Source organism: Artemia franciscana, chromosome 2 (genome assembly GCF_032884065.1).
Source record: "Artemia franciscana chromosome 2, ASM3288406v1, whole genome shotgun sequence".
Lineage (NCBI taxonomy): Eukaryota > Metazoa > Arthropoda > Branchiopoda > Anostraca > Artemiidae > Artemia > Artemia franciscana.
The window spans coordinates 43038060-43182238 of NC_088864.1; the positions used below are offsets into that span (position 1 = coordinate 43038060).

General features: G+C 35.8%; 2 protein-coding genes across 4 annotated transcripts in view; both read right to left on the reverse strand.

Annotated features, from left to right (window-relative positions):
• Positions 1–12381: 12381 nt before the first annotated feature.
• On the reverse strand, positions 12382–74627 carry LOC136042116 (transient receptor potential cation channel protein painless-like). 3 transcript variants are annotated; one of them, XM_065727018.1, is made up of 8 exons: positions 74505–74627; positions 70998–71128; positions 58732–58938; positions 28213–28464; positions 23846–24564; positions 15787–16584; positions 14168–14348; positions 12382–13189 (listed from the first exon to the last, which is right to left on the reverse strand). In XM_065727018.1, the coding sequence occupies exons 2-8, from the start codon at positions 71079–71081 to the stop codon at positions 12764–12766; spliced, it is 2667 nt and encodes an 888-aa protein (XP_065583090.1). In that variant the 5' UTR covers positions 71082–71128; positions 74505–74627; the 3' UTR covers positions 12382–12763. The 3 variants fall into 3 exon arrangements, with proteins under 3 accessions (XP_065583090.1, XP_065583107.1, XP_065583099.1); XM_065727035.1 differs by lacking the exon at positions 74505–74627 and adding an exon at positions 71870–71963; XM_065727027.1 differs by lacking the exon at positions 74505–74627 and adding an exon at positions 71760–71897.
• Positions 74628–137381: 62754 nt separating this feature from the next.
• Positions 137382–144179, reverse strand: part of LOC136042131 (uncharacterized) — a 14554-nt gene continuing 7756 nt past the window's right edge. Inside the window, exon 3 of the mRNA XM_065727048.1 lies at positions 137382–137814. Within this exon, the coding sequence (XP_065583120.1) occupies positions 137524–137814 (291 nt within the window). The 3' untranslated portion in view covers positions 137382–137523. The remainder of the gene's footprint in view (positions 137815–144179) is intronic.

Genomic DNA, 144179 nt, shown 5'->3' on the forward strand with positions numbered 1-144179 from the left:
TCGTCCCAAGCGCCCGTGTTTGAGGACAATCCTTTTCTGCTATCATCAATTTAGCTTCCAGTATTCCAATCCTAGTTCGTAGAGTTATCTTCCTATTCTTTCAGACTTTTTTCAAATTAGAAAAAACAAAAACACCTGAACCTTGCCTATTCTACTTTTTACATATTCACTGATTTCAGAATACCTAATCATACCTGAATTTATGCTCTGAACCGCAAAAACTTTGAATATTTTATTCATTTTGCCAAGATTATTATCTAGGACACTCAAATAACCTATATAATCCCAGTCTAGGAGATATTTATTATGTCAATCATTCCATGCTCTCCCATAGTCTTTACCGTGATTCTTAGGACAAAGTCCATAAAAATACAGATAAATCTAGATATAACACAACTCTGCTTAAGTCTTGATTCAATACCAAACCACCTACATACCTCATTTCCTACCTTAACCGAAGCAAAACTGTTTTCGTATACAGCACTCATCACTTGAATATGTCTAGTAAGCCATACAAGGATAAGGCCTTTGCTGAAACACTAAAACACCTTTATCGGCTGAATCAAATGCCTATTCATAGTCTGTAAAACTGAGGACTGACAGGGTTGCTGATTCAGGGATTTCTCCATGATTAATCAAAGAGTAAAAATTTGGCTAGTGCTCCCTCTTCCCCTTCCTAAACCCAAACTGTGTTCATATTAAAACTTTATTTACAGCATGTATAGGTCTAAAAAGTATCATCATATTAAGTAATTTGATTCCTACCAAAACCAAATTAAAGACTTTACAGTTAAAACATTCACTCTTCCCCCTTTTTCAGAAATCTTGTTGATAATCTTCAGTAATTCATCTCTAACTTCACAACCACCATATTTTAAAAACTCATTCACCATACTCTCAGAAACTGATGCCTTATTATTTTTAATCCTTTTGGTACTTTTTCTAACAATTCTTTGCAAATTAATTCTTTTTTCACCACCGAATTTTTACTAACTTTTTTATTCTTTTCTAAATCATTTCCTGTTACTTTATCACGGTTCAGCATATTCTAACAATTTTCTGTACATCTCTATTTAACACTTTTCTTTTCACTGATTGAATGCCCATTTTTATCTTAGACTGGGGCAAGGCTAGACTGATCACTTCCTCTCAACTTCTTAACATGCTATTTTGCTATTATACCGGCTGCATCTTCCAGATCCTCTGTGATTTTATCCATGGCACCCAATTCGAACTCTCTTAATCTATACTTTTTTCTCCGCTTTCCTTTCTTTCCAGTTTAAGCTGTGCATTACTATGGTCAAATTTTCGAACATCTCATATGAAATATCACTCAAATACTTTGGGCACAAACCCGTCCTCTTTTTCGACACTTAAAGTGTTTTCACTAACATTCCTATCTACGTTTCTTACTTTCCTCCCAAAGACACCAGCTGCAGCTTATTAAATTGTTTTTCTAAAACTGTTCCATCTACCTTCTACATTTTCAAATTTTAGACTCTCCAATTCAACTGTTACTGCAAACTTCCTCTTAAAATCTCACTCTCAATCTATCGACGTCATAAATTCTTGGAAGGTACTTTCCCTTCCTAAATTTCAGCTTTAGAGTGATTTTAGACTCTACTAGGTGGTGAACTTCACTTTTAACATCAATAACAATGTTTTCATATACTCTGCTATCTTGTATCGATCCTACCATTCTTCTGTTTACAATAAATTAATCAATAAGATTGGCCGACTTACTATCATGAGAGCATCGTGTTAAATTATGAGCCATTTTGTGATCAAGTACTGTATTGGGTATAACTTGGCGAGACTGTTATACGTGCAAAATTGCAGCAGTCTATAACGGTTGCCGTTTTCCTTCCCTACACCAAATTTACCTATGCGTTGATACCATCTATCCTTATTTCTACCGACCTTGACACAAAAATCCCCAAATAAAAATAAAATTTTTCTACTTGAGATTCTGAATGTTTTTTCGTGTGTCTGTAAGTACAATTTATCTAAGTCACTCCTACTTCGTAAGTCAGCTCTACAAGTGTATATAATTGTATGACTGGTACCTTGCACTTTTTATTCGTAAGGACAAGAATTCTATTATTAAGACCCTACCAACCTAAGCAAGACTTAGAAAATTCCTTATTCATCATGAGACCTACTCCCTGGCTATGCACCCCATTCTTCCTGCCTCAGCATATAAATTGTTGTATTTTTCTAAAATCAGAACCTGACACACATTTTGGACTATACAGTGACAAGATCCTTTCTTAAGAATCCCCCCCCCCTTCACAATTACTGTACCCTTTTACCTTGAAAAATGGTTCAATGGTAATTAAGAAAACAATGTTAAAATGCCACTGTCCTACATCAAAACAAGGCAGAGACATATTTATCAGGGTATTTCATTTTAACTAAAAGTTGTATTTGACGATCATTGAAGTAACTGATTGGAACGGGTGCCGAAGCTCTCCCTCCCCTTATGCAGAAAATTCCTCCTGCAATAAATTATCTCCAACCCTCCAAGAAACCCCACCTTCTCGCGGTAAATTCCCCCACACTTAAATTTGAGCAGCCACGGAGAAAATACAAAATCGTTAACACAAAATGTCGATCAGACGTCCTAAGGGGTAATAAAATCATCAGACAAAAAAAAATATTTAAGGGCAGGGACCGGATCTAATTACTTTCGCTTTATAAAAGGGACCGGAACTCTAAATTTCCAATCGAATAAGCATCCTCCAAAGTTTCTATGGCCACGAGGAGGAGGTTGGGATGGAGAAGGGGCAGCCCCCTCCTATAGGGAAAAAATTCTGCTAATTATGGGGTTTAATGTTACCCTTTGCTTTCATAATAACAGCGTAGGACAAAAATATTCCCAGAAATCATGAGGGATTAAATATCAATTTCTAAAACCACTATACCCCCCTCTCTTTCTTAGAACCTATTCTATGCTTCCATAAGACCTCGATGAGAGTTAGGATGTTTTGGCTATAAAATGCACCTTTGGCGTATCTGCCCCTCTTCATGGTTGATACAACCACGCTTCCTGTAAAAATATTATATCTTAACAATGGGTAACTTGCATAGCTTAAACCCCTTGCCCTGGGGGCTGGAAGGGGGGTTGTCAAACCCAGAGGTATGGTTATTTTGTCTTTGGACTATTTTGAACAAAATGGTTATTTAAAAATTTTGATTGGGTGTGTTTGGGAAAACTTGGGGGGAGGGAATTATCCAGGGGTAATTTTTCAGGGGAAGGGAGGCCTAGACCCGATTCAAACATGGGGCTTAGATTCCAATATGTTTGTCACAAAACGAAACACAGTATCTAATATACATATTTGGCAAACAACCTAGAATTTTTTTTTTTTTAAATTTTGAAATATCTTTTTAAACATGAAAAAATAGCTTTACAAAGAAATTGAGACGTATGTTAGCTGGTTAATATTAAGCTATCTAAAACCTTAGGCATGCAAAGTAAAAAGTCTCTTCCGTTTTTGTTATGCAGGTAGAAAAAAGCTAAACAATTTTATAGATGGCGCAAGTCAAAAGGTTAGAACACATAGCAGTGTATTAGTTTATCATTTCAATAATAATGATAATATAATAATAATTTATTCCAGAAAAAGCCCACGGGCCATAGGAAATTTACATAACAAAAAACAAACAACAAATTAACTAAATTAAATTAATACTATTTAAGAAAACGCTCCCGATATGCCGCTGCAATCCTTACAAATCTTGCTATCCTTTTAATACTCAGGAAATTTGTCTCTTTCATTCTATTTACCATCCATATCTGATTCAATTTTTCTTTAACATACATCTCTCGCCTCCAATCATTCAATTCGACACATTCACACAACAAATGTATTAAACTTTCATCCTGAGATCCACACATAGGACAAGCAATAGATTCTACCTTCTCCCCTTTTCTCCCTTGATACTTTATTTTCTCCCCAATCAAAAATCCATTTCCCCTCCTATCCAAATAAGCCAATCCAAATATCGCAAGGTGTAAAACCCGAAAATATTTTCTCTAACCCTCTTTCTATTTACGGTGGAATTCCTCAAGGAACCTTATTGGGACCACTCTTATTTCTAGTTATGATTAGTGAAATTGGTATGGAATTCCCCCAAAGATGAAAATATATGGATGAAATGTTGATCTTTCAAGTATGTCATAGAAATATTAAAAGACCCCCACGAAATCCTAACTCACTTTTTGGATGTAGATAAATATAAAAGTAAATTCCACCAAATCAAATATAATGACGCTAAATTTCTTGAAATCCACTCTATTTTTCCTAGATCCGATCCCACCCGAAATGCCAGTGAAATAAGTTAAACCTCTTGGTGTCACAATTTCTAATAATTTTAACTGGGACATGCATCTTTCAAACATTGTTAAACAAGCAAACGTTTCATTATCCATGTTTAAACTGTTAAACAAATTTAATTGCCATAAGATGCATTCCCTTCGTGTTTACTTGTCCTTTGTCAGGCCGTTATTGGATTATGCATGTCTGATCTGGCATATGCAATTTTTAGGTGAAACTGGCGACAAAGTTGAGTCAGTCCAAAAGCGTTCGCTTAGGATCACCTACAAAGTAAGCAAAATCCTGTGCTCCTCCCTCCTTAAAGCCGCACGCATTACCACATTAAAAGAAAGGTAAAAAATTTGTTTGCGCCTTTCTAAATCCGCCATTTCTAATCCCCATACTGAAGACATTTTTTCCGATTTTCACAACCCCATTAGACCCAGACTCCCCTTAGCAATCCGAACTTATTCCCAATCCTTGCTCGTACAAAGACGTTCCAAAAAAGTTTTATCCCCTTTATTCTGAAGCACCTTAATAATTTCTGATATGGGTCCTGAACCAAAATTAACTCATCCGTCCTTATTATAGTTAAAGATGTATGGTTACAATAATTATGCCCACTTTGTTTTTATCTGTAGCCACTTTTATTTTGCCCATTTGGGATACTTATTTGAGCTCTATTTATTTTTGACCCAGTTATATGCACAATCCCTTCTTTAATTGTAATTATTTTCACATTTTATTAACATTTCGATTTCAGTTGTTTTTATTTTTACAGTATTTGACTTGGAATACGAATTCGGCATTTTTCTTCTTTTAGCCTGTGATAGTGGTTTGTAATAAAGTACTTTAATTTTATCCTCCCCCCACCTCTTTGTTTTGCCATTAATCCCATAAAATACATTTTAGTTCTTGGAGTGCGATAAATTTTTATTGACCATTTTCATGTTTTATCTATGTTTCTTTTACTTTTGTCTTGCTCTATTGTTTTTTTTTCTATAAATGATGAAGCAAATTCCACTCTATTAGAGCTTGCGATAGCCTTTTGAAAGTAAATATTATCTTATGATATCAAAATACCCTAAAATCCTGTATGAGAAAGGCCTTGACCATCTAGAATTATGGACAATGGGTAATAATATGGAATTTTTCCCCATTAAAATCTAGCCTAATACTTTTCAGCAGGGAGAAATATATCTCGACTCCCTAGGGTATCAATCTATTCAAAGATTATACCTCATGTTGAGTTTATTACCTTGGCTTTGTGCTGAAGAGGAAGTTATCTTGGAGCCATCACATAAATTACCTTATTGGCTCCTCCAAAGGCAGGGCAAACCTTCCAAATGCAATATGAATGAATAAAATGGGTTCGCCTTTTCAAATTGCTAGTAAAGTGGTGAAACAGTCATCATAAATAAACCGAGTTATGGTTGTTTATTTTATAGCGAGGCAAAAGGGCCCATGCTAGCAAAATTGGATTCAGCCCTGTACAATATACTAGGAAGATTCTTAGCTGTCTAAAGTCTACAGCTACCCCTGCAATATGCTTAAACTTGGATCAAGTTACTCAGAAACAAAATAAATAAAACTGGAAGCTAAATATTTTTTTGAAAAATTGATAAAACCAAATGATCCTGTTAAAGAAAAATTATTGATATCCATTATTTCTTCTACCAAATGGTAAGCAATGTAACCCTATGTGGCCTCCTATAACCACTGAAATAGTCAGTATGCTTCGTCAATAACCAGTACTATATGTAAACAATGGACAAAGCTCCTAACTTGCAACCCTTCCTCCGGGGAGTATGGGGATTAATTCGTCCTCGAAGGCATATTTATTAGATTTTTGACTATGCTGAACAAAATGATAATCTTACAATTTTTAATGTCGGTCCTTACTTTCAGTTAAAAAAACTTGTTTTTTTATTTAATTTTCAAACGTTTTTGAATTGATGCAGGTTTTGATTTTTGGCTCAGTTTAGGCTACATGAATAATTAAAATGAAATTTGCATATAGATTTTACTTTTTTAGCTAAATCGCTTTCTCAAAACTTCGATTGGACGATTTTTAGAAAAAGAGGCAGGGGAGGGGGCCTAGTTATCCTCCAATTTTGGTTGCTTGAAAGATCACTGGAACTTTTAATTTTATTTATGAACGTTTTTTGTTGGTAATAAATATGCGAAACTTACGAATTTACTTACGTAACGAATTTCTATATTCGTTTATTTTTATTACGTATATGAGAGGTTTCGCCCCCTCGTCAATACCTTGCTCTTTCGCTAAAGTTCGAATTTTGCTCCAATTCACTAAGAATGACCCCTGAATCACAAAGGCCGTTTAATTAGAATAAATAACTCTTTTGAAATTACTAAAAATACTTTAGCGTAAAGAGCGGGGTATTGAGGTGGGGAATAACCTCCTCATATACGTAATAATTTCTGTTCGTTTTAAGTTTTCATGTTGCTCCTTACTTTCAGTTGAAAAAAACTTGTCTTTTTTATTTAATTTCTCATTAGTTTTTTTGAATAATGCTGGAAAATCCAGCAACTCCTTCATGGAAATTCTCTTCCCCATGAAAGCTCCAATAAAAGATCTTCCCATGTAATCCCCGACACTCCTCCACCAGAACCCCCCCTGAAAATTTATGTGTGCTTCCCAATAACCAATGCTATATGTAAACAATGGGCGAAGTTCATAACTTGCCACCCTTCCCCCGGGGACTGTGAGGGTTTAAGTCTTCCTCAAAGACGTAGTTATTAGATTTTTCGACTGTGCTGAACAAAATGGCTGTCTAAAATTTTGTGCCGGTGACTTTGTGGAAAAATGAACGTGGTAGAAGGCCTAGTTGCCCTCAGGTTTTTTTGGTCACTGAAAAAGGGCGCTAGAACTTTTAATTTTCGTTCAAATGAGCCCTTTTACGACATTCTTGGACCGCTAGGTCTATACGATCATCCCTGGAAAAAACAAACAAACAAATGAACACGCATCTGTGATCTTACTTCTGGCAAAAAATAGAAAAACCAAGTTTTTGCAGATAGGAGCTCAAAACCTCTACAGTAGGGTTCTCTGATCCTCTGAATCTGATGGTGTGATTTTCATTAAGATTATATGGCTTTTAGGGGGTGTTCTCCCCTTTACGAAAATAAGGCAAATTTTCTCAGGGTCGTAACTTTTGTTGTGTAAGACTAAAATTGATGAAACTTATATATTTTAAATTAGCATAAGAATCCAATTCTTTTAATGTATCTATTGGTATCAAAATTCAGTTTTTTAGAGTTTGGGTGCTATTGAGCCGGATCGCTCCTTACTTACAGTTCGCTACCACGAACAGTTTGACCAAGGCTGAAGAGTGTTTGTAGTTTTAAAATAAGGGTAAAATTGTTTAATTTTTCAATTGAGTTGGTGGCAATAGTGAAGGCTCTTTATTATATTAAAAAAGGTTTACCTGTAGGTCCTTATTTAATTTATTCTGGTTCTCTCTCAGTGTTGAATTTTTTTGTAGTGGCAATTTCCCTCCCCATAAAAATGCTTTGCATGTTGAGACTGTTGCAGAGAAGCTTAAACTGTTAGGATATGCTATTGTGTTGACTTGGGTACCTTTGGGGATGCCCATTTTGGCATCCCCGAAAACGGACACGCAGATAGACTAGCTAAGACTGGTGCTATTTCTGGTTGTAAAATGCAGTGTTGCTATACTGGTGAGGAGTATCTAAATGTCTTCAAAAATTGTCTAGCTAAAAGGGGGTTTTAATAAATTTGATAGCCAGTCCCAAAAGCCCATTTTGGACTTATATGATTTTATACCTCCTCCAGTGGATTTGATACACCCAATACATAGTATTGCAGTTGCAATTTTCAAGCTGAGAATAGGTGAAGTCTGTTCTAAAACTGTATTTTTTTTTAGATTAGTTTGTGTCAATTCCTCACTTTGTGATGTTTGTGGCGTATATGATGATGTACTCCACAATTTAATGTATTGTAAAACATTTGACAGACAGTATGTATATATGAAGAATGCTTGTATTAAGTATTTTAAAACATTTTTTCTAAGGTGTATTTTAGGATCTGTTGATGCTCCTTATTGGGCCAGAAAATCGTCTGTCCAACTATTGAGCAATTTCATAAAGATGACCAATTTGAAAATTTTTGTTTGATCTTTATTATTCCGTAGCATTTTATTAAGAGATACTGACGTGCAATGTAGGAAACCAGCCTACGTTGGGACATGCCCACCGTGGGAAAGTTATAGTTTTGGATTATTAGTGAAGGTTAGGTTGGCAGTGGCAACACTGTCCAACTAGCAGTTCTATATCTTCTTTGCAGACACCATTGTTTCAGCTACTGTCGACTGCATGCTACTGACATACAAAAAGTTTGTTCCTTTAGCCTAAAAGTTTGGTTTTCCAGAAGTTTAATACATTTTCTGAGGTAATTAAGTATTCATTAAAGTTAAGATTCATAATCAATTTTTATTATCTATATACTGAACTAATATTTTTTAACATCCAACTTGTTTCTATTCCTTTGTTGACGCTGGTAATTTGTAAGAGATTAGAGGCTTCAATCATAGGCCAACGTTGGACAGCCCACCTTGGGACACTCCGTAATTTTGTCAGATTTTATATGTTAGTTTTGTCATTTCTTTCTGGTTCTACTTTACCTTAATTTTATTGAGAACTCTTATGATTTTACTATTATTTTACTTTCATTATTTTATGATTTTACTCTTCATAGAAAAAAGTGGCAGCACCCTAGATAATCCTTTCTTATTGCTATATGACAATCATGAGAGTCATCTGTACGCTGATGTTATTAATTTAGCAAAGGCTAATGGTGTCCAAATTGCCACCACACTCCACTAATAAACTTCAACCATTAGATGTGGCATTTTATAAACCTCTCAAGACATTCTAAGATGCCGAAGTGAATGTATGGATGAGTCTTAACCCTGTTAAAACTTCCAATATTTATAATATTGCTCCTTGCATTCCATCTGCATATGCTCCAGCCATGAATCCTACTAACAAATTAAATAAAAAAAAACAAGTTTTTTTAACTGAAAGTAAGGAGCAACATTAAAACTTAAAACGAACAGAAATTACTTCGTATATGAAAGGAGCTGCTTCCTCATCAACGCCCTACTCTTTACGCTCAAGTTTGACTCTTTCTCTCAACTCTCCTTTTTAAAACAGCAAAAAAGCAGCTCATTTCATATACGAAGCAATTTCTGTTCGTTTTAAGTTTTAATGTTGCTCCTTACTTTCAGTTAAAAAAACTTGTTTTTTTCTATTTAATTTCTGAACGTTTTTGAATCAATGCATGTTTTGATTTTGGCTCTCCGCAGAGGAATAATTAAAACGAAATTTGCATATATTTTTTTTTGGCTAAATGGCTTTCTCATAATTTTGATCGAATGATTTTGAGAAAAAAAGCGGGAGAGGAAGCCTAGTTGCCTTCCGATGTTCGGTTAATTAAAAAGGCAACTAGAACTTCTAATTTTTTACGAATCTTTTTATTAGTAAAAGATATACGTAACTTATAAATTAGCTTACGTAAAGAACTTTTGTGTTCTCATGTTTTTATTACATATATGAGGGGGTTCGCCCCCTCGTCAGTACCTCGCTCTTTACACTAAAGCTTAAGTTTTGTCCCAATTCATTAAGAATGACCCCTGAATCACAAAAGCCGTAGAATAAATAGTTGAATTTACTAAAAATACTTTAGCATAAAGAGGGAGGTATTAGGAGGAGGTGAGCCCCTTATATGGGTAATAATTTCTGTTCGTTTTAAGTTTTAATGCTGCTCCTTACTTCGAGTCGAAAAAAACTTTTTCATATATATTTTTACATTTTTTTTAAGTAATGCTAGTAAATCCTGCGCTCCCTTCATGGAAATTTTCTTCCCCCATGACAAATTCCTCGATGGAAAATTCCCCCAGCATATCTCCCTCTTCTCAACCCCTCCCCCCAACCAAAAAATCCTCCTGAAAACGCCTGTACACTTCCCAATAACCATTACTATATGTAAGCACTGGTCAAAGTTTGTAACTTGTAGCCCCTCCCACGGGGACTGTGGGGGAGTAAGTCGTCCCCAAAGACATAGTTATAAGGTTTTTCGACTACACTGAATAAAATGGCTATCTCAGAATTTTGATCCGTTGACTTTGGGAAAATAATTAGCTTGGGAGGGGGCCTAGGTGCCTTCCAATTTTTTTGGTCACTTAAGAAGGGCACTACAACTTTTCATTTCCGCTAGAATGAGCCCTCTCGCAACATTCTAGGTCCGAGTCGATACGATCACCCCTGGGAAAAAAAAACAAAAAAAAAAACAAACAAATAAACACGCATCCGTGATCTGCCGTCTGGCAAAAAATACAAAATTCCACATTTTTCTAGATATGAGCTTGAAACTTCTACAGTAGGGTTCTCTGATACGCTGAATCTGATGGTGTGATTTTCGTTAAGATTCTATGACTTTTAGGGGGTGTTTCCTCCTATTTTCTAAAATAACGCAAATTTTCTCAGGCTCGTAACTTTTGATGGGTAAGACTAAACTTGATGAAACTTATATATTTAAAATCAACATGAAAATCCGACTCTTTTGATATGTCTATTGCTATAAAAAATCCATTTTTTTAGAGTTTTGGTTACTATTGAGCCGGGTCGCTCCTTACTACAGTTCGATACCGCGCACTGTTTGATTATCAGCATTTTGATCAGCTGGAATATGTATTTTTGACCGGCACATTTTTACAGATGAAGACTTTGTGCCATCATATGTTACAGATTGTCTTGCAACTGATTGTTGATTCACAAAAAATGACACAACTTTGCTTTCAACTTCAGCACAATTTTCCTATCATGCTTCTACTGGACATGTCATTACTCCACCCCTAACATCTTGCAGCGATATGATCATTCCGGGAACTAACTCCATCACTTGAGTTACTTGATGTATATTTATATTGTACCTACAATGCTGGTTGAATTCTAGTTGCTCCGTTTATAAGAAGAAGACACTGACAGTTTTATTACAAATTTTAAGCTGAGAATCTGCCCTGCTCGTCTTTAAGAAAACCCTCTATTAGTCCAAGCTTTTGAAATTATTGCGAAAGTATTTAAGAGCGGAATGCTTGGATACAATGTTTATGTCACGTGTGCAATTGACAATAGCTCTGAAGCATTATCAACAACAGCAACAACATCAGTTAAATTAACTAAAAATCCGCAATATGATATTTCTGAAGAGAGCTGTTGAATTTTCCAAATCTCCATTTTGAGCTTCAAACATAATTTTCATGAATGTTTACTGACAAATGGTAAAGTATTTGTGTTTCTGCCTTTTATAATTATTCCTTATAATCCATATATTCTACACATTTTTTTTATTGTCTTAAAAAAATTTACTCGATATTAAAATACTTTGGTTTCAATTCTAAATTGAAATGCAGTGTGGTCTAAGAAATTATTTATAGAATTTACTAATCCACAAAATTAGCAATTTTCATCTTTGGTTTTAGATATATATATATATATATATATATATATATATATATATATATATATATATATATATATATATATATATATATATATATATATATATATATATATATATATATATATATATATATATCTTAGGTGTCAAATTAGTAAGCTTTTGTTTTGACTGTAGATCCCAAGAGGCTCGATCCTGGTACCAAAGGACTCACTTTAGTCTTTCTGCCTGGGGTGATGTTTCCTTAAAATTTAGGTATTCAATTTACTCCACTTTACAAAATATTTGATATTATACTATCAGATTTTTAACATGAATAGGATTTAGTCCTATGTCAAAATCAAGACCTAAGTATAATTTCTTCAATAATAAACGGTGGATTTTAACCCTTAGGGAGCCTACTTTGGTCAGCAGCTTGTAAAGTTTTTATAGTTCTGCTATATTTTCTTGTAACACAAGCTTTGTTGAACTTAGGTATACAAAAATTTGTTCCCTTAAATACTTAACTAAATGCATACTGTCCTAATATTGACTATTTGCTTCCTCCAGCAATATAAATACTTTTAGTTTTAAAACCCATAAAATATTTATTTAAATATAACTAAAGCTATTAAAAAGTATTAATGTGAGTATATAATCTTCCTTAAATGATTAAACAAAAACATGCTTTAAACAAGAATCGTCGTGCATGGGAATTTGTCTCTCCGGGGGGGGGGGTGTTTCAAAAACATAATAGGAAAAATAGCCCTTTAGTGGAAAATAAAAGAAGTCATTTGAAAAATTGTTAGAAGCTTGAGATTCCACAGGTGACACGGACCCTAAATCCTCCTCCTCCAGCCTCTACAAGTGCCTAGGATTAAATACGATCCATCAGTTTGTTTGATCTCAAGTTGATTGCGTAATCATTTCTCAGTTAATGCAACTGTAGGAAATTTGGTGTCAATTACATTTTCACTTTCATTTTAATTAAATCCTGAAGCATTAGTTCCAAATTCTGAAGCCTTTCCTCTACCTCAGTACGAGTTCTTTGTTCTGCCACAGAAGTATCCTTGAGTAAATCAAGTGACTCGTTTAATATCTCTGCATCAATTCTATAATCACTATGACAGTTGCAGTGAAGGACATCATCGGAGAGCTTGGATTTTGGATTACGATTTGGGTAGACAGTGTAACGTTGAAAGGGTAGGCATTTGCTAAAAACTGACACGCGACTAGGATTTAGTATCTGTTGAATTGGCTGGTAGAATCTGTTGAAACATTTAATAAAAGAAGGGTACCTCCTGCGTAGATTCTGGAATGGGCGACGAAGAAACATGGATTCGAAGTAACTGATCATTTCTATATGACTGGCATAAATGACAATTTCAGCCTGTAAATAGAAGAAATAAACTTAATCAGAATAAACTAAACTGTAACTGTTAATAAAACATTTAGTTTACAACCATACAAAAGCTATTCATAGAGGCAGCCTATGCTATAAGTTGCCCTACTATTGAACTACCAACCAAGCTCCAACTCACCGCCCTTGTAGTAATTCATTGCTACATTCGCGTGGCCTTATTGGAAAATTATTTTTGCTCTTAGTGAGATTCGAAAAGTCTTAAAATGTAATATGCACCCTTTTAATTGGCGCAAGGATAAAAGGGTTAAGCATAATTAAAAACAAAAAAGCTTAATAAACTGAAAAAAGGTAATATACTTTATTATGACCAATAATTGGTTTGTTGACTTACTTTACACGTGAATTCAATTTATTTTCATTTTAAATTGTAAACTTCCTGAATAACTACGTCAGCTCTATTCAAGAGCCAATTCAGTCTACTCCATTGTTTAGGTCTTCTTTTAAGTTTTTACGCCTAAGTAATTTATTACCTGTTTAAACCTACGATCCTAAGGAGTGAGGATATATCCCAAAACACAGGACATAGCCTATTGCAAAACTCAATTTATTGCAAAAATACTTTGGTTATTAGATACAATAATATTCTGGAAGGCAATTGAACAAAGTCCATACTGAAATGTATTTAGAGATAAGCTTAAACACATAACGTTTCTACAAACATCCCGTAACACTAAACCATATAAAGCATAGAAAAAGGCGAACACACCTTCCTCTTCCAATTTGTTCAATGCAACTATTTTGGTCGCTTTCCAAGGCATACCCAATCAAGCTAGCGAATACCTAAGACTCGAGAAACACGGAACAAGGAGCGATTCTCATATTAACGTACAAAAACATTTACATTTTTTTTTAATTTCCTGTTGTATATCTCATATTCCCATAAGTACAGAAATCAATTTTGCTTCTGAGTGGTTCAATTACCTCTATTATTATAGGTAGCCTTACCTTATTTTTAATCATCTGTGTGTCGCTGACAGCCAAAGCATTCAGCAAGTTGATCAATATTATTGTCACCAAAAAGATAAAAAATAGGAAGACTCCTTTTGTAACAATGGGCTTTTCGTCAAACTCGAGTCCCTGATAATCCAGTTCCCCAGTCATCATTACATAACAGCGCAATATAGACCTAAAATATAAAAGGGAGAACTATTGGCAAAGTTCTAATTGTAAAACGGTATCACTTTAAGCGGACATGAATAATTGAAATCACTTCAGTAAAAGGTAAGGCAGAAAAAAATTATTAGACTGTTTCTAGGTAGAGGGCTACTGGAAGCCTCGTATGAGTTAAGCCCTTGCGGCATCTCGACCCCTTCCTAACCAAAACATAAGGAACCTTCCCTCTTATCTTAAAGACCTTTTCATTTCCCGGTACATATTATTCGCGAAGTAGGCTACACGTTTCACAAAATGGAAAAAAGCTGTTGAATGTTCTTAAAGGCTCTATAAGGGACTGTCAGCAATATAAACTTGACACTATACAAGATTAATGCAAAATACGCCTCTCACTCACTCAAACTATCTGTCTTGGCTTTTTCTACAGTTAGCCATGGCTTGACGCCCGCAACTACTTGATTTTAATTCAAGTAGTTGTTTCAAAAAATAGGTGTTCTAAAAACTGTTTATTGAGTAAAAAAAGCTATAGATAAACAGACAATAAATTGACAACTGGTTGGGTTTAATCTAAACTACCAATCTGAGAGGTCCAGATGTATTCTTAAGAGTAAGTGGGTTTTTATTCAGGTGGCATAAAAAGGAGAAACAATTTTTCTACAACGTCTTATTATTACAGAACTAGGAATTACTAAGATTAAAATTATAAGACTAAACTAGTTTATGATCTTTAATTTAGTTAAGCAGTCAATGATGAGACAGTACAAAAAGTAGAAAAACAAAAATACATCTACATATTTTAATACCAGTCATCCAAAATATTTATCTTCGGTTTCTTTGATGAATTAAAAATACAAAATTCCCAAAGTTATTCAAAAACAAGATGGTCTGATTGGTGGCATCACTTTCGTATATTTTTCTCCCTAGATTTTTTGCTCTCCACCGCCGTGAATTTGAAAAATATCCTTTTTTCAAGATTCTTTCCTTTTGGTATTTTCATTGCAAAAACTTTAAAAAAACTTGCTAAATTACCCCCCCTAGATTTCGGAAAACATATTAAGCACCCCCCCCCCAAGTTTACATTTTCATGAATTGACAACACTGGGTCTCATCAGGCTGGATTAATACAAATGATTTTCTTTTATACTGTTTATTCTACGAATCAAAATAGTACTTCAGCTGAAATCACACGGTCTAAAGATATTTAATACTAAGATGGACTAAATAGATTTTAAACTAAAGGCACTAAAAGCAATGTAATATTACCCTCTCAGTAAATGAAGTAAGCATGGTCTCCTTTCTTTGAGACTGTGGGTCCGTGTCTCCACCCCTTGATCTAAACTTCATATTTATCCTCAACGAATAAATACGAGTTTTTAAGAGACGAGTGATTTTCCTTAAATGTGAGTATGTTCTTTCAAAAGTTTTCACTTGAAAAATAGGATCTAAGTTACCTGGATATCCCCTGGGCTGTGGAGACGTCACTTTCATCATCAAACGCTCCAAGTACAAAAAAGCTAAGAGCAAAGCCAATGATAAGAATAGAATATCCAATCAACATTATAGTAAACGTCTTTAGAACTGTCACAAATGCAGCCACATAGGTTGATAGCCGTGGATAGCGACCTACTAAGAGTAGCAGCTCAAACCATGCTAGAATTATAGCGATGGCAGCAAAGTTTATAGCAATTTTTGCATTACTTCCAGCTAGAAGCATTGCTGAAACAGAAAAAATGAGCAGTATCTCCACGTAGTTTTCAAAACTGTGTATGTAACGATCAAAGTCAATGCTCATTTGAAATAGCTCCCTTAAGAAAAGTCCAGCAGCAAAGACGGATAAAGCAACTCCTAACAGCACTCTTACAGCTCCGTCGTTCTCTATATCCTCATTTCTCTGAAAAGTGGCGCTAGTAAGATTTCCACCCATACCATGAGTTTCGTGTTTCAGAACCAAAACATAGCCTGTAAGCAGGGCTATCATAGCAAAGAAAAGGCTACAGTTGAGCCAGAAGGCCCAGCTAATTTTATGCCACTTGAATGCAACAAAACTACGGACCACAGGATGTCGCAGCAATGGCTGGAGGCGCGGAGTCACTGCTATTTCACGTAATATATCAATTTCTGAATTTTTAGAAGTCTTCCGGGATTCTGCAATGACGATCATGTCGGCACCTTCGGAGGGAGCTGGAGACGCTACGGCTGATGCAGCACTTGACGATAAGAAAGAATAGTTGTAAGTCAAAATGAAGTTGCTAGAAAGCAAAACAAAAGAGAATTAATTACTATACACAAGTACAAATTTGGTAATAACACGATAAATTAATAAGGATCATAAAAATTTAACTAAATGACAGCATCTTTGGATTTACACTATAAAAGAGTATATCAAGAAATAGATTCTCTTCTAAAAATTTCCCTTTCTACATTTCAGAAACGCATTTATATGATGGTGAAAGAGGCGATGTAACCCCTTTTCTGTATATACATTTTTGGAAAAATTAGTTGCAATCTAAACTTAAGTGAGTTAAATTGGAGTGGATATTGGTAGATAAAAGTGAGATGTCTTTTCTACGACTGTATTGATCATTTTCCCCCAGCCCTCGTAGGGTTTATAAAAGAGCATTGGAAGTCATCGTCATTGTAATATTCACTAGAGGACCCGTTCCCCTCCGAGGACATAATTATAGAGAAATTATTGGTGGCACAGGTCGTGGCACCTTAAGCCGAATATTGTGGCACTTACCCCCCCCCCATACACACGGGTGGTACACTTGTTGTAGCCGCACTGGTTATAATATCAGGTACTAGGTGATCGTACTGGTGTTGCTACACCAGAACGGTAGCAAAAAGAACAACACTATCTAAATGCTGGTAGTGAGTCGAATCAGCGTTTTCCGGAGATTTGGGCTAAATTTTTAGCCTATTGATATAGCATATAAAGATAACAGCAAATTTAAAACTAATTTTTTGTTTTGGAGTGTGGTTAACCCAAATACATTTAAATAATATTAGGAAAGTTTGCTGGGCTTTATCTAATATAAATTCTTAGGAATTAAATATGCGGCGACTACAGAGCTTGCGAAATAATGACAATTAATTGGAACGTTGAATTCGTTTCACAAGATTGGATAAAACTAAATACATTACCAGAAGTAAATTTGACCGTTTGAGGAATTGCTTTGATAGGAATTGAAATAGTGTTTATTCGCTGAATTTTGAATTTAAGTCTGACAGAACCAATAGAAAAACAAGGTCAATGTCTCTCAAACAAGAAGAAGACTTAATGAAGTTAGATATTAACTCGAGAAAAATTACCAAAGAAAAGTCTTTTCAGATTTGCATTTCCATGGAACTCTCGGCTGAAGTATCCAAGACAATTCGCCGCTAAGTGAAACCACTAAAATCACGATTTAATTAAAACCCAGTATAATTTTTTTTCCAAAAACGGGATTACCTAGAAAGGGGAGACAGAAATGGGTGTAGAAATAATACAGTCGGAAAGGAGTGCGCCCGGTAGTATGAGAGGGTATCAATTGGATACGGAAGCTGTAATCTACGAAGAAAAAGTGAAGAAAACTATTATCTGAAAATAAGCGGAAATCCAGACAAATTCACCCCTCAGATAAAAGGCAAAATGATGGGGAGTCGCCAATTAGAGATAAGACACATACTGGCCGAAGAAATATAGAACGAAGAGACTCACAAAATGAATTAAGAGAATTTGATGAAAGGAGAAATCGAACAGACAAAATGGCAGGAATAGTATGAGCTCAGTATCCAGTAGGGAGTCACAAAAAAGTAATAATTGATATATTACAAAACCGTTGAACTTCAAAAAGAGGAAGCAAGGAAACGAAGAGAGGAAGTAAATAGAAGGTTACTAATGGGAATAACTGCAGTGAGAAATTCCCAGACGCAGCAACAATTGTCAACAGTAGATCTAATGCAGGCCACAAACCTCTAGCCGATGAGAGAAAACGAAGATACATACTAGTATATCTCTAATTTAAAAAAAAATTCTGGAATTGAACGGGTATTTGGAGGAACAATATGTGAAAATGATATAGCCTGAGCTAAATCACGAGGCACAAATTGTCTATGCAAAAAGTAAAAGAAGCGATTTTTAGGCAATTTGAATTATCTCCAGAATAGTTCTGCCAAAAGTACAGAAATGAAACAAAAAGAAATTCAGAAGCCTTGAGCGAATTTGAATAAGGACTGACTGGTTTATAAGAGAAATGGCTAGAATTAGATGAATTTACCCTGAGAGATGATGCGAATGAATTACAAGAAAAGCTTAGAGAGGTAAATGAAAAGATAGTGAAGGAACAATTTCTAGAAAATATCCACACAGAATTGATAATATACTTCAAATAAAAGAACGCTAAAACAAGTGAAAAAATGGCAGTGAATTGGCGGATAGGAGGATCGAAATAAGAAATAAAGTTTCGGGCAAAGAAAAGTCTCAACATACACAGCACAATAGAAATAGGCACTATTTCAGAACATAAAAGAAAATTTCAGTACAAACAAAAAGAATTAGCTGTGATATTACAGGGTATTTTTCTAGGAATTACCCTAATAAAGATGAGCAGAAAACCCATAAGTCAACAAGCTGGGCCATAGCCCCTAATAATGGAAACAAGAGCTAAGAGCTCATATGGCACTTGCAACGAGGTCTGAAGAGCCAAGAGCTCATATGGTACGAGCTCTAGCAAAATTCAAAGAATCAATAGATTGCTTTAAAAGGAAAATCAGAGGCTTAATGCCGGTCAGGATTTAAAATAAGAGCTCTGAGTCACGAGGTCCTTCTAAGTATCAAAATTCATTAAGATCCGATCACCCACTCATAAGTTAAAAATACATCAATTTTTCTAATTTTTCCTCTCCCTTCAGCCCCCTAGATGGTTGAATCGGGGAAAACGACTTTATTAAGTCAATTTGTGCAGCTCGCCGACACGCCTACCAATTTTCATCGTCCTAGCACGTCCAGAAGCACCAAACTCGCCAAAGCACTGAACCCCACCACCTAACTCCCCCAAAGAGATCCAGTCTGGTTACGTCAATCACGTATCTACGACACTTATAAGCGTTTTACAATATTTCCAGTTTCCCCCTCCAACTCCCCTCAATGTCAACAGTGGTTGGGATTTGAAATAAGAGCTCTGAGACATGAGTTCCATCTAAACATCAAATGTCATTAAGATCCGGTCGCCCGTCCTTAAGTTAAAAATTCATCAATTTTTCTAATTTTTCCCAATTAACAACCCCCCGCTCCCCAAAAGAGAACGGATCCGTACCAATTATGTCAATCTCGTATATATAACTTGTGCTTATTCTTCCCATCAAGTTTCATCCCGATCTCTCCACTCTGAGCGTTTTCCAAGATTTCCGGTTTCCAAGATTTCTGTTTTCCCCCTCCAACCCTCAAATTGAAAATGGAGCATCTGAGACACAAGGTTCTTCTATATATCAAGTTTCATTAAGATCCGATCATCCATTCGTAAGATACCTCGATTTTCACGTTTTCCAATAATTCCAGTTTCCCCCTTCAACTCCCTTCTGTATCACGGGATCTGGTCGAGATTTAAAATAAGAGTTCTAAAGCACAAGATCCTTCTAGATATGAATTTTCATTAAGATCTGATCACCCGTTCGTAAGTTACAAATACCTCATTTTTTCTAATTCTTCCGAATTAATCCCTTCCCCAACTCCACAAAAGAGAGCGGATGCGGTCTGGCTATGTCAGTCACCTATCTTAGACTTCTGCTTATTCTTTCCACCAAGTTTCATCCTGATCTCTCCGCTTTAAGCGCTTTGCAGAATTTCCGGTCCCCCCCTAATGACACTGGATCCGGTCGGATTTAAAACAAGAGATCTTAGTTTCTAGGTCCTTCTAACTATGAACTTTCATTAAGATACGATCACTCTTTCGTAAGTCAAAAATACCTCATTTTTTCTCATTTTTTAGAATTAACCCTCCACTCAACTCCCCCAAAGAGAGCAGATCCTTTCCGGTTATGTCAATCCCGTATCTAGGACTAGTGCTGATTTTTCCCACCAAGTTTTCCCGATCCCTCCATTCTAAGCGTTTTTCAAGATTTTAGGTTCCGCCCCCCAACTTCCCCTTCACCAGATCCGGTTGGGATTTAAAATAAGAGCTCTGAGACATGATATCCTTCCAAACATCAAATTTCATTAAGATCCGATCACTCCTTCGTAAGTTAAAAATACCTCATTTTTTTATTTTTTTCAGAATTAACCCCCCTCCCCCCAACTCTCCCAAAGAGAACGGATCCATTTTGGTTATGTCAATCACATATCTATGACTTCTGCTTATTTTTCTCACCAATTTTCATCCTGATCCCTTCATTCTAAGCGTTTTCCAAGATTTTAGGTCCCCACCTCCAACTCCCCCAATGTCACCGGATTTGGTCGGGATTCAAAAAAGGCTCTGAGATATGATATCCTTCCAAAAATCAATTCTCATTAAGATCCCATCACCCGTTCGTAAGTTAAAAATACTTCATTTTTTCTTTTTTCCGAATTAACCGGCCCCCCACTCCCCCAGATGGTCAAATCGTGAAAAAGACTATTTATTATTTAATTTGGTCCGGCTCCTGATACGCCTGCCAAATTTCATCGTCTTAGCTTACTTGGAAGTGCCTAAAGTAGCAAAACCGGGACAGACCGACAGACAGACCGACAGAATTTGCGATCGCTATATGTCACTTGGTTAATACTACCAAGTGCCATAAAAATTATGCGTCTGCAAGGTTGCAGAAGATATACGGTAATTTAAATGGACAGTTTTTAGAAATGGCCGATTCTTTTAGCGGTCAAACTTACATACGAAGTAATGTAGTTAACAAAAAAGAAGTGGACTATTCAGATAAAGTCACGACACTATACTGTTATGGAGAGAAGCACCCATGCCCGCTAGCATGGTTTAGAATAGAAATCGGAAAGAAATCCGACACAGTCATGAGAAAAAAGTAAAGGTAGTCTTAGTACCAGCTCTTTTAGTAAATGTTCTCATGAGAGGGGACTTTGGACATATTGGGAATCTTCTATCCCTTGAAGCAACTTCTTTTAGGGTGAAGAATCGTGATTGTATTTATCGAACTAGTGGTCATAGAATATTAGGAGAAGTATGATTTGAAATGTAATTTAAATATTTAGTACTCTTTTAAGGTACCAAAAGAGATCCCACCCCAGCAAGGTGGCGTTTTCTGCCATTTTGTGCCACCAAACATCAATTTTCGCCCAAAGAGGGTCAAAATACCAGAGAATAAAAATTGTAAGATATATAATTGATTTTTTGTCGTCTAAGACCCTAAACACGGGTTCACGTCCATATGCTCACCGCTTTGGCGAAGAACGGTAGCATAACTCGTGTTGAGTTTACCATCGGCACACACATAACTCATTTTGGACCAAAATGGCATATGTTGGGCTTGTAATTATCACAACCAATAAGTAGGAGGAGTTTCAAAACCCGTGCCTATGCGTGTTCTGCTGCTGATTTGGATTTGGGATAAGACTGGTATTAAACCGCAAGTGAAAAAAATATATATATTTTATCATCTGTCAACACACGAAGCAAAAACGATAGAAAACAAAGAGAACGAAAAATAGGAAAAAAACACGGTACTTACGTAATATACCGAAGACATTCAAGAAGTGAAGTTAGGTTAATCATGATCAAATATACCAAAATATGATGAAAATATAAGACTTTAGTAACAAAATTATGAAAACTACAACAAAGAATTATGAAAAGCTGACCGCCCCAGAACGCATTATATTAGGTACCTAACCTAACTGTATATATCAAATATTTAATCAAAATATACCTGCATAGTAGTTTATCTCACTCAAGCTAAGCTGATTATCTCCCATTGCACACAACGAAACGGGTTTTAAACAGATCAAGAATAACGGTATGATCGGTAAAATATGTAAGCACAAAAATACTAACAAAAATACGTATAAAAAATTGTACAGGAAAATTGTTACAATTTTTACAAAAAATTGTAAAAAATACGTATAAAAAATATGTATAAAAAAATTGAAAATAGAATACCGATTTATGGGTGGTCCATCTCCTTACTTACGAAGTTAGGGACCAGGTCATTAACACTAAGACCAGGGTCAGGAATCAAATATTTTTTTTATAAGAAAATTATTTCGAGACCAACTGGGGAGCTGAAAAAGAAACTTAGCAAATTTGAAAAACAGTTTTTTAATCTATTTCTTATCCATGGCTGTCAGAAGATCTCAAAGTGGTGCTAAGGACAGTATGTAAGGAAAATCCCCGGCATTATACAACCTAATCAAAAGCACTTTTGCAATATTTGTGTCTGACCGAACAAGCTGCGCTTATTTCCCACGTAATAATTACACATGTCAATAAATTCAACTATATATTGAAAATTCTTTCGTTTTTTTTTAATATTATAAAATCTTGTATTTCATTTAGGACGTTACTTTATATATAACTTAATTTGTTTTCTGTAATTCCTCAAGGATACTAATGATAAAATGTCGATTGGAGTTTTATGTGACAAGATTGCATTTTTTGCGGGGAGGTTTAAGAGATTTGTGAAGCAAAACCTATATTTAATGCTCTATTTGAAAAAAAATCATGTTAACTTGTTTAGTTTCCACACTAAAGCTAGACAAACACCTTTTTGCTAGGTTTATTGCGTATATTTTCGAAACCAAAAACGAGTATAAACTATTTTAACAAAGAAGCTTTTCTGATTAAGTTAAAAAGCAATGTTTAAACTTAAAGGAACACAAATTATTGCTTCGAAGTTTACGCACCGTATACCTGCAAGACTAATGCAAATAAACTCTCGCCATCTATCCTTAGATTCGTAGAGATCTGAAAAATTAGTGCTTCGCTGGAAACTGAACTTGCTTGAGTTCCTTTTTTAGAGAGGATTAAAGATATATGCTAAAGATATTTTGATTCCAGGGGTAGTGAAAGGCTATTGAGAGTCATACAAAATTGTATTTTATCTCGTGCAAGCTTCTTGGAGACTTTTCTGCTTCAAAGTCGTTGTGTCGACTTTGTTGTGTCAGTTTTTTATTTTCAATAAAACGCTAGTTTTTAAAATTTAGACGAATACAGGAAAATATCCTGCGTCAGTTTATTTGATAGATTTCTGCCAACATATGTGGCATAAAATGCAAAGCAACAGTTTTTGCTCTTTTTAAGTTTCAAATTTGCTTTTTTCCAACAAAGAAACTTGTCTTTTTTATAAATAATAAGTGACAAAAAGGGAAGTTACAATAAGTTAAATGGTGACATTTTTTTTCATTTGCTCCTTGTCAGTTACTAGATCTAGAGAGAATTCATGTAGAAAACGTTTGAGGGGAAAAAGCAATAGTTCTAAATATAAGAAAGCTAGCACATTTTTTCACTAAGCAACCACTATACACGTTGTAAAAGCACATACGTAATATAGTTTAAATAATTTAAAGAAGGGAGAGATTAAACATACCTTGCCCCGGGGCTAGACTTGTTCCCTGGAGTAATGCACTCATCCAAAAATGCTTTAAGTATGTGAGGATGAATCCTTTGAAGAGGAGTGTTGCCACATACGTTTTTAATTGCTATATCCGCCCCATTTCTCAGTAACAATAGGACTGCCTCTTCACAACCATTGGCAACAGCGTAATGTAAAGGTGTATTTCCCGAGTTGTCCTGAGCATTTATTTGAAATTCTTCATTTCTATAGGCTAATAAAGTTCTCAGACATTGTAAATATTTTTTTGGATTTTTGGAAAGCTGTTGAGCTATTTCATGCAATAGCGTTTGTCGTGTATCAGGACAAATATGATTTACATTTGCACCATTGGATAGTAGGGTTTGGATAATTTTGTCACTTCCCGTGCCACAGGCAAGTATAATAGGCTTTTTATCTAATGCACTACTAGTAGTTTCTGTACTAGCACCAGTGCTTACCAGCAGGTCAACTATTTCCGGTAAGCCAATCTCACATGCAGTTTGAAGGAACGTAGCGCCATCTGAAACTCCTTTATTAAGATCTAAATTTATATTTGAATTTGCTGCCAACTCTATGATTTGACGGCATTGATCTGAATTGTTGTTTCGAATATTTTTCATAAGGTCAGCTGCTAGCTCTGTTTCACTCAACTGTGTGTTATTATTAAATTGTTCGAGTCCTAAGTCGCATCTTAGCAGATGAGGGTAAGTATTCTGAAAAATAAGCAAAAACAAATTCAGACAATTTAAACAGAGCCATACAATGAAATTCCCGATATAAAATGAATTTTATTCCTTAAAATCCTATATTTCACTGGTTGATAGCAAAAGGATTGTATCTGTACTTTTTCAAATTTCGAGAAAAACGCAAATGAACAAAATTGATTTTCGTGGAGCTGAAGATTTGGTAGATAAAAAAAAGGAAATTTAAAGCCGCTAGTCTGGGAGACCTGTTGATAGAACTTTGGATCTTTTTCCGCTGTGTTACGACGATTTATCACCAAGCTCTAATCGAGAATAGCTAAGGCTTAACTTATGACTGGAACCCAATATCAGATTTAGAGGAGTTATAAACCTGTAGACTGACTGCCAACCTTTGATGTTTTAGATTAAGAATAACAGGCTTAAGATCCAATGGCTGCACGACCACAAGAAATTTGATTACTTCTTTGAAACAAGCGTCATTCATAGCTTTAAGTTTAGCCACCACAGTTTAGCCATGAATTTGTATTACTGAGTTGTTCAGTTGAGAGACATCGTACGACAAACAAACTATACCCCTAAAATTAACAATTAAAACTAACTTAAGATAGCATTCGTATCTCAATTTTGACTGGGAGTGTCAATTACAACCTTTTGCTATCAACCAGCGATTTGATCTGAACTTAGAAAGCATCTACGCTGGAAAGAATGAAATTATGCTACAGACCATATTTGATATTTGTCGAGGAAAGATGAGACTCGACAAAATGACTGATGAAGACTTATGTAAAGCGCACCGACTTACTTTAAGCGTTCCTACTCAGCCTAATAAAGTTTTCCCTGTACTGGTTACATTTGGTGACGAAGTTATTGCAAAAACTGTTTACCCAGCTAAGCCTACTAACAGCTGGGTAATTTAAACACAGTTCGTAAAGAAATACGGAGGCAATTATGTTTGTACTCATCAAGGGCGTGTTTTTTTCACCATGCCAGTGAAGACACCACAAGTAGACTACGATCAATTGAAGAGATTTTTTAGTCTTTACTTATTTTTACGTATTTTCATTTATTTTTTCGTCTTCAGAAACTTGTCTGTAAACTTCAGGACCTTCAAATTTTTTCGGAATTTATGTATATTCTGAATTGATAGCCGTATTTTAATTATTGATTGCCTGTTTGAATAATGTCATTCAATGTCATCATGCTTCATAGCTTCAGCTGTTTGAAAAAAAATCCTTTTCAAGGTGATAAGTTTTTTATGTCAAGAATTGCAAATGATACTGCAGATACAAATGTAAAACTATTATTATATAGTAAATATGTGGACGTGGATGAACACAAAAATATTAAATTTCAGTTAATGGAAAAAAAGTGGATGAACTAAAGAATATTGTTAATGAGCTCGATAAATCTTTCTCAAATATTGGGAGATTTATTAGAAGGCATGTTGGTCAGTTTAGTGATGTGGATGTAAGTGAAGGACTTATTGATGGAAGAGGGTCTGGAAAAGCAATGGTTATTGAGCCTTACTCTGTGCTGGAACTTAAAAACATCATTAAGAGAAAAAAGTTGAACTCTGCTGGGATATATGGCTTAAGTTTTAAAGCGTAAAAAGCTGTAGGCTGCAATTTATTACCATGAGTTTTATTGTTGATTAATCCTTCAATAGAGAAGGATTGAATTCCAGATGCTTTGAAGCAGGCAAGTGTCATGCCACTGCACAAGTGTGGAAATAAGCAAGAAATGACTGATTGAAGATCATTATTAATTCAACCATTATTTTCAAAAAAAAATTATGAAGGTTATGCATAAGTGACTAAACAACCATAACTGTCTTCTAGTATGCTAAGTTGCATTGATAAAAGAGATAAATTTTATAACAAGTCTTTAAATAATGATAATTATAAATTATGTTCAAAACCATATAAAAATTATAGAAACGCCCTTAACAAATTAATAAGAAAAAGCAAAAAAAAATTTTGCATGTTGACCAATAGTTGGTCTTGAGTAGGTACAGATTTCCTTATTCATTGCCTTTGGTCGGGAGTGCGATGCGTGGTTAGGGACCACGCTAATTGGACAATTCCACTTTTTTCCCTCGGATTTCTTCAGGTACTCATTTAGAACTGGGCAAACCCTTGCCAAGCTCACAAAGTCACACCATTGAGCCCTGTTCCCAACCAAATAACCAGTGAGACCAGGACTCTAGCTCCTCTTCTTGGGACCAATGCGCTAACCACTCGGTTAGGAGGCAACAAAAACAAAATTAACTAAAAGTTGCGAAAAAGTATTTGATTAGTTAGAGCTGACTTTTTGTAGTAGCTGAAACAACTGAAAAGTAACTTTGAATTTAATTTTTTAGTAACTTTTACTAAAGATAGTTAACGAGCTTCTTTAGTGAAGTAACTGTGCATGATCGTCCTCATTGCTATTAATATCAGCTTGAAAAATTTTCAAAGTGTTATTAAAATAGATTATTTTGAAAGAGTAATGAACGCAACTGAAATTCATGACGATTATACCATTACAATGAGAGTTTATACCCGTAGCTACTTCACAATCGTTTCCGGTGGATGTCACTTCAAGTAACTTCTGCAGTTAAAGTAAAGTCACTACGCTTTGCAACCTAGAAAACAACTTTAGAGATCTGCAACTTTACTAGAATCTATCTGGCCTCCGCTCCATGTTATTTCCTGTCTGAGTCAGTCAGTATGAATAAATACATCCACAGAAGGTATTGATTTGACTTGGTGAGGTTTTGAATTTTGACTCAAAATTTTTCGCCGGCTAGCCTTATCTTATCTGGCTAGCCTTAATTAATATTACAAGAATTACGTGTCCTTTTATAGAATAATCTAAGAACTATGAGATTGGCAAGAGTGGATGGAGCTGCGATGACTAATTTGGGCCAGCAGAATAACAAAAACGAGAATAAAGATGATCCCCATGAACTGTTTTGATAAAAATTTTACTGGAAAAAAACAAAGAGATTCCTGATACCAATCTAGTGAGCAAATGGAGAAATTAGGGGATTGTAATTGTGAGATGGTGCTATGTTTTTTGAAGCGTAAATCATAACTATGAGTGAGGGAAAACTTCTAACTTCAGGTTTTAACCGATAGTCATTGCATCGTCCTGAAGTATTGGTCCGCCAAATCTTCCAAAAATCCGCTGTCATGCGTCCCAGTGTGGCTCAACATAACGATGAAGGGTTTTAATATCAGTGGATATGTAGTGCGAATGTCCCACAAAATTTAGTTTTCCCCAGGTCTTGTACCCCCTTAATAGTGGCCCTGCCATAGGTAATAAGCAAGAAAGAATTATTTTGATTTCTCCTGAAAATAAAAGAGGGAGTAATATATACTAATAAAAATTTTAATTGAATGTGTGTTTCTTTTTTCAAAATTCAAAATCGTGTTTCTTTAGTTCAAGGAGCACCCAAGATGCATAAGCTTGGCTTTAAAATACAAACGTATCATAAGACACGAAAGGCTCTTTTAACACTTTCAAGTAGAGGCCCATTTTGCTTAATTTGTGTATGTGTTGTACATAATGCTAAATGGTTAGTAAACTTTACTTTAAAATTAAAACAAACTCTTTCAAAATCTGCTAGCTTAGAACTTATTTAAGCGCATGAGCTATGAGAATAAAGGTACTTACGTTTATCAAAGCTCGTGCTGTATCTGTAACTGTAGCACCCAAGTTTAAAAGCTTTTTTGCGATATTTTCGAGGCCTCGTTCAACTGCAAGTTCAAGAGGGGTTGCTTCGTCATCATCTTCAATATTTATATCAATTTTTGGATGATTCACCAGTTCATTAAAACACCTTGAAAAAGACTTTTCTTCTTCTTTCCATTCAGTAATCAGCTCATGCAGTGGGGTTCGACCTGACATGCCACTTTTTGCATTGACCTAGTTGTAAAAGTATTTTGGATTTACTGTCGTTTTTTAATCTTTTTGGCTTGCATTATAAAAAAAAATATTGGGTAAGGGTGCCTATTGGGGTAGGGACTTGATGTTTTTGCCTCTCTAGATTTTGAAAAATAAAATTTTTTAGTATTATCATTGAAAATTCCCGGTTTGTCTTTTCTAAGCAAAAACTGAAAAAACAGCGAAATTGGCCCCCCTCCTTATATTTTGAAAAGTAATCTTAATACCTCTTGGTAGCTAAAAGCCAACTTTGAAGTGTATTCAAATGTTTTCAGATTTCAATGGTATTTCAGATAAATTTATGGAAAAAGAAAACAAGATATATATATAATGAAAAGAGAAATCACCAATGCTACAGCACAAACACACACACACAAAAAAAAAAAAAAAAAAAAAAAAAAAAAAAAAAAAAAAGAGACAGAAGGAGAAAAGGAAGACTGTTTTCCTAAATTAGTGATTAATATAGACCAGCACTTGAATGAGGCCTTAACCCTACTCATCCATACAATCACATAGGTCAAACAGCATAGCCACACACAATCAACCATAAAGAATAATCCATGGACAGGCAGTCATGTCGTCAATAAGTATAAGTCGTCATTTACCAAACAATAGAAAAAATAATATAGACAAATAATTCAGAGGCAACACCCAACATAAGGGCTCATCAGGAGAATACACTGGCCTATATAGGGTTTCGCCACTATAAATTCTCTACCCAGCACAGTGTTGTGGCTACCACAGAATATCCATGGCATCCCCGCGTCAGGTATCACCCCCAAAATACATGCCTATGAAAAAAAAGAGCAAACGTAAAACAACCAAGTAAAACCAAAAACAAGCTTATCCTGTTAATATATCCCTCCCTTTAGCAACAATAGGTAAACTAAATATTATAAATTTTACCAAATCACAAATATTGACACAATGCAAAAAACCTGAATGAACTAAACAATTATAGAATTCATCTTTACCATGTGGCTAATTTTTTAGAAAATCCGCTCAATTAGAAACACAATTCAAAATAAATGGCGCTGTGACAACATTTCTCGAACCTCCGAAATTAGTTAAAAATTTCTTTAAGTATTTCTAGATAATTCTTTTGATATTTATTTAAAAGTTCGTTATAATGAAAACTAATTTTTTTAAAATTGCCAAGTTAATTTATTTGCAGAAAAACCTCTTGATATCAATTTTTGGCTTAAGATTTTACATCTATTTTTAAAATCAATATAATTACTACAAATCCTTGCATAACGAAGTAACTCTGAGAAAAACGCTGAATATGTGATATTTGAGTGTATATTACTTTCAGGAAATGGGAAACTAATCACTTCAAAATCAAAATCATCCGTTTTATTATACATTTTAAAACTTAATTTATTATTATCACAAATATTAATATTTAAATCTAAGAAATGATCTTCATGACCAGTGCCATGACTAGGCTCAAGAATAAGCTCTGATGGATATATATTTTTAGAAATATCAATGAAATTCTTACAATTTAAGACCAAAATATCATCTAAATATCTTTTATTATTTGACAAAGCATGTTTTAAATTAATTGGATTATTCTTATCCATCATATATTTATATTCTAGTTGACTTAAAAACAAGTCAGCTATAAATGGGCTGGCATTCCCCCCATGGGAATTTCCATAATTTGCTTGTACAAATCACCCCCAAATCTTATATAAGTATTGTATATAACAAATTCAAATAACTCAAAAATCATATCCAAGCTGTAACATCTCAAGTTAACTGTAGTATTAAAGCAGTTTGTCCATATAGCTTTTTTATTATAAATGTCTATTTTTAAGAACCTTTTACTAGATAACAGGAATTATATATAGATAGAGAATATATATATATATATATATATATATATATATATATATATATATATATATATATATATATATATATATGCAAAAATAAATCACCAATGCAACAGCACAAACATATAAATAAACATTCACCATAAAAAAAGACAGAAGGACTTAAGGAAGACTGTTTTCCTACTTTAGTAATTAATATAGATCATTACTTGAATGAGGCCTTAACTCTACTCATTCATGCGATTACATAGGTCAAACAGCATAGCCATACACAATCAACCATAAAGAACAATCCATGGACAGGCAGTCGTGTGATAAGTCGTCATTTACCAAATATTAAAAACAGTAAAAAAGACAAATAATTCAGAAGCGACAACCCAACACAAGAGCTCATCAGGAGAATACGCACTTGCGTGTAAGGTTTCGGCACTTTAAATTCCCTACCCAGGCAAGTGGCGTGCCTACCATATATTCCCTACGGCATCCCCGTGCTAGATATCACCCCCAAAATATATGCCTATGAAAAAACAAATGTAAAACAACCAAGTAACACCAATATATATATATATATATATATATATATATATATATATATATATATATATATATATATATATATATATATATATATATATATATATATATATATATATATATATATATATATATATATATATATATATATATATATATTAACTAATTAAAGTTTGCATTGCAAAAAATTAAGTTTTCTATATAATAGCTTTTAGAGGGTTTATATATATATATATATATATATATATATATATATATATATATATATATATATATATATATATATATATATATATATATATATATATATCATGATTTCTGATGAGAAGTTTTGCGTAATATGCAAGTTTGTAGCACAGTATTTACAACAATAATAACAACAAGCATTATTTTATATTCTTCTTATAATACAAATACAATTTGTTTCAAGTCCATCAATATTCTGATAACTTACTAGAGTTTCACGAAAAACAGTTCTTAACAGACGTTTGGTATTTTATTAGATTGGGCTATTCCACCAGCTATTGGAAGAAATAACAAAGGTCTTACATCAAATTATGAATGACATTTTTATGGCCAGAAAAAAGAATATAAAAGAGGAAATATTTTTCCTTACCAAGAACAAAAGAGTTTTGAAAGTCCATGGCACAATATTACTATCTAAATCCACAGATTTTAGTGAAACCTAGTTGATAATCTGTGCTGAAACTATTAGGTTGCCTCTTTGCGGTAAAACATTTTGTGGCGAATTTCAAAACAGTCCCCCACTTTGTTGATCCCTCTCCCAATGTTTATGAAATTCCAGCTATTTCTCTGTTGTAGTGTTTATTTGAAGTTAGCACTACAAATCATCGTATTTGCCAAAATTTAATCCAAACTCCCCTTTTAGAAATCATGTATAGGGCACTCAGTTAAGTCATAAGACATACCTCTGAGACGGCACAGTAGCAAACCACTAGTTTATAGGGTTATTTTTGCAGAAAAATGGTTGAAGATACTTTAGGAATGATAGTTGGTGCCAAAGGGTGCCAGACGGCAGCCACAAAATGCCACGATGGCATGAACTTTCATAGTGTATCACAACCTAACAGTGAAATGGAAAGTCCCATATAAATAAAAGAATATAATAACCATTCTAGAATGCATGTAAAAAAGACCAAATTCAATAAAAAAAAAAAGAAAAAAAAGGACGACTGTGCATAAAATGCCCGTACAAACCACTTTGTTTTTCTAGCTGTTAAAACAATTGTATACGAATCAAAGAATGTATGAACCATTTTTGAATGCATGTAAGTAAAAGGCCGAGTCCTTAAAAAAACGGGGCGACTTTTCCCCTAGACTCTTTTTTTGCAGTTTGCATTTAACTAAAGCCTTCCATTAATATCATGAAAGCTTTTTGCATAGATTTTATCCCGATGGTAATGCAGAGAAGCAAAAGTGAGGTTATCGATTTAGGCAATTACATAACAATGATGTAACATCAGATGGCAAGCGCTCAAGAACATTAAACAGGAACCACGCGATTCAAAGTTTTATTGATCCTAGCAAAAATCCAGTGAATTCCCCGATTAGGAAACAGCCTATCAAATAGCATTTATTTCCTGGAATATGATATCAGCAATAATTTATGGGTTCAGGTGTCTAGGGCACCATTCCATTGGAGAAATCTTGGGTCTTACGTTCGATTCCTACAGCGGACAAAAACCTTTGATGACGGATTATAAAGGTTCCCCGAGGAAAAAATCTTGAAGAAAAAAGAAATCTCGAAGAATATGTCTTGAAAAATTACAATATCTTGAAGAAAAAACGTATTGAAGAAAAAAAATTGAAAAAAATAAACGCTGAAGGAAAATAGGCCTTGAAGAAGAAAAAACATCTCTTAAAGTATCACGTAACGTCCACGTGTGTCATTCCCAGTTACATCCCGGGCCTCCCCACTTGACTGGCACCTGAATAGATAATTATTAAAGAAATCTTGACGAGAACGTCTTGAAGAAAAATTTCTTAAAAAATATCTTGAAACGTCTTAAAGAAAAAAGACTTAAAAAAATGTCTGCCTTGAAACTTATTGAAAAAGCCTTGAAGAAAAAATTCTTGAAGAAAAATGTCTTTAAAAACATCTGGAAAAATGTTTTGAAGAATGTCATGAAGAAAAACGTCTTGATGCGAAAAAAGAGCGAGATTGTTAGCATTTGATTTCGAAAACAAAAATGTTTCGAAATCGAAAACAATCTTTTTCTTGTTGTATATTTTTCTAGGTTACCACTCTTCTCTCTAGGGGATTAATTTTTTACAACCGGCGGTTTCCCCACTTGACTGGCGAGCCCTACCCTTAGGTTCTTAAACATTTAATTTTTACATAACAACCAAAGAAATCTTGAAGAAAAAACATACCCAATAGTATTACGTAACACCCAGGTGTACATAATAAATACCAACGTCTTGAGAGATTTGCAATTTCAAGCATACCCCCTATATGTGTCATCCGAAGCAATATAGCGTCACTAATAAAAGAGGAGAACCTATTGATTTATTTTAGGGGCTTTGAATCCTAGGTTGACTAAATGACCGATTTCTAATTAATTTTACAAAAAATCTTGCCATTTCAGCAGGAGGTGCAGGGCCCACGTCACAGAAATTTTAATTAATCGTCAAAGACGTTATTTCGACGATGTTAAAATAGAATAGTAAGCCTTATGAGGTTTCTGAAATATGTTTATAAGGTTTAATGGGTTGCCGTATCGCAATCTAGTTGCAAAAAGCCGACCTAAACTGTTTACGGAACAACAATTTAATAATAAAAAAAGATGGCTTGTTCAACGAATACGGATGCACGTTGGAGTTGCGTATTATGTAATTTGTCCAGGAAAAATACTTTCTTTACGTATCTTAAAAATGCATTATTTTAATAAATAAATTTGTGCATTCTACGATTAATGCCATTCCGCAAGATCTAGCTTCAGCTAGGATCTCGCAAAATTATCAAGGCATTGAAAAAAACAAACTATTTGACTTCTGATACTTTGAAGAAGCTTCATAGTATAGGTTTTAAGAAAAAGAAATCAAAACAAACTTAAAACAGGGATACGAAAAGTGAGATACTAAAGAAAAAAAAACTTCTTGCACTTAACCTTTCTCACGATTTTGAATTTTCTTTAAGGACAAATTTTGGCTACATTTCTATATGGATTAAGTATCGTGAGAAAAGTCAAAGGTTAGCTTTGTTCTCAAAATCGGGCATGGGTAAAAACACTGTAGTTATGTTAGATTGAATAGAGACACATAAGTTAAATCTAAGAAGTGATTACAACCTATATCCCAGGATAATGCGTCGGGCCTTCCAGTTTCGGAGAATACATTTGGCGGCTGACATTATAATCAAAATTATTTCTTTTGCAATTGAGGGCGTTTGATGTGGTAACAATTAATGGCCGAATTTGTGCTGCTTTCTCCTTTTTATGTGCATCATACTCAAGGCTGTATCTAGGATTTTCCGTCGGAGGGGGGGTCAAACCTTGCAACCCCTCTTCAGGGCATGGCCTTAGTCACACTTTGTGGATAAGAAATTATCATCGCATTTATAACTACATTAATTATTCTAATTTTGCACAGAAGCTACAAGATTTCGTGCGTCTGCTAAAAAAAGACAATGCACTTATAAAGCAGTTAATCATAGAAACTAAATATTTGAGATGTGAATGAATTTCTATCGGTCAATAATGTATTGCATCATGGTTGGAAGTCTGAAAATGTAATAAAGAGGAAGACAATTTTTGTTATGGGCAAAAGAAGGCAAGCATACTTAGTTCTAAGACAGTCAAACCCCTCATCATGACCTAAGTTGGAAATTATCTTACGTGTTGACAAAAGCCATCCAAACAAGAGCTAAGAGCCCATATGGCACTTGTGACGAGGTCGGAAGAACCAAGAGCTCATATAGAATTAGCTCTAGCAAAATTCTAAGAATCAATAGATTGATCTGAAAGGAAAAATCAGAGGCTTAATACCGGTCGGAATTTAAAATAAGAGCTCTGAGATACGAGATTCTTCTAAATATCAAAATCCATTAAGATCCGATCACCCACTCACAAGTTAAAAATATCTCATTTTTTCTAATTTTTCCTCTCCCTATAGCCCCCCAGACGGTGGAATCGGGGAAAACGATTTTGTCAAGTCAATTTGTGCAGGTCCCTGACACGCCTACCAATTTTCATCGTCCTAGCATGTCCAGAAGCACCGAACTCGCCAAAGCACTTGTGTATTGTATGCCACTTGCTCAAGTTTGTGATGCGTAAACTTGAGAACCAACCAGTTTCTTCGTTACTTTAGAAACGAATTTGGGCTATATATTTGCATATTAGGGGGGGGGAGGGTAAAGTTTAGCGGGTCTGAATGCAAAATGTTTTAGGTACAATTATTCTGCATATTAGGAAGTAAGAATTATTTTTTGACTTTTAACTGCCCAAATACTTTACTGTGATAAAGTATTTGTTGCCCTCCGTTCACTTTTGAGTCTTAAAGTCACTAAAACTTCCAACTTTTAATCAAATAAGCCCCACCATTATATGCCCAGGGCACAATTTACAGCCCTTGCCCCTGGGCTCCAGGGAGTCGTGTCCATACTGAAGACATTGTTATATTTTCTTTGGACTATTGTGAACAAAATGGCTGTCTCACAATTTTGATTGTGAAAGTACTCCCCCAAAGAAAGCGGATCCAGTCCGGTTACGTCAATCACGTATCTACGACATTTTCTTAGTCTACCCACCAAGTTTCATCCCGATATCTCCACTCTAAACTTTTCCTAGATTTCCGGTTTCCCCCTCCAACTTCCCCCAATGTCACCAGATCTGGTAGGGTTTTAAAATTAAGGCTTTGAGACATGAATCCCTTCTAAATATCAAATTTCATTAAGATCTGCTCACCCGTTCTTAAGTTAAAAATACCTCAATTTTTCCGAATTAACGCCCCCCAGCTCCCCCAAAGAGAGCGGATCCGTTCCGGTTATATCAATCATGTATATAGGATGAATATTCCCACAAGTTTCATCCCGATCTCACCACTCTAAGCGTTTTCCAAGATTTCCCCCTTCAACTCCCCCAATATCACCAGATACGGTCGAGATTTTAAAAAAGAGCTCTGAGACACGAGGTCCTTCTAAATATCAAATTTCATTAAGGTTTGATCACCCATTCGTAAGTTAAAAATACCTCTTTTTTCAATTTTCCTCTCCCTCCAGCCCCCAAGATGGTCGAATCGGGGAAACGACTGTTATCAAATCAATTTGTGCAGGTCCATGACACGCCTACCAATTTTCATCGTCCTAGCACGTCCAGAAGCACCGAACTCGCCAAAGCACTGGAAATCCATCCAAGTCCCCCAAAGGTAACGGACCCGTTACAATTGTGTCAATCACGTATTTAGAGCTTGTGTTTATTCTTCCCATCAAGTTTCATCCCGATCTCTCCACTCTAAGTGTTTTCCAAGATTTCTGTTTCCCCGCTCCAACCCCCAATCTCCCCGGATCCAATTCAAATTGAAAATGGAGCATCTAAGAAATAAAATCTTTCTATATATCAAGTTTCATTAAGATCCGATCACCGATTTGTAAGATAAGGATGCCTCAATTTTCACGTTTTCCAAGATTTACGGTTTCCCCTTCCAACTCCTCCCAGTGTCACCGGATCTGGTCGGGGTTTAAAATAAGAGCTCTGAAGCACAAGATCCTTCTAATATCAAATTCCATTAAAATCTGATCACCCGTTCGTAAGTTACAAATACCTCATTTCTTCTATTTTTTCCGAATTCCCCCCTCCCCCAACTCCTCCAAAGAGAGCGGATCGTGTCAAGTTATGTCAGTCACGTATCTTGGACTTGTGCTTATTCTTCCCATGAAGTTTCATCCTGATCTCTCCACTCTAAGCGTTTTCCAAGATTTCCAGTCCCTCCAACCCCCCACCCAATGATGCTGCATCCTATCGGGATTAATAAGAGGTCTGAATTACGAAGTCCTTCTAGAAATGAAATTTAATTAAGATTCGATCACTCCTTCGTAAGTTAAAAATACCTCACTTTTTCTAGATTTTTAGAACTAACCCTCCCCCCAACTCCCACAAAGAGAGCGGACGTTCCAATTATGTCAATCACGTATCTAGGACTTGTGCTTATTTTTTCCCACCAAGTTTCGTCCCGATCCCTCCACTCTAAACGTTTTCCCAGATTTTAGGTTTCTCCCTCCAGCTCCCCCAATGTCACCGGATCCAGTCGGGATTATAAACAAAAGCTCTGAGGCACGATGTCCCTCTAAATATTAAATTTCATTAAGATCCGTTCACCCGTTCGTAAGTTAAAAATACCTCTTTTTTCTAATTTTTCCGAATTAACATCCCCCCTCCAGATGCTCGAATCGGAGAAACGACTATTTCTAATTTAATCTGGTCTGGTCCCTGATACGCCTGCCAAATTTCATCGTCCTAGCTTATCTGGAAGTGCCTAAACTAGCAAAACCGGAACCGAAAGACAGACAGGCCAACAGACAGACCGACAGAATTGGCGATCGCTATATGTCAGTTGGTAAATACCAAGTGCCATAAAAACCCGTTCGATGCTGAATTATCAATGAAAGACCACGAAATATTGCACATTTTGTGGTATTTGCTCTACTTTCAAGAATAAGTGAAAAAACATGTAGGAGGATTTTAGTTATAGTTATGGTGATGTAATTTATGTCGGTGTTCCATTCCTAATAGTTTGGGAGTAAATAGTTTGGGGGTAAGCTGTATAGGGACCAGTAGAGTCATCACGGAGTCTATAGAACAATAGTTAAAATCATCAAATCGACGCATGGGCTGTATCCCCTTCTCCTCCCACTGCGCAAATGTCGGTGATCAAAATTGATCTGAACGACTTTTCAAGATACGCAGTACAATTTGGACATAAAAATACAGTTTTTATGCTTCAATTCAGCTCTTTAATGTTGTCCAATCTATTTTTTTTAACTGAAAGTAAGAAGCAACATTAAAAATTAAAAACGAACAGTAATTATTAAACATATGTTGGGGGTTACTCCTCCTCAATACCTTGCTCTTTAAACTAAAGCTTGACTATTCGTCTTTTGAAACACAAGGGCTGTTTAATTAGAATAATAACCTTTTTCAAAAGTATCAAACAAAAAAGCTTTTGCGTAAAGAGCAAGGTGTTGAGGATGGGGTAAACCCCCTTATATACTTAATAGTTTCTGTTATTTTTAAGCTTTAATGTTACTCCTTACTTTCAGTTGAATAAACTTGTTGTTGTTTTTTTTTTTAATTTCAGATCGGCTTTTTAGCAATGTCAGGAAATTCTGCTCCCCCTCCATTGAAAATTCCCTTCCCCCACACGGAAAATTCCCTTCCCCAGTTCCACCATGGAAAAATCCTCCCACATGCCCCCTCCCCCTGCCAGAATGATCCTCCTTTCAAAAAACTATGCATACTTCCCAGTTACCAACGCTATACGTAAACGGTGAGCAATGTTCACAGCTTTCAGCCCTTCTCCTGGGGGTTGGGGGGATCAAGTCATTCTCAAAGACATAGCTATTAGATCTTTCGCCTATGTTTAAATAAAAGGCTATCTCAAAATTCTGGTTGGACGAGTTTGGGAAGAAAAGCTACGTGGAAGGGAGAATAGCTGCCCTCCAATATTTTGGCCACTTAAAAGGAGCACTAGAATTTTTCATTTTCGTTTAAATGAATCCTTCCTATCTTCTAATATCACTGGTTCAATAAAAAAAAAAAATACATCAAATATAAACACCAAATAAACACCCATCCGTGATCTTTCTTTTGGGCAGAAAATTCAGAATTCGACACTTTGTATTTAAAAGCTTGAAGCCTCTACAACAGGGTAATCTGACATGCTGAATCTCATGGTGTATTTAAATTAAGATTACTTGATGTTCGGGTTTTCTCCTTTTTAAAAAAATCGGACAAATTTTCTCAGACTAGTAACTTTTGATGAGTAGCATAAACTTGATGAATTTTATATATTTTGAATAAGCATCAAAATTCAATTCTGTTGATGTATCTATTGTTATTGGAATCTGTTTCTTAGAGTTTCGATTACTATAGTACCGCATCGCTCCTCACTTATAGTGCGTAACCATGAACTTTTTGAATTGAACAAGGTTACCACGAAATGAACAAGGCTACTAGAACTAAAAATTGTCACTCGAACGAGCCGAATTTTCTGTGCTCGATACTATCACTCCCCCCCCCCTCCAGAACAAAAAAGAATAAGGAAGCGCATATTGAAAATCAAAACTGGGTTTTCGGGATTGGGGCCACAGACCTCAGAACCCCCCCCCTCGTCTGGGTTCCAGTACAAATACAATTTAACAGAATCACTTTCATTTCGATCGCGTCCCTTGTTCAGGATCTTTTCCGCTATTTCTGAATTTATTCAGATTTTTTGTATAATAAATAACTTTTCGTTATTTCATTATTTATAAAATCGAAAACAATTTTTGAAAATTTCTGATTTCTCCAGCTTTTCCTGCCTTCTATCAGTGAACATCCACAAGAAAAGCTCTAACATACAAAATTGTGTGGTATATATCCAGGGGCCTTTAAAGGGCCCATAAGTTAAGATGGTATTTACATGATCATGAAACTGCTAACTTTATCATGTTATCAAAAACCAAAACTAGCAGGATTGGCACAATATGTTTAGGGATATAGGGTTGATTTTATTCCTGTTAAAAGTCTTCATGTACCATCTAGTAGTGTCTAGGGTTAACCTGAACTAAAAATTAGGAAGGGTAGCTACTTTTCGGGAAGCAATGTCGTTGACAGACTCCAGGATGAGAATTTGAAAGAGATTTCCAGGAACCTTTGAATACAAAAATGGAGCGTCTAAAATTCTACAATGTAGAAGATGGATGGAATAATCTTGGTTAAAAAGTTTGTGAAATCGCTGATGGGGTCTCAGGGAGGAAAGCTAGAAATTTATATATGAATATTAGTGACAATGGTTAATGTTCAAAAAGTTCGCGGCAACGAACTGTAGTGAGGAGCTAACCGGCGCAATAGTAACCGAAACTCTAAAAATAGATACTCAATAGATAGAAATTTTGATACCAATAGTTAAATCAAAAGAATTGCATTTTTATGCTGATTATATATATATATATATATATATATATATATATATATATATATATATATATATATATATATATATATATATATATATATATATATATATATAGTTTCATCAAGTTTAGTCTTACTCACTAAAAGTTACGTGCCTGAGAAAGTTTCCCTTATTTTAGAAAATAGAGGAAACACCCCTTAAAAGTCATATAATTTTAATGGAAATCACACCATCGGATTTAGCGTATTAGAGAACCCTACTGTAGAAGCTTCAAGCTCCCATCTACAAAAATGTGGAATTTCGTATTTTTTGCCACAAGACAGATCACGGATGCGTGTTTATTTGTTTGTTTTTTTTCATTTTCTTGTTTGTTTCCTTTTCTCAGGGGTGATCGCATCTACCCAGTTGTCCTAGAATTTCGCGAGAGGGCTCATTCTAACGAGAATCAAAAGTTATAGCGCCCTTTTTTAGTGATCAAAAAATTGGAGGGCCCCTAGGCCCCCTCCCGCACTTATTTTTTCAAAAAGTCACCGGATCAAAATTTTGAGATAGCCATTTTCTTAAGCCATTTTGTTACTTGGGAGGATCTTTCTATGGAGGGATTTTCCATGAGGGAAGATAATTTCCATCAAGGAGACGCAGGATTTTCTAGTATTATTTATAAAAAAAAACAATAAGAAAATAAATAAATAAAAGTTTTTCCAGCTGGAAGTAAAGGAGCAGCCTTAAAACATAAAATGAACAGAAATTATTACCTATATAAGGGGGTCCGTCACCTCCACAATACCTTGCTCTTTACGCTAAAGTATTTTTAGTATTTTCAACTATTTATTCTACAGCCTTTGCGACTCAGGGGTCATTTTTAAAGAATTGGGACAAAATTCAAGTTTTAGTATAAACAGCAAGATATTGACGAGAGGGCGAACCCCCTCATATAGGTAATAAAAATATGCAAATATAGAAGTTCGTTAAGTAAGTTAATTCGTAAATTACGTATATTTATTACTATTAGAAACGTTCGTAGAAAAATGAAAAGTTTTAGTTGTAACCAAAAATTGGAGGACAACTAGGCCTCCTCCCCCATCCCTTTTTTATCAAAACCGCCGATCAAAACTATGAGAAAGCCATTTAGCCAAAAAAATTCAAATTTTGTTTTAATATTCATGTGCGATAAGCCAAAATCCAAACATGAAATAATTTAAAAACGTTCAGATATTAAATTAAAAAAAAAAATTAGCTGCAAGTAAGGAGCGACATTTAATCTTAAAACGAACAGAAATTATTCCGTATATAAAAGGGGATGTCCCCTCCTCAACGCCCCGCTCTTTACGCTAAAGTTTTTATTGTGTTAAAAGTAGAGATGTGAGAAAGCGTCAAACTTTAGCGTGAAGAGCGAGGTGATGAAGAGAAGACAACTTCTTTCATATACGGAATAATTTCTGTTCGTTTTAACTTTTAACTTCGCTCCTTACTTGCAGCTAAAAAAAAATTTGTTTTTTTATTTAATTAATAGAAGGAATGTGGTGTTTTCATAAGAATTATGTAAGAAAAATATTTATATGAAAATAAAATGAATTAAAGGATATGAAATGTGAATTAAGGAGATCTAAAAAAGAGGTCTGAAATGGATAAAATTGCTGTAAGATCTATACGATGTAATCAGACGCCATAAGAGTAAAATATTCTACTGGTATGTTAAAATTGTAAAGGAATAGTCTATTTGGACCTGTCCCAGTTAAAGATGGGCACGTTCTACAATTATTGATAAGGAAAGGATTAAAGAGATGGGCAGAACATTTGGGAACAAGCTAAACCGTGACAAAGTTAGTAGAAAAAATATGGAAATGACTGAAAATTTTTTGTGACACTTTGGAAGTGAAAGAAGATTTATTTTTTAGGAAGAATTTGTGACAGTTGACTACTAAAAGGATTAAAAGATTGTAAAACCTCAGGTGCTGATAGTGCGGTGAATAAGTCTTTTAAACATTACGGTTGTGAAGTTAGAGATAAAACACTGAAGATTGTGAATTTGGTTTTTGAAGAAGTAGGAAAACCTAGCCATTTCAAGAAAGCTTTAATTAAATCACTGTAAAAAGGTGATAAGGGTGACCTAGCAATTCTAGGAAAACATTAATTAAACCCCTCGGCAAAAAGGTGATAAGAATATTGAGATAATTATAGACGCATTAGCTTGGTTCTCTACGAAGCAAATTACCAATTCTTATATTTAGAAATGTTGTAGACCAAATTTTAAGAGAAGAACAGAGGGGTCTTAGGAAGGGACTCTGTGCCTTCCTAAATGCGTCAACCGAATTTTTACTCTTAGATTAATATAAGTGAGAAGTACCGGATTTATCAAACCTCTTTAGTCCTCAGTTTTATAGATTATGGGAAAGCATTTGATTCAGCCAACGAAAAAGCTTTAACTGGTACACCAGCACTATGTACTATACACGAGAATGACATTGCTGCGGTTGAGGAAAGGGCACTTTATTCACTTACGGAGAGGTAGCTTCTTCTTACGTAGTTTTTGTACAGAAATATTTCGCATTAGATGACGTCTTTGTGACGGCTGTGCAAGCGGATCGACCATCAAAGATCGCGTCCACTGGAAAATAACGAAAGGAAAACAGTGCCCTACCATCAGTTTCACTTTTGCCATGAATCTTGCTCGAAAGAAAGAAGATTTTCTCTCCTACTCAGGCAATAAGTAAATCTGACAGCTGGGAAACTTGAGGAAGCCGGATTTTAAGTGCAGGAAGCCAAAAGGGATGCAGTTGTTTTAATGGCAAAACTACACTTTCTGCAGCTTCAAACCCTCATTTCTTCATAGGAAGTGAGGTTTGTAGTTATTTTCATATTAAACTAGGAGTTACATAGGATTACGTTCTATTTGTATTTACATTAATCATTTTGATGGACTCTGTCCTGAGGAGCACAGTAAAGGCAATGGGGCAACTGATTCCAATATGGAATCAGCTGGGGAAGTAATATTTTCTTAGACTTAAATTGTGCTGATGATTCAGCATCTAAGATATAATATTGGCAATTTGAATGAACTTTTGGATATTTCAAGAGTTCAGGGAGCAAAAACAGGTTTGAAAATTAATGGTGAGAAGACTAAATTGCTAAAACTAGGGATAAGTGAAGATGAAACTGGGTAACGAGAGCATCAATCAGATCGGCAGCTTCACATACCTAGGTAGTATTATTAGTCAAGACGGTGGGCGCAATGAGGATGTTTAAAGTAGAATAGCCAAGGGCAAGGGCGGTTTTTCACAGTTGAAAAAGTTTGGAAGAATAGGAAGATAAGTTTGTAAACCAAGATTAGAATATTGGAAGCTACAGTGATGACAGTGATCAATTGTAGTTCCAAGGTGTGGGCGCTCCGAAAGACGGAGGATTTACTTGGTTTTGCAGAGAAATTGCCAACGGAGCGTTTTGGGTACCTGACCTGACTGATCCAACCGGATTTTAAATAAAAAGCTGTACAAAAAATGGTGTTCAATCCCCTTTCTAGGGGACATAACAAGAGAAAGTTTAAGATAGCTAGGACGTGTCCTTTGGATAATATATTTCCAAAGGTCATCCTTGTCGTTATCGTCCTTGTGCCAATGTAGAAAAGTAGGTCCTCCCTGCATGATCTAGAGGATGTCGTACGGAAAGATTTAAGGTGAACTTGAGCTGTTTTAGAAGGGTGTAAACTCGGAGGCTTTGAATATATTGGCATAGAGGGGGGTGTGCATAGAAGTATTTCCTTCAGGAGGGCTTGGTACTGTATTGAATTGTAAGTAATACAAGTAGTATACAAAGTTATTTAGAAAATGGCTGAGAAGGATAAGAATAACGTATTCAATCCATTGACTCATACATACAGAAACATAGCGTGCATATCTGTATCCATAAGTTGGCTTAGTCTGCCCCACAACTCAAACCACGTTTAATCATGGTGGACACTGTTGCTGAGGAATTCTGAAAGGCTTGCTGGACAAAATACCCCCTAAGTTTTAAAACCTTGGTCAGGTGAAACCCCTCACGATTGCCGTATACAGTGCTTCCAGTCCTCCCGATTTATCAGGAGATCTCCCGACTTTTTGGAAAATCTCCCGACTGATTTTCTCTTGATAACCTCCCGATTTCTTTTGAATTGAGCTCTGATCAAGTTTGATTTCTGATCTTTCGCGATTGTCTGGTAAAATGCAAAATATGTCTTTGTTGCCCGTAAAAGGGAGATTTCAAAGCCACCGGCCGTGTTTGATACACGAAAGTTTACTGCGGACCTTAATTAATGACCTAGTCGGCAGCTTGTCCCGTGAGAGACCATTGTTAGGTTTAAGGGGTTGATTTGATTTGATTCTCAATTCATAACTTCATCTGATCTGATCAGTCAGCTCATATAGTTCATTTCCACTGGATAATTTGTGCACCATAAGGACGTGGCTTACCTTACGTGACAGGATTTTTTTTTAAGGGTAAGTACCAAGTTTACTGGAACTGGACAATTATACATCCATGTACATGGGCAACCCAAGAAGTAGGGAACTGACCTGTCCTAGGGGGAGGCGGCTTTTCTGCTTATATGATCTGTTTTTTTTTCTTTTTTTTTTACCAAAATAACATGTTTTAACTTGAAATCAATTCTTAACCTGTTGCCAGTTCAAGGATTCTGTAGTGCAAATTCGAAATACTAATTCTTACGGGTTTATGGATATCCGGTATTCGCCAGACTAATAGCCTAGCCTATATCAAAATAACGATTTCGAGTGTCGGCGAAATTTGCTTCAAAATATAGGAGGATGGATTTTAAGATATAGGCCAAAGCCAGCCATACCAAATCTGTTTTCAAAGGGGCGAATCTGTTTTCAAAATGCCGATAAGTCTAAGTTATATATCACTGTGCTCTAAGTGTATTATTTTGCTCTTCAAAATGTGTTGTTTTATTCTGTTTTGGGGAGACCGGAAATCTCGGAAAACGGTTAGAATGGAGGGATAGGCGTATCAGGTATCCGATCAAACTGACATGTAAATCCAAATTTACTCGGTCCGATGGTCGTGGGGGAGTGGTGGAAGGGGGAATTCGAAATATTGAGTCATGCATAAATTTGGAACTGGTGATCAGATCCGAGTGAAATTTAGTAATTGAACAGAGAACATGTCTCTGGTGATCTTTTTCATGTCCGGACCGGATCCGACAGCTATTTAGGGGGGGGGGATATGTGACCAGCTTAGACTGGAGAGATTGGAATGTAACATTGTGGGAATAAAGAACAGATGCTCTGGATAATCATTAACAGAACTGGATTGGCTCTGGGCACTCTGTGAGGAGTTTGGTGTAGACCCAGAAGCCACGCCGTTTAAACGGCGGCACGCAGCAGCCGTTTTTTCGTCGGAAATACTTTTCATTGTTGCCACTGTGTCCTTTGACAACCAGTAATATAAAGTCATATTCCGTTGAAGTTTCTTTTTAGCATGTCCACACACACTGTCCCGACCATGATAATTTTTTATAAGTTAATCACGCTTGTCTGGTCTTGGCTTGCTCAAGTACCATAGTATTCCATCGCAACATCTATCTTAGTAAAACCCGACTTTTGATAGTTCTGGCACTTCCAGCTAGGTGCTAGACAACGATACTTTACACACGAAAAAAGGATCGGGAACAATGCTGTCATTTTCATTCCAGGATCCCATTATCGGTTGGGGGAGGGGGTTATCTTGTGTTTTAGCTGTAATTTCAGGTGGTAATCGAGATTAAGAATGACAGTTTTGTTTATAAGCATTCGATCCGTAATAGTCGCCCCCTAACTTATTGCCCTATTTTGCTATTTTTTGAAGACTCCTTGACCAGTCAAGGGTAGCCACCAGAAGAGAGGGAGTCACTTTCTAGGGACCAGGGGCATCTCAAGGGGAGTTGTGGGGATGCAGCCCCCTCCCCTCACCTTTTAGAGATTCGGTAAAATTTTGGGCCGGAGGTCCAAAATTCACTAAAATTGTTCGGGATTTTTCCAACAGCAGAACTTTTCGGCATATTTACGGGGATTCGGTAGTTATACAAAATCCCAAATAGGTTATCGGTACAAATCTATTCGGTATAATGATCGGGATTCGGTATAATTGCCAGTATTCGGTAGATATAACCGGATTTGGCAAGAACATTTAGTGAAATTATTGATTATTTAGTGAACTATTCGGTATATTTATGGAAATCCGGTGGCTACATAGAATCTCGAAAAAGCTATCGGTCCAAAAAAATTCGATATCATGGTTGGGTTTCGGTAATTTACTCGATGTACTTTTCAGAATTCGGTAATTACCACGAATCCAACCTTTTCTTCTAGTTTCGACAAAATTATACCGAATAAGAATATTTTTCGGTAGTCTTTCGATACCAAAACAATTCGGTGTAATCCTGAACATATTGTTTGCCTAAACTTATTCGGCATAATAACTGGAAGTCAGTAATTTAATTGGTATAATCGCCAGGAACTCGGAAGAGGTTGTGTGAAGCACTGGTCGCAGACAAAAGGATTTATCTATGATTTCATTGATAGTTCTTACTTTTATTTTGGATCCCAAAAAGAAGATCTAATCATAAATTTTGCAAAAATTCCTCCTGCGAAGCATTTCTTAATATTCTCTATTTTATTAATATTCCCTATTTATATTCCCTATTCTATTGTATGTCCAGTAACAAACAACACTTTCCAGGCTTATGCGAAATATCGGACGCAGATTATTCTGACTTCAATGAAGATCAGCATATAAAAAGAAGAAAAATTGAAAAGAAAATCAAAGTTGTTCCTAGCAGTAGTGGCTCAGATGAGGAATAGGTGATTGTGGAACCAAGCCCCAAGACCCAAAAGAAAAAGAACAGTGGAAAACGTTACGAGCAAAAGTATGTGAAATCCTGGGAGATAGAAGATAAATTTAAAGGCTGGCTTTCAAAGAAGCAAGGAGTTGCTATCTGTTTGTGGTGCAATGCTGAGCTTCCCTACAAAAAGGGTAAACAGATCTCACTGCACATGCCCGTACTTCTGTGCATGTTAAAAACACAGTGACCCCAAAAGCTATGCCGCCTGCTATTTCAGTGTACATGGTTCATGACGACTTTCCGTCTTTGCTTGAGACTGAAGCTAAAATTGCTTCATTCATGGTCAGCAACAACCTGCCATTTTCCCTTTCGGACCAGCTGATTCCCCTGCTGGAAGCAATGTCACCAAAATCGGCCCTTGATAAAGTGTGTCTCGGGAAACAAAAGTTCTGAATGGTGTTCGTCAGGGACTCGTTCCTTACTACAAGCAAAAAGTTGTCGAAGAAATGAAGGTGAGACCTTTTTCTTGGTCATCGACGAAACGACGGATGTGGGAACCGTTAAACATCTCGCTGTATTTGTTTCCTTTTGTAACAACAAAATAGAAACGGATATCCATGTCATTGATTTTGTGGAGTGCTCAAACGGATTAGCAGTTTCCATTTTCATCAAACTGGAGGAAACTTTGAAGTTTTTAAGAGTAAGTGAAGTGCCTTTACGGAATTGGGTCGGGTTCTGTAGTGATACCACGAACGCCCTGATGGGTTGTAACAACTGAATGGCGACTCTGATTCAAAAAAGCTACCCTTGGTTATTAATGGTAGAGTGCAATTGTCATTCCATTCAACTGTGCGCCTCATGCGCCTGCAAGAAATTGACGAAGACTCTAGAAGACCTGTTTCATCTTGTGTCATTTCAATATGAGTGCCAAGCGTACAGCTGCCCTAAAAGAATTTTAATTGTTTTCAGACACTGCGGTACACAAGATATTTGCACCAGGTCAAACATGATGGCTTTCACTACAGAACTGTTTCCACAAAATTCTAGAGTAGTGGAATACCCTAACCCTTTATTTTACCAGTTCCCATTTTGAGGATTAGACTCAAGGCAGTGAGTTAGTCTTGAGTCCCCTGAAAAATCCATTTATGAGGATCGTCATGATGTTCGTGGACTACGCGCTAGGACTTTTAAACGACTTCAATGCCTTTTTCCATTCCCAGGCGCCTATTTTCTACCGAATGTAAATCAAAGTCAATCAATCGGTGGAAACTGTTGAAAAACTTTATGAATGCTCGCGCAGTAAAGAGCTGTACCGACATGATGAAAATTGATGGTATGTAGAGCCCGTTATGTAGATCTGCTAAAGGTCTACCTCAGCTTAGATGCCGAAGCAGAAATGGCTGTCCTTCTTGCGTCTAGTAATGAACAAAATGCCAATCCCGACGAAGTTTACAAGGTTTATACTACAGCGAGATAATTTTACAAGGAAGTGGGGGTCCAGATTAAAAACCACTTTTCTTTCAACTCGGACATTTTCGCCTTCTCCTAACTACTTGACCCTGTTCAGGCTCAGGATCTGAATCCTCCTAGCCTGGCACCATTTTTGGCAAAATATAGCTTACCCTCCTGGTCCAAAAGTCTGATAGACACAGATTGGAGAGAGCAGAGCTCTGTAAGACAGCCAAATGGCAAATATGGAAGTTCACTCTCAGTAACTGACTACTGGAGGCTTATATTTGCCCAAAAACACTCTAACGGCAAACCAAAGTTTGGTAACCTGAGGCTTGTCATTGAGTACTTGTACGCTCTACCGTTTTCGAACGTATTAGCGGAGAAACTGTTTAGTACTTTGAAAGACGTCAAAACAGATAAACGTAACTGCCTGTCGACAGTTATGATTAGTTCGACACTTCAGACTAAACTTTGGCATGAGTAGGCTTAAGGGAACACTTCAGTCTCTGGTGTTGGATGGGAGCATGAGGCAGTTACTGAAAGGCTTAGTTGCTTCCGCAACCACTACTGAAGATAGTACCGCTAACTTGAAATCGGCTTCTTTAGCGCGAACTCGTCTGGCCCCAGAATGAGCAAACAAGATTGTTGACGATGAGTATTAGCTGCAGTGAAATCTAGTGAAAATTCTGACTGTGATTCGTATTTATAATTCTAGTTCAAATTATGTGATCAAGTAGTTTTAGCTACAGTGTGATATAGTGAAAAATTCTGCCTGAGTTCTGTGACTCGTATTCATAAATATAGTTCTGATTATGTGAACAAGTAGTTTTAGATTACTTTCAATAAAACCATTTAGTTTATATAAGTTTTATATGAAAGAAACATTGTTCCTTGTTCCTGTAAAAAAAAAAAAAACTACAGTACATCAGAAGACAAGACAATCCAACGACGAAAATACAAAGGCAAAAAAACCCTCTTAAAACAATTTTCCAGTTTCTTTCTTTGTTGGTTGATTACAAACAGTTTAGTGAAGAAGTCTAGTCGGAAATGTGTTTTAGAATACTTTAAACCTTAATAATCTTGCTCTTTTTCGTCGACTTTTGCTTCGCCTCATCATATTATTAAATAAAAAAAACGAGTTTTTTTTAACTGAAAGTAAGGAGCGACATTAAAACTTAAAACGCACAGAAATTACTTCGTATATGAAAGAGGCTGCTTCCTCATCAACGCCCCGCTCTTTACGCTAAAGTTTGACTCTTTCTCTCAATTCTTCTTTTTAAAACAGTAAAAAACTTTAGCGTAAAGAGCGAGGCGTTGATGAGGAAGCAGCCTCTTTCATATACGAAGTAATTTCTGTGCGTTTTAAGTTTTAATGTCGCTCCTTACTTTCAGTTAAAAAAAAAACTCGTTTTTTTTATTTAATTTCTGAACGTTTTTGAATCAATGCATGTTTTGATTTTGGCTCTCCGCAGTTTTTTTTTTTGGGGGGGGGGGGGCTAAATGGCTTTCTCATAATTTTGATCGAATGATTTTGAGAAAAAAAGAGCGGGGGCGAAGCCTAGTTGCCCTCCGATTTTTTGGTTAATTAAAAAGGCAACTAGAACTTTTAATTTTTTACGAATCTTTTTATTGGTAAAAGATTTACGTAACTTATAAATTAGCTTACGTAAAGAACTTTTGTATTCTCATGTTTTTATTACATATATGAGGGGATTCGCCCCATCGTCAGTACCTCGCTCTTTAAACTAAAGCTTAAATTTTATCCCAATTCATTAAGAATGACCCCTGAATCACAAAAGCCGTAGAATAAATAGTTGAAATCACTAAAAATACTTTAGCGTAAAGAGCTATATATCATAAGGAGGTGAGCCCCTTATATGGGTAATAATTTCTGTTTGTTTTAAGTTTTATTGCTGTTCCTTACTTCCAGGTGAAAAAGCTTTTTCACATTTATTTTTTAATTTATTTTTAAATAATGCTAGTAAATCCTGCTCTCCCTTCATGGAAGTTTTCTTCTCCCATGAAAAATTCTCGATGGAAAGTTCCCCCAGCATATCCCCCTCTTCTCAACCCCTCCCCCCAACCAAAAAAATCCTCCTGAAAACGCCTGTATACTTCCCAATAACCATTACTATATGTAAGCACAGGTCAAAGTTTGTAACTTGTTGCCCCTCCCACGGAGACTGTGGGGGAGTAAGTCGTCCCCAAAGACATAGTTATAAGGTTTTTCGACTACGTTCAATAAAATGGCTATCTCAGAATTTTGATCCGTTGACTTTGGGAAAATAATTAGCGTGGGAGGGGGCCTAGGTGCCCTCCAATTTTTTTGGTCACTGAAAAAGGGCACTAGAACTTTTCATTTCCGTTAGAATGAGCCCTCTTGCAACATTCTAGGACAACTGGGTCGATACGATCACCCCTGGGAAAAAAAAAAAACAAAAACAAATAAACACGCATCCGTGATCTGCCTTCTGGCAAAAAATGCAAAATTCCACATTTTTGTTGATAGGAGCTCGAAACTTCTACAATGGGGTTCTCTTATACGCTTAATCTGATGGTGTGATTTTCGTTAAGATTTTATGACTTTTAGGGGGTGTTTCCCCCTATTTTCTAAAATAACGCAAATTTTCTCAGGCTCGCAACTTTTGATGGGTAAGACTAAACTTGATGAAACTTATATATTTAAAACCAGCATTAAAATGCGATTCTTTTGATATAGCTATTGGTATCAAAATTCCATTTTTTAGAGTTTTGGTTACTATTGAGCCGGGTCGCTCCTTACTACAGTTCGTTACCACGAACTGTTTGATATTGATAGCTGATTTTGGAGAAATAATGAGTCTTCACCTTCCGGAATCTGGGTTCCAAGATTTTCCGATATTTTTTGTTTGAATTTCTTCTGTGATATTTAAAAATTCCGTAAATCTGGAAGTTCAGGAGCCCTTTTTTCCGGATCATTTGATATACTTTCGGACCGGTTCATATTCCAGATGCAAGAAGATGAAGACGTCACAGAATTATCTGGAAGTCCAGATTCCGGAAGTTCCGGGAGGTGAAGACCGGACTTAAGACTCTAAAACATATTTTCGATTCTAATTTGTTCTGTCTCTCTATTACGGACATTTTTAGCAACAATACAACTGGTATGTGAGACAAAACAGCTGTTTAAAACCTCCTGATTTTTTCCCTGACTTAAAAAAAAACTCCCCATAATGTCCCAAGTTTCTTGGAGTCGTTACTGATTTTCAGAAAAAAAGTGGAGGCACTGGCCGCATATCTAGAACCTCGTTTGAAGAAAATGTATATTTCCCTTGACTTATCTTCTCTAATTTGAAAGTAAAATAGCAGAGCCTTGCTGGCTGCTCAATCTGTATCAGTAGATGCAAGTACCTGAATGCCCTGTGATTCAGTCATAATAGATTCAAGCCAGTTTGTGGGGTTCAAGCGACGAAGTTTTAGTTGTCAATGCCAAGCATGTTTCGCAATTAGCTGAATCTATCACGGCTCCCAAGTTTTTCAGTAGAGTGCCTATAGTTCCAAAAGAAACTTATTCACTCAAAACTCCCGTAACATAGATCTCAGAAATACCTATACGAGGTTGCCAAGAAGTTAATCTCAGCTTCCACCACCAGTATCCCTTCTGACAGTGATTATTACGGTTGGTGAGTTAACCACTAAAAATGGGACTGACCCTCAGGGAAAACAATGTCATGTTTCTTTTTTTAATACCCAAAAATAGCCAGTAATTTGTTTTCCTTTATCCCGAGTTAATTTCAAATAAGGGTTTTCTTCATATTTATTTATGTTTCGTTTATTGTTTATTTTTATTTTTTATTTCATTTTTATTGCTGTTTCATTTTACATTGTCAGAGTTCTTAAAAAAAAAGTTATGCAAAGTATCCTACTCTTTGATCACAATTTTTGTTTTTGAAGTCTCGCAAAACCAAGAGTTAATCTTAGCAAATGCCTGATCCAAAATATTGATTTAGATGTGTCGGACATTGAAAGTAAAAAATATTCATATGGATATATCGTTTAATCAAATTATCGCCCAACACTTATCAATAACTGATGCAAGATTTGGGCATAATCACTTTTATTCTGCGAGTGTTTTGACAACAGAGTTAGGCTCGAGCCACATCATAGTCAAACTCGTTGAGAAAATAGCGTATTTAACCTTACTCTGATTGGGCAGCCAATGAAGGATGATAGAAAGCCAAAGATATTCCTTTTTCTATGGCAAAACGAAAAGCAGATGGGTATGACGATGTTACAAAGAAAGATATAAGGGTACTTGGAACTTCTCAGGAGTGTGTAAAGAAGGAGCTGGTGAATATATTGGGACAGAGGAAGAGCATGCGCAGCTGTATTGGCCTCAGGTGGCATGGTACTGCAGTCAGTTGTAAGTGGTAGTAGCTGGTTGGTCGATCGTAAAAATCGCGAAAAATTTAGTTTCAATAAGACATTCTTCTGTTTTTTACTAACTTCTCCGTATCCAGTAGCAGAAAAAATTTTCGTTTTGAGAAAGTCAATAGATTCCTGGTTACATGAAATATTATAAGTTTTGACATATTCAATGTTAACATTTTTGTGCTTTTTACAAGTAGTGTAAAAACGTCTGCGTTTAAAATGCCACCGCTTTAAAATCGTAGAAAGCGTTTGAATCTTTATTTCGGAAATACTCGAATTTCGGAGTTTTTCAAGTTCGAGTTTGTAAAGATATTTTTAATGAAGTCCGTGTTTAAACCCATTTCAATGTATTCATTGCTGCCAAATACCTGGAAGTCCTTTCTTCCACTTTTGGTAGTAAACTTATTATTGTTGTTAAGGACATGCAAATGTTGTACCATTTTATTGGTCATGAATAATTATCTCATCACAGGATTACCATTTAAGGAAACTTAGTCTTTGAAAATTGTTAAATTTTGTGCAGTGCTGCCAAAATTTGTCTCATTACGTTGTTTAAGATGAAATTTCTGTTGGTAAATATTTGAATTTATTGCTTGGGACGGATATGTCAGAGAAAAGATTGAATAGCCTGTGCTTCAGATGTAGCACATGGAAAAAGAAAAAACACGACAATTTGTTTTCAAAATTATCATAAATCAGAAACAGATACTATAAATTCATTAATACACATTATAATCTAAATATTTTAAACAGCCCATTTATAGGCTGAATTTTTCAAAGAACACATCAATAATTTGTTTGTATGGGAGATTCGGATAAAAAATTAAAAGAAGGGGGAGTGAGATTCAACCTGGTATACTTCTACCCATGGATATGGCCTTGCATATACCACTTGATTTTCTGTCTCCACCCCTAGAATTTGAAAATTCTATTTTCGGGGGTATTTTCATCGAAAAATGCTTCTTTTTTGGTATTTTTATTAAAAAATGAAACCCATTTCAATGCATTCATTGCTGCCAAATACCTGGAACTCCTTTCTTCCCCTTTGGCAATAAACTTATTATTGTTGTTAAGGCCATGCAAATGTTGTACCATTTTTTTGGCATGCATAATTTTTCCTTCAAATGACTACCATTTAAGTAATTCTTTATTATAGAGTTTCTGTTACAATTTGGTCAAGTCACTTCTTACTTACAGTGCAAAATTTATCGGGTTTGAAGTTACAAACATAAATTAGAAGCATAAGATAATTTTAAAATCAAAACAAAGACAAACATTCTCAATAAGAGAAGCGAATTCGGAAAAAAATACAGTATCAAAAACCACATGTCAAGATGCCAAGCTCCTGGGTGTCAAAACTCAAAGTTTTGAATTTTTTACAAAGAAACATGGTCACGGGTACATATTTTATGGGATCGTTTTGTTGTTTTTTTTTTTTTTGTTTCAACAAGGGAGGATTTTAGTAAACAGTAGTCATAGAATATTGTGACAGGGATAACTAAAACGTAAATTTAACGCTCTAGTTCCTTTTTTCAGAAACTAAAGAAACTCCGCAGAAACTTCCCATTTTCGAGAATAGGGAATCAGAATAGTAAATTTGGAGGACTATCAAAGAATAGTAGCCAAGATTGAGTAAATTTTTCCAAAAAATTGAAGATTTTTTTTTAAATAAAGTTGTTTCTTGAGCTTTCCAAAATGGTTTATTGACTTTGCATGAGTCAATTTGTGTGCTATAAAGCGAATAAATTATCCCCCCAAGCCTTCTGAATACCAAAACATAATTTACACTATGCTGATTTTTTTTTCCTTTAAATGGTTTCTCTTTTGCAACTACTGCAAATCAAAAATTATTAACACATTACAGAACAACTATCAGTATATGTATATTAAAGTGTCAGTCAACATTCATTTGTTGTTTTTTAAATTTTCTTTTTGTATGTCTGCCCGTTTTAACTTTGATTCGCTTATTTGCTGTAATTTCTATTCTTTTTTGGTTTCATTTGTTTATTGATGATGATTTGTGGTAGTTTTACGCATGGAGGATTATTTTACTTTCTTTCAGCTCATTTACAGTTTAATGGAACTCTTTAATTTTCTTTGAAAATCTTATGTTGTGGAAACTGTTTTTTAAGTTAGCTTGTGACTGTTTTCTATTGACATTAAATAAAAAAAAATAATTTTTTTCAACTGAAAGTAAGGAACAACATTAAAACTTTAAGCGAACGGAAATCATTCAATATATGAGGGGGGGGTGTCCCATCCTCAATACCTTGCTCTTTACGCTATAGCTCGACTTTTGTTCCAATTATTTAAGAATGACTCCCGAAACACAAGGGCCGAAACACAAGGGCCGCTTAATTAGATTAATAAGTTTGTTTTAAAGCTATAAAAATCTTTAGCGTAAAGAATTAGTTATTGAGAGTAGGCCAGCATCCCCCTCATATACGTAATAACTTCTGTTCGGCTTAAGTTTTAATGCTGCTCCTTACTTTCAGTTTAACAAATTCGTTTTTATTTAATTTGTGATTTTTTTAAATAATACCTGAAAAATGTGGCTCCCCCATTACGGAAAATTCACCTCCCCCATAAAGATTTTCAAATGGAAAGATCCTCAACACCTCCCCTCTCTCCACCAGGAAAATCCCCCCGAAAAGTATCGATACACTTACCAATAACCAATACTGTATTTAAATAATTGGCAAAGTTCATAGATTGCAGTCCTTCCCCCAGGCTTGTGGAGGGTCAAGTCATCCTCAACGGCATAGTTATTAGGTCCTTTGACTATGCTGGACAAAATAACTAGCACACAATTTTGATCAGGCACCTTTGGGGGGAAAAGAGGGTGAGAGGGGGCTTAGCTGCCCCCGAATCCAAGATCTTTCTTCTGGCCAAAATACAAAACTGAAATTTTCGTATGACCTTGAAACCTCTAAAATAGGGTTCTCTGATGTGCTGCATCTGACAGTGTGATTTTCATTAAGATTGATGTTTTGTCGGTGTTTCCCCCTTTTTCAAAAATCGGGCATATTTTCTCAGGCTCTTTACTTTTGATTGGTAACGTTAAACTTTTAATATATTCTGAATTAACATCCAAATTGGATTCTTTTGATATATTTGTTCTTACCAAGACTCTGTTTCTTAGAGTTTCGACTGCTATTGAGCCACATCGCTCCTTACTTATAGTTCGTGATCCCCAATTGTTTAATAGTCTTTTATGGAAACAGAAAATGATCTTTTAAATCTTTTAGGTTTTTCCTATCCATAATTTGACTTGCTATTGGAATGTTGGAGAAATTTTTTTGGCAATTTCTAACATCACACATCTTTTTGAAAATCTAGACGCAAATTTAATTTTATACCTCCTCAAGTTCACATGAAAATAAAACTTAATACTATTCCTTAAAAATTGCATTTATGCTCTTTGACAGCCCGGATACACTTACACTCTTTCGATTTAGTTAAATTGTAAGAGCAGATGTAGTAATAGTGGTAGCCCTAAAAGTTTCAACTCAAACCAGCATCCAAACAGTGCCTTTTGACTTATTTTTAAATCAAAATTTATTTTTAGAGCATAATGAGCAAATTGCCTAACTGTGGGGGTTGACAGGCTCAATATCCCTAGAGACATAGTTACTGGACCATTCAACTATTTTGAAGAAAATTGAAAAAGAAATCTCAAAATTTTGATTAGATGTGTGATCCAAGATCAATGGGCTCGCGAAGAGGGCTCCTTGCCCTCCAATCACTTTTGACTCTTAAAAAGGACACGAGAGCCATTTAGCCAAAAAAAAATTAATATACAATTTTTTTTTTAAGTATTCATGTGCGGACAACCAAAATCGACAGCCAGGCTCGTTCCCCCTATTTTCTAAAATAAGGCAAATTTTCTCAGGCTCGTAACTTTTGATAGGCAAGATTAAATTTGATTAAACTTATATATTTAAAATCATCATACAAATCCAATTCTTTTGATGTATTTATTAGTATCAAAATACCGTTTTTTAGAGTTTCGTTTACTCTTGAGCCGGGTCGCTTCTTACTACAGTTCCTTACCACCAACTGTTTGAAAGTAAAGCACTGTTGGTGCTTTTTTTTTTCAAATGAAAGAAAATGGCGACGCCAAAACATAAAACGAACAGAAATGGTTTTTAATTGTTTAAAAAGCAAAGTTAAGAGAAAGAGTCAAACTTTAGCATATAGAGCGGGGCGTTCAGGAGGAATAAGCCAAAAACATAAATTGAACAGAAATGGTTTTTAATTGTTTTAAAAAGCAAAGTTAAGAGAAAGAGTCAAACTTTAGCATATAGAGCGGGGCGTTCAGGAGGAATAAGCCAAAACATAAAACGAACAGAAATGGTTTTTAATTATTTAAAAAGCAAAGTTAAGAGAAAGAGTCAAACTTTAGCATATAGAGCAGGGCGTTCAGGAGGAATAAGCCAAAACATAAAACGAACAGAAATGGTTTTTAATTATTTAAAAAGCAAAGTTAAGAGAAAGAGTCAAACTTTAGCCTATAGAGCGGGGTGTTGAGGAGGAATAAGCCCCTTAAACATTCGGAGTAATTTCTGTTCGTTTTAATTTTTAATGTCGCTCCTTACTTTCAGTTTTGAACTTGTTTTTTTCATTAATTATATCAGCCACGAATATTACAAGCATCAAGACAGGCCACACAATTGAAAATGGTTGATTTCGCTATTAATTCTTATCCTAAAAGCTTTGTTCCTTAAACAAGCTTCGTCCATCAGAATAGTGCATTGCAGTCTCTAGTGTTATGGCTGATTATTTTAGAATGGCTTAATGCTCTGGCATAGAAAATAATGTATATTTGGAAGAATTGTCTGAGGTGTCGTCCACTTTCAGAAACCAGGTACATCAGGTGGCGCGTGCACCACCTGATGTGGTGAACTTTGTGGCATACGTGGTATTCTTGTTTATCCCATTAAATGTATACCATATAAATGGCCAAGGTAGCTTACGGATTTTCAGGTATTATCAAGAACTAAAAAATATTTTATTTAGGTTTAACAAATCTGAATTCTTGACTTTTTTCACAAAAAAAGGGAATAATAACTGCTTCCCATGAGGTCGCGGAGTGCAACTTATAATCATGCACATTTCAAGCTTGGTGATTTCAGCATTTTTGTTCCATCAATAATTCTTTAACATTGTCGCGTGCCAAAATGCCAAAATTATCCGTTTCCTGCTTTTTCCGTTAAAAGTCAACCACACAAATTGCCAAGGTAACTTTATAGACAAGCGGAAGTCATCGAAAAACATGCTTAGTGCTGAATATTGCACTTTAATATTTCCAGAGATTAATATATATTTAAAAAACTAAGTAAGTATCACGAACCCCAGCCTTTATAGAATGGACAATTATAGAAATAGACAATTTATAGACTGGACAACTATAGGATCGGACAATTTATAGAAGGACAATTAATTGTACAAATATAACTCATAAAAAGTATGCTATAAAGTGTCTTCCTTCCCTAATATGTCCATCACGCTAAAACTCAGGTTGTTTCTAAAGTAAACCAGTTCATTTTTCTTATATTAAATCTAAAACCACTTTATAGAGAATTGGAGTAGACGATTCATACAATTAACTCGAGAACTGAGGCACATAGTAATCGATATTCAAAATCTGCGATAATGCAATATATATTGGACTTCCATTGTAATAATTACATCTCATATATAGACCTTCAAATATGTGCCGCCCTGTCCCCAAGATATTGATTATTTTCACAAACTTTCTCAATAGCTTTTTATGTTTCAACATCATTGTTTTTTTTGTTTTTTTTTTAAACACCCTTCACTCAACTAAATTAATGCAGGCTTGTATGTTTTATACACAGTGATGCTTTCATTGAATTGGAAGTATTGTTACACGAAATAGTTGTTAAAAAATGGAGCAATGACTATCCTCATTTCTTTGCAAGTAGCTCAGGTTGTATTATTTCCAGGTGCAGTAATTTTTTTCTATAAAATTGCTAAGAATAGAAGCTCTGGAAAAGGGAATGTGCAGTTCAAAATAAAAGACCGAAAAATAAAAAGAACAATCACCTCAGCTCCATAGTCCATGAGTTTGCGCAGACACTCGAAATTGCCCTTTGCCGCTGCAGCATGTAACGGCCTTCTTTCTCGAATCTGACTAAATACATTCGGATCCACTTTAGCTTTTAACAGCTCTTCTACAAATTCTTCCAGACTTAAATCGACACATATTTCTAAAAGAGTCCCATTCTCTGGAAAGCCGTAAGTGTGGTTTAACTACAAGATAAACAAGAAACTTTAAATTCTAATTTCTAACATTCAAAACTTTCATTAAGAAACTTTACATCCAAAACTACTTTGATTTATAATCTGCGCAAAAATATATACAGATAATCGTTAAGCTACCCAACGGAATTTTGAAGGGGTAAAACAAAATACACAGCTTTTAATAGAAAATTCATCATTTTATTTGTTTATACTGTTTATGCGTCAAAATGACAAACCATCAAAAATAGTAATCATTCTAGCCTCCATATCCACTTCTCATTGTCTGTTGCAAAATCAAAGTGCACTAGCTCATATTTTTGTCTTAAATGAATTATATAATGGACTATGTGCTCATATTTAGGAAGCAGAATTCCAGGCGATGTAGCCGTTACAGTTAAAAATCTGCAATGTTTTCTAGATGTCGCAAAGTTAGTATCAAGGTTTTATATTAGTTATCACTATCTGGCTTAAAGTGGATATTTCTAAAATAAAATGAAATCGAGAATTCCCACACATCGAGCATGTTTTCTAGGATATTTCTGAAAATAAACGTACAATTCCTGTGTAATTCAATCGAATAAAACTTATCCCAACTGCGGGGGGGGGGGGCAAAATAAGCCCATTAACACTTTAGTATACTATGCAATCGATGATAAATTCAGGATTGCTTGCCCATGTATTCCTACGGTTATTGCACGCGAATAAACATTCAGAAAGGTCCATTATGTCCTCTTAACCACTCTTCCATCAGTTGAGACTATGGTTGCAGCAATAGCTGCAACCTAGTAAAGAGCAAACTATAGTAGACAGAAACCGAAACTTTAAAACACATCTTGGGAAAAGAAATCATTTAAATTATTTAGAAGGTGATTCATGAATGATATCTATTACAGAGGTTTAAGTATGTAGTAAAAGTTTTTTTGTGAAAACAAGTTTTCGAACATTTTGAAAAAGAGCCTGAAACCTTCTCAAAAATGGCTACGGATCGATATGAAAAGTGTACCATTTCGAATTTCCATTGTCAAAAACTTTAACTGGAGAATCACAGTCCCTCACTTTAAACAACAACGAATATCTCTTTTTGCATGGTTGGCACTGATATGTCAGCTCTCCATCACTACTAACTTCTTAATAGAAAGGTAAGCATGTTACAACTTGTGCTTCGAAAGGTATCATTTGGCTAAGTTTTCTCAGTTTATTTGAACCACAATCAAACGAGAATTTTCAGTCTTTATAATTTGGGAACCAAAGCCAGATACAGATCCTTCTAACATACCCCAACCTTTCATTCCACCGCCAACTTTTTAGCAGAAGAGTAGGCACTCTGCACGTTGATTGAAGTGAAACCATGTAAGAAATACTGTCCTTCTCCAAGAAATACTCTGCTTCCAATACCGTTAACTCCGAAACCCAATCTCAATCTTTTAGAATTAATATAAGAATGTAACATCTTGAATAAACCAGGATTAAACAATAATTTGCAATATGATGTTTGCAACACCAAAGTAGTTTTGTTATGCCTCTAAAATCCCCTAATCGACGACCAAATGGTAGCAGAACGTTATAGCACAGTGCACAATATTTGAACAAAATTAATACAAAGATTTTCAATCTTTATGATTTAAGATATAAAGTAAGTTGTGGCCTCTTTAACACCCAACTGCATTTGTTTGCAGAAACGTAAGCGGTTTTTTATCCTTTCGGCCTCAAAATTATGGGCAACTACTTCGGGCCAGAAGGACATGAGAATGATGATGTAAAAAGCGGTATATTCCTTCTTCAGCCCATTTACAAAATTGCTCCAATCCGTATCATGTTTTAGACTAAACCTTTAGGAAGGAGGAGGACAGTGTTCAAGAAAAGCTTCTTTAAAAAAAGGATTATTTTAAGATCAGCAGAACTTGAACAAAGGTAATAAAACCTAATCGCTTCTATAAATAACTTACATACATGACTATTTGAGCTCACTAAGAGTTGCAAAAAAAAAACTTCAGAAGATTCCCCGAATAGAATTGTAAAATGAAATAAATCAATATACAGCGGTGTCAAAGGGATACAGATAGTAAAGAGGGTTTAATCACCATACAAGACCGAAACATATGTAAATCGTCAATCGTTATGATTGAAAATTTTCCATTCAACCAGAAAACACAATTAAAAAAAGGAACAAAAAGTCATTCCACAAAACTACGCTAAATATTTACTAAATTAGCCTACGCTAATTAAAATCTAAATTAAAATCTACGCTAAATGTTAACTAAATATTTGGATTTATTTGGAACAATTTAAATCTTAATCAAAGAATCTTGAAAACACTAGCAAATATTTCTTTAGTCAAACCATAATAAAAAAAAACCTCTTAAATTAAAGAACAAAAAAGGTAATTTTAAAAACGTTTTCAATAGCTCAAACAGTCATACAATGAGTCAAACAAAGTTGAACAGACATTAATGCAATTTAATAAATTAAGCCTAAAAAGAATAGACCGAAACTCATGTAAATCGTCAATCGTTATGATTGAAAATTTCCCATTCAACCAGAAAACACAATTAAAAAAAAGGAACAAAATCACAAAACTACGCTAAATATTTACTAAATTAGTCTACGCTAATTAAAATCTAAATTAAAATCTACGCTAAATGTTAACTAAATATTTGGATTCAGAAAACCAACAATTTAAATCTTAATCAAAGAATCTTGAAAACAGTAGCAAATATTTCTATAGTCAAACCATAATAAAAAAAAAACCTCTTAAATTAAAGAACAAAAAAGGTAATTTTAAAAACGTTTTCAATAGCTCAAACAGTCATACAATGAATCAAACAAAGTCGAAGAGACATTCATGCAATTTAATAAATTAAGCCTAAAAAGAATAGAAGTTAGAATAAATAATCAAGTTAAACTTTAAACGAACTCAAATTTAAAATCAACAATTAAGTAAAGTTAATACAAGCCGAAATTACAGTAGATAAGGGTAGAAATTCCAGCCTCTTAAAAGAATTAAACACTAGAATCTCATTTGCACTGTTTTAAAATAATATATCAAAACCCTTTTTTTTATTACAAAATTAAAAAACTTAATACTGTTCAAACTTCTCAGAACCAATTTTTTGTATATTAGTATAGTCTATTTTAGTATTATTAAATAACAAAAAACAGGTTTTTTTAAGTGAAAGTAAGGAGCAACATTAAAACTTAAAACGAACAGAAATTACCCCGTTTATGAAAGAGGCTGTTCCCTCTTCAACGCCCTGCTCTATACGCTAAACATTCAGATCGAAATAAAGATTTTTAATTTTATGAATGGCTTAAGAATATAAGTGGAAACTTTCAGGGCATGATGAGGGGGATGTACAACTGACGAAAAGGCAATAGGCGCATACTTCCTTATATGAAATTACTCCGTATATGAAAGGGCTTTTCCTCTTCAACGCCCGCTCTTTACGCTAAAGTTTGACTCTTTCTCTTAATTCTACCTCTTAAAACAGTAAAAACCTTTTTTACTGTAAAACAGTAAAAAACACGTTTTTTACTATGGCAAAAAAAGGGGCTGTTCCCTCTTCAACGCCCTGCTCTTGGCGCTAAAGTTTGACTCTTTCTCTCAACTCTAATTTTTCAAACAGTAAAAACTTTAGCGTAAAGAGCAGGGCGTTGAAGAGGGAACATCCCCTTTCATATACCTGTTAATTTCAGTTCGTTTTAAGTTTTAATGTTGCTCCTTACTTTCAGTTAAAAAAACTTGTTTTTTTTATTTAATTTCTGAACGTTTTTTAGTTAATCCATGTTTTGATTTCGGTTCTCCGTAGATGAATAATTAAAGCGAAATTTGCATATTTATTTATTTGGCTAAATGGCTTTCCCATAGTTTCGATCGAATGATTTTGAGAAAAAAGGAGGGGGAGGAGGCCCAGTTGCCCTCTATTTTTTGGGATACTTAAAAAGGCAACTAGAACTTTTAGTTTTTTACGAACGTTTTCATTAGTAAAAGATATATGTAACTTACGAATTAGCTTACGTAACAAACTTCTATATTCGTACGTTTTTATTATGTATATGAGAGGGTTCACCCACTCGTCAATACCTCGCTCTTTACACTAAAGCTTAAATTTTGTCCCCTGAATCACAAAGGCCGTAGAATAAATAGTTGAAATTACTAAAAATGCTTTAGCGTAAAGACAGAGGTATTAGGAGGAGGTGAACCCCTTACATGCGTAATATTTTCTGTTCATTTTAATTTTTTAATGCTACTCCTTACTTTCAGTTGAAAAAACTTTTGCATATTTATTTTTTCATTGTTTTTTCAAATAATGCTAGAAAATGCTGCGCCCCCTTTATGGAAATCTTCTTCCCCCATGACAAATTCGTCCATGAAAAGTACCCCCAACATAACCCCCTCTTCTCAACCCCCCTCTCAACCAAAAAATTCCCCTGAAAACGTCTGTACACTCCCCAAAAACCATTACTATATGCAAACACTGGTCAAAATTTGTAACTTGCAGCCCCTCCCACGGGAACTGTGGGGGAGTAAGTCGTCCCCAAAGACAAAGTTATAAGGTTTTTCGACTATGCTAAATAAAATGGCTATCTCAGAATTTTGATCCGACGACTTTGGGAAAAAAATGAGCGTGGGAGGGGACCTAGGTGCCCTCCAATTTTTTTGGTCACTTAAAAAGGGCACTAGAACTTTTCATTTCCGTTCGAATGAGCCACCTTGTAAAATTCTAGGACCACTGGGTCGATACGATCACCCCTGGGAAAAAAAATAAATAAAAAAAAAAAAATAAACACGCATCCCTGATTTGGCTTCTGGCAAAAAAATACAAAATTCCACATTTTTGTAGATTGGAGCTTGCACCTTGAACAGTAGGGTTTTCTGATACGCTGAATCTGATGGTGTGATTTTCGTTCAGATTCTATGACGTTCAGGGGGTGTTTCCCCCTATTTTTTAAAATGGAGCAGATTTTCTCAGGCTCGTAACTTCTGATGGGTAGGACTAAACTTGATGAAATTTATATATTTGAAATCAGCATTACAATGCCATTCTTTTGATGTAACTATTGGTATCAAAATTCCGTTTTATAGAGTTTTGGTCACTATTGAGCCGGGTCGCTCCTTATTTACAGTTCGTTACCACGAACTGTTTGATCATTTGTGTTGTTCACTTTTGAAATACACGTTTGCAGACAAAAGTCGTTCTTTGCTTACGGTTTAATACCAAGATCGCTTTGACATTGACGATAGTTGCATATTGGAAAACCTACCAACTAGTAATATTTAATTTTGGACTCGTTTACTTAGGGGCTAAATTGGAAGGAATTTGAAAGTAGTTACAAAAGCCTATGCGTGGTGTTTTGAGCTTCTGACGGAATTGTCTGTAATTGTTATAGACATATTATTCCCCCCAATCGGTGAAGCAAGAGAGAGAATTTATCGCTTGCTTTCAATTAAGACTTTCTGACAGGTGTATGTTGAATGTTTAGTTTAGAATTTTTATTGAAGATTCAGCTGTTCCCGATAAACAGAATTCCCTGCATCACGGAAATCGCATCTTATGAGAATCGATACCAAGGTTTAATTTGGGTGCTCTTAAACAGAAACTAAAAACAAGTGGTAAGAAATTTCAAGTTTCATTACTAACATTGTCTAGTAGCCTAATATCTTTATTTTTTATATAGTAATAATTCTTAGTGATTGTTTAGTCATAAATCTTTTTTTAATATCATTATTCCAAATTAATTTGCTGGCAAAAATTGCTTTACCACGTCACGTCAAGCCCCGTTAAACAGCATTTTACTAAAATCCGGACTCATTTATTAAGGGGCAAAACAGGAGGGAAAATAGAAAGCAGTTACAAAAGGACATTTGTTGTGCTGTGCGCTTTTGACAGAGTTGCCTCTAGCTGTTCAGACTTATTATTCCCCTAAGAATCTATTACTGACTTTTAATTTATGACTTTCTGACAGGTGTATGTTGAATGTTTAGTTTAGAGTTTTTATTGAAATTTCAGCTGTTCCCAATAAAAAAAAATCCCTTTATCACGGAAATTGCATCTCATCAAACAATTAGTGGTAACGAACGTGGTAAGTGGAATTTTGATACCAATAGCTGCATCAAAAGAATCACATTTTAGTGCTGATTTTGAATATATAAGTTTCATCAAGTTTAGTCTTACACAACATAAGCTACGAGCCTGAGAAAATTTGCCTTATTTTAGAAAATAAGGGGAAACACCCGTAAAAGTAATAGAATCTTGACGAAAATCACACCATCAGATTCAGCGTATCAGAGAACCATGTTGTAGGAGTTTCAAGCTCCTATCTACAAAAATGTGGAATTTTGTATTTTTTGCCAGAAGGCAGATCACGGATGCGTATTCATTTGTTTGGGTTGTTTTTTTTTTTTTTTTTTCAGGGGTGATCATATCGATCCAGTGGTCCTAGAATGTTGCGAGAGGGTTCATTCTAACAGAAATAAAAAGATCTAGTGCCCTTTTCGAGTGACCAAAAATTGGAGGGCACCTAGGCCCCCTCACACGCTAATTATTTTCACAGTCAACGGATAAAAATTTTGAGATAGCCAATTTATTCAGCGTAGTCGAAAAACCTTATAATTATGTCTTTGGGGACGACTTACTCCCTCACAGTCCCCTTGGGGCGGGGGCTACAAGTTATAAACTTTGACCAGTACTTGCATATAGTATTGGTTATTGGGAAGTTTGCAGACATTTTCAGGGGGATTTTTGGGTGAGGGGAGGGGTTGAGAAGAGGGGGATATGTTGGGGGAACTTTGTATCGAGGAATTTGTCGTGGGGGAAGAAAATTTCCATGAAGGGAGCGCAGGATTTTCTAGCATTATTAAAAAAAAAACAATGAAAAAAAATATGAAAAAGTTTTTTCAGCTGGAAGTAAGGAGTAGCATTAAACTTAAAACGAACAGAAATTATTATGCATATGCGGGGCTCATCTCCTCCACCTCACTTTTTACGCTAAAGTATTTTTAGTAATTTCAACTATTTATTCTACGGCTTTTGTGATTCGGGGTCATTCTTAATGAATTGGGACAAAATTTAAGCTTTAGTGCAAAAAGCGAGGTACTAAAGAGGGGGTGAACCGCCTCATATATGTAACAAAAACATGAGAATATAAAAGTTCCTTACGTAGGCTAATTTATAAGTTACGTATATCTTTTACTAATAAAAACATTCGTAAAAAATTAAAAGTTCTAGTTGCCTTTTTAAGTGACCAAAAAATCGGAGGGTAACTAGGCTTCCTCCCCCGCTCTTTTTTTCTCAAAATCATTCGATCAAAACTATGAGAAAGCCGTTTATCCAAAAAAAAAAAAAAAAATACAAATACAAATTTCGTTTTAATTATTCCTCTGCGGAGAGCCAAAATCAAAACATGCATTGATTCAAAAACGTTCAGAAATTAAATTAAAAAAACAAGTTTTTTTAACTGAAAGTAAGGAGCGACATTAAAACTTAAAACGAAAAGAAATTACTTCGTATAGGAAAGGGGCTGCTTCTTCGTCAACGCCCCGCTCTTTACGCTAAAGTTTTTTACTGTTTTAAAAAGAAGAGTTGACAGAAAGAGTCAAACTTTAGCGTAAAGAGCGGGGTGTTGATGAGGAAGCAGCCCCTTTCATAATCGAAGTAATTTCTGTTCGTTTTAAGTTTTAATGTCGCTCCTTACTTTCAGTAAAAAAAAAATGTTTGTTTTTTTAATAAGAGACTAAAGCAAGGTCTAATTTGGGTGCCGTTAAACAGAAACTAGAAACCGGTGGCCAGTCTTTTTAAGTTTGATAGTATTTTGTTTTCTTTTACAATGGACTTGTCAACTTCTCCTTGTTTTTGACAAATTTCTCAGTAGGTTGGCTCCTTCCTATATCCAGTCTATCATTAAAAGCTGTATATAATGTCTGCTTCCTTAACAGTAGTATTCACTTTTTTTCAATATTTCTAGGGGTTTTATTTGTGATTTTGTGTTAATTTAACTCGTTGAACTCTGTAAAATAGTAATATCACCAAGTATTTTGATACTTAGCTAACTAGCGACTAGATAATGAGCTTTTACCAAGGCTATCCCAAACGGTTGCGTGTAATTCATTTTTAGAAATAGAATTACATTTTTTTTTAATTTCACTAAATTCTTACATCTATATATATAAAAATAAGTTGTCTGTCTGTGGATGTGTGGATGGATGTGTGGATGGATGTGTCAGGTGACGTCACCTGAAAAAACTGGATTAGGTGACGTCAAAACTGAAAAAACTAAAAAAAGGCAAAAACTACAAAAAAAACTAAAAACTAATAAAAAAAATAAAAAAGCTAAAAAACTAAAAAAACTATAAAGGTAAAAACCAATAAAAAACTAAAAAAAAAACTGAAAAAACTAAAAAAAGGCAAAAACTACAAAAAAAAACTAAAAACTAATAAAAAAAGTAAAAAAGCTAAAAAACTAAAAAAACTAAAAAAACTAAAAAAAGGTAAAAAACTAAAAAAAATAAAAAATAAAAAAAAACTAAAAAAAAGGAAAAAACTGAAAAATAAGCTAAAATAAAGGTAAAAACCAATAAAAAACTAAAAAAAAAAAGGAAAAAACTAATAAATGACGACACTCAAAGAGAAAGCGACCAGGACAAAAAACTAAAAAAAAAGGCAAAAACTACAAAAAAACTAAAAACTAATAAAAAAAATAAAAAAGCTAAAAAACTAAAAAAACTAAAAAAAGGTAAAAAACTAAAAAAACTAAAAACTAAAAAAAAACTAAAAAAGGTAAAAACTAAAAGAACTAAAAAAGAAAAAAATAAATGACGACACTCAAAGAGAAAGCGACCAGGACAAAAGGAATGTTCGATTAGCAATCAACAAAGCACCGGGACACAGGGAGTATAAATGACGACCAGGACACAAGTAAAAAAAAAAATTAACAAAACTAAAAAGAAGGTAAAAACTACAAAAAAACTAAAAAGAAAAAAAAACTAAAAACTAATAAAAAAACTAAAAAATCTAAAAATCTAAATAAACTAAAAAAGAAAAAAAAGGAAAAAAATAAAGGAGAAAAACAAAACTAAAAAACGAATGTATATACAGACCGGTACACCGGGATACAAATGACGACCGGGACACAGGGAATATAAATAACGACCGGGACACAGGGACACAACTACAACGGGGACACCGGGGGAAACAGGGGGATATAAATGACGACCGGGACAAAAAAACTAAAAAGAAATAAAAACTAAAAACTAATAAAAAAAACTAAAAAATCTAAAAATCTAAATAAGCTAAAAAAGAAAAAAAAAGGAAAAAAATAAAGGAGAAAAACAAAACTAAAAAACGAATGTATATACAGACCGGGACACCGGGATACAAATGATGACCGGGACCCGGGACACAGGGAATATAAATGACGACCGGGACACAGGGACACAACTACAACGGGGACACCGGGGGAAACAGGGGGATAACCTGACAATCTATTTATATGCAAAGACAATGGGACAGCAAAGAATGTTGTATATTCGCAAGTTTTACGTAGTTAAAACCATATATATATATATATATCTATATTCACAGGTGGGACATAGGGACACAACTACAATGGCGCGTAACTATTATGGCGCGTAACGACTTACGCGCGCGGGGGGGCTTGGGGGGGGCGCGAAGCGCCCCCACCAACTAGGTGTTGGGGTGGCGCGAAGCGCCACCCCAACAGCTAGTTTTAAATATAAAGAAGATAAAACTACAAAAAATTTGTACTTGAGGAAAAATCATCTTTAATTCATTTTTAAAAAAAATTACGGAAGTCAACTAACATTTATTTCACAACCAACGTCTAAAACTTTATTTTCCTGCAAATTTGAGCGCAGGCTTTATTCATTATTTTTTTACATCATTTAAGGCTAGTTGGAAAATTAAGAGAAATGTGGTAAAATAAGATCAGAGAAATATGGTACACCGTTGTTTAAAGAAGTAATGATATACTCCAAGGCTGTGTCAAGGATTTTTTTCGGGGGCGGGGGTGGTATTTTTGCTCGGAGGGGTACAGAAACAACTTTACAAAACACATCAAATTTTGTTTATATGAATCGTAGTTACTTTATTACGAGTCAGACGATTTTCCGGAGGGGGTGATTCAAACCTGGTACCCCCCCCCCACCCCCAAGATACGGCCTTAATACAACCGGTCCAAATATTTCCACTGAACCATTACGATTAAAATTCAAACGATTTTTCAAAAGTGAAGAATTGCTTCTGTTATCGAACTCCTCTTCAATAAAACATAGGGAGATCACGCCCTTAAACAGGTAAAATAAGATGAAATTTATTAAGCAAAATAGGTTCATCGCTTGCTATGTTGGACCAAATTTGTAGTTTTAAAGATTATATTCCTTTTTTAAACCTGAGATTTTACGACAAGCCAGCAGCTTTGACCGTTGTTTCAGATCTAAAATTATGATATTACTGAGCATACCGAATTTGTTGCACGGAAAAGTATTCTTCGGTTAGATAACAATCCAACGCAAATTCGAATATACAATTTGGTTAATAGATGAAGCTAAATCTCAGCTACCATTTAGTAGCAAAATGATCGTGTTATGATGAAACATTAAAATTATAAATTGCGGAAAAGTGAAATACCGAAAACTTGCACAGGGAGCATAAACCTTAAGTTTAAGAAAATCCGAAAGAGAAAAAACAGTTAAAACGAAAAACAGGCGATATCAAAGTAATACAAGAACGATATTAAAGGGAAAAAATCATACAGACACTAAAAAATAATACAAAATATCCGCCACAAATTAACAAGAAAAAAAAAATTAAATATAGCAAGGTTTCACTTTAATTTCTTTTTCAAAACTAACATAAAGCGAAAAGTCATACTAAGTAAGTTAATAGAAAAAAACAGGAGAATGGGAGTGAAGGAGAGTAAAAAGTGGCTAAGTGTTATTTAAAAAGCGGCATATAATCAAAGTAAGGAATGACAATAAATGAAACTAAAAAACAGAGGGGGACAATATATTTATTTCAGGAAATATGTTAAGACTTACTGAGATGCTCCACGATAAAGAGGATATAGAATCCCTTCAAAATCTCTCAGTAAGAGCATGAATGGGCAAGTAAGTTCTAGTGGGGTCGTGAAACTTTGAAAAGATATCATCAGTATGGATGTTGAAAATGGAAGACTAAGCAAACCGCGACCAAATACGATTCTTCAGAGTAAATCATATTAGTGAGAAAGGTAACCACTCATACTCGATTTATTTATATTTTGTAGTTTCATAAGGCTACTGCATCTCTTATACAAGCATTGGCACTTTCTTCCGATAAGAACAAGGAATTCTGTGTCATTATCTCCACTGGTAAAACCTCGCTGAGTTCTGTATTTTAAAGTCGGCTACAAAATTTAGAAAATTAATATCAAAGAATTTAAATCGAAATTAGAGGTTTTCCGAAAAATATTTTGCATGAAACAAAAAGTTTTTTTGTGATTTATATTCACAGTTTCTCTGATATAATATTCCCGTGAATGATCTTATGAAATGTATTTTCAGATATTAGGGTACAGATTTTATTATAGAAAGAAATGGGTTGATTCATAAATAATAAAAATAAAAAACCAGAAGCAAAAGGGAGACAAAGATTAATACCACCCAAGTATTTCTAAACGCACTTGAGAATATTTTCCTCTCTAAGTCAAATAATTAAAAAAAAAAAAAAAAGGTTGACCCCCACTAGATGATAGGCGCACTAAAGCCAATGCCTTTTAACGGATCAAACCACAAAATAAAGGATATAACATAGTATATAGTATATATAATATAGTAAAGAAAAAGGCAATAAATTTATTCGTCAATAATCCATGATTATAACTGTCAATATAACTTCTGACCAATATTGTAGGTTCGTGAAAAAGAAAAAAAAAAATACTGGTTGTAAAAGATACCTATTTCTCACCACTTCCCTAGTGACACAGCGGACTTCAGAGGAAATACAAATTAATTTCTTAGTCACGAAGGACATGAACTTTGGAAACTTGGAGAAAATGCAAATTAAAGGACTTACCTGTTGAAGAGCTGTATCGCTTAAAAGATTTTTAAATCCTTTGAGGTTCTGTTCTTTCGCAGCTTTAAGTAGTTTGTATTCCATGTTGAAAATTGAATCTTTAGGAAGTTATTGTTTAACCATCAGCGTATCTAAAATATCATAGAGTTAAAAACATGAAACAAGCAGAATTTTTGTTTAATTTAAATTGTAGACTAAGACCCTAATTTTTCAGTCATAAATAAGAAAAATATACAAAGAAAGAAATGAATAGTGCTTTACTTTTATTCGAGGATATTAGTTGAGCTTTTAAAATCTTTAAAGATTGCTATCGCAACAATTGTCAAACAAACTAGCCAAATGTCCTTGACCAGAATTATTAGAAAGATCTTCAAGTATTCATTTTTTTTTAGTTCTTAAATTTCAAAACGCTAAAAAAAAACCTCATAACTTTCAAAACATACTTCTTAGAGGCTTCAAAGCCTCTTTTCAGACGGACTAGGTTGTTCTCTATACCATTGCAAACGGGTTTAACCCGTACATATTAAAATCAGAGAAATAACGGTAGGTCAAAGAGGTTTTAAAATGTAATTTAAACCTTTTAAAACATATGTCAAAGAAGAAATTTTTCTGAACTGCACAGACAAGCTTGTTTTTTTTATGTTTTTGTAAACATCCATCCTCTTTTTACCAGTATTTATTACTAAGAATTTAGTATTTTTATATCTGGTTATACTAAATAATAGACGGTATGTTTAAGCATATGAAACGACACAAACCTACCGTAAAAGAATAAATAGAATGAAATTTTTGTTCATATCCAAAACATTTATTCAAGTCCATAGATAAGACGAAAGAAGAAGTTAACACTAGAGAATAATGCTGGGAATTACTTTTCATTTCGAGTGTTATTGATCGTCCTGTGGCCAGCTGAGTATTGGTCCAATTGACAACGGCGCTGGTCATTACATCCCTTGGGAACTTGCAGTTCTTTCCTTATCTTAAACTTACACGAAAATACGTCTTATTCCGAGCAATTATGCTCCCAATAAAAATTCATTTTGGCTATTTAATTCTCTATATGATGTAAGTTCTTAGTAAGGTCAGAGTACTTGATTTATTGTGTTTTTTGCCGCACTCAATTATTTTATGAGGTTTTGTGTTTTTTCCCTAATGCTTAGAAAATAAATAAAGCTTTTATTCTTCTGAAATAGCCAAAAAAAAACCTCAAGCAATCCCTTGATTGTATAAAGCTTCTATTGTATTAGTTTAAAACACAGTTTTCTGGTGAAAGCAAATAGCAAAGTTCAAACTCGCCAAACATGCGAATTTAAAAAACTTGTAAACGTGCGAAGATCAAACGCACCAAAATTTTTGTTTCACGACCTATACAAAAAATAGCCATGAAGCTGGGACAAAGAAGCCAACTGGTGATATTTCCCTTAATTTTTCAAATTATGCAAAACTGGGGCTTTCCTGAAAACACAAAACCCAGAAGCAAGATACAAGAATTCTATATTTTCATGCGGTAAAAAATATCAGTAGAATGTCTTTTGTAAATATTTAGTTTTGCATGATCCTACCTGCAAAGGGAAATGTCATCAGTTAGCTCATCTGCATTAGTTTTAAAGACACATTGCTAAACCAATAGACTCTCGAAGCGATAATTTATGGTGGTTTCAGGTTTCAACTTCACTTTTCACTTCCAAATGAAAATCTTCGTTTTATTAAATAGCCTTTGAACGCTTTAGTTAAAAAAAAGTATAAAAGAAATTTGAATAGTTAACATGCATAGCAGTATTTGTTATAGTTTGAAAGAAAAGAGACTAATACGTAGGAGGAAAAAATCACAACTTTTTCTGCCTTCCAGTTGCCACCTAACAATCATAGTTATTATTTCTCTGTTAGTACGTGAAAGTAAGTCTTATCAAAAAAATTAAATGTAGAGGGAGGAGGGAGTTAAAAAGCAAATCGATAGCAATAATCTCCAAAGCCATACAATTTTTGGTCTTGGCACTTGAGAGCGTAGGTTACATCCACTGCGGGTAAGGTCTTTCTCTTCGCATGTTCTATGTGAGTGACATTGTTACAAATGGAGTCAGCAATGTCTAATGTGTTAATTGTGCGGGAAAGACAAAAACAAATAAATAAATAAGGGTGCAGAATAAATAAACAAAATCTAAATAGCCAACTAGGCTAGCGCTTCCGTGTCACTATTTTTAAGAAACCGACAAAACATGGATAAAAACTTAGTTAATAGAATGGTAAATCACTAATTGTAGGTACTTGTGCATTATAGCAACCACTATAAAGAAGTGAAGTTAGGTTAATCATAATGAAATATACCAAAATATGATAGAAATATAATACTGAAGTAAAAGAAAATTATGGAAACCACAACAGAGAATTATGGAAAGCAGGCCACCCATAACGTATTATATTAAATACCTAACCTACTTTATGTATTAAATATTATTATTTATACCTGTATAGTAGATTATCTCTCATAGGCTAAGTTTATTGTCGCTGAGTGCACACAGAGAAACAGATCAAGAAGAACAGTGCACTCGCTATAATACGCAAGTACCTATTTGTAAAAAAGAATAAACATAACTTCAGAAAATTAGTCAAAAACACTATATCCGTTTTACTTTTTAAAGTCAGGTTAATAAACCCTCTTTTCTGTTAAGAAACAAAAATGTTGGCTAGCAAAACTGTCATCTGAAGCTGGAACCGAAAATTTTCATTTTATTATTTTAAAATGCAAAAACTGACTATAGCTGATTCTTTAGAAAACACTTTTCGAAAAGCAGTAGTTGTACTTCAACGAAAAGAAAATGGGCTTGAGAGGGTACCAGCTTCCCTTAAATGTAGGATAATTTCTGTTCACATCCGACACTAATGTCCCTCTACTTCCGTTTCAAACTCGATGTTTTTTTACGGGTATAATGGCTAAGATTTAGAGAAGTAAAATATCATTTCATTCCAGTTTTAAAATCGCAGATAGCTGGAATATTTGTCGTACATATGCAACAAAATTATAATTGTAAAATTTGCAGCGACATATGCAATAAAATTATATTACATAAAAGTTATCTTAATTGTGCATTTATTCTCTTTTTAAAGAATTATTTAAAAACTACAATTGTTTTTATTCACCTGTCACAGGATATTCTCAAGTACACAAGAGTCTGCATTCTTGAAAGGGGGAATTGGGAAGATGGAAACTAAAGAGCTCCTTCATGAGGCTTAATTTGGTAGATTCATGAATATTTTATTTACAGCGCACTTCAGCCTTCTGAACGGACCCAAATGTTTTGGGTAGACGTTTTTCTAACAGTAAAGGACAAAATAAATTTATTGTTATTATCTTCACGGTATGTGATAACCCTTTTCTTACAATTGTACTTTAAATTCTACAGCTCATCAAGCGGAAAAACGTGCAAATATAGGGTATAACCCAAAGACGTTTTGCAATAAGCATAAAATTTTTTTTTATAAAGTATAATGTGACTTAGAAATTCTTACCAGAATGATTGACGCCAGGCAAATTTGTGTTATTCCTTCTATAGCAAAAAATTTGGACTTCACTGTTCCAAGCACAAGACGTTAGTAATTCCACACAAAGCGCGTGCCCATAAGACATGACCCGACCAGTCATTGAGCATGAAACCGAAGCTACCGAAAAGGAAAACCATAAATCACTCATTATGGTTTTGAAATTATGCTTGATTTTGTACTTAATCATACATATCACAGTTACTTTCTCATGTGTAATTCAATTTTATTGAAGCTGTGTTTAGTAGCCTACCATCCTATTTTCTTTAATCTACTATCGGTATAGGTAACTAACTATCATCGATACGATACGAGACTCTATTAGTAAATACAATAATAACTCTTTAATTTACGCATCTACTGCACTGATGGAAAAACATACGTTTTTGTTGGCGTGCACTAGTAAAAAATAACCATTTTCTAATCACACCAAAAAATAACATAGGTAACTAACAAAAAAAAAAGAAAAAAAAAAACTCAATCTCCTTCACAATTTCCCCTCCCAAAAATTGTTATAAATTCAAAAACTCAATATAAAGATGGTGGAAGATTGTAAGATTTTTCAATAGTATATAGTAAATTTATTTTCATAAACTAAGAACATTTTTGCATGTTTTATATTTGCATATATTTATTTGCAACAAAGGAAAAATGAAAGGCTTTCTTTTTGAAAATGGTAAATAAGAACCCACTTAATCAACTCGTTATTAGATATCACCGAGGCACGGTCGTCACAATGAGATGGGTTGGTATAATGCGAGTTGGTGGGACAAGTTTGTTAAAACGGCAGAACAAAGCCGAAAAAGTTATGCAAATATACGGAAGATATTCGGAACATCTGGAGATTTTGAGGGATGATGGAGGAGGATTGAAGGTAGGATAATTGGGGGATATATTAACTGTCAGAAAATCCAACCTTTAAAGAGATTAGTCTTAATTTAATAAAGGAAAAGATTAAAGGGTAACAAGACTGTCAAAAAAAGATCATAGTGTATGCAATATCAAAACAATTATGCTGGTTTGAGTTCCCATTGGAATTTTAGACATAAAAAAACTTTTACCCTCGTAATTACTCACTACATTCATTTTCTACCTTAAAAAAATTGTACGAATTCATGATAAAGTATAATATTATTCATCTACTAGCCTAACAATAACCTAACAATAACACTTTTAGTCAGCTACAACATTGGTTGGGGGGTAGAAGAATCAAATCACAAAAATGCAAGGGAGCAAATATTTTTCCAATCTAAGGGGGAAGCAAATTTGTCATTTTTTCAAAAATACCAGAAAAGGCGTTTTAATTAAAACACAACTGCAGAAATTATTTAGAATCTAGAGGGAAGAATCTAGGAAATGGAAAATGCCATCCCCCTTCAAGTTTTTCGGAAGTAAAAAGAGTTTTAATGGCACTTATATGCATCCCAATTATAAAACAGAAAATATCTTCCCCGCAAAATAACTAAGGCTAGTACTAATCCCTTCAGGGCCGGAAAAAGGGTAATTGGAGTGATTGGGCCCAATCGGGCCCTACGTTTGAAGGGGTCCAGCGCCACGATCAAAATGAACAATTAATTTCCGAAATTGTAAAATGTTCTTAACAATTCCAGTAAGCGTTGCTTCTGGAGAGAGTTCATTTTCAAGGTTAAAACCAATTAAAAAAAACTATGTGATCAAACAGTTCGTGGTAACGAACTGTAGTAAGGAGCGACCCGGCTAAATAGTAACCGAAACTCTAAAAAACGGAATTTTTATAACATTAGTTACATCAAAAGAATCGCATTTTAATACTGATTTAAAATATATGAGTTTCATTAAGGTTAGACTTACCCATCTAAGTTTCAAGCCTGAGAAAATTTGCCTTATTTTAGAAAATAGGGGGAAACGCCCCTTAAAAGTCCTAGAATCTTAACGAAAATCACACCATCAGATTCAGCGTATCAGAGACCTTATAGTAGAAGTTTGAAGGTCGTATCTACAAAATGTGGAATTTTGCATTTTTGCCACAAGACGGATCACGGATGTGTGTTTTTTTTTTCTTTTTTTTCAGGGGTGATCTTATCAACCCAGTGGTCCTAAAATGTCGTTTGAGGGCTCATTATAACGGAAATTAAAAGTTCTAGTGTCCTTTTTAAGTGACCAAAAAAATTAGAGGGCACCATGGCTTCCTCCAACGCTCATTTTTTCCCAAAGTCACTGGATCAAAATCCTTAGATAGCCATTTTATTCAACATAGTTGAAAAATCTAAAAATTTCGTCTTTGGGACGACTTACTCCCCCACAGTCCCCGTGGGACGGGCTGCAAGTTACAAAATTTGACCAGTGTTTACACATAGTAATGGTTATTGGGAAGTGTACAGACGCTTTCAGGGGGATATTTTTGGTTGGGGGGGGGAAGGGTTAAGGGGAGGGGGTTATAAGGGGGGAGCATTCCACGGAGGAATTTGTCATGGGGGAAGAGAATTTCCATGAAGGGGGCGCAGGATTCTTTCAGCATTTTTGTAAAGAGCAATGAAAAAATAAATATGAAAAAGTTTCTTCAACTGAAAGTAATGAGCAGCATTAAAACCAGAAACGAACAGAAATTATTACGCACACGATGGGGTTCACCTCCTCCTAATACTTCACTCTTTACGCTAAAGTGATTTTATTGATTTCAACTATTTGTTCTACGGCATTTGTGATTCAGGGGTCTTTCTTAACGAATTGGGACAAAATTTAAGTTTTAGTGTAAAGAGCGAGTTATTGACGAGGGGGCGAACCCCCTCATATAAGTAATAAAAACATACGAATTTAGAAGTTCCTTACGTAAGTTCGTTCGTAATTTATGTGTATTTTTACTAAAAAAACGTTCGTAAAATTATAAGTTCTAGTTGCCTTTTTAAGTGACCGAAAAATTGGAGGGTAACTAGGCCTACTCCCCCGCTCCTTTTTCTCAAAATCGTCCGATCAAAACTATGAGAAAGCCATTTAGCCAAAAAAAAAATTAATCTGCAAATTTCCTTTTAATTATTCATGCGCAGAGAGCCAAAGTCAAAACATGCATTAATTCAAAAACGTTCAGAAACTAAATAAAAAACAAGTTTTTTTAACTAAAAGTAAGGAGCGACATCAAAACTTAAAACGAACAGAAATTACTTCGATTATGAAAGGGGCTGTTCCCTCCTCAGCGCCCCGCTCCTTACGCTAAAGTTTTTTACTGTTTTAAAAAGGAGAGTTGATAGAAAGAGTCAAATTTTAGCGTAAAGAGCTAAACTATCAAATGATACAAGATCAAATGAACATCCTGAGAAATGTAAATGTACGACGAGTGATAATGAATAACCTAGACCATCAAAAGTGACACGACCAATTCAGGTAACTAAGGCAAAAGGCACTGAAAAAATGTCTTACGCAATGATAAACGAGAATAAAGATACAAAAATGTATAGTTAAAATATTAGCGAAACTGAAAATTAGAACAAGTTAACAACGATATTGAAGAACATAGAAATATGTAATAAAAATGTAAGTGACATCGAGAATCACAACAAAACAAAAACGAAAGTGGAGAACGAAAAAAATATGCGGTTACAAGACATGCGACAATGGGAATCAGAACAAATCAAAACGAAAATGAAGAAAAGATAAATGTGTGGTTGGAAGATGTACGACCGCACGAACAAAGATATATGAAGTTAGAAGATAATCAGAAGCGATAATTACAAGCAACAACAGGAACCAGAACCTGTCAAAGATGAAAGTGAAAAATAAAGAATTTTAGGGGTAGCAGACACGCTAAAGCAAGTATCAAGTATACAAGTGGCGGTACAGTTGTACCTCCATTTATCTGTGGCGGTTTTGGCACCTCCATTTATCATTTGCTTCTCTGATGCTTTCAAACTTTTCCGGAATTTGAAATCCTCTCATTGGTTTTCTATCTGCTTTAATTTTGCGTTCAAACTCCTGGACGAGTGACGGTAAAATCATATCGTTTGAATTGGATTGGAGGGTGTTTTGGCACCTCTATCTATCATTTCTTTCTCTAGCGTTTTCAAACTTTTTCGGAATGTGAAATCCTGTCATGGGTTTTCTGCTTGCTTTGATAAGGCATTCAAACTCCTCGATTAGTTGCGGTACAATCGTATTATTTGATTTGGATTTGAGGGTGTTTTGGCACCTTCATCTATCATTTCTTTCTCTAGCGTTTTCAAACTTTTTTGGAATTTGAAATCCTGTCATTGGTTTTCTATCTGCTTTAATTTTGCGTTCAAACTCCTGGACAAGTGACGGTACAATCGTATCATTTGATTTGGTTTGGAGGGTGTTTTGGCAACTCCATTTATCATTTGCTTCTCTGATGCTTTCAAACTTTTCCGGAATTTGAAATCCCGTCATTGGTTTTCTATCTGCTTTAATTTTGCGTTCAAATTCCTGGACAAGTGACGGTAAAGTCGTATCATTTTAATTGGATTGGAGGGTGTTTTGGCACCTCCATCTATCATTTCTTTCTTTAGCGTTTTCAAACTTTTTCGGAATGTGAAATCCTGTCATGGGTTTTCTCCTTGCTTTGATAAGGCGTTCAAACTCCTCGATTAGAGGCGATACAATCGTATCATTTGATTTGGATTGGAGGGTGTTTTGGCACCTCCATCTATCATTTCTTTATCTAGTGTTTTCAAACTTTTTCGGAATGTGAAATCCTGTCATGGGTTTTCTGCTTGCTTTAATAAGGCGTTCAAACTCCTCGATTAGTGGCGGTACAATCGTATCATTTGAATTGGATTGGAGGGTTTTTGGCACCTCCATCTATCATTTCTTTCTCTAGCATTTTCAAAATTTTTTGGAATGTGAAATCCTGACATGGGTTTTCTGCTGGCTTTGATAAGGCGTTCATACTCCTCGATAAGTGGCGGTACAATCGTATTATTTGATTTGGATTGGAAGGTGTTTTGGCACCTCCATCATTCAATTCTTTCTCTAAGCGTTTTCAAACTTTTTCGGAATGTGAAATCCTGATTGCTTTTTGTTTTTCTTTTTGTGTTTTCTGCTTGCTTTGATAAGGCGTTCAAACTGCCCGATTAGTGGCGGTACAATCATATCATTTGATTTGGATTGGAGGTTGTTTTGGCACCTCCATCTATCATTTCTTTCTCTAGTGTTTTCAAACATTTTCGTAATATGATTTCCTGTCATGGGTTTTCTGCTTGCTTTGATAAGGCGTTTAAACTCCCTGATTAGTGGCGGTGAAATCGTATCATTTGATTTGGATTGGAGGGTGTTTTGGCACCTCCATCTATCATTTCTTTCTTTAGCGTTTTAAAACTTTTTCGGAATGTGAAATCCTGTCATGGGTTTTTTGCTTGCTTTGATAAGGCGATCAAACTCCTCGATTAGTGGCGGTACAATCGTGTCATTTGAATTGGATTGGAGGGTGTTTTGGCCCCTCCATATATCATTTCTTTCTCTAACGTTTTAAAACTTTTTCGGAATGTGAAATCCTGTCATAATTAGAGGTGTTTTGGCCCCTCCATCTATCATTTCTTTCTCTAGCGTTTTCAAACTTTTTCGGAATGTGAATTCCTGTCATGGGTTTTCTGCTTGCTTTGATAAGGCGTTCAAACTCCTTGATTAATGTCGGTACAATCGTATCATTTGATTTGGATTGGAGGGTGTTTTGGTACCTCCATCTATCATTTCTTTCTCTAGCGTTTTCAAACTTTTTTGGAATGTGAAATCCTGTTATGGATTTTCTGCTTGCTTTGATATGGCGTTCAAACTCCTCGATCAGTGGCGGTACAGTCGTATCAATTGATTTGGATTAGGGGTGTTTTGGCACCTCCATTTATCATTTCTTTCTCTAGCGTTTTCAAACTTTTTCGGAATGTGAAATCCTGTCATGGGTTTTCTGCTTGCTTTAATAAGGCGTTCAAACTCCTCGATTAGTGGCGGTACAATCGTATCATTTGACTTGGATTGGAGGGTGTTTTGGAACCTCCATCTATCATTTCTTTCTCTAGCGTTTTCAAACTTTTTCGAAATGTGAAATCCTGTCATAGGTTTTCTGCTTGCTTTGATAAGGCGTTCAAAGTCCTCGATTAGTGGCGGTACAATCGTATCATTTGACTTGGATTGGAGGGTGTTTTGGCACCTCCATCTATCATTTCTTTCTCTAGCGTTTTCAAAGTTTTTTGGAATGTGAAATCCTGTCATGGATTTTCTGCTTGCTTTGATAAGGCGTTCAAACTCCTCGATTAGTGGGGGTACAATCGTATCATTTGATTTGGATTGGAGGGTGTTTTGGCACCTCCATTTATCATTTCTTTCTCTAGCGTTTTCAAACTTTTTCAGAATGTAAAATCCTGTCATAGGTTTTCTGCTTGCATTGATAAGGCGTTCAAACTCCTCGATTAGTGGCGGTACAATCGTATCATTTGATTTGGGTTGGGGGGTGTTTTGGCACCTCCATCTATCATTTCTTTCTCTAGCGTTTTCAAACTTTTTCGAAATGTGAAATCCTGTCATAGGTTTTCTGCTTGCTTTGATAAGGCGTTCAAACTCCTCGATTAGTGGTGGTACAATCGTATCATTTGATTTGGATTGGAGGGTGTTGTTTTGGCACCTCCATCTATCATTTCTTTCTCTAGCGTTGTCGAACTTTTTCGGAATGTGAAATCCTGTCATGGGTTTTCTGCTTGCTTTGATAAGGCGTTCAAACTCCTCGATTAGTGGTGGTACAATCGTATCATTTGATTTGGATTGGAGGGTGTTGTTTTGGCACCTCCATCTATCATTTCTTTCTCTAGCGTTGTCAAACTTTTTCGGAATGTGAAGTCCTGTCATGGGTTTTCTGCTTGCTTTGATAGGGCGTTCAAACTCCTCGATTAGTGGGGGTACAATCGTATCATTTGATTTGGATTGGAGGGTGTTTTGGCACCTCCATTTATCATTCGTTTCTCTGTTGCTTTCATGCTTTTGAGGGACACAGGATGATGTACTTGGTTTTCTACTTTCTCGAAATATTCCATCATTATTTAGGATGTGCAATGGTTTTATTTTGCTACTTGGTGTGAATTGGAAAGCATTGAGGTATCTAAACTTTTCATTCGTTTTTATGACGCTCTTGAGCTTACGTGGACGAAGAATAACTGTTTCCTTTTCTCTGGTTCCTTCTATTTGTTTTTGAAAGTTCTGGACAATGGTCCAAACAGTGTTTTCCTTTATTGGCGCTTCTTTGATTAGTTTAGATGTTGCACCTTCATCAATGCACTCTTTGCTCGCACACAGATTTTCAAATTTTTGTAACAATTTCCATATGGCACCTGTATATTCAATCTTTTTTAAATTACAATATCGAAATTCTTTTGGATACATGGCAGATGTAATAATACTAACAAGCTGTTTCAGTAACTCGCAATATATACTAAAAAAAAACGTCATGAAACTGAGATTTACGTCATAGTAATTATCATGTTTGAGAATACCGTGACTTACGTCAAAATAAACAATAAACTCGTGAAGTTCTTAACTTTATGACGTCATACATTATTACCGGAGATCTTAAGAAATAAATCGTTATTTATTAACGTTACATAAGGCTTTGTTTCTGTGACCATTTATGACCATAGACTACTAGCACCGCTACTGCTAACAACAACTTACTGCAATACCAACCCCCTGAGGCAAACACACCTATACACGCTTCTCCTCTAACACCATCTTCTCACACGCTACCTCTTTTTACCCTCCCAAGAAGTCTCATTTCCCTTAAACCTTTCTTTACGAAACCTCCAACTCCATTAGTCTCCAAAGTCTTATTTGAGAGTTCGCTTGGTAAACACCTTATTTTGGATATAACCTATTAATACAGTGAGCTCAAGCTGGTCTGATTTCCCTATAGACATTTATTGAAACATCATTCATAATCGGATTATTTTCATTTGTTGGCTAATTGATAGTTTTGGTATTTGAGTGCAAATTCCCTTGGGACTTAGTGATTTATTAAGCAAAGAGATTTTCGTACAAGGACTTAAGAACTTGAATATATTTAATGACATATTATCTGCAATAGCCATGTCGGAGAAATTAGTTTGGAATGCGATTTTGAACTTTTTAAATCGTGCTCGAAAAGCTGGAAATAAGAGTGACGAGATAAGTCGTAAAGCATGCGAGTTTTTTACAAAGGACGATATAATCAAGGCTAAGGAGATACTGTGGTCTTCTGCTCACTACACCAATAGAGTGTCAATTAAAAAAAGTGCCGAAGACAATATTAACGAAATGTTAAAGGTACTTGAACTTTGTGAGCAACGTAACGTTGAGCTGCCAGTCTTTGTGATAGTTGAACCTGACGAAGTCCCTATCTGTCCTGGTGAGATAGCTGCGGTAATCACCAGAAAAGTTACAGAAGTTTGTAATAAGCTAGACAATTTCATGAATAAGGACCCTCCCGCCCCCTCGATTGTTCCTACAGTTACTGAAACAAAGCCCTCATATGCAGTGGTACTCAAGAATTTGCCCTCTGACCTCACGAAGTCCGATTTGAGGAAAGACTTTTTGCAAAAAATGTGTGGCAGAGAGTGCTCTAAAATTGTCGAAGTTCAGCCCAGAAAAGATAATTGGCGAGTTGTTACAGCTAGCAAGGCTGATGCAGAAACTCTTGTCGGGGTCTTTCAGAACGGTGATAAATCTCTTTCTGCAACAATCAGGAGCCCCTCTCACCTCGGTATTGCTCGATTTGTCCCCAGCAATATAAATGACGATGAACTTCGCGCACTGATTCCTAAATGTGTCAGTTCAAGACAGATTGGCAACACCCACTCGTTTCGATTGAAATTTGAAACCAAAGTTGATCTTATGAATGCCATAAAAAATCCCCCAGTCATAGATTATGAGAGGATCAAAGTGGCTGAGTATCTCTCCCTCCCGGTAAGATGTTTCAAGTGTCAAGCTTACGGACATATATCCAGTAGCTGCAAAAATGAAGCTATTTGCGCAGTCTGCGGTGACCATGGTCATTCAAGCTCCAAAACATCTCCTTGTCAAAGGCCCAAGAAGTGTGCATTGTGCAAATCACAGGATCATCCCTGTTACAGCTTCAAATGTCCAGTCGCCCAAGGACTTTTAAGTAAAGTTAAGTCAGCATAATGGCTCGAGCCTTAAGTCTCTTATCATGGAATATCAATGGCAAAGTGGTTGACAAAGGCCTAGTCCTCTCTGAACTTTTAAGTACAAATGAAATAATTTTTCTGCAAGAACATTTTTTGTCTCATGAAAGGAAAAATTTACTCAGCATTTCACAGAATTCTTATCTCTTATTTCACCCAGCGAAAATGAATAAGAGCCGTGGCCGACCTTCAGGCGGATTAGCTATTATTTCACAATTTCCCGTCAATCTCCTTGAGTCGAAGGACCATTTCATTGCTGCCGAATTTTCGGACCTAATCTGTATAAACGTTTACCTGCCAACTAATTACTGCTCTTCGCAATCAGAGAATAAATTCATAAATGCTTGCAAAAAGCTAGCGAGTTTTGTGAAGGGAGTTTCAAAGCATCCAAATGCTCGAGTTTTGATTGCAGGAGACTTTAATTGTGACTTAACAGACAGTTCATCGCCAAGAACCCAACTCCTTCTGAATTCCCTCCCCCCTTCCTACTCAGTTGCTGACAAAACAGAAACTTTCACGTTTATTGGTGTCCTGTCAGCGACTTCTAACCTTGATCATTTTATTGCATCTTTCCCCTGTGAAACTGTCGAGGTAATTTGTGATGGCTTTTATTCGGATCACCTTCCAATAAAGTTGAAAATAAATGCTTCATTTCATGCCCCTAAACAGCCAGATAAAAAGTGGTTTTATATAAAAGACTGGAAAGAAGTTAACCGCGAGATGTTTCGTTTTGAATGTGACAGAATATTAAATAAAATAAAAGTGCCCTTTCATTTGTTGTGCACGCGCTCTGGCCTTAGTGAAAAAGAAATAGCCATCGGACTTACCACCTATCTAGCTGAAATTAACCATGCATTAAAGTGTGCTGAAGCTTCAGCTGTCCCGTGCAAGCGTATTAGGAAAGGCTCTCAACTTCAGGGTTGGTCAAAAAACCCTTCCCTTATTTCTGCGTGCGAGTCTTCTAAAATTTGGCTGAATATTTGGAGGGATTGCGGCAGGCCTAAGTCTGGGACTATAAATGGTCTGCGGCTACGTTCTAAACGTTTTTTTGCTAAAGTGTTAAGAAAACATAAGGTTGATCTTATTGAGAAAAACGCTCATAAAATTGCAGAGAACACTTCGAAGCTCTGGAAAAAATTTGAATGCCCTTGTGAACACATTAGTGCAAATAATATTCCTGAGCCTGAGTGGATAAAGCATGAGTTTTCTTCTCCCGATCCTGCTCTTGAGTCAAAATTTGAAAAAGAATTAAGTGCTTGTCTGAAGAAACACGAACCCTCGACATTTATTATTAAGCCAAGTGATGTATCGTTTTATTGTCAAAAACTAAAGAAAAGAAATTCTGCGGGAGTTGATGGAATTACTGCCAGACATTTTGATTATGCAAGTGCTCTTCTTTTTAATCATTTATCTCTACGTTTTCAAATGTCTATTGAAAACGGAGTTGTTCCTTTTCAATTTACAGTTGGTCAAATAACCCCTATCCCGAAAAAAGGCAAAAAGGATTTTACTTCGTGTGATTCGTTCCGACCTATAACAGTTTCTTGTACTATTTTTAAATTGTTTGAGTCAGTTATTTTGGATGAAATTGTTTCTAAATGTTATGTCCCACCCCACCAGTTTGGTTACCAAAAAGGTATTAGCCGGGAGCATGCCCTTTTTGCTTTAATGAATGTTCTTGCTGATGCAGAAAGAAGTAGATCCCATATTATCCTTTGTGCTTTAGATGTTGCTCGTGCTTTCGACTCTTTTACTTTTTCCCAAGTTTTATTTGAAGCGTATAAAAGAGGGGTAAATTTTTGTATAGTGAAGTGCCTTCTGTATATGTACCATCACCTTAAGGCGAAGTTAAAGGGGGGATCTTCCCTTTTCAATATTTTGAAAGGAGTCCGTCAAGGTGGCCTTACCTCACCTTTTTTATTTAATAACTCTGTTTTAAATGCCCAAAATTCTGTTAATTTTAGTTGTATTCACCGTGAATTTAACTTGTCCTTAATAACTTTTGCAGATGACGTTTTGAATCTAAGCCGTACTTTTAGTGGATGTGAAAACGCGTTTAATCAGCTTTATAATGAATATAAAAATATTGGGCTTTCTTTCAATGTTGATAAAACTGCTGTTGTAGCTTTCAATTTTAAAGAGACAAATGGCCCTATTTTTTTATCTTTAGCTAATGTTCATGTCCCCCTTTCTCAAAAATTAGTTTACCTTGGAATGTCTATTGGAAAAAATATGAAAGAAACTGTGAATTTATCCCTTGAACTTTTGAAGAAAAAACTGAGAATTGCTTATGCTTCAATTGCATCTAATATTAAACATATTGATAAATTAAATCTTGCGAAAATTTATAATAGCCTAGTTGTACCTCATCTCCTTTCTCTTTGTCCGGTTTGGCAGTTTTTTAGTGAACCTCAGAAACTATCTGTTCGTAGAGTATATTTTCGTTATGCTAAATTCCTTCTCAGTTACCCTCCTTGGACTAGAAATAGTTACTTAGTGAACAAATTCCGCCTAGTTTCTCCTACATCTATTATTGATAAAAGGCTTCATGATTTTCGTTCTTCTATGTCGATAGTGTCTCACCCATGGTCAGCATTACTTATTTAATTGTTTGATTGTGTTGATTTGTATTTATTTGTACCTTTTTTTTTCTCTTATTACTCCATCTTAAGGGCGTTCCGCCCTCTTTTTGCAGATGGGTTATAAATAAATTGAATTGAATTGAATTGAATTAAGGGATAACCTGCTTTTCGGTTTGCCTTAGACTGTTGGCCGACAAGGACGATCCTTGGCAATCTTTCATCATTCATCCAAAGAACGTTTTATAGCCATCTGACAAATATTAAGGGGACTAGGGGGGGGGGGGGAACGAGTTCTACCGAAGTCGTAATCTATCTAGATCATTTTTGCAAATGGCAGTATGCCAGTTTCAGAAGAAATTTTAGTGTTATCTGCGAGAAAAAAATTTAAAAATGTACAGATAAACGAAAATATATACAATAATTGCTTGTTAATCTATATATAATAGTTACTCTATTATCTGCATGGTCGCCATTGACGAAAGTCCTTTTCAATGTATTTTCTAAAGTTGGATGATTAAATATGGTTTTTAAACCTTAACTGGCTGTAGGATCTTTATTGAATACAGGAAAAGTGTCCTACAAAAATAAAGTGGGTGGACAAAATACCTTACTCTCGTGAAAAAAATTTGTATTGGTAGAACACTGAAATTAATAAAACAAGGTTCAAAAATGTTTTGTCAGCAGTTGATTTGTCTCTAAAGTGTAAAAAGAAAAACAAAACAATTTTTGGTTAATTTGTTGTGGAGCTTTTATTTGGTTTTCTATATTGGGGAGGGAATATCACGCTAAATTTATTTTGACCCCCCTTCCCTATAAATTTTGAATAATAACCTTGTTGTGTATTTAATTAAAAATACTGTTTTCTGATATTTTAATTGAAAAAAAAAAACACTTCTCACTAGATTTTAAAAAGTAGGTTCTGACCCTCCCCCCTGTACTTTGGTGAATTGAAGTCCCTGCCTTCCGCCCCCCCCCTAGATTGACTGACTTTGAGAAATGGTATGACCACTACTATGAACTATGACCGATTTGTGAAAGCTGAATTTCTTAAGATACTGAGCAAAAGACATCCAATGATCAGAAAGCCTGTTAAATTGATATTTCTGTGGCCAAGAGCAGGTTAATTACGTTAATTATGGTAGTTGTTAATTGTGGCATGACTAAAGCTTAAGAACAGGGTCACTTCAAAACCAATATATGTTCATAAAGGGATCAAACAAGGGTTTACATTTCTCCTGATTCGTTTAATAATAGCATAGTTAGAGCACAAGTGTAGAACTATCTTGTATGTATAAAGGTAAGGATGTAATGTTAATTGGTTTTGCGGATGATGTCCTAAACATTACCAGAATGTCGTCACATTCGGAGGAAAATTTTGCCCTGTTACAGAAATCAAATGATAATATCTGTCCAGATTTTAGTTAAAGTAAAAGTGAAGTGTTGCTATTTAATTTTAAGAATTCTAAGCATACCCCATCAATAAGACTGGGAAATACTGATGTTATGCCTTCACAATCCATTACTCACCTTGGTTTACCCATAGGCGACAACTTGAAATCTACTCATTCACGACTAGTAATACATATAAGCAAGAAGATCCGAACAAGTTATAGCTGGTATCGTTTCTGCTAAACTTAATTTAAATCGTCATCTACTAGGTCGTCTATTTACCTCTGTGTGTTTACCACATGTTCTTTATACGGCATTATTTTGGAAATTATTACGAGAAAAAGATAAACTATAAATTATCTCTACCTATTTCCTTTATGCCAAATTCCTACTCCAGCTCCCTTTATCGATCAGAAATACTATGCATGAGATAATTGACCCTTTCGCCACCGTTCAATTGGCCATTACCAATTATGACAAACAGCTGATTACGCTAGAAACGAATGGCAATCTTAACTTATGTAGATTCATTTTTATGTTGTTTCTTTTTTATATGTGTGTATATAATTTATTTTGGTATTGTCTCTTTTTCTTTTCTTTTCTCTTATTTCCTGCACTCCGTCTGTGCACCCTCTTTTTGTGACAGGTTAACAATAAAATACAATCGGCTTTTTCCTGTTTGTATAAAGAGCGAACTATGTCCAATAGTAACCAAAGTATTTAAATAAACACTAACTTTTTTTTAGACAAGATAATATCTGAAAAATTTTATTTGAAAATTTCGTTTCCCTGGTTAGTCGTTTTAGCATCCGGTTTGCCGCGGTAGCTTGCAACCTAGTAAGAGACGCTCGCATCCCATAATGTGAAATAAGATAGCCCATAAAGTCTAAGAATATAGTCAGTTAGAAACATAAAGCACACAATCGTCCAAATTATGAGTAACGACACAGTTACAATGAACGAGCACAGGGTGCTTTTCACAGTTGAAAAGGTTTTGAAGAATAGGAAGAAAAATCTACAAACCAAGATTAGAATATTAGAACCCAGAGTGATGACAGTGGTCATGTGTGATTTTAGTAGAGGTCAGTCGCGGGCACTCCGAAAGACATAGGAGGACTTGCAAGATGTTTTCCAGAGAAAATGCCTAAAGATTTTTTTGGATCCCCGACTCTTTGAGACATTGACCATATCTCAGACAGTAAAATATACAAAACATATGTTTCGATCCCGTTTTCTCAGGCTATAGTGAGAGAAAGTGTGAGATGGCTAGAACAAGTTCTTTGTTCTAGAACAAGTTCTCAAATATGATAATTAGTATAACGTAAATCTCAGTTTCATGACGTTTTTTTTAGTATATATTGTGAGTTATGAAACAGCTTGTTAGTATTATTACATCTGCCATGTATCCAAAAGAATTTCGATATTGTAATTTAAAAAAGATTGAATATACAGGTGCCATATGGAAATTGTTACAAAAATTTGAAAATCAATGTGCGAGAAAAGAGTGCATTGATGAAGGTGCAACATCTAAACTAATCAAAGAAGCGCCAATAAAGGAAAACACTGTCTGGACGATTGTCTAAGACTTTCAAGGACAAATACAAGGAACCGGAGAAAAAGAAACAGTTATTCTTCGTCCACGTAAGCTCAAGAGCGTCATAAAAACGAATGAAAAGTTTAGATACCTCAATGCTTTCCAATTCACACCAAGTAGCAAAATAGAACCATTGCACATCCTAAATAATGATGGCATATTTCGAGAAAGTAGAAAACAAAGTCCATCATCCTTTGTCCCGCAAAAGCATGAAAGCAACAGAGAAACAAATGATAAATTGAGGTGCCAAAACACCCTCCAATCCAAATCAAACGATACGATGGTACCGTCACTAATCGAGGAGTTTGAACGCCTTATTAAACCAAGCAGAAAACCCATGACAGAATTTCACATTCCGAAAAAGTTTGAAAACGCTAGAGAAAGAAATGATAGATGGAGGTGCCAAAACACCCTCCAATCCAATTCAAATGATACGATTGTACCGCCTCTAATCGAGGTGTTTGAACGCCTTATCAAAGCAAGCAGAAAACCCATGACAGGATTTCACATTCCGAAAAAGTTTGAAAACGCTAGAGAAAGAAATGATAGATGGAGGTGCCAAAACACCCTCCAATCCAAATCTAATGATACGATTGTACCGCCACTAATCGAGGAGTTTGAACGCCTTATCAAAGCAAGCAGAAAACCCATGACAGGATTTCACATTCCGAAAAAGTTTGAAAACGCTAGAGAAAGACATGATAGATGGAGGTGCCAAAACACCCTCCAATCCAATTCAAATGATACGATTGTACCGTCACTTGTCCAGGAGTTTTAACGCAAAATTAAAGCAGATAGAAAACCAATGACAGAATTTCAAATTCCGAAAAAGTTTGAAAGCGCTAGAGAAAGAAATGATAGATGGAGGTACTAAAACACCCTTTAATCCAAGTCAAATGATTCAATTGTACCGTCACTTGTCCAGGAGTTTGAACGCAATGTTAAAGCAGATAGAAAACCAATGACAGAATTTCACATTCCGAAAAAGTTTGAAACCGTTAGAGAAAGAAATGGTAGATGGAGGTACCAAAACACCCTCCGATCCAAGTCAAATGATACAATTGTACCGTCACTCGTCCAGGAGTTGGAACGCAAAATTAAAGTAGATAGAAAACCAATGACAGAATTTCAAATTCCGCAAAAGTTTGAAAGCATCAGAGAAGCAAATGATATATAGAGGTGCCAAAACACCCTCCAAACCAAATCAAATGATACGATTGTACCGTCACTCGTCCAGGAGTTTGAACGCAAAATTAAAGCAGATAGAAAACCAATGACAGAATTTCAAATTCCGCAAAAGTTTGAAAGCATCAGAGAAGCACCTGATAAATAGAGGTGCCAAAACACCATCCAAACCAAATCAAATAATACGATTGTACCGTCACTTGTCCAGGAGTTTGAACGCAAAATTAAAGCAGATAGAAAGCCAATGACAGGATTTCAAATTCCGGAAAAGTTTGAAAGCATCAGAGAAGCAAATGATAAATAGAGGTGCCAAAACACCCTCCAAACCAAATCAAATGATACGATTGTACCGTCACTCGTCCAGGAGTTTGAACGCAAAATTAAAGCAGATAGAAAACCAATGACAGGATTTCAAATTCCGCAAAAGTTTGAAAGCATCAGAGAAGCAAATGATAAATAGAGATGCCAAAACACCCTCCAAACCAATTCAAATGATACGATTGTACCGCCTCTAATCGAGGAGTTTGAACGCCTTATCAAAGCAAGCAGAAAACCCATGACAGGATTTCACATTCCGAAAAAGTTTGAAAACACTAGAGAAAGAAATGATAGATGGACGTGCCAAAACACCCTCCAATCCAAATCAAATGATACGATTGTACTGCAACTAATCGAGGAGTTTGAACGCCTTATCAAAGCAAGCAGAAAACCCATGACATGATTTCACATTCCGAAAATGTTTGAAAACGCTAGAGAAACAAATGTTAAATGGAGATGCCAAAACACCCTCCAATTCAATTAGAATGATACAATTGTACCGTCACTTCTCCAGAAATTCAAATTCCGAAAAAGTTTGAAAGCGTTAGAGAAAGAAATGATAGATGGAGGTACCAAAACACCCTCCAATCCAAGTCAAATGATACAATTGTACCGTCACTTGTCCAGGAGTTTGAACGCAAAATTAAAGCAGATAGAAAACCAATGACAGAATTTCACATTCCGAGAAAGTTTGAAAGCGTTAGAGAAAGAAATGATAGATGGAGGTACCAAAACACCCTCCAATCCAAGTCAAATGATACTATTGTACCGTCACTCGTCCAGGAGTTTGAACGCAAAATTAAAGCAGATAGAAAACCAATGACAAAATTTCAAATTCCGCAAAAGTTTGAAAGCAACAGAGAAGCAAATGATAAATAGAGGTGCCAAATCACCCTTCAAACCAAATCAAATGATACGATTGTACCGTCACTCGTCCAGGAGTTTGAACGCAAAATTAAAGCAGATAGAAAACCAATGACAGAATCTCAAATTCCGCAAAAGTTTGAAAGCATCAGAGAAGCAAATGATAAATAGAGGTGCCAAAACACCCTCCAAACCAAATCAAATGATACGATTGTACCGTCACTTGTCCAGGAGTTTGAACGCAAAATTAAAGCAGATAGAAAACCAATGACAGGATTTCAAATTCCGGGAAAGTTTGAAAGCATCAGAGAAGCAAAAGATAAATAGATTTGCCAAAACACCCTCCAAAACTAATCAAATGATTCGGTTGTACCGTCACTCGTCCAGGAGTTTGAACGCAAAATTAAAGTAGATAGAAAACCAATGACAGAATTTCAAATTCCGCAAAAGTTTGAAAGCATCAGAGAAGCAAATGATAAATAGAGGTGCCAAAACACCCTCCAACCCAAATCAAATGATACGATTGTACCGTCACTTGTCCAGGAGTTTGAACGCAAAATCAAAGCAGATAGAAAACCAATTACAGAATTTCAAATTCTGAAAAAGTTTGAAAGCGTTAGAGAAAGAAATGATAGATGGAGGTACCAAAACACCCTCCAGTCCAATTCAAATGATACGATTGTACCGCCACTAATCGAGGAGTTTGAACGCCTTATCAAAGCAAGCAGAAAACCCATGACAGGATTTCGCATTCCGAAAAAGTTTGAAAACGCTAGAGAAAGAAATGATAGATGGAGGTGCCAAAACACCCTCCAAACCAAATCAAATGATACGATTGTACCGTCACTTGTCCAGGAGTTTGAACGCAAAATTAAAGCAGATAGTAAACCAATGACAGGATTTCGCATTCCGAAAAAGTTTGAAAGCGTTAGAGAAAGAAATGATAGACGAGGTGCCAAAACACCCTCCAATCCAAGTCAAATGATACGATTGTTATATCCCTAAACAAGGAATTAGCGTCTTTTCGCACCGAACCAGGAATAAGCTTGTTTTGCTTTTACCAAGCTAGCCTGCAGCTCAGACTCGGCTCTTTTGCATTGAAACTGAAGTTTTTATGCCATTTTTGGCCTGAAATCAATCGACGTGTCATCTTTTAGGCCATTTTTTACAGCGTAGCGAGAAATTATGACAGCATCAAATTTTGTCACTACTAGCTATTAGATATTCGATTTTTTGTCATATACATGAGGAACGTACGATTGAATTTAATGTAAAGAATTCCCAGTGGGTGGAAGGAACTAAATAAACGAGACGAACGGACCAATTATGCAAAAAATTAAAGAAGCAATTAGGAAATCGTAATCACCTTAATATTTAAAGGGGATGTCCAGAAGGTGAATTTTTTAAAGTTGAATTTTTTTCATACTTGAAAAAAAACTCACGTATGCAAGAGTTTTTTTCATTGAACGTTGTGCGGGGAGCTAAAACATCGAAAGACCTCAAGCAAGAAACAAAAGGATTAGATGGAAAATATAAGATATAGCTATGGACTAAAAAAAAAAAAAACAATTTCCCACGTCGCTAAATTCAACATTCACAATTTATTAGCCAGATATAATAAAATTTTACTACCAAACGGTGGGATATTAACAAAAGAAAAGAGAAAAATAAAAGTAGAACAGCGAGCCACATGAGTGAATTTAAATTAAAAAACCAAACTGAATAAAAACTGAGCCCCTTAAAAGTCCTAGAATCTTAACGAAAATCACACCATAAGATTCAGAGTACCAGACACCTTATAGTAGAAGTTTGAAGGTCATACCTAAAAAAATATGGAATTTTGCATTTTTGCCACAAGACGGATCACGGATGCGTGTTTTTTTTTCAGGGGTGATCGTATCGACCCAGTGGTCCTAGAATGTCGTTTGAGGGTTCATTATAACGGAAATTAAAAGTTCTAGTGCCCTTTTTAAGTGACCAAAAAAATAAGAGGGCACCAAGGCCCCCTCCAACGCCTATTTTTTCCCAAAGTCACCGGATCAAAATTCTGAGATAGCCATTTTATTCATCATAGTCAAAAAACCTAATAACTTTGTCTTTGGGACGACTTACTCCCCCAAAGCCCCCGTGGGACGGGCTGCAAGTTACAAAATTTGACCAGTGTTTACACATAGTAATGGTTATTGGGAAGTGTGCAGACGCTTTCAGGGGGATATTTTTTGTTGTGGGGACGGGTTAAGGGGAGGGGGTTATAAGGGGGGAGCTTTCCATGGAGGAATTTGTCATGGGGGATGAGAATTTCCATGAAGGGGGCGCAGGATTCTTTCAGCATTTTTTTAAAGAGCAATGAAAAAATAAATATGAAAAAGTTTCTTCAACTGAAAGTAAGGAGCAGCATTAAAACCAGAAACGAACAGAAATTATTACGCACACGATGGGGTTCACCCCCTCCTAATACTTCACTCTTTACGCTAAAGTAATTTCATTGATTTCAAAAATTTAAGCTTTAGTGTAAAGAGTGAGTTATTGACGAGGGGGCGAACCCCCTCATATACGTAATAAAAACATACGAATTTAGAAGTTCCTTAAGTAAGTTAGTTCGTAAGTTACGTGTATTTTTACTAATAAAAACGTTCGTAAAATTATAAGTTCTAGTTGCCTTTTTAAGTGACCGAAAAATTGGAGGGTAACAAGGCCTACTCCCTCGCTCCTTTTTTCTCAAAATCGTCCGATCAAGACTATGAGAAAGCCATTTAGCCAAAAAAAAATTAATCTGCAAATTTCCTTTTAATTATTCATGCGCAGAGAGCCAAAGTCAAAACATGCATTAATTCAAAAACGTTCAGAAACTAAATAAAAAACAATTATTTTTAACTGAAAGTAAGGAGCGAATTTAAAACTTAAAACGAACAGAAATTACTTCGATTATGAAAGGGGCTGTTCCCTCCTCAACGCCCCGCTCCTTACGCTAAAGTTTTTTACTGTTTTAAAAAGTAGAGTTGAGAGAAAGAGTCAAATTTTAGCGTAAAGAGCTAAACTATCAAATGATACAAGATCAAATGAACATCCTGAGAAATGTAAATGCACGACGAGTGATAATGAACAACCTAGACCATCAAAAGTGACACGACCAATTCAAGTAACTACGGCAAAAGGCACTGTAAAAATGTCTTAAGCAATGATAAACGAAAATAAAGATAAAAAAATGTGTAGTTAAAATATTAGCGAAACTGAAAATTAGAACAAGTTAACAACGATATTGAAGAACATAGAAATATGCAATAAAAATATAAGTGACATCGAGAATCACAACAACACAACAACGAAAGTAGAGAACGAAAAAAAATATGCGGTTACAAGACATGCGACAATGGGAATCAGAACAAATCAAAACGAAAATGAAGAAAAGAGAAATGTGTGGTTGGAAGATATACGACCGCAAGAACAAAGATATATGAAGTTAGAAGATAATCATCAGCGATAATTACAAGCAACAACATGAACCAGAACCTGTCAAAGATGAAAGTGAAGAATAAAGAATTTTAGGGGTGGCAGACACACTAAAGCAAGTATCAAGTAAACAAGTGGCGGTACAGTTGTACCTCCATTTATCTGTGGCGGATTTGGCACCTCCATTTATCATTTACTTCTCTTATGCTTTCAAACTTTTCCGGAATTTGAAATCCTGTCATGGGTTTTCTGCTTGCTTTGATAAGGCGTTCAAACTTCACGATTAGTGGCGGTACAATCGTATCATTTGATTTGGATTGGAGGATGTTTTGGCACCTCCATCTATCATTTCTTTCTCTAGCCTTTTCAAACCTTTTCGGAATGTGAAATCCTGTCATGGCTTTTCTGCTTGCTTTGATAAGGCATTCAAACTCCTCTATTAGTGGCGGTACAATCGTATCATTTGATTTGGATTGGAGGATGTTTTGGCACCCCCATCTATCATTTCTTTCTCTAGCCTTTTCAAACCTTTTCGGAATGTGAAATCCTGTCATGGCTTTTCTGCTTGCTTTGATAAGGCATTCAAACTCCTCTATTAGTGGCGGTACAATCGTATCATTTGATTTGGATTGGAGGGTGTTTTGGCACCTCCATCTATCATTTCTTTCTCTAGCGTTTTCAAACTTTTTTGGAATTTGAAATCCTGTCATTGGTTTTCTATCTGCTTTAATTTTGCGTTCAAACTCCTGGACAAGTGACGGTACAATCGTATCATTTGATTTGGTTTGGAGGGTGTTTTGGCACCTCCATTTATCATTTGCTTCTCTGATGCTTTCAAACTTTTCCGGAATTTAAAATCCTGTCATTGGTTTTCTATCTGCTTTAATTTTGCGTTCAAACTCCTGGACAAGTGACGGTACAATCGTATCATTTGATTTGGATTGGAGGGTGTTTTGGCACCTCCATCTATCATTTCTTTCTCTAGCGTTTTCAAACTTTTTCGGAATGTGAAATCCTGTCATGGGTTTTCTGCTCGCTTTGATAAGGTTATCAAACTCCTCGATTAGTGGCGGTACAATCGTATCATTTGAATTGGATTGGAGGATGGTTTGGCACCTCCATCCATCATTTGTTTCTCTAGCGTTTTCAAACTTCTTCGGAATGTGAAATCCTGTCATGGGTTTTCTGCTTGCTTTGATAAGGCGTTCAAACTCCTCGATTAGTGGCGGTACAATCGTATCATTTGAATTGGATTGGAGGGTGTTTTGGCACCTCCATCTATCATTTCTTTCTCTAGCGTTTTCAAACTTTTTCGGAATGTGAAATCCTGTCATGGGTTTTCTTCTTGCTTTGACAAGGCGTTCAAACTCCTCGATTAGTGGCGGTACAATCGTATCATTTGATTTGGATTGGAGGGTGTTTTGGCACCTCCATCTATCATTTCTTTCTCTAGCGTTTTCAAACTTTTTCGGAATGTGAAATCCTGTCATGGGTTTTCAGCCTGCTTTGATAAGGCGTTCAAACTCCTCGATTAGTGGCGGTACAATCGTATCATTTGATTTGGATTTGAGGGTGTTTTGGCACCTCCATCTATCATTTCTTTCTCAAGCGTTTTCGAACTTTTTCGGAATGTGAAATCCTGTCATGGGTTTTCTGCTTGCTTTGATAAGGCGTTCAAACTCCTCGATTAGTGGCGGTACAATCGTGTCATTTGATTTGGATTGGAGGGTGTTTTGGCACCTCCATCTATCATTTCTAACTCTAGCGTTTTCAAACTTTTTCGGAATGTGAAATCCTGTCATGGGTTTTCTGCTTGCTTTGATAAGGCGTTCAAACTCCTCGATTAGTGGCGGTACAATCGTATGATTTGAATTGGATTGGAAGGTGTTTTGGCACCTCCATCTATCATTTCTTTCTCTAGCGTTTTCAAACTTTTTCGGAATGTGAAATCCTGTCATGGGTTTTCTGCTTGCTTTGATAAGGCGTTCAAACTCCTCGATTAGTGGCGGTACAATCGTATCATTTGATTTGGATTGGAGGGTGTTTTGGCACCTCCATCTATCATTTCTTTCTCTAGCGTTTTCAAACTTTTTCGGAATGTGAAATCCTGTCATGAGTTGTCTGCTTGCTTTGATAAGGCTTTCAAACTCCTCGATTAGTGGCGGTACAATCGTATCATTTGACTTGGATTGGAGGGTGTTTTGGCACCTCCATCTATCATTTCGTTCTCTAGAGTTTTCAAACTTTTTCGGAATGTGAAATCCTGTCATGGGTTTTCTGCTTGCTTTGATAAGGCGTTCAAACTCCTCGATTAGTGGCGGTACAATCGTATCATTTGATTTGGATTGGAAGGTGTTTTGGCACCTCCATCTATCATTTTTTTCTCTAGCGTTTTCAAACTTTTTCGGAATGTGAAATCCTGTCATGGGTTTTCTGCTTGCTTTGATAAGGCTATGAAACTCCTCTATTAGTGGCGGTATAATCGTATCATTTGATTTGGATTGGAGGGTGTTTTGACACCTCCATCTATCATTTCTTTATCTAGCGTTTTCAAACTTTTTCGGAATGTGAAATCCTGTCATGGATTTTCTGCTTGCTTTGATAAGGCGTTCATATTCCTCGATTAGTGGCGGTACAATCGTATCATTTGATTTGGATTGGAGGGTATTTTGGCACCTCCATCTATCATTTCTTTCTCTAGCGTTTCCAAACTTTTTCGGAATGTGAAATCCTGTCATGGGTTTTCCGCTTGCTTTGATAAGGCTATCAAACTCCTCAATTAGTGCCGGTACAATCGTATCATTTGAATTGGATTGGAGGGTGTTTTGGCACCTCCATCTATCATTTCTTTCTCTAGAGTTTTCAAACTTTTTCGTAATGTGAAATCCTGTCATGGGTTTTCTGCTTGCTTTGATAAGGCGTTCAAACTCCTCGATTAGTGGCGGTACAATCGTATCATTTGATTTGGATTGGAGGGTGTTTTGGCACCTCCATCTATCATTTCTTTCTCTAGCGTTTTCAAACTTTTTCGGAATGTGAAATCCTGTCATGGGTTTACTGTTTGCTTTGATAAGGCGTTCAAACTCCTCGATTAGTGGCGGTACAATCGTATCATTTGATTTGGATTGGAGGGTGTTTTGGCACCTCCATCTATCATTTTTTTTTCTCTAGCGTTTTCAAACTTTTTCGGAATGTGAAATCCTGTCATGGGTTTTCTGCTTGCTTTGATAAGGCTATCAAACTCCTCTATTAGTGGCGGTACAATCGTATCATTTGAATTGGATTGGAAGGTGTTTTGGCACCTCCATCTATCATTTCTTTCTCTAGCGTTTTCAAACTTTTTCGGAATGTGAAATCCTGTCATGGGTTTTCTGCTTGCTTTGATAAGGCGTTCAAACTCCTCGATTAGTGGCGGTACAATCGTATCATTTGATTTGGATTGGAGGGTGTTTTGGCACCTCCATCTATCATTTCTTTCTCTAGCGTTTTCAAACTTTTTCGAAATGTGAAATCCTGTTATCGGTTTTCTGCTTGCTTTGATAAGGCGTTCAAACTCCTCGATTAGTGGCGGTACAATCGTATCATTTGATTTGGATTGGAGGGTGTTTTGGCACCTCCATTTATCATTTGTTTCTCTGTTGCTTTCGTGCTTTTGCGGGACACAGGATGATGGACTTGGTTTTCTACTTTCTCGAAATATGCCATCATTATTTAGGATGTGCAATGGTTCTATTTTGCTACTTGGTGTGAATTGGAAAGCATTGAGGTATCTAAGCTTTTCATTCGTTTTTATGACGCTCTTGAGCTTACGTGGACGAAGAATAACTGTTTCTTTTTCTCCGGTTCCGTCTATTTCTTCTTGAAAGTTCTGGACAATCGTCCAGACAGTGTTTTCCTTTATTGGCACTTCTTTGATTAGTTTAGATGTTGCACCTTCATCAATGCACTCTTTGCTCGCACACAGATTTTCAAATTTTTGTAATAATTTCCATATGGCACCTTTATATTCAATCTTTTTTAAATTACAATGTCGAAATTCTTTTGGATACATGGCAGATGTAATAATACTAACAAGCTGCTTCAGTAACTCGCAATATACACTAAAAAAAACGTCATTAAACTGAGATTTACGTCATACTAATTATCATGTTTGAGAATACCGTGACTTACGTCAAAATAAACAGTAAACTCGTGAAGTTCTTTACTTTATGACGTCATACGTTATGACCGGAGATCTTAAGAAACAAATAGGTATTTATTAACGTTACATAAGGCTTTGTTTCTGTGTCCATTTATCACCATAGACTACTAGCAACGCTACTGCTAACAACAACTTACTGCAATACCAACCCCCTGAGGCAAACACACCTATACACGCTCCTACTCTATCACCATCTATTCACACGCTACCTCTTTTTACCCTCCCAAGAAGTCCCATTTTCCTTAAACCTTTCTTTACGAAACCTCTAACTCCATTAAGGGATAACCTGCTTTTCGTTTTGCCTTAGACTGTTGGCCGACAAGGACGATCCTTGGCAATCTTTCATCATTCATCCCAAGAACGTATTATAGCCATCTGACAAATATTAAGGGGATTAGGGGGGGGGAAACGAGTTCTACCGAAATCGTAACCTATCTAGATCATTTTTTCCATCGCAAATGGCAGTATGCCAGTTTCAGAAGAAATTTTAGTGTTATCTGCGAGAAGAAAAATTTTTTAAATGTACAGATATACGAAAATATATACAATAATTGCTTGTTAATCTATATATATAAAAATAAGTTGTCTGTGTGTGGATCTGTGGATCAGGTGACGTCATGTTTGTTCGCATATGACGTCTGAATTATTTCACACTAATACAAAAGAAGAAAAAAACTAAAAAAGGTAAAAACTACAAAAAAAACTAAAAAGAAAAAAAAACTAAAAAAGCTAAAAAACTAAAAAAAACTAAAAAAAGTTAAAAATCTAATAACTAAAGAAAAACTGAAAAAAATAAAAAAAGGCAAAAACTACAAAAAAAATAAAAACTAATAAAAAAAACTAAAAAAGCTAAAAAACTAAAAAAACTAAAAAAAACAAAAAAAGGTAAAAAACTAAAAAAAACTAAAAACTAAAAAAGAAAAAAACTAAAAAAAAGGAAAAAACTGAAAAATAAAAGAGAAAAAGAAAACTAAAAAAATATGAATAAATATATATAAAAATAAGTTGTTTGTGGGTTATGTCTGTCTGTCTGTCTGTCGAGTGACGTCGTGTTTGTCCGCATATGACGTCTGAATTATTTCACACTAATACAAAAGAAGAAAAAAAACTAAAAAAGGTAAAAACTACAAAAAAACTAAAAAGAAAAAAAACTAAAAAAGCTAAAAAACTAAAAAAAACTAAAAAAAAGGTAAAAAACTAAAAACTAAAAAAAACTGAAAAAACTAAAAAAAGGCAAAAACTAAAAAAAACTAAAAACTAATAAAAAAACTAAAAAAGCTAAAAAACTAAAAAAACTAAAAAAACTAAAAAAAGGTAAAAAACAAAAAAAAACTAAAAACTAAAAAAGAAAAAACTAAAAAAAAGGAAAAAACTGAAAAATAAGAGAAAAAGAAAACTAAAAAAATATTAATAAATATAAAAAATATAAATATAAATATAATATAAATTAGCAATCAACAAAGCACCGAGACACAAATGACGACCGGGACACAGGGAGTATAAATGACGACCAGGACATAAGTAAAAAAAAAACCTAAAAAAACTAAAAAAATGGTAAAAACTACAAAAAAACTAAAAACTAATAAAAAAACTAAAAAATCTAAAAATCTAAATAAACTAAAAAAGAAAAAAAAGAAAAAAGGAAAAAAATAAAGGAGAAAAACAAAACTAAAAAACGAATGTATATACAGACCGGGACACCGGGATACAAATGACGACCGGGACACAGGGAATATAAATGACGACCGGGATACAGGGACACAACTACAATGGGGACGCCGGGGGGCACAGGGGGATATAAATGACGACCGGAACACCGGGACACAAGGAATATAAATGACGCCCGGGACACTCAAAGAGAAATCACAGACTGGAACACCGGGACACAAATGACGACCGGGACACAGGGAATATAAATGACGACCGGGACACAGGGACATAACTACAAAGGGGACGCCGGGGTGCACAGGGGGATATATAAATGACGATGGCGACTCAGGGAATGGTCGATTAGCAATCACCATCAACAAAGCTCAAGGGCAATCATTAGAATCATGAGGTATAGATCTGAATACGGATTGTTTTCCCATGGACCATTATATGTTGCATGTTCAAGAGTCGGTAAACCTGACAATCTATTTATATGCACAGACAATGGGACAGCAAAGAATGTTGTATATTCGCAAGTTTTACGTAGTTAAAAACATATATATATATATATATATATATATATATATATATATATATATATATATATATATATATATATATATATCTATCTATATTCACAGGTGGGACATAGGGACACAACTACAATGGCGCGTAACTAATATGGCGCGTAACGACTTACGCACGCGGGGGGGCTTGGGGGGGCGCGAAGCGCCCCCACCAACTAGGTGTTGGGGTGGCGCGAAGCGCCACCCCAACAGCTAGTCTATATATAATAGTTACTCTATTATCTGCGTGGTCGCCATTGACGAAAGTCCTTTTCAATGTATTTTCTAAAGTTGGGTGATTAAATATGGTTTTTAAACCTTAATTGGCTGTAGGATCTTTATTGAATACAGGAAAAGTGTCCTACAAAAATAAAGTGGGTGGACAAAATACCTTACTCTCGTGAAAAAAATTTGTATTGGTAGAACACTGAAAGTAATAAAACAGGGTTCAAAAATGTTTTGTCAGCAGTTGATTTGTCTCTAAGGTGTAAAAAGAAAAACAAAACAATTTTTGGTTAATTTGTTGTGGAACTTTTATTTGGTTTTCTATATTGGGGAGGGAATATCACGCTAAATTTATTTTGACCCCCCTCCCCTATAAATTTTGAATAATAACCTTGTTGTGTATTTAATTAAAAATACTGTTTTCTGGTATTTTAATTGAAAAAAACACTTCCCACTAGATTTTAAAAAGTAGGTTCTGACCCTCCCCCCTGCACTTTGGTGAATTGAAGTCCCTGCCTTCCGCCCCCCCCTAGATTGACTGACTTTGAGCAATGGTATGACCACTGCTATGAGCTATGACCGATTTGTGAAAGCTGAATTTCTTAAGCTACTGAGCAAAAGACATCCAAATATCAGAAAGCCTGTTAAATTGATTTTTCGGTGGCCAAGAGCAGGTTGATTACGTTAATTACGGTAGTTGTTAATTGTGGCATGACTAAAGCTTAAGAACAGGGTCACTTCAAAACCAATATATGTTCATAATGGGATCAAACAAGGGTTACACTTCTCCTGATTCGTTTAATATTAGCACAGTTAGAGCACAAGTGTAGAACTATCTTGTATGTTTAAAGGTAAGGATGTAATGTTAATTGGTTTTGCGGATGACGTTCTAAACATTGCCAGAATGTCGTCATATTCGGAGGAAAATCTTGCCCTGTTACAGAAATCAAATGATAATATCTGTCTAGATTTTAATTAAAGTAAAAGTGAAGTGTTGCTATTCAATTTTAAGAATTCTAAGCATACCCCATCAATAAGACTGGGAAATACTGATGTTATACCTTCAAAATCCATTACTCACCTTGGTTTACCCACAGGCGACAACTGGAAATCTACTCATTCATGACTAGTAATACATATAAACAAGAAGATCCGAACAAGTTATAGCTGGTATCATTTCTGCTAAACTTAATTTAAATCGTCATCTACTAGGTCCTCTATTTACCTCTGTGTGTTTACCACATGTTCTTTATTCGGCATTATTTTGGAAATTATTACGAGAAAAAGATAAACTATAAATTATATCTACCTATTTCCTTTATGCCAAATTCCTACTCCAGCTCCCTTTATGGATCAGAAATACTATGTTTGAGATAATTGACCCTTTCGCCGTCGTTCAATTGGCCATTACCAATTATGACAAACAGCTGATTACGCTAGAAACGAATGGCAATCTTAACTTATGTCGATTCATTTTTACGTTGTTTCTTTTTTATATGTGTGCATATAATTTATTTTGGTATCGTCTCTTTTCCTGTACTCCGTCTGTGCACCCTCTTTTTGTGACGGGTTAACAATAAAATACAATAGGCTTTTTCCTGTTTGTATAAAGAGCGAACTATGTCCAATAGTAACCAAAGTATTTAAATAAACACTAACTTATTTTTAGACAAGATAATATCTGAAAAATTTTATTTGAAAATTTCGTTTCCCTGGTTAGTCGTTTTAGCATCCGGTTTGCCGCGGTAGCTTGCAACCTAGTAAGAGACGCTCGCATCCCATAATGTGAAATAAGATAGCCCATAAAGTCTAAGAATATAGTCAGTTAGAAACATAAAGCACACAATCGTCCAAATTATGAGTAACGACACAGTTACAATGAACGAGCACAGGGTGCTTTTCACAGTTGAAAAGGTTTTGAAGAATAGGAAGAAAAATCTACAAACCAAGATTAGAATATTAGAACCCAGAGTGATGACAGTGGTCATGTGTGATTTTAGTAGAGGTCAGTCGCGGGCACTCCGAAAGACATAGGAGGACTTGCAAGATGTTTTCCAGAGAAAATGCCTAAAGATTTTTTTGGATCCCCGACTCTTTGAGACATTGACCATATCTCAAACAGTAAAATATACAAAACATATGTTTCGATCCCGTTTTCTCAGGCTATAGTGAGAGAAAGTGTGAGATGGCTAGAACAAGTTCTTTGTTCTAGAACAAGTTCTCAAATATGATAATTAGTATAACGTAAATCTCAGTTTCATGACGTTTTTTTTAGTATATATTGTGAGTTACTGAAACAGCTTGTTAGTATTATTACATCTGCCATGTATCCAAAAGAATTTCGATATTGTAATTTAAAAAAGATTGAATATACAGGTGCCATATGGAAATTGTTACAAAAATTTGAAAATCAATGTGCGAGAAAAGAGTGCATTGATGAAGGTGCAACATCTAAACTAATCAAAGAAGCGCCAATAAAGGAAAACACTGTCTGGACGATTGTCTAAAACTTTCAAGGACAAATACAAGGAACCGGAGAAAAAGAAACAGTTATTCTTCGTCCACGTAAGCTCAAGAGCGTCATAAAAACGAATGAAAAGTTTAGGTACCTCAATGCTTTCCAATTCACACCAAGTAGCAAAATAGAACCATTGCACATCCTATATAATGATGGCATATTTCGAGAAAGTAGAAAACAAAGTCCATCATCCTTTGTCCCGCAAAAGCATGAAAGCAACAGAGAAACAAATGATAAATGGAGGTGCCAAAACACCCTCCAATCCAAATCAAACGATACGATGGTACCGTCACTAATCGAGGAGTTTGAACGCCTTATTAAACAAAGCAGAAAACCCATGACAGAATTTCACATTCCGAAAAAGTTTGAAAACGCTAGAGAAAGAAATGATAGATGGAGGTGCCAAAACACCCTCCAATCCAATTCAAATGATACGATTGTACCGCCTCTAATCGAGGTGTTTGAACGCCTTATCAAAGCAAGCAGAAAACCCATGACAGGATTTCACATTCCGAAAAAGTTTGAAAACGCTAGAGAAAGAAATGATAGATGGAGGTGCCAAAACACCCTCCAATCCAAAGCAAATGATACGATTGTACCGCCACTAATCGAGGAGTTTGAACGCCTTATCAAAACAAGCAGAAAACCCATGAAAGGATTTCACATTCCGAAAAAGTTTGAAAACGCTAGAGAAAGAAATGATAGATGGAGGTGCCAAAACACCCTCCAATCCAATTCAAATGATACGATTGTACCGTCACTTGTCCAGGAGTTTTAACGCAAAATTAAAGCAGATAGAAAACCAATGACAGAATTTCAAATTCCGAAAAAGTTTGAAAGCGCTAGAGAAAGAAATGATAGATGGAGGTACTAAAACACCCTTTAATCCAAGTCAAATGATTCAATTGTACCGTCACTTGTCCAGGAGTTTTAACGCAAAATTAAAGCAGATAGAAAACCAATGACAGAATTTCACATTCCGAAAAAGTTTGAAACCGTTAGAGAAAGAAATGATAGATGGAGGTACCAAAACACCCTCCGATCCAAGTCAAATGATACAATTGTACCGTCACTCGTCCAGGAGTTTGAACGCAAAATTAAAGCAGATAGAAAACCAATGACAGAATTTCAAATTCCGCAAAAGTTTGAAAGCATCAGAGAAGCAAATGATAAATAGAGGTGCCAAAACACCATCCAAACCAAATCAAATAATACGATTGTACCGTCACTTGTCCAGGAGTTTGAACGCAAAATTAAAGCAGATAGAAAGCCAATGACAGGATTTCAAATTCCGGAAAAGTTTGAAAGCATCAGAGAAGCAAATGATAAATAGAGGTGCCAAAACACCCTCCAAACCAAATCAAATGATACGATTGTACCGTCACTCGTCCAGGAGTTTGAACGCAAAATTAAAGCAGATAGAAAACCAATGACAGAATTTCAAATTCCGCAAAAGTTTGAAAGCATCAGAGAAGCAAATGAAAAATAGAGATGCTAAAACACCCTCCAAACCAATTCAAATGATACGATTGTACCGCCTCTAATCGAGGAGTTTGAACGCCTTATCAAAGCAAGCAGAAAACCCATGACAGGATTTCACATTCCGAAAAAGTTTGAAAACGCTAGAGAAAGAAATGATAGATGGACGTGCCAAAACATCCTCCAATCCAAATCAAATGATACGATTGTACTGCAACTAATCGAGGAGTTTGAACGCCTTATCAAAGCAAGCAGAAAACCCATGACAGGATTTCACATTCCGAAAATGTTTGAAAACGCTAGAGAAACAAATGTTAGATGGAGATGCCAAAACACCCTCCCCATCAATTAGAATGATACAATTGTACCGTCACTTGTCCAGAAATTCAAATTCCGAAAAAGTTTGAAAGCGTTAGAGAAAGAAATGATAGATGGAGGTACCAAAACACCCTCCAATCCAAGTCAAATGATACAATTGTACAGTCACTTGTCCAGGAGTTTGAACGCAAAATTAAAGCAGATAGAAAACCAATGACAGAATTTCACATTCCGAGAAAGTTTGAAAGCGTTAGAGAAAGAAATGATAGATGGAGGTACCAAAACACCCTCCAATCCAAGTCAAATGATACTATTGTACCGTCACTCGTCCAGGAGTTTGAACGCAAAATTAAAGCAGATAGAAAACCAATGACAGAATTTCAAATTCCGCAAAAGTTTGAAAGCAACAGAGAAGCGAATGATAAATAGAGGTGCCAAAACACCCTTCAAACCAAATCAAATGATACGATTGTACCGTCACTCGTCCAGGAGTTTGAACGCAAAATTAAAGCAGATAGAAAACCAATGACAGAATCTCAAATTCCGCAAAAGTTTGAAAGCATCAGAGAAGCAAATGATAAATAGAGGTGCCAAAACACCCTCAAAACCAAATCAAATGATACGATTGTACCGTCACTTGTCCAGGAGTTTGAACGCAAAATTAAAGCAGATAGAAAACCAATGACAGGATTTCAAATTCCGGAAAAGTTTGAAAGCATCAGAGAAGCAAATGATAAATAGATTTGCCAAAACACCCTCCAAAACTAATCAAATGATTCGATTGTACCGTCACTCGTCCAGGAGTTTGAACGCAAAATTAAAGCAGATAGAAAACCAATGACAGAATTTCAAATTCCGCAAAAGTTTGAAAGCATCAGAGAAGCAAATGATAAATAGAGGTGCCAAAACACCCTCCAAACCAAATCAAATGATACGATTGTACCGTCACTTGTCCAGGAGTTTGAACGCAAAATCAAAGCAGATAGAAAACCAATTACAGAATTTCAAATTCAGAAAAAGTTTGAAAGCGTTAGAGAAAGAAATGATAGATGAAGGTACCAAAACACCCTCCAATCCAATTCAAATGATACGATTGTACCGCCACTAATCGAGGAGTTTGAACGCCTTATCAAAGCAAGCAGAAAACCCATGACAGGATTTCGCATTCCGAAAAAGTTTGAAAACGCTAGAGAAAGAAATGATAGATGGAGGTGCCAAAACACCCTCCAAACCAAATCAAATGATACGAATGTACCGTCACTTGTCCAGGAGTTTGAACGCAAAATTAAAGCAGATAGTAAACTAATGACAGGATTTCGCATTCCGAAAAAGTTTGAAAGCGTTAGAGAAAGAAATGATAGACGAGGTGCCAAAACACCCTCTAATCCAAGTCAAATGATACGATTGTTATATCCCTAAACAAGGAATTAGCGTCTTTTCGCACCGAACCAGGAATAAGCTTGTTTTGCTTTTACCAAGCTAGCCTGCAGTTCAGACTCGGCTCTTTTGCATTGAGACTGAAGTTTTTATGCCATTTTTGGCCTGAAATCGATCGACGTGTCATCTTTTAGGGCATTTTTTACAGCGTAGCGAGAAATTATGACAGCATCAAATTTTGTCACTACTAGCTATTAGATATTCGATTTTTTGTCATATACATGAGGAACGTACGATTGAATTTAATGTAAAGAATTCCCAGTGGGTGGAAGGAACTAAATAAACGAGACGAAAGGACCAATTATGCAAAAAATTAAAGAAGCAATTAGGAAATCGTAATCACCTTAATATTTAAAGGGGATGTCCAGAAGGTGAATTTTTTAAAGGGGAATTTTTTTTCATACGTGAAAAAAAACTCACGTATGCAAGAGTTTTTTTCATTGAACGTTGTGCGGGGAGCTAAAACATCGAAAGACCTCAAGCAAGAAACAAAAGGATTAGATGGAAAATATAAGATATAGCTATGGACTAAAAAAAAAAAAAAAACAATTTCCCACGTCGCTAAATTCAACATTCACAATTTATTAGCCAGATATAATAAAATTTTACTACCAAACGGTGGGATATTAACAAAAGAAAAGAGAAAAATAAAAGTAGAACAGCGAGCCACATGAGTGAATTTAAATTAAAAAACCAAACTGAATAAAAACTGAGCCCCTTAAAAGTCCTAGAATCTTAACGAAAATCACACCATAAGATTCAGAGTACCAGACACCTTATAGTAGAAGTTTGAAGGTCATACCTAAAAAAATGTGGAATTTTGCATTTTTGCCACAAGACGGATCACGGATGCGTGTTTTTTTTTTTCAGGGGTGATCGTATCGACCCAGTGGTCCTAGAATGTCGTGTGAGGGTTCATTATAACGGAAATTAAAAGTTCTAGTGCCCTTTTTAAGTGACCAAAAAATTAGAGGGCACCAAGGCCCCCTCCAACGCCTATTTTTTCCCAAAGAAATTCTGAGATAGCCATTTTATTCATCATAGTCAAAAAACCTAATAACTTTGTCTTTGGGACGACTTACACCCCCAAAGCCCCCGTGGGACGGGCTGCAAGTTACAAAATTTGACCAGTGTTTACACATAGTAATGGTTATTGGGAAGTGTACAGACACTTTCAGGGGGATATTTTTTGTTGTGGGGACGGGTTAAGGGGAGGGGGTTATAAGGGGGGAGCTTTCCATGGAGGAATTTGTCATGGGGGAAGAGAATTTCCATGAAGGGGGCGCAGGATTCTTTCAGCATTTTTTAAAGAGCAATGAAAAAATAAATATGAAAAAGTTTCTTCAACTGAAAGTAAGGAGCAACATTAAAACCAGAAACGAACAGAAATTATTACGCACACGATGGGGTTCACCTCCTCCTAATACTTCACTCTTTACGCTAAAGTAATTTTATTGATTTCAAAAATTTAAGCTTTAGTGTAAAGAGTGAGTTATTGACGAGGGGCCGAACCCCCTCATATACGTAATAAAAACATACGAATTTAGAAGTTCCTTAAGTAAGTTAGTTCGTAAGTTACGTGTATTTTTACTAATAAAAACGTTCGTAAAATTATAAGTTCTAGTTGCCTTTTTAAGTGATCGAAAAATTGGAGGGTAACTAGGCCTACTCCCTCGCTCCTTTTTTCTCAAAATCGTCCGATCAAGACAACGTCCGATAAAAAACAATTATTTTTAACTGAAAGTAAGGAGCGAATTTAAAACTTAAAACGAACAGAAATTACTTCGATTATGAAAGGGGCTGTTCCCTCCTCAACGCCCCGCTCCTTACGCTAAAGTTTTTTACTGTTTTAAAAAGTAGAGTTGAGAGAAAGAGTCAAATTTTAGCGTAAAGAGCTTAGCTATCAAATGATACAAGATCAAATGAACATCCTGAGAAATGTAAATGTACGACGAGTGATAATGAACAACCTAGACCATCAAAAGTGACACGACCAATTCAAGTAACTACGGCAAAAGGCACTGTAAAAATGTCTTAAGCAGTGATAAACGAAAATAAAGATAAAAAAATGTGTAGTTAAAATATTAGCGAAACTGAAAATTAGAACAAGTTAACAACGATATTGAAGAACATAGAAATCTATATATATAAAAATAAGTTGTCTGTCTGTGTGTCTGTCTGTCAGGTGACGTCATGTTTCTGTGTCGACTGACGTCATGAAGTTAGTTGTCGTCATTTTTGCTATGACGGTGACGTCATTAAAGATATTTAATCATGAAGTTAGTTGTCGTCATTTTTGCTATGACGGTGACGTCATTAAAGATATTTAAGACATATATGTTCACGTAGAAATCTATTAATGTTTAAGTTTAAAATGACTGATGAACTTACAATGGCAAAAGCCGATGAAGATGCTCAAAGAGTCTATGCCAAAAAACTTGCTGCTGATAGAGAAAGTCAGAAAAGAAAGCGTGCCGAGGAATCAAAAGAACAGCAAGGAAACAGGCTTGAGGCTGATAGAGAAAGAAAGAACAGAAAGCGTGCCGAGGAATCAAAAGAACGGCAAGGAAACAGGCTTGAGGCTGATAGAGAAAGAAAGAACAGAAAGCGTGCCGAGGAACTACCAGAGCAACGAGAAAGCAGACTTGCTGCTAAAAGAGAAAGTGAAAAAAGAGGGCGTGCCGAGGAATCACAAGAACAGCAAGAAATCAGGCTTGCTGCTGATAGAGAAAGTAAGAAAAGAAAGCGTGCCGAGGAAACACAAGAACAGCAAGAAATCAGGCTTGCTGCTGATAGAGAAAGTAAGAAAAGAAAGCGTGCCGAGGAATCAGAGCAACCTGAAAGTTATCGCCTGGCATTCAGGTACAACCCAGTCGATGATTATAGCTTGAGTAGATGTGTTCAAATCGGGACAATATCTAAAATTTTTCCCTATTGCAAGGCCTTGAAATTCAATGGTGAAACAATGGGAACGTGTTGCGCCTCAGGAAAAGTTAAACTTCCTCTATTGGCTGCACCACCAGAGCCATTGAAGACTTTCCTTACTGGAACTACGTCATAATCTAAGCGTTTTTGTCAAAAATCAGAAAATACAACTCATGTTTCCAAATGACATCGTTTGGAGCCCAAATCGAAAATCCAGATCAATTTATGTCTACTTTCAAAGTAAAAGGGCAAATTTATCATAGAGCAGGGTCCCTTCTACCATTCTCAGGGGAGAATCATAAATTTTTACAATTGTACTTCATCAGTGATAGAAATTCTGAATTGAATGCACGTTGCGAAATTTCTCCCAACGTTGAAAGGACAGTCGTTTCCCAATTGCAACATCTTTTCCACGAAAATAATAATTTAGTGCGTCTGTTCAAAACAGCCATCGATTTGATGCCTACTGATACGCATGAAATTGTTATTTCCGCTGACAAAACGCCTCCTGGCCAACATGTGCGTAGATACAATGCTCCAACTATCGACGAAGTGGCAATCGTTATGGTCGGTGATCAGTTTTTACCTCGAGATATTATTCTTCATAAGCAAAACGCTCAGTTGTTAAGAATTGCTGAAACTCATCGATGCTACGATGCCCTACAATATCCTATCATTTTTTGGGATGGAGCCGACGGCTATCACTTTAATATTAAATTGATGAATCCAGCCACTAACAAAGAAATGAATAAGAAATGCAGTGCAATGCATTATTATTCCTATCGACTAATGATTTGGCAGGATGAAGAAAATTATATTTTAAAATGCCGTGAATTATTTCACCAATTTGTCGTTGATATGTATGCTAAAATTGAATCAGAACGTTTGCTATATATCCGCCTGAATCAGACCAAGCTCCGCTCTGAACAATACATTCATTTGCGAGATGCAGTTATAAATGACGGTAATACCACAAACGTTGGAAGATTAACAATTTTACCTTCGTCATATGCTGGCAGTCCCCGTCATATGCATGAATATGCTCAAGATGCTATTGCGTATGTTCGTCTCTATGGTCGTCCAGATTTATTTATTACATTTACATGTAATCAATCTTGGGACGAGATACTGCAGCTTTTACTTCAAGGACAATCGGTGGTTCATAGGCATGACATTACGGCCCGTGTCTTCCGGCAAAAGTTGAAATCACTGATAAACTACATAGTAAAACTTGAAGTGTTTGGGTCAGTGCGATGCTGGATGTACTCAGTGGAATGGCAAAAACGAGGTTTGCCACACGCACATATACTAATCTGGCTACCCATAAAAAAATTATTTCGAACGAAATTGATGATGTGATTTCCGCTGAAATACCTGATAAAAATGTCGATAAGGGGTTACATGATATTATTGTAAAAAATATGATAGATGGACCTTGCGGTGCACTGAATGAAAATTCACCATGCATGGCCAAAGGAAGGTGCACAAAGCAATATCCTCGACTTTTAGTATCAAACAAAATTACTGGCAATGATGGTTACCCACAATATAGAAGAAGATCTACTGAAGATGGCGGTAAAACAGCAATAATAAAGAAGGGTAACGGTACCACCATCGAAGTAGATAACCAGTAGGTTGTTCCATATTCCCCATTATTATCAAAAACATTTAATGCACACATAAACGTTGAATACTGTAACTCCGTAAAGGCAATCAAATACATATGTAAATACGTCAACAAAGGCAGTGACATGGCAGTTTTTGGCTTGCAGCCCGAAATCAAAGATTTCGACGAAATCGTACAATATCAGGCTGGAAGATACATAAGCAGTAATGAAGCTGTTTGGCGAATTCTTTCATTTCTGATACATGAACGTAGTCCAGCTGTTGTTCACTTAGCGGTACATTTACAGAATGGTCAACGTGTTTATTTCACGGAAAACAACCGGATACAACATTAACAGCTTTTTTTTCGCTTTGCAAAAATGATTCTTTTGCAAAAAAACTGCTGTATACTGAAGTGCCTTCGTATTACACGTGGAATGCTAAAAATAAAGCATTTGAACGTCGAAAACAGGGTAAGTCAGTCGACGGCCAACCTACCATCTTCAAAGATACCACGATAGGAAGACTCTACACCGTTCACCCCAATCAACATGAATGCTTCTTTCTACGCCTGCTTTTGGTGAATGTACCCGGTCCGACATCCTTTGAGTATTTGAGAACTGTAAACGGTACTATACATGACACTTACCGTAGTGCATGCCAAGCTCTGAATTTATTAGAGAATGACCAACACTGGGATAACTGCATCAATGACGCGTGCGAAACGTCAACCCCAAGTCAAATTCGTGCATTGTTTGGCATCATTTTAACAACTTGCTCTCCATCAGCTCCTACAGAGTTATGGGAAAAATATAAGTCAAAAATGTCCGAAGATATACTCCATCGAAAACAGTTAGAGACGTCAGATATGACTTTTGATTTTACATCAGAAATTTATAACTACACTTTAGTTATTATAGAAGATTTGTGCGTACGAATGGCAAACAAACCTCTTCAGGATTTGGGAATGCCTTCACCTAACCGTATCGCTGCTATTTCGACATGTGTAGAATTGGATCGTGAACAAAGTTACAGTACGAGTGATCTATTGTCGTATGTACAAAATAACATTTCCAAGTTAACGTCGGAACAAAAAGACATTTATGATACGATAATGCATTGTGTCGATAACAACGTTGGAGAAATTTTCTTTTTGGATGCGCCAGGAGGTACTGGTAAAACGTTTGTGATAAAACTGATTCTGGCATCAATTCGATCAAAAAATGATATAGCGTTGGCAATTGCGTCGTCCGGAATAGCCGCAACATTGCTGCCTGGTGGAAGAACTGCTCATTCCGCTTTGAAATTGCCTCTGAATTTGCATTCTACAGAAACTCCCACGTGCAATATTTCCAAATCATCTGGGATGGGTAAAGTATTGCAGCAATGCTAACTTATTATTTGGGATGAGTGCACAATGGCACACAAAAAATCGCTCGAGGCTCTGGATCAATGCTTGAAAGATTTGAGAGGGAAGTCGAAACCCTTTGGCAGCACATTAATATTGCTTGTGGGAGATTTCAGGCAAACGTTACCTATAATACCTAGATCAACTCCTGCAGACGAAATGAATGCTTGCCTGAAAAATTCTAATTTATGGGCACACGTAAAAATATTAAAATTAACTACAAATATGCGTGTCCGATTGCAAAACGATGACTCTGGTCAAACATTTTCAGATCAATTGCTGGCAATTGGAAACGGAAAGCTCCCAGTAGACTCAATTTCAGGACGTATACAACTACCTGCTGATTTCTGTAATTTAGTGACGTTCAAAAATGAATTGATTGAAAAAGTATTTCCGAATATTCTAAAAAATTATAAAAACAATAAATGGCTAAGTGAAAGAGCGATTCTGGCACCCAAAAATATAGACGTCCACGAAATCAACAATATTGTTTTGACCAAGATTCGAGACCAGGCAGTCCTTTACAAGGCAGTCGACACAGTTTTGGAACCAAATGAAGCGGTTAATTATCCATCTGAATTTTTAAATTCCATAGACCTTTCAGGGTTTCCACCACACGTGCTACAACTAAAAATAGGCGTACCAATAATACTTTTAAGAAATATCAACCCACCAAAGCTTTGCAATGGCACGCGACTTGCCGTAAAAAAAACAATGGAAAACCTAATAGAGGCCACAATCTTGACAGGGCCTTTTGAGGGTGAGGCTGTTCTTATTCCTCGCATTCCCATGATTCCAGCGGATCTGCCTTTTCAATTTAAAAGATTGCAATTCCCAATTCGATTAGCATTTGCAATCACCATTAACAAAGCTCAAGGTCAATCATTAGAAAAATGTGGTATAGATCTTAATACTGATTGTTTTTCCCATGGACAATTGTACGTTGCATGTTCGAGGGTCGGTAAACCTGACAATCTATTTATATGCAGCGACAATTGGACAGCGAAGAATGTTGTATATTCGCAAGTTTTACGCAGTTAATTTGTATTGTATCTATCTATCTATCTATCTATATAAAAACGAGTTGTGTGTATGCATTTTTGTTTGTTTGTAAAAAGAGCGTTTGCATATGACGTCATTATTAGTACATACGGCTTTGTATATGCAGAGACAATGGGAAAGCCAAGAATGTTGTATATTCGCAATTTTTACGTAGTTTGAAACACATATATAAATCTATCTATATTCATAGGTGGGACACAGGGACACAACTACAATGGCGCGTAACGACTTACGCGCACGGGGGGGCTTGGGGGGCGCGAAGCGCCCCACCAACTAGGTGTTGGAGTGGCGCGAAGCGCCATCCCAACAGCTAGTATGCAATAAATATATAAGTGACATCGAGAATCACAACAACACAAAAACGAAAGTAGAGAACGAAAAAAATATGCGGTTACAAGACATGCGACAATGGGAATCAGAACAAATCAAAACGAAAATGAAGAAAAGAGAAATGTGTGGTTGGAAGATATACGACCGCAAGAACAAAGATATATGAAGTTAGAAGATAATCAGCAGCGATAAATACAAGCAACAACAGGAATCAGAATCTGTCAAAGATGAAAGTGAAGAATAAAGAATTTTAGGGGTAGCAGACACGCTAAAGTAAGTATCAAGTATACAAGTGGCAGTATAGGTGTACCTCCATTTATCTGTGGCGGTTTTGGCACCTCCGTTTATCATTTACTTCTCTGATGCTTTCAAACTTTTCCGGAATTTGAAATCCTGTCATTGGTTTTCTATCTGCTTTAATTTTGTGTTCAAACTCCTGGACGAGTGACGGTATAATCGTATCATTTGAATTGGATTGGAGGGTGTTTTGGCACCTCCATCTATCATTTCTTTCTCTAGCGTTTTCAAACTTTTTCGGAATGTGAAATCCTGTCATGGGTTTTCTGCTTGCTTTGACAAGGCATTCAAACTCCTCGATTAGTTGCGGTACAATCGTATCATTTAATATGGATTGGAGGGTGTTTTGGCACCTCCATCTATCATTTCTTTCTCTAGCGTTTTCAAACTTTTTCGGAATTTGAAATCCTGTCATTGGTTTTCTATCTGCTTTAATTTTGCGTTCAAACTCCTGGACAAGTGACGGTACAATCGTACCATTTGATTTGGTTTGGAGGGTGTTTTGGCAACTCCATTTATCATTTGCTTCTCTGATGCTTTCAGACTTTTCCGGAATTTGAAATCCTATAATTTGTTTTCTATCTGAATCGTATAATTTGAATTGGATTGGAGGGTGTTTTGGCACCTCCATCCATCATTTCTTTCTGTAGCATTTTCAAACTTTTTCGGAATGTGAAATCCTGTCATGGGTTTTCTGCTTGCTTTGATAAGGCGTTCAAACTCCTCGATTAGTGGCGGCACAATTGCATCATTTGATTTGGATTGGAGGGTGTTTTGGCACCTCCATCTATCATTTCTTTCTCTATCGTTTTCAAACTTTTTCGGAATGTGAAATCCTGTCATGGGTTTTCTGCTTGCTTTGATAAGGCGTTCAAACTCCTCGATTAGTGGCAGTACAATCATATCATTTGATTTGGATTTGAGGTTGTTTTGGCACCTCCATCTATCATTTCTTTCTCTAGCGTTTTCAAAATTTTTCAGAAACTGAAATCCTGTCATGGGTTTTCTGCTTGCTTTGATAAGGCGTTCAAACTCCTCGATTAGTGGCGGTACAATCATATCATTTGATTTGGATTAGAGGGTGTTTTGGCACCTCCATCTATCATTTCTTTCTCTAGCGTTTTCAAACTTTTTCGGAATGTGAAATCCTGTCATGGGTTTTCTGCTTGCTTTGATAAGGCGTTCAAATTCCTCGATTATTGGCGGTGAAATCGTATCGTCTGATTTGGATTGGAGGGTGTTTTGGCACCTCCATCTATCATTTCTTTCTCTAGCGTTTTCAAACTTTTTCGGAATGTGAAATCCTGTCATGGGTTTTCTGCTTGCTTTGATAAAGCATTCAAACTTCTCGATTAGTGGCGGTACAATCGTATCATTTGATTTGGATTGTAGGGTGTTTTGGCACCTCCATCTATCATTTCTTTCTCTAGTGTTTTCTAACTTTTTCGGAATGTGAAATCCTGTCATGGGTTTTCTGCTTGCTTTGATAAGGCGTTCAAACTCCTCGATTAGTGGCGTGGCGGTACAATCGTATCATTTGACTTGGATTGGAGGGTGTTTTGGCACCTCCATCTAACATTTCTTTTTCTAGCGTTTTCAAACTTTTTCGGAATGTGAAATCCTGTCATGGGTTTTCTGCTTGCTTTGATAAGGCGTTCAAACTCCTCGATTATTGGCGGTACAATCGTATCATTTGATTTGGATTGGAGGGTGTTTTGGCATCTCCATCTATCATTTCTTTCTCTAGCGTTTTCAAACTTTTTCGAAATGTGAAATCCTGTCATGGGTTTTCTGCTTGCTTTGATAAGGCGTTCAAACTCCTCGATTAGTGGCGGTACAATCGCATCATTTGATTTGGATTGGAGGGTGTTTTGGCACCTCCATCTATCATTTCTTTCTCTAGCGTTTTCAAACTTTTTCGGAATGTGAAATCCTGTCATGGGTTTTCTGCTTGCTTTGATAAGGTGTTCAAACTCCTCGATTAGCGGTGGTTCAATCATATCGTTTGATTTGGATTGGAGGGTGTTTTGGCGCCTCCATCTATCATTTCCTTCTCTAGCGTTTTCAAACTTTTTCGGAACTTGAAATCCTGTCATGGGTTTTCTGCTTGCTTTGATAAGGCGTTCAAACTCCTCGATTAGTGGCGGTACAATCGTATCATTTGACTTGGATTGGAGGGTGTTTTGGCACCTCCATCTATCATTTCTTTCTCTAGCGTTTTCAAACTTTTTCGGAATGTGAAATCCTGTCATGGTTTTCCTGCTTGCTTTGATAAGGCGTTCAAACTCCTCGATTAGTGGCAGTACAATCGTATCATTTGATTTGGATTGGAGGGTGTTTTGGCACCTCCATCTACCATTTCTTTCTCTAGCGTTTTCAAACTTTTTCGGAATGTGAAATCCTGTCATGGGTTTTCTACTTGCTTTGATAAGGCGTTCAAACTCCTCGATTAGTGGTGGTACAATCGTATCAATTGACTTGGATTGGAGGGTGTTTTGGCACCTCCATTTATCATTTGTTTCTCTCTTGCTTTCATGCTTTTGCGGGACACAGGATGATGGACTTGGTTTTCTACTTTCTCGAAATATGCCATCATTATTTAGGATGTGCAATGGTTCTATTTTGCTACTTGGTGTGAATTGGAAAGCATTAGGGTATCTGACCTTTTCATTCGTTTTTATGACGCTCTTTAGCTTACATGGACGAAGAATAACTGTTTCTTTTTCTCCGGTTGCTTCTATTTGCCCTTGAAAATTCTGGACAATCCTCCAGACAGTGTTTTCCTTTATTGGCCCTTCTTTGATTAGTTTAGATGTTGCACCTTCATCAATGCACTCTTTGCTCGCACACAGATTTTCAAATTTTTGTAATAATTTCCATATGGCACCTTTATATTCAATCTTTTTTAAATTACAATGTCGAAATTCTTTTGGATACATGGCAGATGTAATAATACTAACAAGCTGTTTCAGTAACTCGCAATATATACTAAAAAAAACGTCATGAAACTGAGATTTACGTCATAGTAATTATCATGTTTGAGAATACCGTGACTTACGTCAAAATAAACAATAAACTCGTGAAGTTCATAACTTTATGACGTCATACATTATGACCGGAGATCTTAAGAAATAAATCGTTATTTATTAACGTTACATAAGGCTTTGTTTCTGTGACCATCTATCACCATAGACTACTAGCACCGCTACTGCTAACAACAACTTACTGCAATACCAACCCCCTGAGGCAAACACACCTATACACGCTCCTCCTCTAACACCATCTACTCACACGCTACCTCTTTTTACCCTCCCAAGAAGTCTCATTTCCCTTAAACCTTTCTTTACGAAACCTCCAACTCCATTAAGGGATAACCTGCTTTTCGGTTTGCCTTAGACTGTTGGCCGACAAGGACGATCCTTGGCAATCTTTCATCATTCATCCAAAGAACGTTTTATGGCCATCTGACAAATATTAAGGAGACTAGGGGGGGGGGGGGGAACGAGTTCTACCGAAGTCGTAATCTATCTAGATCCTTTTTTCCATCGCAAATGTCAGTATGCCAGTTTCAGAAGAAATTTTAGTGTTATCTGCGAGAAAAAAATTTAAAAATGTACAGATAAACGAAAATATATACAATAATTGCTTGTTAATCTATATATAATAGTTACTCTATTATCTGCATGGTCGCCATTGACCAAAGTCCTTTTCAATGTATTTTCTAAAGTTGGATGATTAAATATGGTTTTTAAACCTTAACTGGCTGTAGGATCTTTATTGAATACAGGAAAAGTGTCCTACAAAAATAAAGTGGGTGGACAAAATACCTTACTCTCGTGAAAAAAATTTGTATTGGTAGAACACTGAAATTAATAAAACAAGGTTCAAAAATGTTTTGTCAGCAGTTGATTTGTCTCTAAAGTGTAAAAAGAAAAACAAAACAATTTTTGGTTAATTTGTTGTGGAGCTTTTATTTGGTTTCCCATATTAGGGAGGGAATATCACGCTAAATTTATTTTGACCCCCCTCCCCTATAAATTTTGAATAATAACCTTGTTGAGTATTTAATTAAAAATACTGTTTTCTGATATTTTAATTGAAAAAAAAACACTTCCCACTAGATTTTAAAAAGTAGGTTCTGACCCTCCCCCCTGTACTTTGGTGAATTGAAGTCCCTGCCTTCCGCCCCCCCCTAGATTGACTGACTTTGAGAAATGGTATGACCACTGCTATGAACTATGACCGATTTGTGAAAGCTGAATTTCTTAAGATACTGAGCAAAAGACATCCAATGATCAGAAAGCCTGTTAAATTGATATTTCTGTGGCCAAGAGCAGGTTAATTACGTTAATTATGGTAGTTGTTAATTGTGGCATGACTAAAGCTTAAGAACAGGGTCACTTCAAAACCAATATATGTTCATAAAGGGATCAAACAAGGGTTTACACTTCTCCTGATTCGTTTAATAATAGCATAGTTAGAGCACAAGTGTAGAACTATCTTGTATGTATAAAGGTAAGGATGTAATGTTAATTGGTTTTGCGGATGATGTCCTAAACATTACCAGAATGTCGTCACATTCGGAGGAAAATTTTGCCCTGTTACAGAAATCAAATGATAATATCTGTCCAGATTTTAGTTAAAGTAAAAGTGAAGTGTTGCTATTTAATTTTAAGAATTCTAAGCATACCCCATCAATAAGACTGGGAAATACTGATGTCATGCCTTCACAATCCATTACTCACCTTGGTTTACCCATAGGCGACAACTTGAAATCTACTCATTCACGACTAGTAATACATATAAACAAGAAGATCCGAACAAGTTATAGCTGGTATCGTTTCTGCTAAACTTAATTTAAATTGTCAACTACTGGGTCGTCTATTTACCTCTGTGTGTTTACCACATGTTCTTTATACGGCATTATTTTGGAAATTATTACGAGAAAAAGATAAACTATAAATTATCTCTACCTATTTCCTTTATTCCAAATTCCTACTCCAGCTCCCTTTATGGATTAGAAATACTATGCATGAGATAATTGACCCTTTCGCCACCGTTCAATTGGCCATTACCAATTATGACAAACAGCTGATTACGCTAGAAACGAATGGCAATCTTAACTTATGTAGATTCATTTTTATGTTGTTTCTTTTTTATATGTGTGTATATAATTTATTTTGGTATTGTCTCTTTTTCTTTTCTTTTCTCTTATTTCCTGCACTCCGTCTGTGCACCCTCTTTTTGTGACAGGTTAACAATAAAATACAATCGGCTTTTTCCTGTTTGTATAAAGAGCGAACTATGTCCAATAGTAACCAAAGTATTTAAATAAACACTAACTTTTTTTTAGACAAGATAATATCTGAAAAATTTTATTTGAAAATTTCGTTTCCCTGGTTAGTCGTTTTAGCATCCGGTTTGCCGCGGTAGCTTGCAACCTAGTAAGAGACGCTCGCATCCCATAATGTGAAATAAGATAGCCCATAAAGTCTAAGAATATAGTCAGTTAGAAACATAAAGCACACAATCGTCCAAATTATGAGTAACGACACAGTTACAATGAACGAGCACAGGGTGCTTTTCACAGTTGAAAAGGTTTTGAAGAATAGGAAGAAAAATCTACAAACCAAGATTAGAATATTAGAACCCAGAGTGATGACAGTGGTCATGTGTGATTTTAGTAGAGGTCAGTCGCGGGCACTCCGAAAGACATAGGAGGACTTGCAAGATGTTTTCCAGAGAAAATGCCTAAAGATTTTTTTGGATCCCCGACTCTTTGAGACATTGACCATATCTCAAACAGTAAAATATACAAAACATATGTTTCGATCCCGTTTTCTCAGGCTATAGTGAGAGAAAGTGTGAGATGGCTAGAACAAGTTCTTTGTTCTAGAACAAGTTCTCAAATATGATAATTAGTATAACGTAAATCTCAGTTTCATGACGTTTTTTTTAGTATATATTGTGAGTTATGAAACAGCTTGTTAGTATTATTACATCTGCCATGTATCCAAAAGAATTTCGATATTGTAATTTAAAAAAGATTGAATATACAGGTGCCATATGGAAATTGTTACAAAAATTTGAAAATCAATGTGCGAGAAAAGAGTGCATTGATGAAGGTGCAACATCTAAACTAATCAAAGAAGCGCCAATAAAGGAAAACACTGTCTGGACGATTGTCTAAGACTTTCAAGGACAAATACAAGGAACCGGAGAAAAAGAAACAGTTATTCTTCGTCCACGTAAGCTCAAGAGCGTCATAAAAACGAATGAAAAGTTTAGATACCTCAATGCTTTCCAATTCACACCAAGTAGCAAAATAGAACCATTGCACATCCTAAATAATGATGGCATATTTCGAGAAAGTAGAAAACAAAGTCCATCATCCTTTGTCCCGCAAAAGCATGAAAGCAACAGAGAAACAAATGATAAATTGAGGTGCCAAAACACCCTCCAATCCAAATCAAACGATACGATGGTACCGTCACTAATCGAGGAGTTTGAACGCCTTATTAAACCAAGCAGAAAACCCATGACAGAATTTCACATTCCGAAAAAGTTTGAAAACGCTAGAGAAAGAAATGATAGATGGAGGTGCCAAAACACCCTCCAATCCAATTCAAATGATACGATTGTACCGCCTCTAATCGAGGTGTTTGAACGCCTTATCAAAGCAAGCAGAAAACCCATGACAGGATTTCACATTCCGAAAAAGATTGAAAACGCTAGAGAAAGAAATGATAGATGGAGGTGCCAAAACACCCTCCAATCCAAATCTAATGATACGATTGTACCGCCACTAATCGAGGAGTTTGAACGCCTTATCAAAGCAAGCAGAAAACCCATGACAGGATTTCACATTCCGAAAAAGTTTGAAAACGCTAGAGAAAGACATGATAGATGGAGGTGCCAAAACACCCTCCAATCCAATTCAAATGATACGATTGTACCGTCACTTGTCCAGGAGTTTTAACGCAAAATTAAAGCAGATAGAAAACCAATGACAGAATTTCAAATTCCGAAAAAGTTTGAAAGCGCTAGAGAAAGAAATGATAGATGGAGGTACTAAAACACCCTTTAATCCAAGTCAAATGATTCAATTGTACCGTCACTTGTCCAGGAGTTTGAACGCAATGTTAAAGCAGATAGAAAACCAATGACAGAATTTCACATTCCGAAAAAGTTTGAAACCGTTAGAGAAAGAAATGGTAGATGGAGGTACCAAAACACCCTCCGATCCAAGTCAAATGATACAATTGTACCGTCACTCGTCCAGGAGTTGGAACGCAAAATTAAAGTAGATAGAAAACCAATGACAGAATTTCAAATTCCGCAAAAGTTTGAAAGCATCAGAGAAGCAAATGATAAATAGAGGTGCCAAAACACCCTCCAATCCAAATCAAACGATACGATGGTACCGTCACTAATCGAGGAGTTTGAACGCCTTATTAAACCAAGCAGAAAACCCATGACAGACTTTCACATTCCGAAAAAGTTTGAAAACGCTAGAGAAAGAAATGATAGATGGAGGTGCCAAAACACCCTCCAATCCAATTCAAATGATACGATTGTACCGCCTCTAATCGAGGTGTTTGAACGCCTTATCAAAGCAAGCAGAAAACCCATGACAGGATTTCACATTCCGAAAAAGTTTGAAAACGCTAGAGAAAGAAATGATAGATGGAGGTGCCAAAACACCCTCCAATCCAAATCTAATGATACGATTGTACCGCCACTAATCGAGGAGTTTGAACGCCTTATCAAAGCAAGCAGAAAACCCATGACAGGATTTCACATTCCGAAAAAGTTTGAAAACGCTAGAGAAAGACATGATAGATGGAGGTGCCAAAACACCCTCCAATCCAATTCAAATGATACGATTGTACCGTCACTTGTCCAGGAGTTTGAACGCAAAATTAAAGCAGATAGAAAGCCAATGACAGGATTTCAAATTCCGGAAAAGTTTGAAAGCATCAGAGAAGCAAATGATAAATAGAGGTGCCAAAACACCCTCCAAACCAAATCAAATGATACGATTGTACCGTCACTCGTCCAGGAGTTTGAACGCAAAATTAAAGCAGATAGAAAACCAATGACAGGATTTCAAATTCCGCAAAAGTTTGAAAGCATCAGAGAAGCAAATGATAAATAGAGATGCCAAAACACCCTCCAAACCAATTCAAATGATACGATTGTACCGCCTCTAATCGAGGAGTTTGAACGCCTTATCAAAGCAAGCAGAAAACCCATGACAGGATTTCACATTCCGAAAAAGTTTGAAAACGCTAGAGAAAGAAATGATAGATGGACGTGCCAAAACACCCTCCAATCCAAATCAAATGATACGATTGTACTGCAACTAATCGAGGAGTTTGAACGCCTTATCAAAGAAAGCAGAAAACCCATGACAGGATTTCACATTCCGAAAATGTTTGAAAACGCTAGAGAAACAAATGTTAGATGGAGATGCCAAAACATCCTCCAATTCAATTAGAATGATACAATTGTACCGTCACTTGTCCAGAAACTCAAATTCCGAAAAAGTTTGAAAGCGTTAGAGAAAGAAATGATAGATGGAGGTACCAAAACACCCTCCAATCCAAGTCAAATAATACAATTGTACCGTCACTTGTCCAGGAGTTTGAACGCAAAATTAAAGCAGATAGAAAACCAATGACAGAATTTCACATTCCAAGAAAGTTTGAAAGCGTTAGAGAAAGAAATGATAGATGGAGGTACCAAAACACCCTCCAATCCAAGTCAAATGATACTATTGTACCGTCACTCGTCCAGGAGTTTGAACGCAAAATTAAAGCAGATAGAAAACCAATGACAGAATTTCAAATTCCGCAAAAGTTTGAAAGCAACAGAGAAGCAAATGATAAATAGAGGTGCCAAAACACCCTTCAAACCAAATCAAATGATACGATTGTACCGTCACTCGTCTAGGAGTTTGAACGCAAAATTAAAGGAGATAGAAAACCAATGACAGAATCTCAAATTCCGCAAAAGTTTGAAAGCATCAGAGAAGCAAATGATAAATAGAGGTGCCAAAACACCCTCCAAACCAAATCAAATGATACGATTGTACCGTCACTCGTCCAGGAGTTTGAACGCAAAATTAAAGCAGAAAGAAAACCAATGACAGAATTTCAAATTCCGCAAAAATTTGAAAGCATCAGAGAAGCAAATGATAAATAGAGATGCCAAAACACCCTCCAAACCAATTCAAATGATACGATTGTACCGCCTCTAACCGAAGAGTTTGAACGCCTTATCAAAGCAAGCAGAAAACCCATGACAGGATTTCACATTCCGAAAAAGTTTGAAAACGCTAGAGAAAGAAATGATAGATGGACGTACCAAAACACCCTCCAATCCAAATCAAATGATACGATTGTACTGCAACTAATCGAGGAGTTTGAACGCCTTATCAAAGAAAGCAGAAAACCCATGACAGGATTTCACATTCCGAAAATGTTTGAAAACGCTAGAGAAACAAATATTAGATGGAGATGCCAAAACACCCTCCAATTCAATTAGAATGATACAATTGTACCGTCACTTGTCCAGAAATTCAAATTCCGAAAAAGTTTGAAAGCGTTAGAGAAAGAAATGATATATGGAGGTACCAAAACACCCTCCAATCCAAGTCAAATGATACAATTGTACCGTCACTTGTCCAGGAGTTTGAACGCAAAATTAAAGCAGATAGAAAACCAATGACAGAATATCACATTCCAAGAAAGTTTGAAAAAGTTAGAGAAAGAAATGACAGATGGAGGTACCAAAACACCCTCCAATCCAAGTCAAATGATACTATTGTACCGTCACTCGTCCAGGAGTTTGAACGCAAAATTAAAGCAGATAGAAAACCAATGACAGAATTTCAAATTCCGCAAAAGTTTGAAAGCAACAGAGAAGCAAATGATAAATAGAGGTGCCAAAACACCCTCCAAACCAAATCAAATGATACGATTGTACCGTCACTTGTCCAGGAGTTTGAACGCAAAATTAAAGCAGATAGAAAACCAATGACAGAATTTCAAATTCTGAAAAAGTTTGAAAGCGTTAGAGAAAGAAATGATAGATGGAGGTACCAAAACACCCTCCAATCCAATTCAAATGATACGATTGTACCACCACTAATCGAGGAGTTTGAACGCCTTATCAAAGCAAGCAGAAAACCCATGACAGGATTTCACATTCCGAAAAAGTTTGAAAACGCTAGAGAAAGAAATGATAGATGGAGGTGCCAAAACACCCTCCAAACCAAATCAAATGATACGATTGTACCGTCACTTGTCCAGGAGTTTGAACGCAAAATTAAAGCAGATAGTAAACCAATGACAGGATTTCGCATTCCGAAAAAGTTTGAAAGCGTTAGAGAAAGAAATGATAGACGAGGTGCCAAAACACCCTCCAATCCAAGTCAAATGATACGATTGTTATATCCCTAAACAAGGAATTAGCGTCTTTTCGCACCGAACCAGGAATAAGCTTGTTTTGCTTTTACCAAGCTAGCCTGCAGCTCAGACTCGGCTCTTTTGCATTGAGACTGAAGTTTTTATGCCATTTTTGGCCTGAAATCGATCGACGTGTCATCTTTTAGGCCATTTTTTACAGCGTAGCGAGAAATTATGACAGCATCAAATTTTGTCACTACTAGCTATTAGATATTCGATTTTTGTCATATACATGAGGAACGTACGATTGAATTTAATGTAAAGAATTCCCAGTGGGTGGAAGGAACTAAATAAACGAGACGAACGGACCAATTATGCAAAAAATTAAAGAAGCAATTAGGAAATCGTAATCACCTTAATATTTAAAGGGGATGTCCAGAAGGTGAATTTTTTAAAGGGGAATTTTTTTTCATACGTGAAAAAAAACTCACGTATGCAAGAGTTTTTTTCATTGAACGTTGTGCGGGGAGCTAAAACATCGAAAGACCTCAAGCAAGAAACAAAAGGATTAGATGGAAAATATAAGATATAGCTATGGACTAAAAAAAAAAAAAAACAATTTCCCACGTCGCTAAATTCAACATTCACAATTTATTAGCCAGATATAATAAAATTTTACTACCAAACGGTGGGATATTAACAAAAGAAAAGAGAAAAATAAAAGTAGAACAGCGAGCCACATGAGTTAAATTAAAAAACCAAACTGAATAAAAACTGAGCCCCTTAAAAGTCCTAGAATCTTAACGAAAATCACACCATAAGATTCAGAGTACCAGACACCTTATAGTAGAAGTTTGAAGGTCATACCTAAAAAAATGTGGAATTTTGCATTTTTGCCACAAGACGGATCACGGATGCGTGTTTTTTTTTCAGGGGTGATCGTATCGACCCAGTGGTCCTAGAATGTCGTGTGAGGGTTCATTATAACGGAAATTAAAAGTTCTAGTGCCCTTTTTAAGTGACCAAAAAATTAGAGGGCACCAAGGCCCCCTCCAACGCCTATTTTTTCCCAAAGTCACCGGATCAAAATTCTGAGATAGCCATTTTATTCATCATAGTCAAAAAACCTAATAACTTTGTCTTTGGGACGACTTACTCCCCCAAAGCCCCCGTGGGACGGGCTGCAAGTTACAAAATTTGACCAGTGTTTACACATAGTAATGGTTATTGGGAAGTGTGCAGACGCTTTCAGGGGGATATTTTTTGTTGTGGGGACGGGTTAAGGGGAGGGGGTTATAAGGGGGGAGCTTTCCATGGAGGAATTTGTCATGGGGGAAGAGAATTTCCATGAAGGGGGCGCAGGATTCTTTCAGCATTTTTTTAAAGAGCAATGAAAAAATAAACATGAAAAAGTTTCTTCAACTGAAAGTAAGGAGCAGCATTAAAACCAGAAACGAACAGAAATTATTACGCACACGTTGGGGTTCACCTCCTCCTAATACTTCACTCTTTACGCTAAAGTAATTTTATTGATTTCAAAAATTTAAGCTTTAGTGTAAAGAGTGAGTTATTGACGAGGGGGCGAACCCCCTCATATACGTAATAAAAACATACGAATTTAGAAGTTCCTTACGTAAGTTAGCTCGTAAGTTACGTGTATTTTTACTAATAAAAACGTTCGTAAAATTATAAGTTCTAGCTGCCTTTTTAAGTGACCGAAAAATTGGAGGGTAACTAGGCCTACTCCCTCGCTCCTTTTTTCTCAAAATCGTCCGATCAAGACTATGAGAAAGCCATTTAGCCAAAAAAAAATTAATCTGCAAATTTCCTTTTAATTATTCATGCGCAGAGAGCCAAAGTCAAAACATGCATTAATTCAAAAACGTTCAGAAACTAAATAAAAAACAATTATTTTTAACTGAAAGTAAGGAGCGAATTTAAAACTTAAAACGAACAGAAATTACTTCGATTATGAAAGGGGCTGTTCCCCCCTCAACGCCCCGCTCCTTACGCTAAAGTTTTTTACTGTTTTAAAAAGTAGAGTTGAGAGAAAGAGTCAAATTTTAGCGTAAAGAGCTAAACTATCAAATGATACAAGATCAAATGAACATCCTGAGAAATGTAAATGTACGACGAGTGATAATGAACAACCTAGACAATCAAAAGTGACACGACCAATTCAAGTAACTACGGCAAAAGGCACTGTAAAAATGTCTTAAGCAATGATAAACGAAAATAAAGATAAAAAAATGTGTAGTTAAAATATTAGCGAAACTGAAAATTAGAACAAGTTAACAATAATATTGAAGAACATAGAAATATGCAATAAAAATATAAGTGACATCGAGAATCACAACAACACAACAACGAAAGTGGAGAACGAAAAAAAATATGCGGTTACAAGACATGCGACAATGGGAATCAGAACAAATCAAAACGAAAATGAAGAAAAGAGAAATGTGTGGTTAGAAGATATACGACCGCAAGAACAAAGATATATGAAGTTAGAAGATAATCAGCAGCGATAATTACAAGCAACAACAGGAACCAGAACCTGTCAAAGATGAAAGTGAAGAATAAAGAATTTTAGGGGTAGCAGACACGCTAAAGCAAGTATCAAGTAAACAAGTGGCGGTACAGTTGTACCTCCATTTATCTGTGGCGGATTTGGCACCTCCATTTATCATTTGCTTCTCTTATGCTTTCAAACTTTTCCGGAATTTGAAATCCTGTCATTGGTTTTCTATCTGCTTTAATTTTTGCGTTCAAACTCCTGGACAAGTGACGGTACAATCGCATCATTTGAATTGGATTGGAGGGTGTTTTGGCACCTCCATCTATCATTTCTTTCTCTAGCGTTTTCAAATTTTTTCGGAATGTGAAATCCTGTCATGGGTTTTCTGCTTGCTTTGATAAGGCGTTCAAACTCCTCGATTAGTGGCGGTACAATCGTATCATTTGATTTGGATTGGAGAATGTTTTGGCACCTCCATCTATCATTTCTTTCTCTAGCGTTTTCAAACCTTTTCGGAATGTGAAATCCTGTCATGGCTTTTCTGCTTGCTTTGATAAGGCATTCAAACTCCTCTATTAGTGGCGGTACAATCGTATCATTTGATTTGGATTGGAGGGTGTTTTGGCACCTCCATCTATTATTTCTTTACCTAGCTTTTTCAAACTTTTTCGGAATGTGAAATCCTGTCATGGCTTTTCTGCTTGCTTTGATAAGGCATTCAAACTCCTCTATTAGTGGCGGTACAATCGTATCATTTGATTTGGATTGGAGGGTGTTTTGGCACCTCCATCTATCATTTCTTTCTCTAGCGTTTTCAAACTTTTTCGGAATTTGAAATCCTGTCAGTGGTTTTCTATCTGCTTTAATTTTGCGTTCAAACTCCTGGACAAGTGACGGTACAATCGTATCATTTGATTTGGTTTGGAGGGTGTTTTGGCACCTCCATTTATCATTTGCTTCTCTGATGCTTTCAAACTTTTCCGGAATTTAAAATCCTGTCATTGGTTTTCTATCTACTTTAATTTTGCGTTCAAACTCCTGGACAAGTGACGGTACAATCGCATCATTTGATTTGGATTGGAGGGTGTTTTGGCACCTCCATTTATCATTTGCTTCTCTGATGCTTTCAAACTTTTCCGGAATTTAAAATCCTGTCATTGGTTTTCTATCTGCTTTAATTTTGCGTTTAAACTCCTGGACAAGTGACGGTACAATCGTATCATTTGAATTGGATTGGAGGGTGTTTTGGCACCTCCATCTATCATTTCTTTCTCTAGCGTTTTCAAACTTTTTCGGAATATAAAATCCTGTCATGGGTTTTCTGCTTGCTTTGATAAGGTGTTCAACTCCTCGATTAGTGGCAGTACAATCGTATCATTTGATTTGGATTAGAGGGTGTTTTGGCACCTCCATCTATCATTTCTTTCTCTAGCGTTTTCAAACTTTTTCGGAATGTGAAATCCTGTCATGGGTTTTCTGCTTGCTTTGATAAGGCTTTCAAACTCCTCGATTAGTGGCGGTACAATCGTATCATTTGATTTGGATTGGGTGGTGTTTTGGCACCTCCATCTATCATTTCTTTCTCTAGCGTTTTCAAACTTTTTAGGAATGTGAAATCCTGTCATGGGTTTTCTGCTTGCTTTGATAAGGCGTTCAAACTCCTCGATCAGTGGCGGTACAATCGTATCATTTGATTCGGATTAGAGGGTGTTTTGGCACCTACATCTATCATTTCTTTCCCTAGCGTTTTCAAACTTTTTCGGAATGTGAAATCCTGTCATGGGTTTTCTGCTTGCTTTGATAAGGCGTTCAAACTCTTCGATTAGAGGCGGTACAATCGTATCATTTGAATTGGTTTGGAGGGTGTTTTGGCATCTCTATTTATCATTTGCTTCTCTGATGCTTTCAAACTTTTGCGGAATTTGAAATTCTGTCATTGGTTTTCTATCTGCTTTAATTTTGTGTTCAAACTCCTGGACGAGTGACGGTACAATCGTATCATTGATTTGGTTTGGAGGGTGTTTTGGCACCTCTATTTATCATTTGCTTCTCTGATGCTTTCAAACTTTTCCGGAATTTGAAATCCTGTCATTGGCTTTCTATCTGCTTTAATTTTGCGTTCAAACTCCTGGACAAGTGACGGTACAATCGTATTATTTGATTTGGTTTGGATGGTGTTTTGGCACCTCTATTTATCATTTGCTTCTCTGATGCTTTCAAACTTTTGCGGAATTTGAAACTCTGTCATTGGTTTTCTATCTGCTTTAATTTTGCGTTCAAACTCCTGGACGAGTGACGGTACAATCGTATCATTTGATTTGGTTTGGAGGGTGTTTTGGTACCTCTATTTATCATTTGCTTCTCTGATGCTTTCAAACTTTTGCGGAATTTGAAATTCTGTCATTGGTTTTCTATCTGCTTTAATTTTGCGTTCAAACTCCTGGACGAGTGACGGTACAATTGTATCATTTGACTTGGATCGGAGGATGTATTGGTACCTCCATCTATCATTTCTTTCTCTAACGGTTTCAAACTTTTTCGGAATGTGAAATTTTGTCATTGGTTTTCTATCTGCTTTAATTTTGCGTTCAAACTCCTGGACAAGTGACGGTACAATTGAATCATTTGACTTGGATTAAAGGGTGTTTTAGTACCTCCATCTATCATTTCTTTCTCTAGCGCTTTCAAACTTTTTCGGAATTTGAAATTCTGTCATTGGTTTTCTATCTGCTTTAATTTTGCGTTAAAACTCCTGGACAAGTGACGGTACAATCGTATCATTTGAATTGGATTGGAGGGTGTTTTGGCACCTCCATCTATCATTTCTTTCTCTAGCGTTTTCAAACTTTTTCGGAATGTGAAATCCTGTCATGGGTTTTCTGCTTGCTTTGATAAGGCGTTCAAACACCTCGATTGAAGGCGGTACAATCGTAACATTTGAATTGGATTGGAGGGTGTTTTGGCACCTCCATCTATCATTTCTTTCTCTAGCGTTTTCAAACTTTTTTGGAATGTGAAATTCTGTCATGGGTTTTCTGCTTGGTTTAATAAGGCGTTCAAACTCCTCGATTAGTGACGGTACCATCGTATCGTTTGATTTGGATTGGAGGGTGTTTTGGCACCTCCATTTATCATTTGTTTCTCTGTTGCTTTCATGCTTTTGCGGGACAAAGGATGAGGGACTTTGTTTTCTACTTTCTCGAAATATGCCACCATTATTTAGGATGTGCAATGGTTCTATTTTGCTACTTGGTGTGAATTGGAAAGCATTGAGGTATCTAAACTTTTCATTCGTTTTTATGACGCTCTTGAGCTTACGTGGACGAAGAATAACTGTTTCTTTTTCTCCGGTTCCTTGTTTTTGTCCTTGAAAGTCTTAGACAATCGTCCAGACAGTGTTTTCCTTTATTGGCGCTTCTTTGATTAGTTTAGATGTTGCACCTTCATCAATGCGCTCTTTTCTCGCACATTGATTTTCAAATTTTTGTAATTTTTCAGATATTATCTTGTCTAAAAATAAGTTAGTGTTTATTTAAATACTTTGGTTACTATTGGACATAGTTCGCTCTTTATACAAACAGGAAAAAGCCGATTGTATTTTATTGTTAACCCGTCACAAAAAGAGGGTGCACAGACGAAGTGCAGGAAATAAGAGAAAAGAAAAGAAAAAGAGACAATACCAAAATAAATTATATACGCACATATAAAAAAGAAACAACATAAAAATGAATCTACATAAGTTAAGATTGCCATTCGTTTCTAGCGTAATCAGCTGTTTGTCATAATTGGTAATGGCCAATTGAACGGTGGCGAAAGGGTCAATTATCTCATGCATAGTATTTCTGATCCATAAAGGGAGCTGGAGTAGGAATTTGGCATAAAGGAAATAGGTAGAGATAATTTATAGTTTATCTTTTTCTCGTAATAATTTCCAAAATAATGCCGTATAAAGAACATGTGGTAAACACACAGAGGTAAATAGACGACCCAGTAGTTGACGATTTAAATTAAGTTTAGCAGAAACGATACCAGCTATAACTTGTTCGGATCTTCTTGTTTATATGTATTACTAGTCGTGAATGAGTAGATTTCAAGTTGTCGCCTATGGGTAAACCAAGGTGAGTAATGGATTGTGAAGGCATGACATCAGTATTTCCCAGTCTTATTGATGGGGTATGCTTAGAATTCTTAAAATTAAATAGCAACACTTCACTTTTACTTTAACTAAAATCTGGACAGATATTATCATTTGATTTCTGTAACAGGGCAAAATTTTCCTCCGAATGTGACGACATTCTGGTAATGTTTAGGACATCATCCGCAAAACCAATTAACATTACATCCTTACCTTTATACATACAAGATAGTTCTACACTTGTGCTCTAACTATGCTATTATTAAACGAATCAGGAGAAGTGTAAACCCTTGTTTGATCCCTTTATGAACATATATTGGTTTTGAAGTGACCCTGTTCTTAAGCTTTAGTCATGCCACAATTAACAACTACCATAATTAACGTAATTAACCTGCTCTTGGCCACAGAAATATCAATTTAACAGGCTTTCTGATCATTGGATGTCTTTTGCTCAGTATCTTAAGAAATTCAGCTTTCACAAATCGGTCATAGTTCATAGCAGTGGTCATACCATTTCTCAAAGTCAGTCAATCTAGGGGGGGGGGCGGAAGGCAGGGACTTCAATTCACCAAAGTACAGGGGGGAGGGTCAGAACCTACTTTTTAAAATCTAGTGGGAAGTGTTTTTTTTTTTCAATTAAAATATCAGAAAACAGTATTTTTAATTAAATACACAACAAGGTTATTATTCAAAATTTATAGGGGAGGGGGGTCAAAATAAATTTAGCGTGATATTCCCTCCCTAATATGGGAAACCAAATAAAAGCTCCACAACAAATTAACCAAAAATTGTTTGTTTTTCTTTTTACACTTTAGAGACAAATCAACTGCTGACAAAACATTTTTGAACCTTGTTTTATTAATTTCAGTGTTCTACCAATACAAATTTTTTTCACGAGAGTAAGGTATTTTGTCCACCCACTTTATTTTTGTAGGACACTTTTCCTGTATTCAATAAAGATCCTACAGCCAGTTAAGGTTTTAAAACCATATTTAATCATCCAACTTTAGAAAATACATTGAAAAGGACTTTCGTCAATGGCGACCATGCAGATAATAGAGTAACTATTATATATAGATTAACAAGCAATTATTGTATATATTTTCGTTTACTGTACATTTTTAAATTTTTTTCTCGCAGATAACACTAAAATTTCTTCTGAAACTGGCATACTGACAATTGCGATGGAAAAAATGATCTAGATAGATTACGACTTCGGTAGAACTCGTTCCCCCCCCCCCCCCCCTAGTCTCCTTAATATTTGTCAGATGGCTATAAAACGTTCTTTGGATGAATGATGAAAGATTGCCAAGGATCGTCCTTGTCGGCCAACAGTCTAAGGCAAACCGAAAAGCAGGTTATCCCTTAATGGAGTTGGAGGTTTCGTAAAGAAAGGTTTAAGGGAAATGAGACTTCTTGGGAGGGTAAAAAGAGGTAGCGTGTGAGTAGATGGTGTTAGAGGAGGAGCGTGAATAGGTGTGTTTGCCTCAGGGGGTTGGTATTGCAGTAAGTTGTTGTTAGCAGTAGCGGTGCTAGTAGTCTATGGTGATAGATGGTCACAGAAACAAAGCCTTATGTAACGTTAATAAATAACGATTTATTTCTTAAGATCTCCGGTCATAATGTATGACGTCATAAAGTTATGAACTTCACGAGTTTATTGTTTATTTTGACGTAAGTCACGGTATTCTCAAACATGATAATTACTATGACGTAAATCTCAGTTTCATGACGTTTTTTTAGTATATATTGCGAGTTACTGAAACAGCTTGTTAGTATTATTACATCTGCCATGTATCCAAAAGAATTTCGACATTGTAATTTAAAAAAGATTGAATATAAAGGTGCCATATGGAAATTATTACAAAAATTTGAAAATCTGTGTGCGAGCAAAGAGTGCATTGATGAAGGTGCAACATCTAAACTAATCAAAGAAGGGCCAATAAAGGAAAACACTGTCTGGAGGATTGTCCAGAATTTTCAAGGGCAAATAGAAGCAACCGGAGAAAAAGAAACAGTTATTCTTCGTCCATGTAAGCTAAAGAGCGTCATAAAAACGAATGAAAAGGTCAGATACCCTAATGCTTTCCAATTCACACCAAGTAGCAAAATAGAACCATTGCACATCCTAAATAATGATGGCATATTTCGAGAAAGTAGAAAACCAAGTCCATCATCCTGTGTCCCGCAAAAGCATGAAAGCAAGAGAGAAACAAATGATAAATGGAGGTGCCAAAACACCCTCCAATCCAAGTCAATTGATACGATTGTACCACCACTAATCGAGGAGTTTGAACGCCTTATCAAAGCAAGCAGAAAACCCATGACAGGATTTCACATTCCGAAAAAGTTTGAAAACGCTAGAGAAAGAAATGGTAGATGGAGGTGCCAAAACACCCTCCAATCCAAATCAAATGATACGATTGTACTGCAACTAATCGAGGAGTTTGAACGCCTTATCAAAGCAAGCAGAAAAACCATGACAGGATTTCACATTCCGAAAAAGTTTGAAAACGCTAGAGAAAGAAATGATAGATGGAGGTGCCAAAACACCCTCCAATCCAAGTCAAATGATACGATTGTACCGCCACTAATCGAGGAGTTTGAACGCCTTATCAAAGCAAGCAGAAAACCCATGACAGGATTTCAAGTTCCGAAAAAGTTTGAAAACGCTAGAGAAGGAAATGATAGATGGAGGCGCCAAAACACCCTCCAATCCAAATCAAATGATGCGATTGTACCGCCACTAATCGAGGAGTTTGAACACCTTATTAAGCCAAGCAGAAAACCCATGACAGAATTTCACATTCCAAAAAAGTTTGAAAACACTAGAGAAAGAAATGATAGATGGAGGTGCCAAAACACCCTCCAATCCAATTCAAATGATACGATTGTACCGCCTCTAATCGAGGTGTTTGAACGCCTTATCAAAGCAAGCAGAAAACCCATGACAGGATTTCACATTCCGAAAAAGTTTGAAAACGCTAGAGAAAGAAATGATAGATGGAGGTGTCAAAACACCCTCCAATCCAAATCAAATGATACGATTGTACCGCCACTAATCGAGGAGTTTGAACGCCTTATCAAAGCAAGCAGAAAACCCATGACAGGATTTCACATTCCGAAAAAGTTTGAAAACGATAGAGAAAGAAATGATAGATGGAGGTACCAGAACACCCTCCAATCCAAGTCAAATGATACAATTGTACCGTCACTTGTCCAGGAGTTTGAACGCAAAATTAAAGCAGATAGAAAACCACTGACAGAATTTCACATTCCGAAAAAGTTTGAAAGCGTTAGAGAAAGAGATTATAGATGGAGGTATCAAAACACCCTCCATTCCAAGTCAAATGATACAATTGTACCGTCACTCGTCCAGGAGTTTGAACGCAAAATTAAAGCAGATAGAAAACCAATGACAGAATTTCAGATTCCGCAAAAGTTTGAAAGCATCAGAGAAGCAAACGATAAATAGAGGTGCCAAAACACCCTCAAAACCAAATCAAATGATACGATTGTACCGTCACTCGTTCAGGAGTTTGAACGCAAAATTAAAGCAGATAGAAAACCAATGACAGAACTTCAAATTCCGCAAAAGTTTGAAAGCATCAGAGAAGCAAATGATAAATAGGGGTGCCAAAACACCCTCCAAACCAAATCAAATGATACGATTGTACCGTCTCTTGTCCAGGAGTTGGAACGCAAAATTAAAGCAGATAGAAAACCAATGACAGGATTTAAAATTGCGGAAAAGTTTGAAAGCATCAGAGAAGCAAATGATAAATAGAGGTGCCAAAACACTCTCCAAACCAAATCAAATGATACGATTGTACCGTCACTTGTCCAGGAGTTTGAACGCAAAATTAAAGCAGATAGAAAACCCATGACAGGATTCCACATTCCGAAAAAGTTTGAAAACGCTAGAGAAAGAAATGATAGATGGAGGTGCCAAAACACCCTCCAATCCAATTCAAATGATACGATTGTACCGTCACTTGTCCAGGAGTTTGAACGCAAAATTAAAGCAGATAGAAAACCAATGACAGAATTTCAAATTTCGAAAAAATTTGAAAGCGTTAGAGAAAGAAATGATAGATGTGTATTAAAACACCCTCCAATCCAATCTAAATGATACGATTGTACCGTCACTTGTCCAGGAGTTTGAACGCAAAATTAAAGCAGATAGAAAACCAATGACAGAATTTCACATTCCGAAAAAGTTTGACAGCGTTTGAGAAAGAAATGATAGATGGAGGTACCAAAACACTCTTCAATCCAATTCAAATGATACGATTGTACCGACACTAATCGAGGAGTTTGAACGGCTTATCAAAGCAAGCAGAAAACCCGTGACATGATTTCACGTTCCGAAAAAGTTTGAAAACGCTAGAGAAAGAAATGATAGATGGAGGTGCCACAACACCCTCCAAACCAAATCAAATGATACGATTGTACCGTCTCTTGTCCAGGAGTTTGAACACAAAATTAAAGCAGATAGAAAACCAATGACAGGATTTCGCATTCCGAAAAAGTTTGAAAGCGTTAGAGAAAGAAATGATAGATGGAGGTGCCAAAACACCCTCCAATCCAAGTCAAATGATACGATTGTTATATCCCTAAACCAGGAATTAGCGTCTTTTCGCACCGAACCAGGAATAAGCTTGTTTTGCTTTTACCAAGCTAGCCTGCAGCTCAGACTCGGCTCTTTTGCATTGAGACTGAATTTCTTATGCCGTTTTTGGCCTGAAATCGATCGACGTGTCATCTTTTAGGCCATTTTTCACAGCGTAGCGAGAAATTATGGCAGCATCAAATTTTGTCACTAATAGCTATTAGATATTCGATTTTTTTGTCATATGCATGAGGAACGTACGATTGAATTTAATGTAAAGAATTCCCAGTGGGTGGAAGGAACTAAATAAAAGAGACAAACGGACCAATTATGCGAAAAATAAAAGAAGCAATTGGGAAATCGTAATCACCTTAATTCTTAAAGGGGATGTCCAGAAGGTGAATTTTTTAAAGGGGAATTTTTTTTCATAAGTGAAAAAAACCTCACGTATGCAAGAGTTTTTTTCATTGAACGTAACATTGTTTGGGGAGTTAAAACATCGAAAGACCTCAAGCAAGAAACAAAAGGATTAGATGAAAAATATAAGATATAGCTATGGACTAAAAAAAAAAAAAAAAAAAAAATTTCCCACGTCGCTAAATTCAACATTCACAATTTATTAGCTAGATATAATAAAATTTTACTATCAAACGGTGGGATATTAACAAAAGAAAAGAGAAAAATAAAAGTAGAACAGCGAGCCACATGAGTGAATTTAAATTAAAAAACCAAACTGAATAAAAACTGAATAGAACCCTTTTCGTGTTTAGGGAAGTCTACTCCTTCTTGATTCTGGAATATTAGATGGCAACCATGGAGCAATGTGCTTGTAGATTTGTTTTTCTTTGTCGTCTAGAAAAGGTAAAGCAAGTTCTACCAACTTCTCAAAAGAAATAAATCCATCTTGATGTCGGAGAAGTTTCAGAGACGTCAAAGCTATTGACCTTAATTCCTTTGTATTCTTCTCTAACGAGTAAATGAAAAACGCCGACCATAGCTGGGCTGAAAAAGGCCACTTTATTAGCTGACCTTTAAATAATATGGCACCATTTTCACCCTGAAAACAAAGAAAAAGAAATTTGACTAATTAATAATAATAATAAAATTAAATTAAGCGAAAACTTGATTCGGCTTATGATTTGTAAGCTAAACGAGATTGCTTAATTGTTTTATAGAACTAAAAATAAATGAACTTTAAATTAATATTAAAGACAAGATCAAACATTTCCATAGTAAAAGAATAAATTTCCTTCAGAATCATAAAATAAACTTGAAGCAATTAAGCAATAAAAATAAACATAATTTTTCCGATCTAATCACGTGCAAATGTAGTGTAGGGTAATTTAGATGGCAATGCTATTTCATTGATTGAATATTCATTTTCAACTCTCACTTTGCAAAAAGACGATTTGGGCTCCTTCTTTTCGAGGTATTTGAATTAGCAATTTAGACTTTCTTTATTTTTGACAAGATTGGTATTTTGAGCAATCAACCAGTAGTTTTAATGACCTTTTTTGTAAACAATTTCCTCATTTGGGGTTATTTGCATAGAATTTCGCAGGTTTTTTTTTTTTACTAAAAAGTCGGAATTGACATTGCATTTGTATGTTCAAAATGTTTTTTTAGGGTGAAAAGTAAAAAAAAAACCAATGCACATAAAAAAACAGAAAATCAGTCACTTTAAATAATCAAAAAACATAACACCTTCAACGTACTAAAAACCTGTCTTTAAAAGATAAAAAAGAAAAAAGAAGAATAGAAAAGGTGGACTGATTATTTAGATGTGGAAATCGAAAAACACAAACTTACAAATATTCGACAAGTATTACACTACTCTTGGAAATTAGCTAACACAGTAAGTCTTAAATAGGACAATTCCGTCAGTAAAACAGGACTATAATGAAACAGCCAGACACTAGAAACATGTGGATTTGTTAACAGAGGGTAAAATAGAACTCAGGGAAGTGTTTTGAGAAGTTTTGATGAGGAGGGTAGAATTATAAAGTTAGAAATAACCGAAAAGTTAGAGATTTTCAGAAAGGAAGAAAATTAAAAAAAGAAGGGTTAGGCTAATTACAAGGTTAAAAAAAATTATCGCTGGGGCTAGTAACATACGTCAGAAGAAAAGGATAGCTATTCAAAAAAGAAAGGAGGGCTTGATCCAGTTTTATAAAGAGAGTGATATGATGTCCTTTTAGAGAAAGAGCATCTTGTATATACAGAATCAGTTTTTTTTCAAAAAATGGATTTTATTTCAATATTATGTTTTGGTATCTACAAAAGTCCGTAGATTTAGCAATTTCCTTTCAAAAGAGCCATTAAATGGCTCAGCATTAGCTGATATGTATTGGAAAACAAGAGGTATAGTGAAAATTGTAAGTGAAGACATATCGTTGCTGTTTGAAATTAAAAATAGTGTTAAACAGAGCATTGGCATTGTAATCTTGTTTCCCCTCCCCTTCCCCCTAGGGAAAACCTAGTAAATACGAACTCCGGTCAAAAGTAAATGAAAACTTAAAATGAACACCTTTTGAAATAAAATTTTAAGGGAGGGAGAATTGCCGTTTGAAGCTGATTAAAGAATGGTGACAATTAATCCTAATAGTAAAAGTTTATTGTGAAAACAAACTTAAGGAAATTTCAAAAAAGAGCCTGAAACTCCACAAAAATGACGGTCAGATCAAAATGGAAATTCCATCATTGGAACTTCCATAGAGACAATCTTGAGCAACAACAAAAAAAAACTTTTTTTAAACGAGAAATAGCAATGTGTCTCCTTTTTCTATTACTCTTCTCCTCCTTCTCCCCCTTTGTTTTTTTCTTCGCCACTAGTGGGGCACTGAAACATCAGTGGGAGATATTTAAAGGACCATTTGAAAGGAAATCGTAATATCTAATGTCTTTGATGAGTAACAAAATACAAACATCAAAATAAAATGCAATCTGAAAAAATCCTTCTCTGCGATGTGATGTCATATTCCAGTGACTACACCACCTAATTCCCTGTATCTACAATTCCTACTAACAAAAAGCGAAAGAATTTTTTCTTAATGACATAGTTGATCAATACGGTTGCCCCAATAGGTGCAACTTAGAAAAACCCTTCAAAGGGTTGGTGGTGCCTGAGGAAGAATTAATTACAACGCCCCTCCTCCCGACCCAAACATAAACAAAAAACCGGAAAAAGTGAAAAATTTGACAAAAGCGGGCAGCCCCCCAGCACCGGCACCTTACCCCAGCAACAAAGCCTAGGACAGACCCCCCCCCCTTGAATGGCTCTGAAACCTAGTAAGGAACGACCACTTGCCCATATTAACCGAAAATTTAAAAAATAATTTCAAAAAAAAAAGTGCGAAACAAGGAAGAATTGCCATTGATAATAATTATATCAAATAATCTGAAAAATAAAAATTCGGTACGAATTTCAGAAAGGAATGGGCCCCAACAGTTTCAGAAGGAAACCATATTTTATCACTGTCACTTTTTGCTGTTGATGTGGTGTTGATCAGTAAATGTCCGGAGGAGCTCCAGATTATGTTGAATGTACTAGAATGTAATTTAGACAAGAGGAAACTTATATTGAAGAATGGTAAAAAATAAAACAGAGACAGTTGTGTTGAGAGGGATCCAAATAACGAAAGAAGAACAAGAACTGAACCTTACTATAAAATTTATAAATATAAAAGAAAGAGACAAATTAAAACATTTGGGAATACGTAAAAGGGATAGCAGTTCCATCAATAACTCTATGGAATTCATCTCTTTCAAGAATAAAAGATGCACAAATTCCTTTTCAAATCTAAAATGTCACCTGCAATGGATTACGGGGCTAAGCTCTGAAGGTATTACAGTTACAATCAAAACTAAACAACTTCAAAAATTGGAATCCATATACCGACAAATAATCAAACTATAGAAGTTTATTCAGGATCGTTTTTGCTTAGGCTGAGTAGACTAGCAAAATGACACGGTACTGGCAATAATGTGCAAGCTTATTTGATATTGCCACAGTCGAAATGGAAAAGATCGTAGGCGTGTCAAATAAAAGTTGTGTTAGATGGAACAGAACTATCATCTATTGGGAATGAGAGGCTAGGACCGATAGACAAGTACGAATGGTTTAAGGATCAGTTTAGGAGTAGACGGAAGACCAGAGACTCCAGATTTGGGTTTAGGCAATAAGAACATCAGAAACGTTGGTTTTTTGCTAATGGTAAACAGGATTTTGTATTGGAGTATTATTTCAAACTAGATTTACGGGCCAAAACATTAAGGACTTGGATTCATATTCGAGCGAAATCTCTACCATTATAAAAAAAAAAAAAAAAGGTTTATGAAAGAAAAAGGTTAGCTTAATTTAAGGCTTTCTTTTGCTCCAAATGTAACTTAGGATTGGATACTGTGGCCTACATATTTGCAGAATGCCTGTAGCTTTCTCATTAAAGGAGTAATTTTTTTTTAGGGCGATACACTTGAGTTCCCGTGATCCTGTAGATAAATGTAAAAGAAAAAAGTGTTCAGGCATGCAAATACGTTAATAGAATGGTCAAGAAAAAAGAGTAACCTAAGTTTGTCTTTGTTTTTCTTGATGGAATGGGGGGGGGAATCGTGACCGCATCAAACAAACAAAAGCGTGGCCGTACAAAGGTATATAGTACTGTCATGTTAATAAATTGGTTGGGAGTAGTCAATCCGGACTTATCTCAGTTAAAGATAGGAACAGGGCCACAATTAGTGATAAGGAAAGAGTTAAAGAGAGATGGGCGGAAAATTTTGAAAGAGTTAAAGAGAGATGGGCGGAAAATTTTTAGAATGTACTAAACCGAGACACAGCTGCAGGAAAAGATATAGAGGAAAATGAAAAACTTTGGGATACCTTGGATGTGAAGCAAGATTTTGTTTTGTAAGAATTAGCGACAGTAATAAAAGGATTAAAAAATAATAAGGCTCCAGGTGCAGGTAGTGTGATAAATGAGTTTCTTAAATATGGTGACTCTGAGGTTAGAAATAACTTACTGAAGATTATGAATATAATTTTTGAAAAATGGGAACTACTTAACGATTTTTGCAAAACCGTAATTAAACCACTGTATAAGAAAGGCGATAAGAGTGGGTGTCGTAATTATCGAGGCATTAGTCTCGTCTCTGTAGGTAGCATATTACTTAGTAATATGATACTTTATAGACTGAGAGATGCTGTAGACAAAGTTTTAAGAGAAGAACAGTGCGGTCTTAGAAAAGGTACAGGATTTGTCGACCAAATTTTTACTCTTAGGTTAATAATTGAGAAATCCCTTAGTTGTCAAACACCTTTGGTCCTCAGTTTTATAGATTATGCGCAAGAGTTCGAATCTGTTGATAGAAGAGCTTCAGCAAAGGTCTTAACCTTATGTGGTATACCAGACAAATACATCAGTGATTAGTGCTATGTACGAGAATAATACTGCTGCGGTTAAGGTAGGAGATGAGGTTAGCAGCTGGTTTTTTATTAGATCAGGATTTAAGCGGGGTTGTGCAATATGGATCATTTTGATGGACTTTGTCTTAAGGAGCACAGGAAAGGCAATGGAAGACCACGGAATCAAATGAGGAGGAAAAACTCTCTCGGACTTAGATTATGCTGATGATCTAAGCATCCTAGATGAAAATGTGAGCAAAATGAATGAACTTTTAGAGGTTTTGCAAGTTCAGGATGCTAGAATAGGTTTGAAAATTAATGTTAAGAAGACTAAGTCATTAAGGCTAGGAATAAGTGAAGATGAAAAGGTGACGTTGGGTAACGAAAAGATTGATCAGTTGGGCAGCTTCACTTACCTTGGTAGTATTATTAGTAAAGACAGTGGGAGCAGTGAAGATGTTACGAGTAAAATAGCCAAGGCTCAGGGTGTTTTTTCACAATTAAAAAAAGTTTGAAGAATAGGGGGATAAGTCTGTATACCAAGATTAGAATTTTGGAAGGTACGGTGATGACAGTGGTCATACATGGCTCTGAAGCATGGGCGCTCCGAAGAGCGGATAAAGATTTACTATATTTTTTCCAGAGAAATTGCCAAGAGATTGTTCTGGGTACCTGGCTGACTGATCGTATTTCAAACAGTAGACAGTACGAAAAGCGTGGTTCAATCCCGCTTTCTAGGGCTATAATCAAAGAAAGGTTGATATGGGTAGGGCACGTTCTGCGGATGAAGGATGACAGATTGCCAAAGATTGTCCTTTTCGACCAACCGTCTAGGGCTAAACAGAAAGTAGGTCGTCCTCGTATAGAGTGGGAGGATGCCATAAAGAAAGATTTAAAGGAAGTGGGAGGCTCTGAATAGATTGGGATGGAGGGGGAGCGTGCGTAGCTGTGTTAGCCTCAGGCGGCTTGGTGCTGTGGTCAGTTGTTAGTAGTAGCAGTATCAAACCAAACTGTATTAGATGGAAGAGGACTACCACATATTTAAAATAATAGGCAGAACCACCAGAAAAGGACGAACCGTTTAGGTATTAGTTTAGCAGTAGAATATAATTGTCTATGGAATGGATTTATTACGACAATTTATCATCTTTATCTTGTTTTGTGTGTCATGATTACTGTGTTGTATGACCTAGTTTGGGTTATAATAAACTTGGTATTATTGCTGAGGTTAAGGTAATTAGTGAAGTTGACAAAAACAAGGCTAGCAAAGTTGTACTTTATCCATATTCATAAGGATTTCTTTGGAGAACTTAGATTGTTTGAGTATTATTAGAAATTCCTCTGGCAAACCAATTAATTTGTGAAGCTCTTGAGAGTTCACTCTCAAACCTTTAAAAATCAGTACATGCGTTCAAGGTGCGAGAATAGGTTTGAAGATTAAGGTGGAAAAGACAAAGTCGCTTAAATTAGGAATAAATAAGGTTACGTAAAAGACGAAAATTTAATAAGTCGATTGGCTCCCCTACGCAATATTATATTGTTAATGATGGTGAATATAGTGAAATTTAAAGTGTAGAATGGCCAAGCTGTAGGGATATTTTTCACAGCTGACGAAATTTTTTTGCAAGAATACAAAGACAAATTTTAGAACTTAGACTAGGATACTAAAAGAAACAAACAATGGTTAAGCATGGCTGTAAAGCGGGGGGAACTCAGAAAAGCTTAGAAAGATATGCTAGATGGTTTCCAGGGGATTGTCGAAGGGCATTTTAAGAAACTTGTTTGACTGACTGCAGATCAAATAACTAGCTGTGCAAAAAAATGGTGGTTCCAAAAAGGTGGTCTATGACTAAAATGAAATAAAGGTTAAGAGGGTGACGCCACATTTTACGGAAGAATAATGATAGATCACCAAAAATTGTGTAATCTGGCAATCCAAAAGAAAAGCATAAGACTTCAATTAGATCTTGTCTTTTGTAATTTTGGACTTGAATATAAAAAAAAAAGTCATTTTAAAAATTTGA

Bases quoted from the DNA above. Each gene is read 5' to 3' on its own strand.
- LOC136042116 (XM_065727018.1), bottom strand. From the start codon at position 71,081: ATGGAATACAAACTACTTAAAGCTGCGAAAGAACAGAACCTCAAAGGA. The intron at 58,939-70,997 runs GTAAGTCCTTTA...TTTATCTTGTAG, and splicing joins GCGATACAGCTCTTCAACAG to TTAAACCACACTTACGGCTT. The intron at 28,465-58,731 runs GTGATTGTTCTT...TTTTACAACTAG, and splicing joins TCATGGACTATGGAGCTGAG to GTCAATGCAAAAAGTGGCAT.